Here is a 144179-nt window from a genome sequence, read left to right as displayed (position 1 = left end):
GAAGTGAGGTGTCCAGATTATGTAAAAAGAGGAACCGCTTGAGAGAAGCGCTCTCCTTTCTGATGGAACCTGCACGCATGTTTGTATGTTTGTATGTTTGTATGTTAAATGTTTGATTTGGAGATTGGCCACTCGCTTTTCAGCCGAAAATCTTGTGACCACCTCACATGCACGTTAGTTTGTCCGCCGATATTTCTGAGAACTTGACTCAGCTGTAATGTCTGGAGCCCAGCTCAACGCTTCACCCTTCACCCCTATAGGAGCATCTTGGCTCCCCTTTTTTTTAGGTGCCCCTCTATTTTGGGAATGGAGGCTGCAATTCCACAATGACTACATTCTTGCCCATTCGTTTCAGGTTGCTCAGGCAGTGGAGAAACGGCATTGTCTGAGGACCCCCTTTGGTCAGCTAAGCTCGGGTACAGCACAGCACGCCCTACCCGGGGATCCCATTCAACTCTTACCCGTCGCGGCCCATACACAACTCATTCGACCTTTCATTTCTAAAGCTTGGTTTCATTTTTGATTAAGGTAGCCCTTCGGCCACCACTCCATATGCTATTTACATCCAGGAACATTTTGGGATGGTAAATTGCAACACTGCGAGACGGCTCGCACTGGTTTAAGATAAGTATATGTCTGGTCCTAAATCCGTTTTTGAAAAAAAAAATGAGGGAGTCACATGGAGGTGACCATCATAAAGGGAAAATTGGAACAAGAGGACAGATATACTTAAAGTCAAGATATTAAGCTGAACACTGACAGATAATATGCTTGATCCTTAGCTTTCGGACGTTCAAGAGAGGAGCCGAAGCAACAGCACAGCAAGATCCCAGGAAGGAAAGAGAAGAGAAGAGACAGAGAAGATGAAGAGCACTCCAATTACTATGTTTTTAGCTATTGTGGCATCTGTGTGGTTGCGCGTGAACGCGGACCCCCTTTCCCACGGTACAACGTTTGCTAACTTCTCCCAAACCCAGACCACCCCCAGCCCAGTCAATGGTAACAGTACCCCGACCTGGTGTACCAGATTTCTGACATGGTACTCTTTGTCATACATTATAGAATCACTTTTAGCGATAGCAGTAATCTGCATTATAGTCCAGACCCTCAGGATGAGGAAATGGAGAAGGAGAGCCCACCGCTCTCGTGCCTCAACAGTGGATAGAATGAGATCCCCTATTTTCGGATTCCACCAATCCCCCCAACCCCTTGATGTGTAATAAAGGATTTAATTTTGATATGATCTGTAAATAAAGACTTTTGCAGATGTATTATAATGCTCTGAGATCGACTGCCGAGTCAGAAAATGAAATGTAAAGATGCTGTTGTATGAATCATTAAGGGTTTAGAATGTTGTAGAATGCTTAAATATGAGATGAGAGTAGTTTATTGAGGAAGGTTAGAGGTTCCTGATTCCAATTGGTAATGCATGTCCTCTTTGACATGGCGCCAATCAGAAATTGTTAGTTAAAAATATTTTGCCATAGTTGAGGAAAGGATAGAAGCCATGGAACTCGCTGAGGTCAGGGGACCCAAAGACACCGTACTTGGGTGATCCTTCATGATTTCTCATGAGGATCACAAGGAGGGAGTGTAGCCACCAAAGTTGGCCATTCCCTCAATACAAAATGGAGGAAAGCAAAGCTTGCAGGTTAAAATGGACAATGTTTGCAGCACAAGCAGGCTGCACCAGGCCAATGTGTATTCTGTCTGCTAAGAGAGCAGACAGCACCGAAACGAACATTCCGCATACTAATGAGGCAATCTCCGGGATAGTTAACATAGCAATGGAACGATCCCAGGGACAATGGACACAAATAGAGAAGTGATTGCAACAGTGTATGGGAAACCAGACACCCCAGCACTAGCGGGGTTCGAAAACAAAGCACCGGAAGGCCCGCCCAGTAGCCGAGAGATAGCCTCAGTATTAGGGGGATTCAAACAAATCGATTGGGAAGAGACCCAATCGATTCCCAGCAGGAAAAGGGTCCGCCCAAAAGGGCGCGAAGCCCTAGGACCTATAAAAGACAGGTCCCACACTTAGTTCGTTCTTCTTAACCAGCCCTCCTCTCTGGACCAGCATCTCGACCAGCTTTTGCCAAAGAAGACCTTGAACGAGAGAGAGAGGAGAGGTTTGGGACAGCAGCCGCCAGCAAGTAAGTGTCTCACAACGATCGCTACCAGAGATAGACACTCCTGACCCCTTTTTAACCCGTACCAACCTGAAGTCTGCAGACCAGAGCAGAACAAGAGGCCTTGTCCCCTGATCCGGCAGTTCCCTTTGAGATAAGTATTGGTTTATTTAGTGGTAGGAATAGTTTAATCATCTTAGCGTGTGCATGGGTAGTATTATAATTGTATTATAATAAACTCAGTTGTTTGAACTTACTAATTTGTGTATGGGTTATTGCTTTGAACTTGACCTTGAAACTTGCGGCGGTATCTTAACGATACCTGGCGACTCCAGAGCTAAGTAACGAAACAGAGCCAAATCAAGTGTTAAGCACACTCACCCAGAACAAGCAACAACCCCCCCCCCCAACCGTGTCCCTTGCGCATCGCGGATTCGCCCCCCACTCCCCAAATCACAATTCAGCCCCTCTTCTTCCAAGTACGGGGTGACCTGCCCTGCCCCCTAATCCCCTAGATAGGGAGACCCAACGCGGAGACCCCCTAACTAAAGAGACCCCCTAACTAAAGGGACCCCACCCAGAGGCCCCCTAACTAAAGAGATCCCCACAGAGATCCCCCAACTAAAGGGACCCACCCCAGAGATCTCCTAACTAATGAGAAATGAAATGAAATGAAAATTGTTTGTTGTCACAAGTAGGCTTCAAGTGAAGTTACTGTGAAAAGCCCCTAGTCACCACATTCCAGCGCCTGTTCGGGGAGGCTGGTATGGGAATTGAACCGTGCTGCTGGCCTGCTTGGTCTGCTATCAAAGCCAGTGATTTAGCCCTGTGCTAAACAGCCCCCCCAGAGACCCCCAAACTAAAGGGTTCCCCGAGACCCCCTAACTGAGACCCCCACAGACCCCCTAACTAAAGGGACCCCCCCAGAGATCCCCTAACTAAAGGGACCCCCCCCCACAGAGATCCCCTAACTAAAGGGACCCCCCCCACAGAGATCCCCTAACTAAAGGGACCCCCCACCCAGAGATCCCCTAACTGAAGGGACCCCCCCCCCCCAGAGACCCCTAACTAAAGGGACCCCCCAGAGATCCCCTAACTAAAGGGAGCACCCCCCCCCCCACAGAGATCCCCTAACTAAAGAGACTCCCCCGGAGATCCCCTAACTAAAGGGAGCCCCCCCCCACAGAGATCCCCTAACTAAAGGGACCCCCCCCCACAGAGATCCCCTAACTAAAGGGACCCCCCCAGAGATCCCCTAACTAAAGGGAGCCCCCCCCCCCACAGAGATCCCCTAACTAAAGGGATCCCCCCCCAACAGAGATCCCCTAACTAAAGGGATCCCCCCCAGAGGTCCCCTAATTAAAGGGAGCCCCCCCCCCCTACAGAGATCCCCTAACTAAAGGGACCCCCCCACAGAGGTCCCCTAACTAAAGGGATCCCCCCCACAGAGGTCCCCTAACTAAAGGGAGCCCCCCCCCCCCACAGAGGTCCCCTAACTAAAGGGAGCACCCCCCCCCACAGATATCCCCTAACTAAAGGGAGCACCCCCCCCCACAGAGATCCCCTAACTAAAGGGACCCTCCCCCCACAGAGATCCCCTAACTAAAGGGAGCACCCCCACCCACAGAGATCCCCTAACTAAAGGAACCCCCCCGCCCCACAGAGATCCCCTAACTAAAGGGACCCCCCCGCCCCACAGAGATCCCCTAACTAAAGGGAGCCCCCCGCCCCACAGAGATCCCCTAACTAAAGGGAGCCCCCCCCCCACAGAGATCCCCTAACTAAAGGGAGCCCCCCGCCCCACAGAGATCCCCTAACTAAAGGGAGCCCCCCCCCCACAGAGATCCCCTAACTAAAGGGACCCCCCCCCCCCCGCCCCACAGAGATCCCCTAACTAAAGAGAGCACCCCCCCCCCCCCCCCGGAGATCCCCTAACTAAAGGGACCCCCCCCCACAGGGATCCCCTAACTAAAGGGATCACCCACAGAGATCCTCTAACTAAAGAGACCCCCACAGAGGCCCCTCACTAAATGGATCACCTACAGAGATCCTCTAACTAAAGGGATCACCCACAGAGATCCTCTAACTAAAGGGACCCCCCCCCTGAGATCCCCTAACTAAAGGGAGCCCCCCCCCCCACAGAGATCCCCTAACTAAAGGGACCCCCCCCCCCCCCGCCCCACAGAGATCCCCTAACTAAAGAGAGCACCCCCCCCCCCCCCCCCCGGAGATCCCCTAACTAAAGGGACCCCCCCCCACAGGGATCCCCTAACTAAAGGGATCACCCACAGAGATCCTCTAACTAAAGAGACCCCCACAGAGGCCCCTCACTAAATGGATCACCTACAGAGATCCTCTAACTAAATGGATCACCCACAGAGATCCTCTAACTAAAGGGACCCCCCCCCCTGAGATCCCCTAACTAAAGGGACCCCCCCCCCCCCCCCCCAGAAAAGAGACCCCCGTCTGGAAGCTAGCGAGCAATCCAGACAGGGGCAGTGAGACCTACTGGCTCAGAGAGCCATTCATTCATTTCTCAGTGAGCTCTGATTGACAGCTTCCACAAACGCAGGTGTCAGCCTTGCTTCATTCATTCTGCTTCATGGATGACTAACTATAAGTGCTGTAACCACAATGTTTACAAACATCAACCACTTCAAACAAAGCAGCACTTCAAAATCACTCAAACATGAAAGGGTCTTCCATTCAGGGGTCTGGGGCTGTCTCCCTATCTAGGGGTCTTCATGGAGGGTCTCCCTATCTAAGGGGTCTCTCCCATCTTATGTGTCTCGGGGGGGCCTGTTCGGGGAGGGATGGCAGGTTGTGCACTGTCGCGGGGGGGGGGGGTAAAGAGGTTGGCCCTTGGGTGGTCGTTGGGGACAATTCCCTTAAGGGGTTACCCCCTTGAACCAAGAGGAGGTCCACCAGGCGAGGGCCACGCTGGCAAATACCAGTAGTGAGACATGCCCACATGTGTCCCGGCCCAGAAGAGCAGAGAATCGGGAGAGCATGGAGACTCTGGTGCCAGGCCCACTAATAGCCTTATCCCACTGGCGCAGGGGCACGAACCCCGATCCGGCCACCAGTGGGGGAGCCGGAGCACAGCGGTCAGTTCAGCACCCAGTGTGAACCCCGATTTCAGCTGGACGCCCAATTCTCCACCTGATCACAATCCGTGCTGCCGGCGTCACAGGGAGGAGTATCCAGCCCAATGTAACATTAATTTGTGGTGAATTGCAAGCATGTGATCAGTAACAAGAGACCCTGTGATGGAATGCTCATGTGTAGATGCCAAGTTAGGACAATATTAAACTGGGGTGGCACAGTGGCCCAGTGGTTAGCAATGCTGCCTCACGGCGCCAAGGACCCGGGTTCAATCCCACCCCCGGCCACTGTCTGTGTGGAGTTTGCGCATTCTCCCCACGTCTGCGTGGGTCTCACCCCCACAAACTAAAGATGTGCAGGGTAGATGGATTGGCCACGCTAAATTGCCCCTTAATTGGAAAAACAAATAATTGGGTACTCTTTAAAAAAGGACAGAATTAAATTCCATTATAACACCAACCGACTTCAAATATTCTGCCCAGATTTGATGTCAAGCCTTACATTTCAAGTAAGAAGTCTTACAACACCAGGTTAAAGTCCAACAGGTTTGTTTCTTTAACCTTTGTTGGACTTTAACCTGGTGTTGTAAGACTTCTTATTGTGCTCACTCCAGTCCAACGCCGGCATCTCCACATCATTACATTTAAAGAATAGGCACTTACCATAATACGAAAGGACTGCTAACGCTTTAAGGGCAGCACGGTAGCATAGTAGTTAGCACAATTGCTTCACAGCTCCAGAGTCCCAGGTTCAATTCCCGGCTGGATCACTGTCTGTGTGGAGTCTGCACGTTCTCCCCGTGTGTGCGTGTGTTTCCTCCGGGTGCTCCGGTTTCCTCCCACGGTCCAAAGATGTGCGGGTTAGGTGGATTGGCCATGCTAAATTGCCCTTAGTGTCCAAAATTGCCCTAAGTGTTGGGTGGGGTTACTGGGTTATGGGGATAGGGTGGAAGTGTGGGCTTGGGTAGGATGCTCTTTCCAAGAGCCGGTGCAGACTCGATGGGCCGAATGGCCTCCTCTGCACTGCAAATTCTATGAAAGAGTAGGAGAGAATGAAAAATAGAGTACCGGCCAATTAGGTCAAATTTGCGTGTAGGAGCCTGTGGATTGCATAAATATGGTGTAACAAAAATGTGAAATGTTCTACAATTGTGAGGGTCAGGGAAAGAAAGTGAAAACCAGAAGCTGCTGTAATGAGTTAAACATAGTTGGTTTAATAAGAAACTTGCAGCTTAAGAGTCTTTTATAGTTTGTTTTCATTTCTCAACATATTATTCATAGAATCACTTCGCTGAGGACTCCCGGTGATGGGGATGTGCCGAAAAGTTGCACATCAGGCGCTTCCCCCCAAAATAATCTGTTAAAAATTGGCAAAAAGAAGTATCTCCTCGCCCTAGTTAATAAGAGGATGCCGAGCAATAGTAACTCCAGAGGCCCCAAGGAGACAAGAAACAAGCGGCCGCAGTGGAAGGCCCACAAAGCGACGAGGCACCGGCCACACCAGAGCGAGAAGAGCTTGCAGGCCGCACACGGGGCTTACCCTCACCAGAAGGCAGATGGAGGATGTTCCTCTCCAGGGAGCTAAGAGAACATAGGGAAGAGACAAAGACCGATATCCAAGCTGCGGTCAGGGTGATGGTCGCGGAGACCACGGCGACCATGCAGGTGACTCTACACATGGCAGAGAGGTGACTGGAGGCCCAGGGGAACACCATAAAAGAATTAGAAAAAGCCTCAACAGACCAGAGTGACCGGATCGCCGGCCGGCAGATGGAAATAACGAGGTTGGTCGCAATGCGGTGGGGGGGGGGGGGGGGGGGGGGGGGGGGGGAGGAGGGGGGTGGTGGGGGAGGAGGGAGGGTGGGAGGAGGGGAGGGGGAGGGGAAGTGAGGGGGAGGGGGGAGGGGGTGGGGTGGGGGGGTGTCTGAAGGGGAAAATAGAGGGGGGGGGTCTGAAGGAGAAAATAGAGGATCAGGCAAACCAGTCGTGATGCCAAAACATAAGAATAGTGGGCCTGCCGGAACGGTTCGAAGGCAGAGATCCCATGGACTATGTGGCCCAGATGCTGGGAAACCTGATGGGAAGGGATAACTTCCCCAACCCGCCAGAAATAGACAGAATCCACCGGTCTCTTCGGCCAAAACCCAAGACTGGAGAGCAGCCGAGGATGATAATCGCCAAAATGCACCGGTACCAAGACCGGGAAAGAATCTTGCGCTGGGCCAGGCAGAAAAGGACCTGCAGCTGGGAAGGACACCAGATCACGATTTACCAGGACATTGGGGCAGACCTGGCCAAGCACCAGGCAGAGTTCACCAGGGCGAAGGCGGCCCTGTACAAAAGCCAAGTCAAATTTTGGATGCTGTACACGGCTAAACTCTGGGTCATATTCCAGGTCGGGGAGCATTTCTTCACAGACCCTGCGGATGCGGACAAATTTGTTCTGGAAAACAGGCTGTGAAAACAGCAACGGGGCAGCAGTGAAGAGGGTCCAAAAGGACTTCAACCAACACGAGAGACACTTTGCGCGGGACTCCATTGCTTTGCTTTGAAGGTGGGAACTGAAGCGTAGGAAGAAAGGGGCAAGGGAGCGGGTGAGGAGGATGGCAGGAGAGGAAAAGACAGCGGGCGAAGGGTAGAGACACAGCCGACTCCAGGAGTGGGGACCACCACGGGAAAGCGAGCACCAGGAAGTACGAGTGAGAAGGGGGCCACGAGTGAGAAGGGGGCCGCAGTGTGTCTCTTGCAGCGGAGAGAGTGCCAGGCAACTGGAGGGGTGGGGGGTGGGGAACAGTCAGGGGAGCAAATGGGGGCAGAGGAGGGGGCAGTAATAGGAGAGGGGGAAGAGGGCAAAGGGAGGAGGAAGAACCATAGGGGAAACATAGTGAAATGGGTAGTAAGGGCTACAACAGGCTACACATGGCGACTTGGAACAAAAGGCGCCACAAGCAACCACTTTGGAGGGTCCCTGAACAAAGGAAACCCCGGAGTGCAGTGACTCACCCATATGGCGCACACACAGTTGGCGGCCATGTTGGATGGCCCCTGGACAGAGGGAAACCCTGAAGCACAGGGGCCCGGCCTCCTGGTGGGATCGGTGTCTGCAGCTATTTTGGACGGCCCCCTAACAAAGGGAAATGCCAGAGTGCAGGGACTCGTCCACCAGGTAAGTATGTTTGATCCCGCAAGGAGGGGGGGGGTTTAAAAAAAACCATCCGGTAGTCATCTGGAACATCAGGAGACTTTTTTTTAAATAATTTTTATTGAGATTTTCCAAAACATATCAAAAACAGAAAATAACAACAAGAAACCAGTATTAACAACAACAAAAAGAAAAACACACTAACCCCCAAAACCCAAACCCCCCCCCCCCCCCCCCCCCGCAGTAACTACAAAAAGAATAAACACCCGGCATATTCAATAAACACATATGCACATTTCTTTCTTTCCCTCTTTTCCTCTTTCCCTCCCTCCCGAACACCGACCGGCTCCTTTCGCCTCCTGCACTCCCGGCTCCACTGCAACCCCAAAAATTGCGAGTCCCCAGCCTGGCTTGACCCTGGATCCAACCACCCTCGACACCGTCCTTGCTACCCCCTTCCAAAACTCCCCCAGCGCTGGGCATGCCCAAAACATATGGGTGTGGTTCACTGGGCTCCCCGAGCACCTAGCACACCCTGTCTTCGCCCCCAAAAAACCTACTCATCCTCGTCCCGGTCATGTGGGCCCTGTGCAGCACCTTGAACTGTATGAGGCTAAGCCTCGCACAGGAAGAGGAAGAATTCACTCTTTCCAGGGCATCCGTCCACGTCCCCTCCTAATCTCCTCACCCAGCTCCTCCTCCCATTTACCCTTCAGCTCCTCCACCGAGGCCTCATCCACCTCCTGCATGATGTGGTACACGTCCGAAATCCTCCCCCCTCCAACCCACACCCCCGAGAGCACCCTGTCTCGTACCCCACGTGGGGGCAGCAGAGGGAACCCCTCCACCTGCCAAACGCCCTAACCTGCATGTACCTAAACATGATCCCCGGGGGGAGCCCAAACTTCCCCTCTAACTCACCCAGGCTCGCAAACCTCCCCTCCACAAACAGGTCCCTCAACCTCCTAATACCTACCTTGTGCCAGCCAACAAACTCGCTATCGATGCTCCCTGGTACAAACCGGTGGTTCCCCCGTATTGGGGACTCCATCGAGCCCCCCACCTCCCCCCATGCCGTCTTCATTGCCCCCAAATTTTGAGGGTAGCCGCCACCAGCGGGCTCGTGGTATACCTCGTTGGAGGGAGTAGCAACAGCGCCGTTACCAGCGTCTCCAGGCTCATGTCCACACAGGACGCCATCTCCATCCTCTTCCATGCTGCCCCTGCCCCGTCCATTACCCACTTACGCACCATCGCTGCGTTGGCAGCCCAGTAGTGCCCACAGAGGTTGGGCAGCGCCAGTCCCCCCCCCCCCCCCCCCATCCCTGCCCCGCTCCAAAAACACCCTTCTCACCCTCGGAGTCCCATGCGCCCATACAAATCCCGTAATACTCCTGTTGACCCTCCTAAAAATGGCCTTCGGGATAAGGATGGGGTGGCACTGGAACAGAAACAAAAACCTCGGGAGCACCGTCATCTTGACGGACCGTACCTTGCCCGCCAGCGACAGAGGCAACATGTCCCATCTTTTAAACTCCTCCTCCATTTGCTCCACCAGCCTAGTGAGGTTAAGCTTGTGAAGGGCCCCCTAGCCACCTGGACTCCCAGGTACTGAAAGCCCCTCCCTGCCCTTTTCAGCGGGAGCCTATCAATCCTCGCCTCTTGATCCCCCGGGTGTACGACGAACAGCTCAGGTTGAGCTTGTACCCAGAAAAGCCCCCAAATTCCCTAAGGATCTGCATCACCTCCGGCATTCCCCCACTGGGTCCGCCACATAAAGCAACAAGTCATCTGCATATAATGACACTCGGTGCTCCTCCCCACTGTGGTGGTATGATTTGCATAGCTGTCTGCCATTGGTGCAGAACACTGGCTTACCATTGGCCCTGGTCGGTCATGTGCCTCTCGACCGATTGGTTGAGACCAGTCATGTGACGGCTCTCCGATTGGTCGAGAGGCTGAGTTAACCCCGCCTCCAGAGTGAGGTATAAATACCCAGAACGCCCGGCGGTCATCCATTTACTGTAGTCGACCGCAGGGCTAACTTCTACCTTATTAAAGCCTAACTTTTGTACAGCAACTCGTCTCGCGTTCGATTGATGGTTCATCACCCACCCCGCACCAGACCCCTCCAATTCCTCGACTCCCTCAACGCCATGGCTAGGGGCTCAATTGCCAATGCAAAGAGCAAAGGGGACAGGGGACACCCCTGCCTCGTCCCCCGGTACAACCGAAAGTACTCCGATCTCCTCCTATTCATGGCTACGCGCGCCATCGGGGCCTCATATAACAGCCTCACCCAACTGACAAACCCCTCCCTGAACCCAAACCTTTCCAGCACCTCCCACAAATACCCCCACTCAACCCTATCAAAGGCCTTCTCCGCGTCTAATGCTACCACTATCTCCGCCTCCCCATCTACCGCAGGCATCATTATAACATTCAGAAGCCTACATTTATTGGTGTTCAGCTGCCTTCCCTTCACAAACCCCATCTGGTCCTCATGAATGACCCCGGCACACAGTCCTCTATCCTTGTGGCCAGGATCTTCGCCAACAGCTTGGCATCCACATTTAATAACGAGATCGGCCTATATGATCCACACTGCAGGGGGTCCTTGTCCCATTTAAGGATCAAGGAAATCAGCGCCCGTGACATAGTCGGGGGCAAAGCCCCCCCCCCCTCCCTTGCCTCGTTAAAGGTCCTAACCAACAGGGGGCCCAGCAGGTCTGCGTACATTTTGTAAAATTCGACCGGAAACCCATCCGTCCCCGGCGCCTTCCCCGACTGCATGCTGCCTATCCCTTTGACCAGCTCCTCCAGCTCAATCGGCGCCCCCAGCCCCTCCACCTGTCCTTCCTCCACCTTCGGAAATCTCAGCCTATCCAAAAAGCGCCCCATTCCCCCCCCCCCCCCCCCCCCACCCCCTCCACCGGGGGCTCTGACCGATACAATTCCCCATAAAAGTCCCTGAAGACCCCATTAATGTCCACACACACCCCCCCTTTGCACCACATTGCCTCCCCTATCCGTCACTCCACCAATCTCCCTGGCCGCGTCTCGCTTACGGAGCTGATGCGCCAGCATCCTACACGCCTTCTCCTCATATTCGTACACCGCTCCCTGTGCCTTCCTCCACTGAGCTTCCGCCTTTCCGGTGGTCAGCAAGACGAACTTCGCCTGAAGGTTACGTCGCTCCCTCAACAGTCCTTCCTCTGGAGCCTCCACGTATGTCCTGTCCACCCTCACCATCTCCCCCACCAACCTCTCCCTCTCTCTTTGCTCTCCCCTCTCCCTATGGGCTCGGATGGAAATCAACTCCCCTCTAATCACCGCCTTCAATGCCTCCCAAACCATCCCCACCCAGACCTCCCCATTATCATTGGCCTCTAAGTACTTCTTGATACACCCCCGAACCCGCCCGTCCCACCTTCTCATCCGCCAGCAGTCCCACCTCCAGGCGCCAGAGCGGGCGCTAGTCCCTCTCCTCCCCCAGCTCAAGGTCTACCCAGTGCGGGGCATGGTCCGAAATGACTATGGCCGAATACTCGGCATCCTCCACCCTCGAAATCAGCCCCCTGCTCAGGACAAAAAAAATCGATCCGGGAATAGGCCTTATGCACGTGGGAAAAAAATGAATACTCCCTGGCCCTCGGCCTCGCGAACCTCCACGGATCCACCCCTCCCATCTGGTCCATAAACCCCCTCAACACCGCCGTGGGCCTCCTGCCCGTCCTGGACATGGATCGATCCAATGGGGGATCCAGCACTGTAACGTCACCAGACTTAACGGCCCAGTGGAAAGATCCAGAGTCTTCGCCCATCTGGAAATTACGAAAGCCGACATGGTCTTCATCCAAGAGATGGACCTGAGGGAGAAGGACCGACTGTGGATAAGGAAGAGCTGGGTGGGACAGACTACCATTCCTGTTATGGAATGCGGGCCAGGAGGTTAGCCGTATTGATAAGTAAGAGGATGATGTTTACTCCGAAGAGGATGGTTATAGGCCCAGTGGGATGGTACGGTACCGTCAACGGTACCCTGGATGGGGCAGTGGTGGTCCTGGTCAACATGTATGCTCCCAACTGGGTAGGGGGGGAGGGGGGGCTTTAACTGCGTACAGAACCCACTACAGACAGGTCAAAACTCAAAACAGGGATGACCTCCAACATGGCAAAAGAACTTGGCATATTTATGGAGCAGATGGGGGCAGTGGACCTATATGGGGGGAGTGGACCCATGGCAGTTAATCCACCCAGGGGAGAAGGAGTTCTTCTTCCAGATACATAACATGTACACTTGCATCAACTTATCTGAAGTTGAGAAGGTGTCTGACATCTACCAGGTAATGCAGGAGGTGGGGGAGGCGTCGGTAGAGGAGCTGAAGGCTAAGTGGGAGATAAGGCCTTCATCAGGTCCGAGGTCAGAATGGTCGTGGACTACAGCCAGACCATCAATCGGTACACGCAACTCGACGCGTACCCCCTCCCACGCATATCTGATATGGTCAATCAGATTGCGCAGTACCGGGTCTTCTCAGCAATTGGCCTGAAATCCGCCTACCACCAGCCCCCCAACATAAATCGGACTGTCCATACACTGCCTTCGATGGTCAGCTCTATCACTTTCTTAGGGTTCCCTTTGGCGTCACTAACGGGGTCTCGGTCTTCCAAAGGGAGATGGACCGAATGGTCGACCGGTACGATTTGCGGGCCACGTTTCCGTACTTAGATAATGTCACCATCTGCGGCCATGATCAGCAGGACCACGATGCCAACCTCGCTAAATTCCTCCGCACCGCCACTCTTCTCAACCTTACGTATAATAAAGAGAAGTGTGTGTTCAGCACGACCCGCTTAGCCATCCTCGACTATGTAGTCCAAAACGGACATCTGGGGCCCGATCCCGACCGCATGCGCCCCCTCATGGAGCTCCCCCTCCCCCACTGCCCCAAGGCCCTCAAACGCTGCCTGGGGTTCTTTTCGTACTACGCTCAGTGGGTCCCAAACTATGCGGACGAGACACGCCCACTCATACAGTCCATTCAATTTCCCCTCGCGGCCAAGGCACAACACGCCTTCGCCCGTATCAGAGCAGACATAGCCAAGGCCGGGTGCACGCAGTAGACGAGACACTGCCCTTCCAAGTAGAAAGCGACGCTTCAGATGTTGCCCTTACCACCACGCTGAATCAGGAAGGCAGACCCGTGGCATTCTTTCCCCACACCCTTCAGAAATTTGGTACTCATCCGTCGAAAAAGAGGCCCAGGCCATCGTTGAAGCTGTGCGGCATTGGAGGCATTACCTGGCCGGCAGGAGATTCACTCTCCTCACTGACCAACGGTCGGTAGCCTTCATGTTCAACAACACAGCGGGGCAAGATCAAAATCTATAAAATCTTGCGGTGGAGAATCGAGCTCTCCAGCTATAATTACGAGATTTTGTATTGCCCCGGCAAGCTCAATGAGCCCCCAGATGCCCTCTCCCGAGGTACATGTGCCAGCGCACAAGTAGACCAACTCCGGGCCCTGCACGACAGCCTTTGTCACCCGGGGGGTCACACGACTGTACCACCTCGTCAAGGCTCGCAACCGGCCCTACTCCGTCGAGGAAGTACGGACAGTCACCAGAGACTGCCAGATCTGTGCGGAGTGCAAGCCGCACTTCTACCGGCCGGACCGTGCGCACCTGCTGAAGGCCTCCCGCCCCTTTGAACACCTCAGCGTGGATTTTTAAGGGTCCTCCCCTCCACCGACCGCAACACGTATATTCTCAGTGTGGTCGAGTACTCCAGATTCCCCTTCGCCATCCCATGCCCCGACATGATGTCTGCCACCGTCAACAAGGCCCTCAACACAATCTTCCCTCTGTTCGGTTTCCCCGCCTACATCCACAGTGACAGGGGATCCTCATTCATGAGCGATGAGCTGCATCAGTTCCTGCTCAGCAGGAGTATCGCCTCCAGCAGGACGACCAGCTACAACCCCCGGGGAAATGGGCAGGTAGAGAGGGCGAACAGGACGGTATGGAGGGCCGTCCGGCTGGCCCTACGCTCCAGAAACTTCCCAGCCCCCCCCCCCCCCCCCCTCCCCGCTGGCAGGAGGTCCTCCCTGATGCACTACACTCTATCTGGTCACTACTGTGCACCACTATGAATAACACACCCCATGAACGTCTTTTTACCTTCCCCAGGAAGTCCACATCCGGGGTGTCGCTCCCGACTTGGCTCGCAGCTCCAGGACCGGTCCTGCTCCATAGGCACGTCCGACTCCACAAGGCGGACCCGTTGGTGGATAGGGTACACTTGCTCCATGCCAACCCGCAGTTTGCCTACGTGGAGTTCCCCAACGGCCGCCAAGATACTGTCTCCCTCAGGGACCTGGCACCGTCAGGCTCCAACCAAACACACTTCCCCGTCCAGATGCCATCCTCCCCTCCCCCGGCGCTCCCAGCATTAACCCCACTAGGCCCATCCCTCCTTCCCCTGCCCACGCAAGAGGATGAAGAAGATTTCGGCATGCTCCCGAAGTCATCCGACAGCAGGCCAGCACCAGCACCGCCAGCACCGACTTCGCTGCTACCGTTACGTCGCTCCCAGCGAATCGCCAAAGCACCGGATCGACTGAACCTCTAATGGGCATCGGACCGTCAAAATGGATATTTCTCCACCCCACTTCTTTTCTAAGACACTGTACATAATTCTCAACACTGTATATAGTTCCACACCACCCCCGCCTGACTCATTTTTAACAAGGGGTGAATGTGGTGAACCACTGTACACCTGTATTAGGGGATGTAAGGTAGAACCTGTATTACAGGTTCGCCGGTAGCCCCTGCCGGCTGGCTCCGCCCAGTAGGAGCTGTATAAATATGCGTGTCCTCCATTGAACTGCCATTTTGCCAGCTGCAGCAGGAGGCCACACATCTGACTGCAATAAAGCCACAGTTGTACCCAATCTGAGTCTTTGTGCAATTGATCGTGCATCACTGGGACGATCCTTTAAAAAAAGAGATGAGGAGGAATTTCTTCAGCCAGAGGGTGGTGAATCTGTGGAGCTCTTTGCCACAGAAGGCTGTGTAGACCAATTCAGAGTGTCTTTTAAGAAAGAGATAGATAGGTTCTTGATTAATAAGGGGATCAGGGGTTATGGGGAGAAGGCAGGAGAATGTGGATGAGAAAAATATCAGCCATGATTGAATAGAAAGCACGGTGGCACAATGGTTAGCATTGCTGTTCACGGCACTGAGGTCTCAGGTTCAATCCCGGCTCTGGGTCACTGTCTGTGTGGAGATTGCACGCTAAATTGCCCCTTAATTGGAAAAAATGAATTGGGTACACTAAATTTATGGGGGAAAAAACAAACAACAAAAGAAAACACAATTGAATGGCGGAGCAGACACGATGAGCTGAGTGCCCTAATGCTGCTCCTATGTCTTTATGGAATGTTACTAATAAGCAGAACGGGGAGGTTCACCCTCCACCTTCTGGGAGACACTGAAGGCTGTAATCACGGGGAAATTATTCTTCACAAAGCACGAAGAGACAGGGAAGAGAGGGCAGCTAGGTGACAGCTAATCGCCTCCATACTGGAGGTAGACTTGCAATACTCCGAGGCTCCGACCGTAGAGCTCCTGATGGAGAGGAAGAAGCTACAAATGGACTTCAACCTGTTCGTTATAAGGAAGGCAGTGCATCAACTCCGCCAGGCACAGGGAACCCTTTACAAGCACGGAGATAAAGCCAGCCGCCTGCTGGCTCACCAGCCACGAGGGAAATAGCTCAGGTCAGAAACAGCATGAGGCAAACGAGTAGCGGAGATGGAAAAGATCAATCAGGCATTCAAGGCCTTCTATCGAGGGGCCTATACACCTCTGAGCCCTCCCGCAGGGGACTTGAAGATGGAACAGTTCCTCGATGGACTGGATATACCAGTTGTGGGGGAGTATAGGAAGCGGGGGCTGGAAGCACCACTACAACTGGATGAAGTCATGGACAGCATCAACTCCATGCAGGCAGGGAAGGCACCGGGACCAGATGGGTTCCCGGCGGACTTCTACAAAGAATTGGCGGTAGCACTGGCCCCACACCACTGGGAGATGTTCATGGGCTCTCTAGTGAGGGGTACTTTGCCGCCTACGCCAGCAAAAGCCTCAATCTCACTAATACCCAAAAAGGGCAAAGACCCAACAGAATGTGGGCCCTCACTGTCCATGTGGAATTTGGACATTCTCCCCATATTTGCATGGGTTTCGCCCCTACAACCCAAAAATGTGTAGGTTAGGTGGATTGGCCACGCTAAATTGCCCCTTAATTGGAAAAAATGAATTGGGTATTCTAAATTTAAAAAAAAAAAGAATGTGGGTCCTACAGACCAATTCGCTATTAAACGTAGACACAAAAATACTGGCCAAAATTCCAGCCAAGCGACTGGAGAACTGCGTACCAGTGGTGGTGGCAGAAGACCAGACAGGCTTTGTCAAAGGTAGACAGCTAACATCGAACATCAGGAGCCTGCTGAACGCGATAATGTTCCCACCCAGGGAGAGAACACCAGAGATGGTCATCTCCGTGGATGCAGAAAAGGCCTTCGGCAGAGTCGAATGGAAGTACCTCATAGAGGTACTGAAGCGGTTCGGGCTTGGAAAGGGGGTTACTGGACAGCACTCAGGATGGTGGGACGTCAACAGTTAGGGACTTCTATACAGACTGACAACAGTAGAGGAATTAACAGAGAGCTTCTAACTAACTGAGGGAAACAAATTAAGGCATATGTAAATCAAAAACTTCTTAGATTGGGAAACAAAGACATACCCACGGCCACGGCAACAATCGCTTTTAGAGGACCTACTGGACATGAACATTCTAGGGAAGGGAAACTGCGGGGACCTGAATGGGCGACTACTGGGAAGGGCATGCTCACCAGTGGACGTGACAAGGGAAAAATGGGAGGATCTATTATTTGAAATAGGGTGGGGACTCTGGAGTGAATCACTGTCAGAGTCAATTCCACCTCCACTTGTGGACGGCTAAGCCTAATGCAGCTGAAAGTGGTGCACAGAGCCCACTTAACCAAAAACCAAATCAGCACGTTCTTCCTGGAGGTGGAGGACAAATGTGAACAGTGCCAAGGAGGCCCGACCAATCACACCAACATGTTCGGGTCATATCCCAGACTTCTCAGGTTCGGGACAGCCTTCTTTGAGGTTGTGGGGTTGAGGGTGGAGCCTTGTCCAAGTGTGGCAATCTTCGGGGTATCAAAGCAGCCAGATCTCTTCATGGGGAGGAGGGCTGACGCCCTTGCCTTTGCCTCCCTAATCGCCCGCCAGGGAATCCTGCTTGGCTGGCGATCAGCAGCACCACCCAAAGCTGCAGACTGGCAGCCCGACCTATCAGAATTTCTCCAAATGGGAGAAAATCAAATTCAGCAAACGGGGGTCAGAAGGGGGCTTCCACAAAACATGGGAGCCATTCACCAATCTGTTTCAAGACCTGTTTGTAGCCAACAGCCAATACGTCAGAGGAAGGAGGGACCCACAGAAGAGTCACAGACACAATCGGGGAGGGGGGAAAGATGGGGGGGGGGGGGAGAGGAAGGAGGGAACAAAGGAGCACAGAACCCAACTATACCCAACATGATACAGTACACGTAGCACCATGCCACCCCAACAGGTTCGAAGACCAGCCGAGCAAAGAAGGCGCGCCAGATCATGGGAAGGGGTGGAGGATAGAGGGAAGTCAGGAGCAGGTGCCTGGTCAAAACTAGGCACATGCTGAGAAATACAAATTGTAACAGATATATATATAGTGAATGGTAACCGATGTATATAGTTTCTGTGTATGTTCACTTTCATCTTTCCTTTGTATAAAAACAAAAACCCTAATAAAAAACATTTTAAAAATGCTTTTTTTGTGGAGAATGTGGTGTCCCCAATTTTTAAGTTTGACATGACATTCCTCTCAGTGGCGCGTTTGGCGTACTGCACAGGTAATGCGAGTGTTGCTCTTGGTGTTGTAGTTGTGCTTAATATTGCTTGTGGTGTATCACTTACTGGTGACGTTATTGATGTTGCACCAATTGTTAGTTAACGATGCTGTTGATGTTTTCTCACATCAACAGGGGTTATCTTATGAACGAAGGTTAAACAATTTTGGCTTATACCCATTGGAGTCCAGAAAGATGATCTTATTGAAACACAAGATCCTGAGGAGACTTGAGTGGATACATGGAGATTGTTCCCTCTTCGAGGACATTAGAACTAAGGGAGGACAGTTTAAAAATAAGAGGTCTACCTTTTAAGACAGAGATGATATTTCCTTTTCTCTCAGGGGTCACTACTCTGTGGGATTCTCTGCCCCAGGAGATTTGAGGCTGGGTCTTTGAATTTATTCAAGGCGCAGTTGGAGGATTTTGGATAGACAAGGGAGTCAAGGGTTATGGTGGCAGAAAAGTATTGTGTTTTTTAAATTAAATTTAGAGTACCCAATTAATTTTTTTCCAATTAAGGGACAATTTACCGTGGCCAATCCTTCTACCCTGCACATCTTTGGGTTGTGGGGGCAAACCCATGCAAACACGTGGAGAACATGCAAACTCCACACGGATAGTGACCCAGGGCTGGGATTGAACACAGGTCCTCGGCACCGTGAGGGAGCAGTGCTAACCACTGCACCGCCCCAGAAAAGTAGTTTGAGACCGCAATCAGGACAGCATTGATTGTGGGCAGCATGGTGGGGCAGTGGTTAGCACTGCTGTTTCATGGCGCAAAGTTCCCAGGTTCGAACCCGGCTCTGGGTCACTGTTTGTGTGGAGTTTGCACATTCTCCCCGTGTTTGCGTGGGTTTCAGCCCCACAATCCAAAGATGTGCAGGGTAGGTGGATTGGCCACACTAAATTGCCTCTTTATTGGAAAAAATGAATTGGGTACTCTTAAATTTATTTTAAAATAAAGGTCAGCCTTGATCTTATCGAATGGCAGGGCAGGCTTGAAGGGTCTGCTCCCAAGTCCTATATTCTTTGTAGATGCCGATGCAATACATACTTTATCCAGCTCTGAACTTCTCTATTCCCATCTGACCTCGTATCTTTGGGAGTTCTCTCTGCATCATTTTGAGTATGATTATTCTGGATCCACCTAGCAGAACACCATCTTCCAGTGAAACACCATCTCTGGTAGACCTGTATCGCCATATTGACAGCTGTTTTCTATATCTTGTCAGGCCACCCCTGGATCACTTGCTGAAAGAGCATCTATAGCACTTTGTTGGTGTAACATCAGTAGGTAAAGGATGTTACACCTGGTCCTTATCTCATGGTTTACTAAGATAGGTTGCAACTGAATAGCAGGATCATGTTTCACTGACAAAGAACAGTTCACGTTTTCTTTAGTGTGTCTCTGATTTGGGTTGCTCCTAGTTGTCAAATCTTAGTTCCTGCATATGCCAGTGGCATGATGTTGCTCAGTTCCAAAGTACCTTTCCTTGGCTACCCATTTTCCTTCAAATTTTCAGGCAGCATTTTCTGGTGTAGACCAAGCAGGATGATGTTACAACATGTTCCAGTATTAAGCCTGTTTCAGGTATATCATTGTCGGCTTGCTTTTCATCGTCTTCCTGATCCAATTGACAGTGAATTGTTTTCTTCTGGGAATTGTTGGATGCAGCCATTTCATGCAGTTGTATGGTTCCATGCCTATTGTGCATCAGCTTCCAGGATGTTGACATTTTGATTTAGTTTCCTTCTCATTCACCCTGTTGCTCTGTCCCTGATAAATTGTTTTTTATTGCCTTTGCTCTGCACATCTTTCCCAGTGATTTGCCTTTCCACAAGCTCTGCGGTTTGATCCATGTGTGGGACATTTTCTTATGTGAACACGTGATTGTTTACACCCCTTGTACATCTTACTGCCTGGTGTTTCATTGCATCAACGCTGCCGCCTTTCCCATAAATTAAACTGAAAGCTAATTATTTGGGTAGGCAGCATCTCCATCGACATGTGGCTTCATGTGCTCTGACAGTGCCTACAGACTGCACCATTGGGGCTTTCTCGTTCCAATCCATTCTTTTTCTATTTCAGGGTGTGCAGAACCCCAAATGAGCTGGCTGCATTTTTCCATCTTAAGTAACTGTCAACGGGCTCACCCGATTCCTACTTCTGCCCTTGAAATTCATAAACGTAGATTCATGAATTTGACTGGAAATTTTTCCCCAAAAAATTGGTCTGGGTTTCTGCTGTTCACTTCACTTAGCTCACAGCTAGGATACAGTTTTAACCCTTTCTCTCCTGCCCACTAAAGAGTATTGTTAACCTTTTCCTTTGTGCTTTTTACAAAGCTATCGAATTCAGGTTGAATCCCACTCTAATTCACCATTAAATCTTTTTTTTAACCCGCTTCCACATGTTACATCTTCTAGTTTCCATCAGTTCCAAATAATCATACTTGCTGACTCAATACAAGAGCTTAAAGTCTTTCTTTTTCTTTTGTATTTTTTTAATAAATGTTTCCAATTAAAGGGCAGTTTAGCATGGCCAATCCCACCTCCCCTGCACATTGTTGGTTTGTGGGGGTGAGGCCCATGCAGACACGGGGAGAATGTGCAAACTCCACATGGACAATGACCTGGATCGAAGCTGGGTCCTCGGTGGCACGAGGCTATAGTGCCAACCACTGTGCCGTCCCTAAGAAAGGCTTTCCACATTAAAATATATATATTAATAGGATATAGGCCTCGCTGGCTGGGGCTAGGGCACTGAAGAGTGAACCACATTACTGTAGCCCAGAACAGGTAGGGTTGGCAGGTTTCCTTCAGATGGGTTTTTACAACAATAGTCATCATTAGACTTTTAATTCCAAATGTTATTAAATTCAAATTTCACCATCTGCCATGATGAGATTTGAACCCGGGTTCCAGAGGATTACCCCGGGTTTCTGGATTCCGAGTCCCGTGACAATACCACTACATCACCACTTCCCCCGATACACACAGTAGAAGATCTTACAATCTGTTTTTATATTTAATCTGTTTTTATATTTCTTGCTAGTTTACTCTCATGTTATTTTCTCTCCCTCAAACAAATGTTTTGATAATCATTTGCTGACTGCCTTTTAAAGTGGTGCTGATGAAAACGTGGTCCCAGGGCAGTGAGAATTCGGAGCAAAATGACAACTAGGCTGGGTCCTCAAGCTTTAAAGAAATTGCATCGCACACACAGTGGAAACACTCACTTTAGAGGGTGTGGTTCCCTTTGAGTTATGATTTTTTTTTTTAAACTAATAAGTTATTGCAATTAATTAAAACTTGAGGTTTATGTGGGAGCCCACAGCAATGTAGGTAAGATTGAAAAGGCCCACATCATTTACCTAATATATCTGGAATGTGTGAATAAAAGCGAAAGTAGGTGTGTCATCCTGCGGTTAATGAGCGGGGTGCATCACAGGATCCAGCTGCAGAGGGAGTGGCTCCAACTCACCTCCCCGTGGGGAATTGAGGCAACTTTCCACATCTTACTTTAATTACCTGCATTGTTTTTACATGCAAACTTTCTCCACTCACCTTACTAGTCTCCTTAACCTCCAATACGTCTGGTCCAGGCAACTGCTGTCCCTCGTGTGTCAAGAAGCACGGTTCAAGACAAACACTCTACTCACCAATTCCACCATCCTACACAGAATCGCATGGACTCTACAGCCATTGTGCACTCATGAAGGAAAATCCTAGGTTCCTTCCTCCGTTAAAATGCAAATCCAGAATTGTGGTGCATTTATACAACACTTTCACGATTTAGTGAAGAATATGTGGCTCAGAAGATGGTGTGAGGGGGAGGGTGTTAGATTCCTGGGGCATTGGGACCGGTTCTGGGAGAGGTGGGACCAGTACAAACTGGATGGGTTACACCTGGGCAGGACCGGGACTGATGTGCTTGGGGGAGAGAGTTGGTACTAGCTAGAGTGGTTGAGGGAGGAGGGTGGGTTTAAACCAATATTGCCAAGAGATGGTAACCTATGTAAGGATTCAGAGCAGGGGAATCAAGAACAAGAGAAAAAGACAGCGAGGAGAATAAGCGATAGGCAGACGGGCCAGAATCAGATAAGACAGTAAAAAATAGCAGTGACGGGACAAGGAACGTTGAAAAGGACTGGCCTTAAGGTGTTATACCTGAACTCTCGGAGCATTCGAAATAAAATGGATGAATTTATTGTGCAGATAAATGTAAAGGGGTTTGATATAGTTGGGATTGCGGAGATATGGCTGCAAGGTGACCAAGGATGGGAACTAAACATTGAGGGCAATTCAGATTTTAGGAAGGACAGACAGAAAGGAAAAGGTGGTGGAGTGGCATTGTTGATTAAAGATGATAATGATATACTTTTGAGGAAAGATATTAGCACAGACGATGTGGAATCTGTATGGGTCGAGTTAGAAACATCAAGGGGCAAAAAGCATTCGTAGGGATGATATGCAGACCACCAAACCGCAGTGATAATATTGGGAATAGCATTAGACAACATCAGAGATGCATGTCGTAAAGGAACATCTGTGATTATAGGTGATTTAATCTGCATATGGATTGAGTCAAATTAGCCACAGTACAATAGAGGAGGAATTTCTGGAGTGTATATGGGATGGTTTTCTGGACCAATACGTTGAGGAAACAACACGGAAATAAGCCATCTTGTAATGGACGTTGAGCAATGAGAAAGGATTAGTTGGCAATCTAGTTGTGAGAGAACCCTTGGGGATTATATGATAAAGAATTCTATTAAGGTGGATAATGGAGTCATTGATTCTAAGACCTGGGCCCTGAGTCTCCATAAAGGTAACTGCAAAGATATGAGGCATGAGTTGGCTATGATGGACTGGGAAACATTACTGAAAGGGTGGACAGTGGCCAGGCGATGGTAGGCATTCAAGGAATCAATAGGTGAACTCCAAAAGTTGTTTATTCCTATTTGGCACAAGAGTAGGAAGGGAACTGTGGCCAAGCCATGGCTTGCAAGGGAAATTAGAGATAGTATTAGATTCAAAGAGACATACACATTAGCAAGAGAAAGCAATAGACCCGAGGATTGGGAACAGTTTAAAATTCAGCAAGGGCTCACCAAGGGATTCATTAAGAACGGGAAAATTCAATATGAAAGCAAGCTAGCAGGGAACATAAAAACTGACTGTAAATTTATATAGGTATGTAAAGAGACAAAAGATTGACAAAACCAAATGTAGGCCCCTTACATTCAGAAATGGGGGAATTCATAATGGGGAACAAAGAAATGGCTGAGGAACCAAATTCATACTTTGCTTCTCTCTTCACAAAAAATATATGAATAATGTATTGGAAGTTCTGAGAAACACGGTTTTAGTGAGGAGCTGAAGGAAATCAGTATTAATGGAGAAAGTTTGACGGAAATTAATGGGATTGAAGGCAGATAAATCTCCAGGGCCTGATAATCTTCATCCCAGTGTACTTCAGGTATGTTTCTATGTATGTCCAAAAGCACTTTACAGCTGATAACTAAGTCTGGGAAATGAGCAACCAACATTCAGTTCTTCAACAGTAGCAGTCTCACAAACAAAATGCGATGACGACCAAATCGGTTCCGTTTTTCAAGGCAGTAATGTTGGCGAGGTTCCACTCGACCTACTCCGTTCCAGGCATCATTACCGCATTGGTCCGAACATGGACAAAAGAGCAGAATTCGAAAGAGAGATGAAAGTGACTGCCCTTGACAAGACAGCATTTGACTGAGTGCAGTATTAAGGAGTCTGAGGAAAATCAAAAGCAATGGGAATCAGGTGGGAAGCTCTCCAATGGCTACCAAGCACGAAAGAGTCCAATCATCTCAGCGCAAGATATTGCTTCAGGAGTTCCCTGGGGTCATGCCCGAGTCTCAACCCACTTCAGATGCTTCATCACTGACCTTTCATCTATCGTCAAATCATAAATGAGGATGTCCACTTGTGGTGGTTGTGCTCAACTCCATTCATTGCACATTTGATAAGGGAGCGGGCTCGTGCTCAAATTAAGCCGACCTACATTGCATTCAGGCGTGAGGGGCAAGTAATATTTGCGCTACAGAACGGCAGCTACATTGACCATCTCAAACAAGAGTGTGTCTAACTTCCCCTTAACATTCAACAGCATTACCATTGCTGATTCCCCCACCACCAATATCCAGGGGTCACCATTGACCAGAAACCTAACTGGGCGAGCTACATAAATACTGTGGCCACAAGGCCAGCTACATAAATACTGTGGCCACAAGGCCAGCTACATAAATACTGTGGCCACAAGGCCAGCTACATAAATACTGTGGCCACAAGGCCAGCTACATAAATACTGTGGCCACAAGGCCAGCTACATAAATACTGTGGCCACAAGAGCAGGTCCAAGGCTAGGAATTCGGTGACTGGTAATTCGCCTTCTGAATTTTCCACACAATACAAAGCAAAATTCAGAGTATGGTGGAAAACTTTCCACTTTCTTGGTTTGAGTGCAGCTTCAACAACACTCAAGAAGCTGGGCATAATCCAGGATAAAGCTGCTTGGTTGGCACCCCACCCACACTTTCAACATTCAGTCCCTCCACAACCTACATTGCCTTGTTGTGTGCCACCTACAAGATGTGCTGCAGCAACTTGTCACGGCTTGCTATGACAGCACTTTCAAAACCTACACCCTCTACCACCTAGAAGGGCAGCAGACAAAAGGGGATACCACCACCTGCAGTTCCCCCCCCCCCCCCCCCCCCAGCCACACACAATCCTGCCTTGGGACCATATCACTGTCCCTCCCCCCAGCCACACACAATCCTGCCTTGGGACCATATCACTGTCCCTCCCCCCAGCCACACACAATCCTGCCTTGGGACCATATCACTGTCCCTCCCCCCAGCCACACACAATCCTGCCTTGGGACCATATCACTGTCCCTCCCCCCAGCCACACACAATCCTGCCTTGGGACCATATCACTGTCCCTCCAATATTGCTGGGAACTCCTGACTCTACAGCACTGTAGATATACTGACACCAGATGGACTGCAACATTTCAAAAGGCAGCTCACCCACACCCATACCTGGAAGGCAATTAGCGATGGGCAATAAATTGTAGCTTTGGCAGCAATGCCCACATCCCCGGAACAAATAGGACCACGGGCTCTTTGACATTCACCCGATCGGACAGACCACGATTCAGTTTTAACACCTCACTCAAAAGACTGCATCTCTGACGGTGCTGCACCCCTTCAGCACTGCATGGTGAGCATCAATCTAGATTTTCTGCTCAAGTTTCTGAAGTGGGACTTGGAACCCGCAATGCTGTGACTCACCGAAGCGAGGCCAACGCCTATCCAAGATCAGAAGCAAATTGCTGAAGATGCTGGAATCTGATCGCCCAGACGTCAAACGTTAGCTCTCTTCTCTCTGCACAGATGCTCCCAGACCGGCTGCGATTTTCTGTTTCTTGTTACTTCGCTGAGATCATTAATTCTGATCCAGTTCTCCATGGCTGCTCAGGAAATTCTACCATTCCCCACTCTGCATTTTAAAAATCACAATCTCTACCAGCTTTTATGATCTTAAGTCTAGTTCCTAACCAGATGTTTAGCTTTTTTTTTTTGGCACTCCTCTTTAATTTACTGGCTTGGAATCTGCTCTGGCAATTAACCTGTGCTGCCAGAGGAAATCGTATGATCTTACTGGAGCTCTTTCAATTACAGATTCCTGTCCTCACAGGCTACATTTAAGGTTTAGGTTAAATACAGTTCTTACATGGTCCATTCGTTGCTGCACAGAGCCTGGGAGCATTTAGCAGGGGCTGTACAAATATCCAGTACGGTTTGAGAAGGACCAGATAGAGAGGTGAACCTTATCCGAGATTAGAAACGCTTCCAAGTGCTTCACACAGAACTGCCTAATTTGAAGGTACGAAGGAGGTAAAGTGCCAGCTATTTTATTGCAGCGATCACAAAGTGAATGATCACTCAGCTGCTATCCTGTAGCCGTGCTTGGGGGAAGGAATGTCAGCTGGGATACTGGGACAACGCTCTACTCTTAAAATATGGCATTGTGGATCATCTGGGGTATCAATTAGGTAATAGGATGGCTCCCGTCAGGCAGGGATGAATGATGTGGGTTGAATCAGTAATCTGAAGCTTGCTTGTGCTGGGGGAATATCTGTAGAATAGTCCCCCATGAAAAACAGGATGGGGTAGAATCCAGGTTAGAGCAGTGTGTACAGGTGAAAGGGACAGAGTACTGAAGGGGGAACATTGAATACACTGTGTGCCATGAATAGGATGGAGCACACTTTGTACACAGTATGTGTAGTTAATGGATTAGATAGGATGCCTCTCCATCTGTGCATTGTTCTTATAAAGAGTTCTGTCTGCTGGTTAGACACTGTCACCGGGTCACATTTGCACAACCCAAATGTGTGCCTGTGACTAAGAGGTTTAAGATTAGGCCTATTCCATTTTAAGTTGTTTATTTATAAGGAAGTCTAGTGAGGGAACGGAAAGAATCCGAGCAACATCGTTACACAGACATTTTGAGCAACTCAGGGAAGCAAGAAAAATAAATAAAAGCATTTTCTGCCATAAGCCAGAGAGTCATCGGGAGCGTCAAGCTTTACAATAACAAGGACTTGTTCACATTGCAGACTGGGACATGGTTTCAGAATTTACCTATTACGGTGAATGCTTTTGGGTGTAACCAGGAGGGATGTGGCAAGGAGAGAAAATGCCCAAGTCAGCAGGAAAGGAGGAGCAAACGATATGGAGGAGAGAAAATGAGCATATGGAAGGAGAGAGTGGGATGTCAATAGACAGGATGGGAGATTGGGACAGTGGTCAAGTGGGGGGGGGGGGGACACGACACTGGGTGCAGAGCCACTTCCATAGAGAGGGAGGGGCAGAGTCTGTTGAGCTTAGTGGAGGAGATAGGAGAACGTGACTCTGCTGTGCCTTATTTTATTCGCGATAGTCACCCCTGCTTGCTGTTGTGACAATCTCTGGAAGAAAGCAGTAACAAACTGACCCAGATGTAGAAATGTACTAATAATCTGTATTGTAACAAGGATGAGACTGTACATTTAAACTGCACTCACACTGCAACTTAGGGCTGCCATGACGCCAGTGCCAGAGTCATACAAAACTCAGCTGGTGCAAAGTCAATCTGGAGTTGGGAGCCGATCCAACTCCAGGGAGTCCCAACATACTTCATTCTGTGTCGGGCTGGTGCCGGACAGATTCACTCCAAGAGTGGCACAAGGTGCAAGCGAGCATTTCAGTCCAAGCGTAGTGCAAATGCTGCCGGAGACACAGCCTGGCACTGACAATAGGAATGACATTTTGCTGGGAAAGACACCCCCTCTTTACAAATCCACCCTCACGGGACAGGCTTTACTCTCAAAGACACGCCTATCACCAGCAGTCCGGATGCAAGAAATGTTCACCTTTAGTTGAATGGAAGTTAACTGCAGTTCCATGGACTCCCTCACAGTGAAATTAACTTATTTACCTCCTCCTCCCCATTCCCACCTCACGTCTCTCCTCTCACTGTTGCTGTTCGGGAAGTTGAATCGTAGCACCAGCATCCGCAAATTGGGCCTTCCAGTAGTGAGGAGGAACATGGATTTAAATTTCAGAGCTTTGACAAAGATTCGTCCAGTCTGGAAACGTTTGCTCCATTCTCTCTCCGCAGAAGCAGTCGGACCTGCTGGGATTGTCCAGTGTTTTCTGTTTGTGTTTTAAATTTCAGGGTGGGTTCAAGGATTCCTTAATCTGCATCCACCCCATCTCCCGGGAACAATGACATAACCTAGGGAGCTGGAAATGACAGATCGGTGCTGGAAGGAGGCTGTGGCTATGCATTTAAAAACTATTCCCACCCCACATTAATGTGTTAACTTCAAAATAAACAAAAAAAACGAGGGCAGCTACTTTCTTACAATGTTGAAGGGTTGGCATTTGGTTAGAGAGCTAGGACACCGAGTCTCAACTCCCAGCAACCTTAGACTGGACAGGTGGATGGGGCAGGGGTTCTGGGAGGCAAGGGCAGACAGCAGAAATACCAGCAACAAACACAAAACACAAGCGCGCCACCTCCATTGCATCCCCCCCTCCCCCCCCCACAAGGTTGGGCAGCAGCCTCCAGTAAAAACCCCTCAAACAGCGACAGCTCCCCTTGCACAGAGCTGAACCATCTCTGTGAATAGTGAGGAAGCATAACACTGCAGACCAGCTCCTGATCCTTCGCAGAATTCTACTAACGAGGGGCTCCTGATGCCGGGGCAACGAAACGTGTCTTGTGCAGGACCGGCAATTCAAGCCATGGCCCAGGCTGGTCAGTGTGGCTCAGATCAGTGCCACAGTCAGTCCAAGGTGGGGCACGTCAGTCCCATGATCAGTCCAAGACGGAGTCCAGGTCGGGTCCACGATGAGTCTGAAATGAGGGTAAAGTTGGTCCCGCAGTCAATCCAAGGAGAGGTCCAGCCCCCCCCCCCCTAATCCTGAAACCATTTGCTTTTCTTCATGGGGCAGGAGGCAGGGTTTGCACCCAAGAGCTTCTTCTTGTACTGTTCGACCAGGGAGTTAAACCTCGTCTCCTCCTTGTTCCGTTCACGTTTGCCAGTCTTTGAGCCCTTAGGGTTTGAAAGGAGATTTTTTTTTTTTTATTTAAAAGGGTTGAAAGTATCTGAAGGTCCTTCGAAATATTTTACAAACAAGCAGGTTAATCTCCTAAACTCGCCTCCAACTCAAGCCTACGATAGGCCTCAGCAACCCTGGGGCAGGGTGAGGAATCCAGCCAGACATCACTCCTCGTACTTATCCGAAAAACTAAATGTTTTGTGCTTCCCCTCCACCCTCCCACTGCCTCTCCCTCACATCTACCGAAAGCCTGCACTCTGGCCAAGATACTATTTCCCAACACGTGGAGGCCCTGCAACTCCGAGATCTCACCAAAATCTCTACCTCATTCCCTGTTGAGGGCAGAGAGCGAGTGCTGGAGGTTGGAATAGACAAGCCAGATCGTGGCTGCACCCAACATCCTTATAGAAACTTCCAGAATGTTTCCACAGCAGAGTAGGGAATTCCAGCTAATTTAAACCTCCCTCCAATGCCGAGAGACACCGAGAGACAAATGAGGTGCCACCTCAGAGATCACCTAATGCAACATGAATCAACCCTGGGCTCGAGGAACCGGGTTCAATCCTGGACCAGGGTCACTGTCCGTGTGGAGTTTGCACATTCTCCCTGTGTCTGCGTGGGTCTCACCCCCACAACCCAAAGACGTGCAGGCTAGGTGGATTGGTCACATTAAATTGCCCCTTCATTAGGGAAAAAAGTAGCATTTGGGCACTCAAAATGTTTTTTAAATGGATCAACCCCGGGTTCTTCTTGGTCTCTCTCTTCCCTTCCCACAGAGCCCCCACGCCCAACAGACCCCCCCCCCCCCCCCCCCACACACACCTCCTTCCGATCCCTCACCTGTTTCTTGGGAAGTGCCTGCTTCACCACGACTGCATTCTTTACCCGCTCTGCTCGGCTTGGCTGGATTTTAACCTTCTGGGGCTGTGTTTGCAGCTGCTTCCCTTTATCCCGATTTCTGGGACAAGAAATGATTCAAACATTTCAGGTTAAAACCAACAAGCGGTGTGTGTGCGTGCGCGTGTGTGTGTTAATGATGCTGTTTATCCTCTGCCCTCCCTACCCCCCTTGTGCTCAGACCCCCAGCCGTGTGTCATAATCTTCGCACACTGCCAAAACAATTGGGGGAGGGGAAAGAGAGAGAGGAGAGAGAGAGAGAGAGGAGAGAGAGAGGGAGAGAGAGAGGGGAGAGAGAGAGGGGAGAGAGAGAGGGGAGAGAGAGAGGAGGAGAGGGAGAGAGAGAGGGGAGAGAGAGAGGGGAGAGAGGGGAGAGAAAGGGGGGAGAGAGAGAGGGGAGAGAGAGAGAGGGAGAGGGGGGAGAGAGAGACGGGGAGAGAGAGAGAGGGAGAGAGAGAGGGGGAGAGGAGAAGGGGGAGAGAGAGAAGGGGGAGAGAGAGAGGGAGGGAGAGGAGAGAGAGAGAGAGGGGAGAGAGAGAGAGGGAGAGGGGGGAGAGAGAGAGAGGGGAGAGAGAGAGACAGAGAGAGGGGAGAGAGAGAGGGGGAGAGAGAGAGGGGAGAGAGAGAGGGAGAAGAGAGGAGAGAGGGAGAGGAGAGAGAGAGGGGGAGAGAGGGAGAGGGGGAGGGGGGGAGAGAGAGAGGAGGGAGGAGAGAGAGAGGGAGGGGGGAGCGAGAGGGAGAGGGGGGAGCGAGAGAGGGGGGACAGAGAGAGGGGAGAGAGAGGGAGGGGGAGCGAGAGGGAGGAAGAGAGAGAGGAGGGGGGAGAGAGAGAGGGATGGGGGAGCGAGAGGGAGAGGGGGGGAAGAGTGAGAGTGAGAGAGAGAGAGAGAGAGAGAGAGAAAGAGAGATAGAAAGAGAGAGAGAGAGGGGGGGGGGGACCACGACCGGAGGTTGAGGTCCGCCCCAGCTGAGGCCAGCTATCTCGGCACTGACCAGTGACCATCAGCGGGATCCGGCCTCACCAGTTTCACCAACTGACCCTGTCTGAACATCGGCTGAAAAAGTCTCCACCAAGTTTCCAGACAGACTCCTTTCGCTGGTTTCACCCCACACCTTCCAACAGAAAAGGAACAAACGTGCAGTTCAAGGTATTTACATCAATTTTGATCACGGTTGAGACTCCTTTGTGCTATTCCCTACCAAGGACAGCGGGGTGGCGCAGTGGTTAGCACTGCTGTCTCACGGCGCTGAGGACCCAGGTACAATCCTGGCCCCGGGTCACTGTCTGTGTGGAGTTTGCACATTCTCCCCATGTCTGCGTGGGTCTCACCCCACAACCCAAAAAGATGTGCAGGGTAGGTGGATTGGCCATGCTAAATTGTCCCTTAATTGGGGAAAAAAAAAGAATTGGGTACTCTATATTTATTTATTTCCTCCCATTCTCTACACCCAGATTGTCCCACAGTCACACACCAGTCCAGCTCTGAGAAATGTGGGGCATTCACTCCATCAAAGGAGGGATGTGCAAAATTTATAACCTTGGTAAACAGCAGCAAGATCCTGTTCAAGCTGAGGGAAGAATTATACCTGGAGCACATTCCCTCAGCAGCAGTGGCTGCAGTGCTACCAAGTGCCACCAGAGGGAACCAACATCACCAGTAATACAGCCAAGCACAGGCCAGATATTCCAGATGTTATTGGTCTTTACACAAAATAGCACCTTTAACACGGCGAACGGTCTAAAGGAACTTCACAGGAGCACAATCAAATATAATTTAACACCGAGCCACGTATCACGACCAAACGTTTGATCAGGGTTAGGTTCTAAGGAGCATCTCAAAAGGAGCAAAAGTGCAGATGCAGAGAATCCCACACTCGGGAAGGCATTCCCAAACTTGGGGTCTGTCCAGCATAGCTGCCACTGCTGCAGCAAATAAAATGGGTGTTGCCCAGGAGGCCGGAATCCGAGGAGCTCAGATACCCAAGGGTTTTCAGACTAAAGGGGGCTATATAGATAATGGCGATTGCAGGGGGGTGAGCGTGTGAGGAAGGGGGGGGGGGGGGGGGGGGGGGGGTTGGGGTAACAAGGCCCTGGAGGGATTTGAAAACAAAGACAGGAATTTCACGACTGAGGCATTGTTTAACGGAGAGCTAATGTGGGTGAGTAAACACACAGTGATGGGCAAATAGATCCGGGGGTAAATTACAACGTAGGCAGCAGTGTTTGGGAGGAGTGTGCGTTTATCTCGGTACAGGGAGACTGCAAGGCTGGGTGTTGGTCAGGCGTGCGTTGGAATTGCCAAGTCATGGATGTGTGTTTCAGTAGGTGAGATATTCAAAATGTCTGATTCACATTGGGATACTGTGTGGATACTGCGTGGAGAGGATATTCCTCAAGGCTGTTGCACAGTGACGGTGCGTGGAAGTGAGACATTGGCTCATCCTTCTTTCCCCAGAAGCCTGGGCGCCCCCTTGGCTTCACTAATACCGTTCTGCTTCACTGATCCTCCCGGAGAACCTGCTGCACAAAGTGGGTGCAAATGTTCCCCCAACACACCTTCAGATAACTTATCTGGTCTCCTTTAAACTTGCGATACCAACCTTTCTGGTCATCTGGGTGTTACATGGGCCATTACAGTCCCGATGGCTCCGTGTAGAGTTGCAACTTGTGCTCAACAATTAGATGAACAACCAGTTTCATTGGTATTGCTTGAAGGATAAATGCTTACCGAGGAGAAATGTCCTTTTCTTGTTTACACTACCAATACAGAATCTTTCTAATAGCTAACTTGAATGAAGACCTCACGCCTGACAGTGCCCAGGGAGTGTCAGGGTTGTGGGACTGGGGCCTGAACCCACAGTCTCCCGATTTCGAAGCATGCTGCCTCCAAAATCATCCCGGCTAAATTTGTCAGCTTCCTTCACTGGGCAGGAAAACATTCAATTCAACCTCAAACGCTCGTTTCACAGACCCCGCCACCACATTCCAGCAAAGAAAACCGATTCCAACTCCCCTTCACCTTTCCTCGGAGCTGAAATTCCCAATTCCCGATATTGTCTTAGTTATTCCCTTTCTGGATGGCAACAACGGCCTTTACCTGCGGCACAGTGACCAAAGTTGCACACGCACAATTCAGACACCATCCCCTACAATTTTGTTCCTCTATATCCAGGAGCCTCAAGACCCATCATAACGCAATGAGTGCATTTAACTGAGTGACATGTGGCAAACAAGTGATTAAATTGTAGCCAAGTGTCCGACTCTGCCTCACGGCACCAACTGGGGTGTTGGACCTCGGCTCCATAGGGACTTTCCACAGGAAACTGGATGTGTATTTGAAGATTCGTGTAAAGGGCTGGGGAACTAAATTTGGAGAGTTCTTTCAAAGACTCAGTCTTCTGAGCTATAGGATTCCATGGCAACTTCCCGGGATAAATTCATACCGGATTTTGGGACCTCTGTGAGATGGCAGAGGCAGCACCTTCTTCCGCTTCTTGCCGTTGGCCAGCTCCACCTCCTCAACCTCAGGCTTGGTGCAAAATCCGGACCACGGCTTGTGGCCCTGTGAGGGGGTTTGGGGGCTAGTCTGCCGTTGGCCGCTTGGGCGTGCGGCAAGTTTCCCAGCCCGTCCCTGTGTGTTCGCTCCGGCTTTAGGCTGCTGCGTCTGCTGTCAGAGGAAGAAGCACAAAAGGATTTACAGACTTCCAGTCAACGACCGAGCTACTTGTTTTAAACGTTCAAATTTCAGTCAATCAAATCTGTTATTCCCAGAATGAAACTGTGGTTCGCAGTTGCTGTTCACCGAGCTACAGCTGTGTGACAGCTCCCTCCAGTGGCTCAAACTAGATGCAGCAGAATTTACATTATAAATTGAGCTCCAATTCAAACTGGACAATATGGTGCCAGAATCCCAGCGGGTTGAAGCTTTTATAGCAAAGTAATTGTGAAGGGAACGCAAGGAGGCTAACAAAGGGACATAGATATGTTAGGTGAGTGGGCAAAAATCTGGAATGGAGTATAATGTGAGCAACAGTCAACCTGTCCATTTTGGCAGCAGAATAAAAAAAGCTTATCACATTGGTGAGAGATTACAAAGCTCTGAGATACAGAAGGATCTGGGTGTGCTAGTGCATGAATCACAGAAGTCTTGTGTATACAGGTACAGCAAGTAATGGATGTTTCCACTAGTAGGAAAAACTAGAACCAGAGGGCACAGTTTCAAGACTAAAGGGACAATCCTTTAAAACAGAGATGAGGAGGAATTTCTTCAGCCAGGGATGGTGAATCTGTGGAACTCTTTGCCGCAGATGGCTGTGGAGGCCAAATCACGGAGTGTCTTTAAGGTGATTTTTCCTTGCCCACCGCATACAAATGAGGATCAGGAGTCAAGATGGATAGGTACTTGATTAATAAGGGGATCAGGGGTTATGGGGAAAAGGCAGGAGAATGGGGATGAGAAAAATATCAGCCATGATTGAATGGCAGAGCAGACACGATGGGCCGAGTGGCCTAATTCTGCTCCTATGTCTTATGGTCTTAATGCCAATGCTTATTGTGAGGTGAATGGATTACAAAAGTAGGGAGGTTATGCTTCAGATGTACAGGCCACATCTGGAGTATTGTGTATCATATTGGTCTTTTTTAAGGAAAGATGTAAATGTGTTTGAAGCAGTTCAGAGAAGCTTTGTTAGATTAATGCCTGGCATGGGTGGGTTATCTTTTGAGGAAAGGATGGACAGTCTAGGCCTGCATCCTATAGTGTTTAGAAAGGTAAGAGGTGCCTTGATTGAAATACAAGATCCTGAGTGGTCTTGACAGGGTGGAATCCAGAACTAAGGGTCAATGCCTAAAAATAAGGGGTCGCTCATTTAAGACAGAGATTGGGAGAAATGATTTATCGCCCAGAGGGAAGCAAGTCTCCAGAACGTTCTTCCTGAAAAGGCAGTGGAGGCAGAGTCTTTGGATATTTTTAAGGCAGAGGTGAATAGAGTTTTTGGGGGGGGGGGGGGGATTTGCAGGGAACTTAGGCAAGATTGCATTCACATAACACCTCATCACGTTCTCAGTATATGCCAAAGCGCTTCAATAGTGAAAACAGTTTTGTCCCACAGAATCAACGACAGGGTGCTTTGAAACATTAAGAAGCAGATTCAGTAAGTCCCAAGAGAATATTCTTTTGTTCGACAGAGAGAGAGAGAGAGAGAGAAAAAAGAGAGAGAAAGAGAAGAATGAGAAAGGGATAAAGAGCTAGCACAGGCATACTGTGTTCGAAGTTTCAATTATTAACCAAATAGCATTGACGAAATCTACTAAGCTCCACCCTACACACAATAAATTGACCACTAGTCTTCAAACGGAATAGGCAAGGTACAACCCCGTGCCTTTCTAAAACCCCCCCCCCCTCCAACACCCCAATACTAATCTGCCTTTTCAGTGTTGGAACTTCCCAGGACTGATGGTTACATTTGTGTACCTATCGTATGTCCTTATGTTATCCATGTATGGAACGATCTGCCTGGACTGTACGCAGAACAATACTTTTCACTGGGCCTCGGTACACGTGACAATAAATCCAAAATCATGCCCCAGTAGAGATTCCCTTACCAGATTACGCTGCAATCGCATTTCTTTGATTTTCAGCTTCCTCCGATCTTCCAGCGAGAACTCCACGATTGGCCTCTGTGTGAAATGTACAGAAGAATCAGATTAGGTACCCTGTGCAGATGCAACTTGGAATGCCACACACCTTGAATCAGTCCGTGCTGTGGGCCACCGAGGTGACTCCAGCATCAATAAAGTGAGATCTGCTGCCATCACCATTGGCCCCTTGTCTCACTGTGCTTAGACTGCTCTGTGCTGCTGGTGATGGGCAGGCAGGGAACTGGTGGAAGAAAAACTGGGAAGGTAAAATTTCATTTAGATTGTGCGCTTTGCTTTTCCCTCTTACATTCCTTAACCTGTCTCTCCTGAAAGAGCCGACTTCAGTTAATGTGGGGCAGTGCAGTGCCTCTCTCACTAGTGGCACTCTCTTACATGCACTGATATAGAATCAGTACGAAGACATTCACACCCCAACCTGTCTCCCACAACCTGCAGAAATTACCCCTCTTCAATTTACATCAAATACTCATTTGAAATCCCTATGGAATCTGCTTCCACCGCACTCAGGTACCGCATCCCAGATCTTAACTGGTTGTGCAGAATGACCCTTCGAGTTCTTTTCCCAATTAAATCTATAAGCTCTGGTTACTGATTCACTCACCAGAGGAAACAGTTTCTTCCCATGTACATCCCAAAAAATCTGTGCTCACAGGATATTTTGGGGTATTGCAGACAGGAGCCAGTGTATATGATCCGGAGTAAGAATCCCATTCCTAACCAGGAATACCCAGAATAATAGAACCTCATGCAGCAAAGGCGGAACATAGAACCCTGGATCATTCTGGTCAGCACTTGGCTTAGTGTGCAGAACACTGCCGCCAGGCGATGGAGGTTTACACAGCTCTCCTGCTCTTCCAAGGCATTTTCTGACTGCCCCACACCATCATGCACCGTCCAATATTAGGATGTACCTGAACTCAGCAACTTCCCCCAACAGCACAACAGGAGGGTCAACTCAGCCAATTCTGGGATTTTCTTTTCCCTCCCTCTGCTTCTGCTGCTGAATCAGGCAAAGCAAACTCTACTACGGCCAACACGCTACCTGACATGCAACATTTCTCCTTTTGGAACAACACCATTCTGACGGAGACCACCAATTTACTGGCCCAGCATCAATATAGAGCAGTATGTGTGTCGGAGGGAATGGGTGAATTGTTGGAGGATGCTTTGGAACCGTCTCCTAGTAGCAAGTATTCATACCTAGGAGTTGATCAAAGTTGTAAGCCTGATGGGAACAGACATTGAGACCACGACTGCCCAAGTCCATTTCATACAGCCAGCATACAGAGATTTTAACCCAGTCTATCTGGGCTGCAGTTGGACATTGATCTAAGAGGTGAGGGGCTAGTAGTTAATCTGCTACAATACCCAAAAACCTTTGTGGACGTAACTTGAGATACTTCACTGGTTGAGAGAAAAGTTATAACGTTACTTGGTGCTGCCCCAGACTAAAAGGCATTGGTCAAAACCCAGTGCTCCCACTACTGCCACCTAATCTGATTTGTTGCACTGACACACCAGACATTCACCTTCTCTGGTCCAAAGACTTCCGGGTTATTGTTCAGGAAGCGCAGAGCTGTCAAGGAGTGGCTGTGTTCTGTGAACTCCACGAACCCATAGCCCAGAGAGCGCCCGTCCACCTTTGTCTTCGCTGTCCGCAAGTCCCGCATGATCCGACTCTAAAGGGAAAACAGGAAACGTCATTAGCTGGCTGCAGAACACAGCTCGTCCAGTGAACAGGTATATCTGCCCTGCGTCCTCATTCAGACCATGACCCATTCACCAATCACACCCTGTGCTGACTGAACTAGATTGGCATCGGATCTGGTAACACCACAATTTTAAAATTCTCATCTGGTTTTCAAATCATCTAAGCCTCAAACAATGTTCTGCACCTTTATAACCGACTCCAACCCACCAACCTTCTGTATTCCTCCAATTCTGGTCCTTGCAAGTCCTCAGTTTCCATCGCTCCACCATTGGTGACCATGCTGTCAGCTGCCAAAGCTCTAACCTTTGGAATTCCCTCTGTAAAACTCTCTGCTTCTTTCTCCTCATTTAAGAAGCTTCTTTAAACCCAATTCTTTGACCAAATATTTGACTATCTGCCCTAATATATTATGTGGGTTCGAGTTAAATTGTTCCATAAAGCTTCATATTGGGACAATTTAGTTTAAAAGGTGCTATATAAATGCAAAATCGGCTTGGACCACACCCCCCCCCCCCCCCCCCCCCCCATTTGTTCAAGTAGTACAGTCAATCTATTGACTGAAAATAGAACCAACTTTCTTTTAGAATTGCAAGTTGATGCAGCTGTATGTAGACAGGTCAACTTTCAAAACAAATGTACTTCAAAAAATACTTTATTAATGCAGGGGCAAACATCTCTGGAATCTGTGTCTCTAGATTCTGACTTGCAACAACCTATCAATCTTCAAAGTTCCCCCTAACCACAAAAAACAAAAAAAAATAAACTCTGGATGACCTATTGTAGATTATAAATTATATTAAGAGCCCCCCCCGGCTCTTAAAACAGGCACAACTATCATCCCAGCAGCAGCAGAGTGTATTGTACGGCAATGATGGTCTCAGCCCTTTAAACCAGGTATCATTTCTGACTGAGAGCGGTATCGTTCGCAGATCTGCCAGCATTAACAAAATGACAGACAGCAGCCCACAAGCGGCAAGAACCCCCCACCCCACTCGTTCTTACCTCCTTTATCCGCACACCCTTCGTGCCCGCGGCCTGTAAACAGAGCTTGCGGAGCTGCTGGTCAGTCACCGACTTCGGAATGTTGTGGATGCACAGCCTCGTTGGTGAGACAAAGATATTTACGTCTTTCAGCTTGTGACGCTTCAGCTCCTCGAACTAAACACAGAACAAGAGCAATCAAGGGATCAGATAACAACGCACAAGTCAGGCTCCCGTCATTCAGCAAATATTCATGCAGCTCCCTCTTGAACTTGCTGACCCCCATCACCAGCCTTAGGAAATCTACTCCAAACACTCACTGTGTGAAGTGAGTAAATCTGGACCTGCTTGTTTATCATTCCCTCTTCCCAGCTTGGGTACGCTGCCCCCTTTTATTTCATAATCTTTATTGTCACAAGTAGGCTTACATTAACACTGCAATAAAGTTACTGTGAAAATCTCCTAGTCGCCACATTCCAGTCGGCCTGTTCGGGTACACAGAGGGAGAATTCAGAATGTCCAAATTACCTAACAAGCACGTCTTTCGGGACTTGTGGGAGGAAACCGGAGGAAACCCATGCACACACGGGGAGAACGTGCAGACTCCGCACAGACAGTGACCCAAGCCGGGAATCAAACCCGGGTCCCTGGAGCTGTGAAGCAACAGTGCTAACCACTGTGCTACCATGCTGCCCGCCCCCCCCCCCCCCCTCCCCCCTCCCCCCTCCCCATGGTGAAATAGGACACTTAGCACTTGTTACAATTGCTGGTATGGCCTGTCCTAAACCGTACATATTGCTAAAAGCCCCGGTTGAAACAATTATCTCCACGTCTCCAGTAAGAATCAGTAGCCGGGAGCAAAAAGGATGAAGAAAAAAAGAAAATGGGCAACCGTATTGAAAGAAACGGAGATCAATGTTGTCATTCCATTTCTATTTATATTCTGAAGGATGGCCAGATAACTCACCCGTGTTCTCTTGGTAATGTCTGTGGCACTCATGCCCTCTGCCGATTTCATCCCAGCTCGAATCACTGCAATGAATGGGAAAGGGGTAATCTGTAATCCAATCCCATCGCTGGAGAGCCAGACATAGTAAGCATAGGCCACAGATACAACGCCCCACACTGGCGATTTATACTCTAACTTCACTTCTCTAAAGGCTTCAATATTTTTCCTAATGTGTGTGTCTTACGCCCAACAACCCCTTGTGGTCAAGCATTCCAGTAATTCCATTGCATGAAAATTCCACTTAACCCCTGCCATCCCAATCACCGATCATCAATTTCCATTTTGGTTTGAGGGTTGTGTAAAGTGCAACCAGAGCTAGGAAGCATCTGCTCCTTACAAGTGAGAAAGAATGGATTATATTGATGCCTTTCACAACCTCAGGATATCTCAACATGCTCACAGCCAATTAAATGCTATTTGTAAGGGCAGCAGGGTGGCAGAGTGGTTAGCACTGCTGCCTCACAGCTCCAGGGACCCAGGTTCGATTCTGGCCTCGGGTCACTGTCTGTGCGGGGTCTGCACGTTCTTCCCTTGTCTGCGTGGGTTTCCTCCGGGTGCTCCGGTTTCCTCCCACAGTCCAAAGATGTGCAGGTTAGGTGGATTGGCCATGCTAAATTGCCCTTTAGTGTCCAAAATGTTAGATGGGGTTATCGGGATAGTGTGGAGGCGTGGGCTTTATTAGGGTGCTCTTTCCCAGGGCCAGTGCAGACCCAATGGGCCGAATGGCCTCCTTCAGCACTGTAAATTCTATGCTTCTAAGTGGAAATATGTCAGCCAATTTGTACAGAGCACGGTCCCACAAACTCTATAAGATAATGGCCAGATGGTCCGTTTCACTCAGGTTGATTGAGGGAAACCAATCCTTACGGCACTGGGATTAACTCCCCTGCTTTTGTTCCAGGGGATATTTTACATCACCTGAAAGGGCAGAAGGGTCTGTAGTTTAGTGTCTGAATCAAAAGACAGCACCTCTGATAGTGCAGTATTCTCTCAGCATTGCACCGCCTGCATTATGCGCTCAAGCCTCTGGAGTGGGACTTGATCCATGACCCTCAGACTCAGGAAGTGAAGTGCTCCCCACTGAAGCACAGATCAACATCTGATTAACCGAGGTGCATTGTACAAGGAAATGAATCCTCCTGACCAAACCCCTGCCCAAAATACTTACAACCCTCTCGAGCCAGGTACAGGTTCCGTGTTCCAGACGGCTTGCCCGACTTCTTCTGGGCAAGTTTCTTGGCCTCTTCGCGACTGACCGCCAAGGTCACAATCAGCTTCCGCCCATCCAGCAACAGGCCTCCCCTCTAAAAGTCAATGCACGTGGTTTATGCCATGACATCCATGGACAAAGCCGTAGAAAGGCAAGAGTAAATACAATCATGGCCGACACTGATATGCACCACCTCGAGCACAGCAATATGCCTCAAATATTCAGACAGCAGATTGTGGGAAAGTGGTGGCCTAATGGTAATGTCACTGGACTAGTGATCAAGAATACCAGGTAATATTCTGGAGCATGAGTTCAAATCACACCACAGCAAGCGATGGAATTGGAATTCAATCAGAAATGTAGTCTCGGTAATGGTGACCATGAAATCATACCAATCTGTTGTGTAAAGCCAATCTGACTCACTAAGATCCTTTTGGAAAGGAAATCTGCCTCAAACCTGGTCTGAATTACATGACCCCAGGCTCACTACCCTCCATTAAAGTCTCCCTTGCTGACGTCTGGGGGCTCGAGTGAAAATTGTGTGAGCTGACCATCAGACTTGTCAAGCAACAACCTTTCATAGTCATACTCACAGAATCATCTCCTACAGTTAATCACCCAGATACCACCCCTGGGTGTGTCCTGCCCCATTGGCACGACCGAGGTGGCAGCAGAACAGTAATTACAGTCAGGAAAGGGGGATGTCCTAGGAGTCCACAACATTGACTCTGGAACCCATGATATCAGGTCAAACATGACATGGGAGAACGTGCAAACACCACACGGACAGTGACCCAGGACCGACCCCGGGTCCTCAGTGCCGTGAGGCAGCAGTGCTAACCATTGCGCCACCGTGCTGTCCCTGTACCCCTCTTAGTATATTCCCATTTATTGTGAACTCCCTATAACTGTTTGACCTCCCTAAATGCATGACCTCACACGTCTCTGTGTTAAATTCCATCTGCCACTTTATTGCCCACTCCACCAACCCATCTGTATAATTTTGGTAATTTTGGAGATTATAGCTATCCTCTGCACTGTCCACCACTCGGCAAATCTTTGTGTAGTCTGCAAATTCCCCAATCATGTCCCCCACGTTCACGTCCAAATCGTTAATTTATAACAGACAGTCAGGGCCTCAACACAGAGCCCTGTGGAACACCACTTGAAACAATTTCTATGTGCAAGGGCAGCCATCGACAATTTGTTTCCTGTTACTAAGCCATCGTTTTATCCAGTTTGCCACCATTACCCTCTATCCCATGGGCTTTTCCTTTTTTGACCAATCTGCCATGTGCGACTTTGTCAAAACCCTTGCTAAAATCCATGTACACACCATCCACTGCACTACCTTCATTAACCCTTCTTGTCACTTCCTCAAAGATTCAACCAAATTTGTGAGGCAAGACAAATCCATGCTGACTAGCCCATGCCTTTCTATGTGACAGTTATCCTATCTCTCAGGATTGATTTTACTAATTTGCCCACCACCGATGTAAGATTAACTGGCCTATAATTGTTCTAAAGAGGAGATTCTCACCTCGCTCTGGCTCTCTGCTGCCTCCACACACTGTTGTGCCGACTCCTTCGTCATAAACTGGGCAAAGGCACAACCTGCAACAGGTGGGAATCAAGAGGGGATGAGACATAAAAGGTCAAACAGCACACATCAGCTTCTCTCCCCCAAGTACAGAACCATAAACACTATTAATGGGCACTTAGTGTAAGCTGTGCCCTGCACAGTGTCATAAACCTATCTTCCAGTTGCACAGTTACTGACCATCAATGGAGGAATAAAGAGATTCTGGAAGAAAAAAATGATACTTCCAGTGTCCAACATTATGGGACATTGCTCTGTATGCTACCAGTCTTGTTGAAGTGGGTAGCAACCATGCCACTGTGTCAGGTCATGGGTTTAAGACCCAGGCCATGGCTTGAGCAGATAACCTAGGCCAATATTCCAGCACAGAAATGCCACTGCCGCATTCAGAGATGAGATGTTAGTTATACAGGCATCAAAAACTTCAAAATCGTTCATGTGGAACTTGAACAGGTCTTTTGATTATGAGGTGAGCCACACAGGTCCTTTTTTCATATACCAGCAGGATTGAGGAGATGGTGATCAGGACCATGACCCCTGGCTAATTATTCCTTCTTTAACCCAGGTTCAATGAGGCCAATAATAGCAACCCCCCCCCCCCCAACTGCAATCAACACATTACAGAGCAGCAGTTGAAGTTGGTTTGTGTGGCCTCCACGCAAACTCCCAAGAGCCTTCTGGTATCTACTTCTCTACACAACACTGGATGGACTGACTGCAATTACAAACAAGAATTTGTTGCAATGTAGAGCTCCGTGCCTCACCCTTGGAGTGTTCTGTATCATGGTGCAGGACAAGACGAACAGACTTCAGGTCTCCAAACTGCTCCAACATCTCCCCCAGTGCATCTTCCTCAGTGTCAAAGGACAGATTCCTGCAGGTGAAATTGAGGAAAGTAGGAAATCAGATAAATCAGTAGAGCACATGGAAAAGCCAGCTGGTAACAAATAAACAGGTAAAAACCTAGATAAATTAAATAGTACAGACGGAATTTAATCCTGAGGGTGGTGCAGATACATAAATGCAGCTTAACACACACAGAGATTCATCAACAAATGACCAGAGACTCTAGATGGATCCACTAGTTGAGAGATAAGAGGACCAGTAACTCTTCGCCTCTCTCCACTTGAAGTGTGGAACTGACAGGCAGGCACATTCCTCAGGAACATGAAGAATGAGGTGCGGGCACAACCCTTGAAATAATCAGACACGTGAGACAAGGGCACTCCATAACACAGTGCCAGAAACTGAGGCTTGGTCCCTAAGGGATTAAACATACACATTGGGCAATCAGAATGACACGCGTATACCACAAGTGATCAGAGAGGGTGGGGTATTGGCCCTTGGGAGGGTCAAAAGGACCAAGAAACAGCTCTGGCCCAAGTGAAATCCTCTGCCTCAGAGTCCATTTCCCTGCTCCCCCCCCCCCCCCCCCCCCCCCCCCGACTAGGTACACAAGCACCACTCCCACATCAAAAAGATATGATCAGCTGCATCAATGTTCCTGGATGGTCAGCAAGTTTCTTTGTTCTTTGGACTTTCTGCAGTTGATCAGAAACTTGCAACAAGGCAGCAGTGGTACTTGAACATTTGCTTTACTGTATCTCATTAGCAGGGAGGTTAGAGATCAATGGGATAAAACTGCTTTTAGATTGCCCACAGGCTCCCTGTACACCACCACCTCCTTAGAAACCATTTCTGGCCTGACCTGATGAAGACTGTCCGCCCTTCGTGAACATCCACTGGATGATTGGACTTTCCCAACTTGTTTTTCTTCACGGGCTTTTCATCTGAAGGAAAAAGATGGAACTGTTTGAAGATCATATGCCCCTTAGGGTGCAAACTCTAGACAACCTACTTGCCCTCCACTATCTGAAAAGGCTCCAAATTTCACCAATTATTAGAAAATGTTTGCGTGGGGCTTAAACTCCTCGCTCACCCTCATCATCTTCCGACTCCAGATTACTATCCTCTGAACCTTCTTCACTTGACGCATCTTCATCATCGCCAATTTCATCATCGGAATCCTCTGTCACGTCCTCCTCCTCCCTAATTATTGATCTGAAATGCAAAGTACACTGATCAGAATTAATTCGGAGCATTCCACAATGATGAGCATTCCACAACTGAATGGCTTGTGCGGGGTGGAAACAACGATACCCGTTAGCTGGGCTCAGTGGTCTGCTTGCATTTTGTAGACAACAGATAAAGCGTGGTTCTGTGGCTGAAACTGACCCAAGAACGAGCAACAATAGTCATTATAGCATAATATCCATACGGGGGCTCAGACGGTTCTGGGTTCAAGTCCTACTCCAGAGACCCGAGCACATAAATGTTTGATTGCCACTTAGCCTTATATAGACCAGGGAATACAAGCAAAGTCCATGCAGCCCATCTCAATTTAACCTTTTTTTTAAGCTGTGGAATCTTTCTGGTCAATCTGCACATGTAATTCCGGAATCATAGGATTTAAAGCACAGAAATAGGCCATTCAACCCAACGATTATAAGTCAGTGTTGATGATCCACACAGGTCTCCTCCCACTCTACTTCATCTAATCCTATCGGCATATCCTCCGATTACTTTCTCTCATGTTCGTATCTAGCTTTCCTTTGAATGCAACAGTATTATTTCCCCCCCCATTATTCCTGGGGGCGTGTTCCACATTCTGGGTAAAAGCAACCCTGCTGAATTGGAGTGGGCCAGAGGAAACTTTTAGTTTTAAACATAGCAAGTTGTTGTGGTCTGGGAAGTTGTTGCGATCTGGAAATCTCGGTCTCAAGGGTGGTGGAAACAGATTCAATAGTAACCAGCAAAAAGAGAACTGGATAAATATTTGGAAGGGGGAAAAATATCGAGGAATGATGAAACAGCAGGTGAATGGGATCAGTTAGATAGCGCTATTAAAGGCAAGATGGATCAAATGTTCTATGTCTGTGCTGTATGTCACTGTTTCCCCAGGACACTCATGCCCTTAAACTACTGCATTTGCATGGTTCTGGATTCTTCATTCGTGCACAACAGAAATGTCCTGACGTATATCGGGGTGCAGAATCAAGGATAAATATAGTGGTTAATCATTCCCGCAGCCCCTTAATCTGACAGTGCCCAATACCATTTGACCAATCAATCTGCCACTTAACAGGACCTAACCCAGTGACTCAGTTGGTAACATTAATCTATGCGGCATTGAGCCAAACAGGCCCTCAAGTTTGATTCTCAAGTTTGTGGACTCGCGATTCAGCTGGGCAGCAACATGCCTGAAGCAACCAGATCCCAGTGCCTCTGGGCTCAGGCCTGGGGTGGGGAAATGAGCGAATCAAAGATTCAGGATGCCTCCTGTTGTAAACTGCTACCTGGATAAGGTATTTGGAAATCCAGTAGGGTGCATGCGACTGTACTGGCCCCTACCAGTTCACCGCTACTCAATATCTTTTATAATCACATACCGCAAGTTAGCACCTTCAGAAAGGAGAGCTATTGGCCAGCCCCCTCCTGCACCCAGCAGGAATAGCTGCCAAACAGCTCAGGGCATTAGTTCTTGGCATGAGGACTAACGTATGCTCCATTACCCCTTCTTGGTCGCCACTTTCTGCTGTGGAGTTGGTTTCGGTTCCTCAGTCGATCGTTTTTCTTCCTGGTCCCCAGAGTCCTCGTCATCCTCTTCCTCGCTCTCTTCATCATTATCTGCAACTTGATCGGTTTCTTTATCCTCAGCTCCTGCCATTAATGGTCACAAATCAGCATTGAGACACACATTGGCCAAAATCCATACCCTGACTCCCACCAAGTCCCATTCACGCATCACCGCCTTTGCTCACTGATGGACGCTGGCTCTGGCAATGTCTCCATTTTAAAAATCTTATCCTAGCTTTCAAATCCATCCATGGCTTTGGCCTTCCCCACCTCAGTAACCAAGATGTCTCTACCCTCTAGTTCTAGTTTCTTGTGCTTCCCCCACTTACTTCACTCCACTATTTGCAGCCATTCCTTCAGCTGCCTAGCCCTAAGCTCTGGAATTCGCTCCCTAAATTTCTTTGTCTCTCTCTCCCCTCCTCCTAGATGCTCCTCAAAGCCTATCCCAGTGACTAGGTTTCTGTCCGAATTGCTTATGTGTCCCGGTGTCAAATTATATTGACCATGCTTCACTGGAAAGTCCTGGGATTCTATTTAGTTAAAGTTGCTATAGATACAAGTTGATGTTGTAGGCAACCAACTCCAAGGCAAGCTGCCAAGAATGGAACATTCTAGAGAAATACCTCCCTACCCCAAAAAGTAACCAAATGGGAAAATCCCAGGACATCAGTAACCTACAGTCAGCTGTTCCAGTTACCTGTACTCTTAATCTTCGCTGTTGCTGTATACTTGTCCTTTGCCACTGCCCAGTCCACTGCCACAGGACGACCTAAATGAATAACAAGGACATCAGGAATAATCAGTTACTCCCCCCACCCATTAGTGCAAAAGCTCACAGCTGTGGGACCCCTCCCCAATGTCACCACACATCACACCCTCCCATTCCCACCTTCACCCACAGGTTGTTGAATTGCCTCATTACCCTTGATCTCCTTCAGGTTCATTCCCTTCAATGCTTTGCCAGCCTCCAGAAGGTTCTTAAGTTGAACAAATGCAAATCCTCGCATCTTCCCATCTGAGAGAAAAAAAGGAAATATGCAAAACATTCAGAAACGCGAAGCCTGAGTTGCAAAAGATCGCATCAAACATAATGCCTCGTTAATGGAGAGAAAGCACCTGGTGCCTCCCCTCTGTGCTTACAGAATACCTTTGGAACATAGAGGAATTCACTTAGCCACCTCATACAGGAGTCAGAACGGCTGTGACCACTGGCACGGGAGGGAGAGACAGCCACTGGCACGGGAGGGAGAGACAGCCACTGGCATGGGAGGGAGAGACAGCCACTAGCACGGGAGGGAGAGACAGCCACTGGCATGGGAGGGAGAGACAGCCACTGGCACGGGAGGGAGAGACAGCCACTGGCACGGGAGGGAGAGACAGCCACTGGCACGGGAGGGAGAGACAGCCACTGGCACGGGAGGGAGAGACAGCCACTGGCACGGGAGGGAGAGACAGCCACTAGCACAGGAGGGAGAGACAGCCACTGGCATGGGAGGGAGAGACAGCCACTGGCACGGGAGGGACAGCCAGCCACTGGCACGGGAGGGAGAGACAGCCACTGGCACGGGAGGGAGAGACAGCCACTGGCATGGGAGGGAGAGACAGCCACTGGCACGGGAGGGAGAGACAGCCACTGGCATGGGAGGGAGAGACAGCCACTAGCACAGGAGGGAGAGACAGCCACTGGCACGGGAGGGAGAGACAGCCACTAGCACAGGAGGGAGAGACAGCCACTGACATGGGAGGGAGAGACAGCCACTGGCACGGGAGGGACAGCCAGCCACTGGCACGGGAGGGAGAGACAGCCACTGGCACGGGAGGGAGAGACAGCCACTGGCATGGGAGGGAGAGACAGCCACTGGCACGGGAGGGAGAGACAGCCACTGGCATGGGAGGGAGAGACAGCCACTAGCACAGGAGGGAGAGACAGCCACTGGCATGGGAGGGAGAGACAGCCACTGGCACGGGAGGGAGAGACAGCCACTGGCACGGGAGGGAGAGACAGCCACTGGTACAGGAGGGAGAGTCAGCCACTGGCACGGGAAGGAAGAGTGAGCCATTTTTTTGGCTCACCGTCCCACCGAGAGCTGGCGTGATGGCAGAACCAAAGGGTGGTTGCTGTCAGCACAGAAACTTCACACCTTTGGCGCCCGTTCCAATCTTTGGCGGCCATTCCAATTTTCTTGCACCGTGAAAATTGGTAATCAGAGGTATCGAAAAAGGCGGCTAATAGTGGTCCGGTGGGAAAATTTTGCACCCCTTTCCCCCAACCCAACACCAGAGTGTAATTTTCACGTCACCAACCATGGCCAGTGAAAGGCAGGAGTGACCATTGTCAACTTTACTTAAAAAGAGATCCCCAGTTGCAGTCAGGTAAAGCAGGCTGGCGATTCTGGAGACATTTTGACAGTCAATTGTGAATTTTCCATCGAAACGACTTTGAAAGAATTTGAAGTTACTGCTGCAGGTTTCGTCCCCCTAACGCTCCACAATAGGGCTCGTTTCCCCTGAAACATAGATCACACTTTTAAACTGCTACTGCAAGCCTTTAAGAAGCTGCCACACCATCCGATTACCCAACTCCAAATTGGTGAGTTGCTGGTTTGCCTACCCAGTCCGCCAGCTGCCAGTTTATCATATTGGCCCCTCCCATCAGTTTATCCCACATGGGAGGGAATCCCCAGAACGCGGGTAATCTCAAGAATTATTCTTCGAAAGAAAAGGCAGGGATTTCAAGCTGGGGTCTGAGCTGCACAGAGAATGCAATTAAACTCTGGCCATCTTTACCCACTGTTGACGTAACTGGAAATAGACTTTATGGAATTAAAAGGCACAGATCTCCCACAGCAGCAGAATACTACATTGAATACCATTAACGATGAGCACAGAATGAGGTTAATTGGTTCTTTAGGCCTGTGTTGTTTTCACTGGGTTACCAATTGGTCCCGCTTCCTTCCTCGCTTACAGAAATTTCCATCCTTCAAAAAAAAAAATCACTCTTTGTTCCCCATAATATTATTTTGGGCAAGTTCTCCACCTTTTTATTGTAACTTCTCTCATGTTTCCCCTTCTTTACTTGTCCGTACATTTTAGAACTGATTAGACAGCTGCACCATCCTGATGAATATCCCAGACCAATCTGCATTGGATGCTTGGCCCCTGAACCAAGAGATCAACGTCAAACCTCCTGAAGCAAAGGCTCCCCCTCGACACTAACCTTCTTTTGTAGGGATGTGAACCTCCAGCACAGTCCCATATCGCGAAAAAATAGTCTTCAAGTCACCTTCTGAACACTGAAAAGAAAACCACACGACAGTCAGAATGGTCAGACTCGAAAGGTGGGAAGCATTTGGACAGGAGCACTTGGAAACACTGAGATGATCAATCCAGGAACACCTTCAATGCTCCTTCTGAAATAATGTGGAATCACCTCATTCCTCCAAAATCTCATGCTCAAAGCCTCTGTTCCTGCAAATGACTGTACAGCCTGCACTGGCCTCTATTTCTGTTACGTTACCACCCCATCTCCAAACTTTTTTTCCTCCTCAAAATCCATGAACCGGTTCTCATCTTGTCCAACTTGTCCAACTTGCACACAGCGCCTTGTTTGAATCACTCCATCAGGTTTAGCACTGAAACAAGCTTCACCAAATGCCACAAATAGTATTTTCTGTGACTGTGATCATGTTACATTATCCCTGCTCATCCTCAATGTAAGTCTTTGGCAAAGTTGACCACACGCCATTCTCCTTCACCAGCTCTCGTGGCACCTCCACCACATCTGTGCTGCCATGCATCCAGTCCTGGATGAAAGACAATTGCTTTCATTTAAACATAAAATATCCTGATGGGGCTTTATGGAGTGGATACCAGGATGATGTTTCGTCTTGTGGGAGAGACTAAAACCAGGGAACACAGTTTTAAAATAGGACGTCACATTTTAAAACTGCAAGAGGAGGAATTTCTTCTCTCAGAGTCTTTAGACTGTGTCCCCAGAAAGCAGAGCAAACGAGGTGACTGAATTTATTCACGGCAGAGTTAGACAGATTTTCGATTGAAAAGGGAATCGAGTTATGGGGGGAAAGCAGGAAAGTGGAGTTGGGACCACATCATGATCTTATCAAATGGCAGGGCAGGCTTGGAGGACCAAATGGCATACTTCTGCTTCTGTGTTCTGTCCTTCCCGATTCCCATTGACTTCACTGCTTACATTCACCACACACATCAATCAGCAGCAGACTTCTGACCCACAAAGTGAATCACTTGTGGAACAATCTCAAACTCATCTATCAATTAGGGCAGCACGGTAGCATAGTGGTTAGCATAATTGCTTCACAGCTCCAGGGTCCCAGGTTCGATTCCCGGCTTGGGTCACTGTCTGTGCGGAGTCTGCACGTTCTCCCCGTGTGTGCGTGGGTTTCCTCCGGGTGCTCCGGTTTCCTCCCAGAGTCCAAAGATGTGCAGGTTAGGTGGATTGGCCATGCTAAATTGTCCTTAGTGTTCAAAAATGCCCAGAGTGTTGGGTGGGGTAATTGGGTTATGGGGATAGGGTGGAGGTGTGGGCTTGGTAGGGTGCTCTTTCCAAGAGCCAGTGCAGACTCGATGGGCCAAATGGCCTCCTTCTGCACTGTAAATTCTATGATTCTATAATTCAACATCACCATTACTTGGAATTACAGGTAGCTTCATGTTGTAAATTCAGACTGGCTCGAGGATGACCCCAGAGACACTTATAGTTGCACTCCGGAAAAAAAAACTTTCATGCACAACACTACAGACGGCAGTGCCCAGTCTATGTTTGATTCACGCACAGATTTAAGGGGAGGCAGTGGTGTATTGGTATTGTCACAGGACTAGTAACCCAGAGGCCTCGGGTATTGATCTGGGGACCTGGGTTCAAATCCCACCATGAAAGATGGTGACATTTAAATTCAATTTTAAAACCTGGAATTAAAAGTCGAATAATGACCGTGAAGCCATTGCTGATGGTCCTTAAAACCCCCCAAAACCCCATCTGGTTCACTAATGGTCTTTAGGGAAGGAAATCGGTCGTTCTGAACACAGCAATCTGGTTGACTCTTAAATGCCGTCAGGGGTGGGCAATAAGTGCTGGCCCATGAACATGGCCACATCCCATGAACAAATTTTAAAAAAAGATTGTAACAGAGTACAGTCCCACAGGGAATGAGAAGAAATGTTAACATCCGGCTGTCGCATATGTGGACCCAGAATCTTGTTGAGGAACACTGAGGCAGATTATCCAATAATACAATTGATATTGAGACCATGAGTTGTTCTGTGAATGACTAGTTACCCAATACCTTAAAGCTCAGGTTTCGGACAATCAGTCTTGCTTTCCTCTGCGACTTCTTCAGTGTTTGCTGTTTAGCATTCACTTTAGGAGCTTCCTTGGGGGCTGCAAAATAAATGCAAAATTATTAACTGCTTCTGAATTAATGAAACAGGATTCATGAAAGAATGTGTTTTCCACCAGACTATGAAAGATGGGCATGTATCTACTCTTATTACCACTAGCAACATAACACCCCCAGGGCAGGTACAACAGATAGATTATAATAAAGCTCCCTCCATAGTACAGCTACAACACTGGCATCTACCCGGCAATGTGGAAAATTGCCCAGGTGTGTTCTGTACACAAGAAACAGGACAAATGCAACCCAGCCAATTACTGCCCTATCAGCCAACTCTCCATCATCAGCAAAGTGATGGAAGGAGTCATCAACAGTGCTATCAAGCGGCACTTACTCAGCAATAACCTGCTAACGGACGCTCAGTTTGGGTTCCGCCAGGGTCACTCAGCTCCTGACTTCATTACAGCCTTCGTTCAAACATGAACAAAAGAGCCAACTGCCAGAGGTGAAGTGAGAGTGACTGCCCGTGACATCAAGGCAACATTTGACCGAGTATGGCATCAACGAGCCCCAAGCTAAACTGGAGTCAATGGGAAACAGGAGGAAAACTCTCTGCTGGTTGGAGTCATACTTGTCACAAAGGAAGATGATTGTGGTGGTTGGAGGTCAATCATCTGAGCTCCAGGACATCACTGCAGGGTAGTGTCCTAGGCCCCAACCATCTTCAGCTGCTTCATCAACGGCCTCCCAGCCATCATTAGGTCGGAAGTTTAGCACAGGGCTGGTTTAGCACAGGGCTAAATCGCTGGCTTTTAAAGCAGACCCAGGCAGGCCAGCAGCACGGTTCGATTCCTGTACCAGCCTCCCCGGACAGGCGCCGGAATGTGGCGACTACGGGCTTTTCACAGTAACTTCATTTGAAGCCTACTCGTGACAATAAGCGATTTTCATTTCATTTAATTTCATTTTTCAGAAGTGGGGATGCTTGCGGATGACTGCACAATGATTAGCACCATTTGCAACTCCTCAGGTAACAAAGCAGTCCATGTCCAAATGCAGCAAGACCTGGACAATATCCAGGCTTGGGCTGACAAGTGGCAAGTTACATTCGCGCCACACAAGTGCCAGGCAATGACCATCTCCTACAAGAGACAATCTAATCACCACCCCTTGACATTCAATGGCATTACCATCGCTGAATTCCCCACAATCAACATCCTGTGGGTTGCCATTGATCAGAAACTGAACTGGACTAGTCATATTAATACTGTGGCCACCAGGGCAGGTCAAAGGCTAGGAATCTTACGGCGAGTAACTCACCTCCTGACCCCCCACCCCCCTCAAAGCCCGTCCACCATCTACGAGGCACAAATCAGGAGTGTAGTGGAAAACTCTCCACTTGCCTGGGTGAGTGCAGCTTCAAACACTCAAAAAGCTCGACACCATCCAGGGAAAATGTAGCCCACTTGATTGCTCCCCCTTCCACAAACATTCAAACCCTCCACCACCGACAAACAGTGGCAGCCATGTGTGCCATCTACACACTGCAGTAACTCACCAAGGTTCCTTAGACAGCATCTTTGAAACCCACAACCACTACCATTTAGAAGGACAAGAGCAGCAGATAATTGGAACCCCATCACCTGGCACTTCCCCTCCAAGTCACTCACCATCCTGACTTGGAAATATATCGCTGTCCCTTCACTGTCGCTGGGGAAAAATCCTGGAATGCCTTCCACATCAGCACAGTGGGGGTACCTATACCTCAAGAACTTCAGCGGTTCAAGAAGCCAACTCACCACCACCTTCTGAAAGGCAACTAGGGATGGGCAATAAATGCTGGCCTAACCAGCGACGCCCATATCCCGTAAATGAATAATAAAATAAGACAATGCACCTTAACCCCACCAGAAGGATTTCTCTCCGTGCCCGTCTTAATTTCTAAGTGGAAACCTGACATCTGTATCAAATTTAGGGGTAGTTTTGTGTAAACAACTCATTTTCTATAAGATCTGCTTGGAGACTCCTTTCTCTGGATTGCCACCTTACCGTGATGGAAAGGCTTGAACTTTCCGTTGATCCTGAGTGCAATGCTGTCGGGAGTCCCAAGCTCCTGGCAGGGTCACCAAAAACGGTAAGAGTGGAGGGGAGGAACCTGATAAAGCGGAATCCAAAACAACTCCTCAATGGCGATCAAGTGGCAGATACTTGTATGGTGTCAACAGCTGCGATGGCGGATAAAGGCTGCAGCAATAGGGAGATCCCCAGTCATCACGATTCCTTCGCCACTGGAACTGGACCTATCTATCCTCTGTCAAGGACCATGCATCTGCTGATGTGCAACAGCACACCCATTTTAAAGGAGATCCTGCACTAGGCATCTATCTAGAGGAAACCAGCACATCCACCACAGACAAGCCCTGCGGCGATCGGCGAAAGGTGACGGGGACAGAACCATAATCTGGAAGTCCCTAGATCGGACCAGCACGCAAGTGGAGTTTGATTCAGTCGTCTCGTTCTTGGAACAGGAACAGGAGAGCATTTCGGCAGCTTTCCTCACGACTGTGCAGCCCTCTTCAGGACTCACTCTGCTTAACCTGCATGGGGATAGAAAAGATGCCCCAAAAATAGTATGTTCAATTCTTAACCTGGCTGGAAAACCGCATCCAGCAGTCATCTACCTACAGTCAGAAAATCTAAATTAAACTGGATATTGGAACCTGGAATGTACAAACCCTCATGGATAAAACAATCGACTGGAATGGAGAACTGCCCTTGGTACCAGTGAATTTAGGCACTTCGGCATTGAGACCCAAAGAGCAGCTGAGGGAAGATGGTGGTGGTTATACCTTCTCCTGGAGAGGAAAACCCGAAGATTAGCCCAGGACGTATGGAATTGGTTTCGCCATCAAGAACAAACTCGTCAACTGACTTGGATTTCCCTATCGGCATCAACAAGCGTCTCATGATCCTCCGTCTACAATTTGCCAACAGCCAGCAGGCAATTGTCAGGAGTGCCTATGCCCCAACCCTTGGAAGCCAATAATGAGTTCAAAAAAGCTTCTACTCCACCCTGGACACCATACTCTACAAGTAAGGAAGATAAGATCATCCTCCTTGGGGGCCAGGATTGAAAAGGACTCCCAAATCTGGAAAGGAACCATCGGAAAGGAAGTAGTTGGGAATTGTAACGACAACGAGTGATGTTCCGGCTTGCCAAATGCAGAGACCATCAGATTGTCATCACTGACACACTGTTCCGCCAAAAAGTCAAGTTCAAGACTTCCTGGAGACATTCACGTTCAAAGCACTGGCACAAGGTCAATTTTGTCATCGTCCGGTCCAGAGATTAAAAGGATACCCTCGTCACTACAGCGATGACCAGTGCATGTGGCTGCTGGACAGACCAGCGGCTCATCCACTCCTCTATTTCCATTGAACTCCACCAGGAGCTGCGGAAGATGAAGTAACAGCTCAGATAAAAGATCAACGATGAGCGTTTTCAAGAGCCAAGCTTGCGAGCAAACCTCCGTAAGGGCCTTTCCAGTTGATTCACTCATTTTCCATTTCTTTTATTTTGCCGTTATCATTTTTGATCCATGGATGTTTAATGAACATGTACCTTTAAAGTTGAGCAGCGGAAGTGAGGAACTTAAGTTATAAAATATACACTGGGCTAAGCTTTTTAACAAGTTCTGCCCAGTGTGAGGCGGTGAGTGGTTCCTGCCTGAGTGGGGTGGTTTTCAGAGAACCAAGGAAAGGGCAGTCGGGTCCTAGACGTTCAAAAAAGAAGTTGGCAGTTTCGAGCTCTCTCCCGAAGAGCTGCATAGATGTTGTATTTCTGAACCTCCAAAGAACTTGAATGAATCTACAGTGAAAACCAATACAGCCTAAAAGCAAAAACATCGAACTGAAAGGACTTTTCAGTCCAAAGAAATTGACTGGAGGATGGTGTGTTAGAAGACAGCCATCTGAAACAAAGACTCTTATCCTTTTACTTTCATCATTATTTTACACCCCTCTTTTCATATACATATGGGTGGGGGCGAGTTAAAGAGGGGTTAACAATTAAATAATAATTAACCAGTTGCATTTGCTGCATATTTATAGTATTTGCTGCATATCTAATTATAGTTATTGTTATTAATAAAATTAATTGTGTTTAAACTAACAAACCTGGTGACTGTAATTATTGGGCAGCCAAGGGCCAAAGACTTTGGGTGTTTTTCTTTTTTTTTTTTTTAAATTTAGATTACCCAATTATTTTTTCCAATTAAGGGGCAATTTAGTGTGGCCAATCCACCTACTCTGCACATTTTTGGGTTGTGGGGGCGAAACCCACGCAGACACAGGGAGAATGTGCAAACTCCACACGGACAGTGACCCAGAGCCGGGATCGAACCTGGGACCTCAGCGCCGTGAGGCGGTTGTGCTAACCACTAGGCCACCGTGCTGCCCTTTGGGTGTTTTTCTAAGAATTATTTGATCATTCCAATTGTGTGATACAACCACAGATGAGGACATGTTTTGAGGAAATTCCCCAACACAGATGATCTTGGACTCCCACCAAGCGTGGACAAAGTCGAAGCCACCATTAAACACGAGTGGGAAAGTGCAGGAGTGGGTGGCGTTCCAGCAGAGATTTTCAAACTTGGAGGAGGAAGACATCCCTGTCATCTCCATCGGCTTTGCTGAAAATCTGGGACAGGGAAGAAATTCCTGCCGACCTCACTGGCACATTGACACAATCTTCAAGAAAAAGGAGACAAAACGGACGGAGGGAACCACCGAGGAATTTCCCTATTCTCCATTGCCGGAAAGGTCCTCCGAATCCTCACTTATCCCAGTCTCCTTCTGGAAAGCCAGTGTGGCTTCCGACCAAACTATGGAACAACGGACATGATTTTCACTGCTCGGCAAGTTCAAGGGAAGCGCCAGGAGCAACACCAACCACTCTACAAGGCCTTCGTCAATCTGACCAAGGCTTTGACTCGGTCAGTCAGGAAGTGCTATGGAAGATGCTGTCCAGACAAATTCAATAACATCCTCCAGCTCCTCCACGGCAAGATATTGGCGACAGTTCTAACCGGCAGAAATGAGTCAGAAACCTTTGAGGTCAAGAATGCAGTCAAGCAGGGATGTGTCAAGCAGAAGCAAGGATGTCTCCATCTTCATCGCCACCATCCTCCACCTTATCAAGTACAAGCTTCCCAGTGGAGTGGACGTTATGTACAGGATGGACGGGAAATATTTCAACCTCAAAAAGAAAACAACACTGACATCACTTGTGGAACATCAATATCTGGATGACATTATTTGATTTGATTCATTCTCACATGTACTGAAGTACAGTGAAAAGTATTTTTCTGCGGCCGAGGGAACGTACAGTACGTACATAGTAGACAAAAGAATAATCAACAGAGAATATTGACAAATGGTACATCGACAAACAGTGATTGGTTACAGTGTGGAACAAGGGGCCAAACAAAGAACATTGTTAGTAATTATATAAGAGGAAAATAGTTTTAGTAGGTCAGAACGCAGCCAAAAGAAAAGGCTCAGGGGGAAGAGAGCTCGCAGAGTCGCTGTGCTCCGGAGCCATCTTGAATCGCCAAATCTCCACTCTCTCAGGAGGGAATTTTCAAGCCGTGTTTGACACATTTGCGGAAGTATACCGAAGAATTGGTCTCAGCCTCAATCTCAGGAAGACTCAAATCCTTTACCAACCTGCCCCAGGGCAAGATCCAGTCTCGCCCTCCATCTATATCAGTGGTGAAGCCCTACCAAATGAGGAACATTTCCCATATCTGGGGAGCCACCTCTCCTCTAAGGCTAAGATCGATGTGGAGGTCCAACATCCTATCCATTCCACGAGCGCATGCTTTGGACGCCCAAGGACGAGAGTCTTTGACAACCGCGTCATCTGTGCTGACACCAAGAAGCTACTACAAGGCGGTCGTCCTCCCAACTCTTCTACAAGGCTCAGACGCTTGACTACAGTAGCCACCTCAAGGTCCTGGTGAGGTACCATCAGCATTGCCTGAGACGGATTCTCTACATCAGCTGGGAGGACAGGCACATTAAATGCACTTGAAGGAGCCAAGAACACCAACATTGAGGCCATGATCATCCAAAATCATCTCCGATGGGCCTTCATTTGCTTAGAATGTCAGAGCCCTGACTGCCACAGCAAATATTCTTTGCCCAACTCAAGGAAGGCTTCCAAACAACAGGAGGATAAAGGAAGCACTCCAAAGACACCCTGAGGTGCTTACCTCAAGGAATGCAACATAGATGTCAACGCCTGGGAGACCCTTGCTCAGAAGAGACCTACTTGGAAGAACCTCGTGATTGAAGGGACTCAATTCTTTGAGGATATCCAACAGGAAGAGGTGGCCCAGAAAAGGAGCCTGAGAAAGGAATACCAATGATCTTGAGTCCAAGGACCGATCCCATCTCCCGGAAACACCTGCGAAGTGTGCAGTCGAAGATTTGGTTCATCAGTCATGCCAGAATCTATGCAAGAACCATGATCAATAACACAGAATTTCTTAGGTGGACAATCGTACTCGTAGCGAGTGATCACCAGAGGTGGTTGGAGACTGACCTCAAACTCATATAGGACAATGAAACAAGAGATTCCCACACCCATGAATATAGCCCATGAAGGTCAAATAATATTGTTAAAACAAACTCCAAAAGTTGAAATTCCATTTGCTGAGAAGTTGAAATGAAAGTAGTTTCACATTAAGACAAGCAAAGTAGTTCCATGCCAGAAATTTTCTAAATTCTTTTTACCGTCATGTTGAATGAAATTTTCCCAAATGACGACATCCGAGGCCATTGCCCGAAAGTGTGTTCCAAGCTGCAAATTCTGTGGACTTGCCGTTAGCTGGCAACTGCATTCAGAAGAGCCTCATCTGAAGTAGTCGGGGCTCTGACTGGATGACCAGAGTTGTAAATTTGGACTTCACTGTCCCAAACTCCAACCTGCCAGAATAACTGGCTGAACTGAAGACCACCTGACTCCACCGGGTCACCATCTACTCTTGTCATTGTGTTTCAGCAGTGATGGAACAGCCCAGAGAGATGACCAGGCAAGACCATGAACTCAGAACAGCTGGGAGTGCAAGGCACTGTGAGGGACTAGCTTAAAGGGGTGCACATGGTATACCCTGTCCCTCTGCATTCAACTGAAGGTGTGGATTGTTGCTGGAATATAATTCCCACAGAGTCAGCTGATACCATGTCAGCAAGTGTCAACAAACTATTCAACCAAGAGGATATAACACTCGAGCGCGATCTGTTACTTGCTAGCGATCGCCCGTGCACCCTGGCACCAAGCACACGCCCTCTGCAGCAAGATAGTAAAGAGAATCAATAAATAACCATCAGGAGTAGGAACAACCGATTGCTTCCCTTCACTTCCAGAATGGCACAGGTTGAATGCAAAGTAAAACTTCCTCTACCCGAGTCCAACAAAATGCCACAGCACCATCCGCAAATGCAGAAAGTCTGGCCTAGACCTGACCGACTAATACACCCATCTCTGCACTGTTGCATTCTCCCTGACTTTAATCTCACAAAGAGCACTCACACTGACCTAGAATTTTCCAATTTCCCACGGAGACCTGAATCAAATGGATCGTTCAGTGTCACATTATAGACTGATTTGTGCTGTGGTTCCATGCTATCTAGAAAATGGATTGAGATTGACAAATATGTTTAATGTAGGTTCCTTATCATCACCAGACTCAATTGTCAAGACAGATTTGAACCCAAGTCCTACAGGTGAAAAGTCAATGCCTGACCCACTGCCTCACAGGTTACCCGCAATTTAAGATTAAAAGTCTAGACAGATCTTCCCTAACTGAGCAACAGCCCAAATGAAGGGACAGACATCCCCCTCTGCTCAGGCTACTGGAACACTCACCCTCTTTCTTTCGCAAAAGTTTCTTCTTGGCAAGAGAAGCAGAAAGTTTCTGGCCATCGTAGAATTTCACCTCTTTCAGAGCTTTCTGCGCGTCTTCTGGAAGGGAAAATGTCACGTACCCGAAACCACGACAAGTCTGACTCCCTGGGGGAAAAGAAAGGATACTTTCAGTCACTGCGCTTAGTCAGGAACTCTGCTCAAATAAATAACAGCATTGTTACGTGCAGACATCCATCTGCAGTACAATACAGTAGGAGTTGGCTGCTCCACAACCCTACTCATAACACTGCACTGCAAAGTGTAGGTGGTCAGCTTGGCTTTGTCAGTAGGACTCGCTTCTGTCAGGTTATGGGTTCAATCCCCATTCAGGACGCAAACACATCATGCTGACTGCCAATCTACTGTTAAGGAATGGGTTAAGTGACATTCCAATTAAATGTCTCATGTTAAGTATCCAATAATTGACACTGATATGTAAAACAACAGCAGCTAAACAGCTAACATCTACTGCAGGAGAGGGTGTGCTGCATTGTTACACATGTTGCCTTTTGTTTGAGACACAAATTAGAAAATTGCTGGGGGATTAATGGAGAGTTCATGGCACCCACCATTCGCAGCAAGTTTAAACCCACCCTCCAAACATACCACTTAAAAGAGCAAGGGAAGAAGAGCATGGGAACATCACTATCCACAAGTTCCTTTCCAAGTCACACACCATCCTGACTCTGCTCTATATTGCCCATCTTTTGTTTGTACTGGATCAAAACTGGCCTGGCCAACAATACTAGGGTGGCACGGTAGTTAGCACTGCTGCCTCACAGCGTCAGGGACCCGAGTTCAATTGTGTGTGGAGTTTGTACATTCCCCACATGTCTGCATGAGTTTCTTTTGGGTGCTCTGGTTTCCTCCCACAGTCTGTGCAGGTTAGGTGGATTGGCCATGCTAAATTGCCCTTTAGTGTCCAAATATTTAGGTGGGGTTACAGTGGGTGAGTCGGCCTAGGCAGGATGCTCTTTCAGAGGGTCAGTGCAGACTCAATGGGCTGAATGGCCTCCTTCTGCACTGTAAAGATTCTATGATAATACAATGATGTGGAGATGCCGATGTTGGACTGGGGTGAGCACAATAAGAAGTCTTACAACACCAGGTTAAAGTCCAACAGGTTTGTTTCAAACACTAGCTTTCGGAGCACTGCTCCTTCCTCAGGTGAATCTACAATGATAATACAAAGTGCACAAAACCACGACATGTGGAAGTCGGAAAACTGGGCAAATATTTTTATTATTGCATCTTTCACCATAAGGCAACTGCTACTTTTTGGAAGAAACACTTTGTTTTTAAATCAACCGTGTTCTTATTAATGGAGTACAGAGCTTGAGTATTGCTGGGGAGAAACAGGCCGAATATCAAAAGCTCAGAGAAAAGGAAGTGGAAGACAAAGAGAGAATAAAAGAAACTGGCAACTAACATTAAAAAAAGTTGCATGTAGGCATGCAAATAATAATAATAATAATCTTTTTAGTGTCACAAGTAGGCTTCCATTAACACTGCAATGAAGTTACTGTGAAAAGCCCCTAGTCGCCACACTATGGCATCTGTTCAGGTACGCTGAGGGAAAATTCAGAGTGTCCAATTCACCAAACAAGCATATCATTCAGGACTTGAGGGAAGAAACCGGAGCACCCGCAGGAAACCCACTCAGAAACGGGGAGAATGTACAGACGCACAGACAGTGGCCCAAGCCAGGAATTAAATCTGGGTCCCTGGAGCTGTGAAACAACAGTGCTAACCACTGTATTACTGTACCGCTTATGATCAGGTAATTTTGAAAGGGTAGCAAGAGGACATATGGGGGACAAGGAGGGGGCAAAAAGATAATCGACTTAGAGGAAGAGTATAAAAGCCATTTACTGCAGATGCTGGAATCTGAAACAAAGAGAAATGTTGGAAAATCTCAGCAGGTCTGGCAGCATCTGTAGGGAGAGAAAAGAACCAACGTTGAATCCAGATGACCCTTTGTCAAAGAGGCAGAGGACCTGGCTGAGCTAGCAAATGAGTACTTTGCATCTGGCGCTATCAAGAAAGAAGATGCTGTCTAGGTTTTAGAGAAAGAGGATTTTGAGACATTTAATGGGCTAAGAATTAAGAGACTGTATTAGAAAAGCTGACTGTATTTCAAATTAGTGAATCAGCAGGGCTGGATGGATTGCATCTGTGGATGCTGACGGAAGGGTGGCACCTATTTTTGAGCAAGCGTTTATGGCCAGTTGCTTTAACCTCATTGGCGTAAACCTTTAGAAATGATAATCCAAGACAAAACTAATGGTTACTTGGATAAATGGGGATTAATTAAAGAAAGCTAGCACAGATTTGTTAACTGTTTAACTAACTTGGTTGTAGATGTGATAACAGAGAAGGCTAATGCAGTTGCTGTGGTGTACAAGGAAGGTATTAAATGGTGTTTCTGGGGGTTGGTACTAGGGCCACTACTTGTTTTGATGTATATTAATGATCTAGACTTGGGTGCATAGTGGGTGCAAATTTCAAAATTTGCCAATGACATAAAACTCAAGTATTATGAATTGTTAAAGGAGATAATTAAAGACTTCCAAGAGAAACCATACAGATTGCTAGGTTGGGTGAATACGTGACTGATTTAATTTAATACAAAAAAATGTCACATGATGCATTTCGTAGGAAGAACGAGTAAATGCAAAATAGAGGCAATTCTAATGCGGTGCAAGAATAGGAAGACCTAGAATCCCTGCAGCACGGAAGGAGGCCATTTGACCCATTGAGTCTGCACCAACCCTTCGAAAGAGCATCTTACCTAGACCCCCACCCTATCACCATATCCCAGTACCCAACCTAACCTTTTGGACACTAAGGGGCAATTTAGCACAGCCAATTCACCGAACCTGCTCATCTTTGGACTATGGGAGGAAATCGGAGCACCGGGAGGAACCCCACAGGGAGAAAGTGAAAACTCCAAAGTCACCCAAACGCAGGTCCTTGACGCTGTGAGGCAGCAGTGCCACCCACTGTGCCACCCAAGGAGTACATGTGTACAAATCATTCAAGAAGGTTCATTGAATAAGTGGTTAAAAAGGCATATGGGATCCTTGGCTATATAAATCATAGCATAGAGTACAAAAACAAGTTAGTTAGGATACATTTTAATAAAACACTAGGTTCATCTCAACTGGAGTATTTTGTACAATGTTTGGCCCTGCATTTTAGGAAAAATGTGAAGGCTTTTGAGAGGGTGCAGAAAAGATTTACAAGAATGATGAAGCACATCAATTACGTGGATAGATAGGAGTGGCTGTAGTTGTTCTCCTTCAAGAAAAGACAGTGGAGATTTGACAGAGATGCTCAAAACCATGAGGAATCTAGGCAGAGGAAGGCAGAAAAAAAACTTGTTTTCGTCAGTCGACGGTTAAGAACCAGGGGACACCAATTGAAAGTGACTGGCAGGAGATCCACTGACACGAAGAGCAACGTTTTCCCCTGCTAACAGCGGTCAGGATCTGGGATACATTGGTTGAAGAGTGTGGTGGAGGCAAATCAAATCGTGGCTTGGGCCGGGGAGGGGGAGTTGGAACTGGCCGAGCTGCATGGGCCGAGTGCCGACACAGACAGGTACTGGCGGAACGGCCTCCTTTTCTGTGCTATATTCATTGCAGCCTGCTCGGAGATACCATTGACAATTTCGCCTCCCCCTTGATTTGGGGGGGGGACGATGGAAGTTTCTGCAACAGGCCAGCTCGAAGAGGCAGGGTGGCCTGGTCAGTGGTCTGCGGGAGGGGGCTGGGAGAACGGGACCGGACATGGAGGCGGCACAGGTCGGCCCAGCCTGAAGCATCGGGTCAGTGAGACATCACCCGGCGCAGGTGGGAGAGTCGGAAACAGCTGCTCCTCCACCACGTGTGGGGCCCCCCGCCCGCACCACACCTTTCTCCTTCACCACGAAGCAGTGTTTGACCGGCCCCAGTTGGCTGTAAATCTCCTCCAGCTGCCCGGCGGCCGCGCTTGGGGGCAGATTCCTGACGAACACCGTGTTCAAACGGCCCCGCGCCACAGGCGGCGGCAGCTCCCCTCCCGTGGGCGCGGCCATCTTTTGTGTGCTGCCGCCCAACCGCTCCGGCCGGAACAGCAGCCGCGGCCAGGGGTTCCGGCTGGAGAGAAACGTTCCCATCCCCACCTCACATGCACCTCCTCCCGCTTATCATTTTGCGAAAGATTTCTCATCATCACTTCAGATCCTCACATTTCTATTTATATTTGGCAAATCAATTTTTCCGGCACCTCACTGTGAACATTTCAATAGCAATCTACGTTTTTTTTAATTCATGGATAGGACGTGGGCTTCGCTCCTGCAGGGTCATCATTTATTGACCCCCCTCCCTCTCTCCCTCCATTTTGACTGCTGCAGACCATGTGGTGGAGTAAAACAGCCACAGTGCTGCTTTGGTGGTGACAGTTTAAAGGGCAAGATGGTTCCAAGTTAGGATGGTGCGTGCCTTGGAGGGGAACCTGCAGGCGGTGGTGTTCCCATGCATCAGCTGCCTTTGCTCTTCTACCTAGGAGAGGTTGCAGGTTTACAAAGTGCTGTCAAAGGAGCCTTGCTGCTGTGCATCATGGAGACGGTGTAGAATTAGGGTTCCAGACTCTGGCTGGAGCTGTCATCACATGGCTGCCTACCTTCAAGTGCCCCTCTCCCAGGCTCCTGCTTTTGGTCACCAGTCCTGTTGAGCACAGTCTCACAAATAGGAGAAACGTAAGGGAGGAGATGAGATAACTTACCAGCTCGTGTAATGAACCATTTTTCTTAAAATATCTTATTAAAATCTCCCGGAGTTTAGCATAATCATAGACCCCTCCCACCCCATTTACTCACTCTTCCAACTTCTTCCATCGGGCAAGAGATACAAAAGTCTGAGAACAGTGTATGGACGGATTCAAAAACAGCTTCTTTCCCACTGTTGCCAGACTCCTAAACGACCCTCTTATGGACTGACCTGATTAATAATACACTCCTGTATGCTTCACCCGATTCCAGTGTATGTATTTACATTGTGTTGCCCTATTATGTATTTTTGTTTTATTTAATTTTCATGTACTAAATGGGCCTCACGGTAGCATGGTGGTTAGCATCAATGCTTCACAGCTCCAGGGTCCCAGGTTCGATTCCCGGCTGGGTCACTGTCTGTGTGGAGTCTGCACGTCCTCCCCGTGTGTGCGTGGGTTTCCTCCGGGTGCTCCGGTTTCCTCCCACAGTCCAAAGATGTGCGGGTTAGGTGGATTGGCCATGCTAAATTGCCCGTAGTGTAAGGTTAATGGGGGGATTGTTGGGTTATGGGTATACGGGTTACATGGGTTTAAGTAGGGTGATCATTGTTCGGCGCAACATCGAGGGCCGAAGGGCCTGTTCTGTGCTGTACTGTTCTATGTTCTATCTGTTTGAGCTGCTCGCAGAAAACTACTTTTCACTGTACCTCGGTACACGTGACAATAAACAAATCCAAGATTGCTTTCAATCGTCACTGGGAGATAGACGCTGTTTCCAGTCCCAGCCAATCCGGGAGGGTTGGCAACCTTGAAACTTATTAGGCGAGATTTGGTACAAAATGAGTTACGGCTCACACCATTTATGCAAGCAAGACTCTTAATATAGTACTGGAAGATCACTGATGGGACTGCTCACAAGAGATGCTAAAGCTTAATGGAAATGATATATGACACTCATAAACACATGCTACAGAGAAACAAATATAGATTTAAAAAAGGAAGAGTAATAGAACAACTCCCTTTAGACTTACCTTTCCCTTATTAGAGTTGGCAGAGAGAGAAATAAACATTAGACACAAAAGAGAAAAGCAAGCTTCTATTATGCACCTTTCTAGTCTCAGTCATGGCTCAATGGGTCGCAGTCTCACCTTTCAGAGGGGTGTGCGTTAAAGTCACAATCCAAAGGCTTGAGCAGATCATCCAGAGTAACACTCCAAATAGAGTATTGAAGGAGTGTTGCACTGTCAGAGGTGTATTTGTGATGTATTAAACTTCAATTCCATTTCTCCTCTCAAGTAAAATATCCCATGGCATTATTCAAAGTGCAGGAGAGTTCTCCCCAGCTTTATAGCCAATATTTACCCTGAACCAACATCATTAAAACAGATTATTTGGCCCTGCTATTGTAGAAACTTGCTGTGCACAAAGTATCTGTCATATTTCCTTACAGTACCACAGTGCACTTTGTATGGCTTAATTGGCTGTGAAATGCTTTGGGATGTCCAGAATGTAAAAGCCATTATATAATTGCAAGTTATTTCCTTTTTTACAACACAAACTTGAGCAGAAAAGTTCTATTTCAGATTGGGGAGTTAATGTGATCCAGAATATCAACAGATTGTTGCAATCCCAGCTGATGTTAATAACAGACAAGTCAGATCCCAAGATGGAACCTGGCTTGCTAGATCCTAACCTTTTTTTTAAAAAAAAGATGCGGATTGCCAATTACGCAAGAATAAAACATTTATTAAACAAGAAAAGATTAAACTATAATACACTACTCCTTCACCCCAGCTATAATCTTTACAGATTCAAAGGATAACACAGATTACAAAAATATATCTTACACTCAACTCTAATGTTTCCAGTGAGCACATAGTCCATGTAAACTAATAGGCAAATGATCAGGCACACCACATTCAAAACCAATACAACGTCTGTAGATTTCTCATGAAATCCTCCCAGATGTTTGTTACACTGTGAACCAACTGCTCTCACTGGAACTCCGGCTTTCACACAAATATTTCCAAACTCCATTCTTAAAGAACATACTTTGGAATCTTGTCCCACACAAGGCGTTCTCTCAAATGCCTTCACCAAGGATTCAACCTCACATATGCCTCTGCCTGGATCACCACATGCATTCAAACTTCCATACAATCTCTCAGGTCCCCAGCCATGCCAACAGAACACAATTGCTTCACAGCCTGTATTAAGGTGCCACAAACCTCAGGACAATCTTGGATGTCTGGCTTCTCGCTAGCCAATGCCTCCCGGTCTGCACCTTAACTGGCAACCTTTCTCAGCCCCTTTCTTTAACTTCAATGAACAGTACCTTTTCAGATTCTGTTTTTTTTAATGTTTTTATTGGGGTTTTTCTTTTATAAACAATGAAACTAGAAATATACAAGTCTGTTCAAGCACATTACAGTTAAGAAAAGTCCCACATTGTAGTTACCCTCCAACACTCCATCTCCTTCCTCTCCCAACCCCCCTCCCCCTTTTATTACATAGTATGTTTTCTTTATTGGTTTGTATGGTACATAGTAGGTGTGGTGAATGTGATTCACACCGGATTATAATCTCTATATATATGTGTCTACATTGTAAATGCAGTTGCACTACCTGACCTCCAGGGGGAGTAGCTCTGGGAATGCTCGAGAGTTGTACGGGGCTTCTCCCTTGGCTCCGCCCAGGACTCCTCCCCCGGGAGCTGCTGTATAAAGATTAGTGCCACAGGGTCAGCCGGCCAGTTCACTGAAAGTTCAACGGCTAACAGGCTGGCTCTGTTGTAAATATATTAAAACCGCTATTCTAATCCTACAAGCACGTGTCCGTAGAATTGTTGGTTCCAACAGTAGGGTTGTATGGTGACACACATTCCATAGGTAATTCCCCCCCAGCGTGGGTGTGGTCAGCCTATGTACCTCTTTATTTTCTCTCCCACTCCCTCCCTCTCCCTTTTCGTTGCTGTTTGTGGTCCGTCTGTCGGCCTTTTGCTCTATTGGCTGATGGCTAGAAACAGCTCCTGGAACAGGTTGGTGAATGGCCTCCACGCCTTGTGGAAGCCCTCTTCCAACCCCTGGATAGCGAATTAGATTTTCTCCAATTGGAGAAATTCCAACAGGTCTGCAGCTTTGGGTGGTACTGCTGATCGCCAGCCGAACAGGATTCTTCGGCAGGCGATTAAAAGGCTAGGATGTCAGTCCCCTCTCCATAAAAAGCTCTGGCTGGTCCAATACCCCAAAGACTGCCACTTTTGGGCCCGGCTCCACCCTCACTCCCACAACCTTGGACATTGCCTCTGCCTTGAAGTAGGAAGTCTTACAACACCAGGTTAAAGTCAAGTTTGTTTGAAATCACTGCTCCTTCCTCAGGTGAATGAAGAGGTAGATTCCAGAAACATATATAGACAAAGTCAAAGATGCAAGACGATGCTTTGAATGCGAGCATTTGCAGGTAATTAAGTCTTTACAGATCCAGAGAGAGGGGTAATCCCAGGTTAAAAAGGTGTGAATTGTCTCAAGACAGGACAGTTGGTAGGATTTCGCAAGCCCAATGGTGGGGGGGTGAATGTAATGCAACATGAATCCAAGGTCCTGGTTGAGGCTATACTCGTGTGCGGAACTTGGTTATAAGTTTCTGCTCAGCGATTCTGCGTTGGCGCGCGTCCTGAAGGCCGTCTTGGAGAACGCTTACCCGGAGATCAGAGGCTGAATGCCCTTGACTGCTGAAGTGTTCCCCGACTGGAAGGGAACATTCCTGCCTGGCGTTTGTCGCTCAATGTCTGTTCATCCGTTGTCGCAGTGTCTGCATGATCTCGCCAATGTGCCAGGCTTCGGGACATCCTTTCCTGCAGCGTTTGAGGTAGACAACGATGGCCGAGTCGCACGAGTATGTACCGCGTACCTAGTGGGTGGTGTTCTCACGTGTAATGGTGGTACCTATGTCGATGATCTGGCACGCCTTGCAGAGATTGCCATGGCAGGGCTGTGTGGTGTCGTGTCATCAAAGTCCATATCGCAATAACAGGTTTATGCTTTGACTTGAGTGCTTTTGCAGCCAGTATGGTTTCCAGCCAGGGTTTCAAGAGGCAGTTTCTGTTCCTGGCCCCTGTGTATCTTTTCAGCCTGTTTTCAGTACCACAGTGGAAAAGTTTCTAAATGTGGTAGCGAGCGGAAATTGCTCAATGCAACAAAGCCACCATCAGTATCAAATGGCAATTGGTCCACTTAACAAAGCCACACAGGCTTCACACCGCAAATGATCGTCCCACAGCTGATTCGCCGGCGCGCACCGCCAGCTCCCCACTAACAAGAGGGAGATGCAGTTTAAACTGATCCCGCAGAGCAAACCCCACACAGCTCTAACCCTAAGCCATGCCACAATTCGGGGATGCCGGTCTGGCCAGAACGTTGTTGAGTCCAGGCAGGATACCCTGTTCCTGGGCTCAGAGGGTTAGCTACAGAGTGGTCAGTGTCACGTGGGAGGAAATGGCAGTGGCCGTCAGCTTGGGGAGCATCACCAGGAGGACTGGCACCCAGTGCCGTAAGAAGATTAACGACTTCCACCGAGCAGCACGGGTGAGTTGGCATTGGGCCCCGGACTGCCTCCTGACACTGTCCGTCAGCGAAGCCTGTACACCTTGGACCACCGCCGGCCTCCCCCTCTGGTCCCTCCCTGGCCTGATGGATGGCCAGGTCCTCGGGCTATGGGGTGGGGCCCTGAACATGGGCAATCGCCTCGAGCCTCTGTCGACGCTGCTGCTGCCTTCTTCAGTGTCCGGCTGCCTGGCCTGCCAGCAGCACAACAAGGGCAGCTTACACGGGGTCCAAGATATCATCCATCCCCTGTAATATCTGTAAGGAATTGGAGAGGGTGGGAGACAAGACAACCAGGGGTGTCTTCCACCCGGGACCCTCACCCTCTGGTCGCAGAAATGTCCCAGATACAGGGGCTCAGCCTCTGGGTGTTTGGATGTTGGCTGCTGCATCCATGGTGTTGCTTTCTTCAGATTTCAGGCACAGTGTCCAGGCCTCACGGTCATGTTTGCCTAACTCTCACATACGACATGCGTCTACTTAGAGGAATCCACTTGGGAGCTGTGAAATGCTCACTTTCCTACTACTGCCAATTCCCTATTAGCAATAGCCTTCAGCCGCACGGCTTGAGGTAGCCGCAGTGAGTGGGAGTTATGGGTGGGACAGACAGGCATGAGCTGAAGATACCCCCGTTATGGGTACACACGATCCAGGGAGTGGCATGGCAGACCCGCGAGCTTTGGGGAAACCCCCCCCAGCCCAGGGGAGTGCCCCCCCCCCCACACCAAAGGTGTCTCCCCCCCTCAATAGCAGCCCACCCTGACTGACCCACCGACCACGCCCGCCCCTCATATGGGCAGCAACCTCAGTGCTGCTCACCTCCTCGGATCCCCACAGCAGCCATTCCGCCGGCTTCTGGTGTACTGATCGGTGCCCGCATGACCACTTGCTGGGGAGCTGGTTAGATCACGAGAGGCGATTAGATGGGGGGTCGTTCCCGTTGATTGGTTTGGAGATTGGTTTAAAGTGGTGATTATTGGTTTCTTGCGGGATTCAGCTCTCACCAACGGAGACGGGCCGGTTAGATCGAAAACTGATCGGCGCCTGGCGCCTGACCCGTGATCTAACGGTCGAGCACTCGCTTACATCGCGCCCATAAATTACTTAACCTATCTCTATTTCCAAACAAGATTAAAACTGGACAAAGGTCGCGCAGAAAGAAATGACATTCATGTGAGGCATAAATATGGCTTCAAAAAATTGGGGGGAAAAAACACGATTTTCCTTGTGCCGTTTAGGATATGGAGAATATACAATGACTCAGACACTCCAATGCCTAAGGGAAGGAGATGGAGTCCATGCGACTTGAAGGAAATTAATGGAAAGGGGAAACAGCGAAAAGGTGGATCAGGCTGCAGGAAACCATTATCCGAAGTAGGCTCCATGTTTCAGGTTTTTCACTCTGCTTCAGGTCTGTGATCTCACTGTAAATGTGATGCACTCCGTGACAACTATTATGACACCTCCATCTGCTGTTGTCTCATTAATTAAGTCAATCTGGGTCGCCCGTACTGGTATGCAGTTGGTCCCAGTTGGATGTAGCCAGATCCAATCAGGAGGTCTTTGATTCCTGGTGCCTGCAATCCTTCCACGTGCGAGCCCCGGCTGCCAATTACAGCTGAAATGGAAGCCTTCCTGCAGAACCGGTCCAACAGGTGCCCGATAGAAGAGTCATAACTCAGAAAGGAAATCAGCCCGAGGATCAAGGAGGAAGGAAAGGAGTGAAGATGAATCAGTCGGCACAGTACGGAGGCAATTTCTTCACAGGCATAACACAAGCCATTGATTCTGGCACTGGATCTGCAAGACCGAGCCCTGCACAGCTTGGGGTGGAAGGTGGATCTCTACACAAGCTCCTGCGGTCCCGGGAATACAACCTCTTTGCTCAGTCCGCCGTCTTCGAAAGTGATTTTATTCAGGTACAAACAATGAGACAAGAATCTACAATATGAAACAGGCTACACGAAGCGCTTGAAGGGTCCTTGGTGAAAGGCCTTCGACCTGAAAGGGTGACTCCCACTGATGCTGTTACCCCGGCACTTTTTGTTTATATTTGACATTCCCAGCATCTTTCCAGTGTTTTCCTCTTGTGCACGGAACAAGTGTGAGGCGCCGCTCAGCGGGTAGCATTTATGTCTCAACATCGTGCGTTCAAATCCAACTGGAGCACAACATTTAAATGAAATGAAAATGAAAATAGCTTATTGTCACGAGTAGGCTTCAATTAAGTTACTGTGAAAAGCCCCTAGTCGCCACATTCCGGCGCCTGTTCGAGGAGGCTGGTACGGGAATCGAACCGTGCTGCTGGCCTGCTTGGTCTGCTTTAAAAGCCAGCGATTTAGCCAAGTGAGCTAAACCAGCCCCTTTAGGCTGATTCTCCAGTGATTCAGAGGTCCCAGTCTTTTGATTGAGATTCAAACTGTGGCCCCTCACCTGTCCTCCGGTAAACATCACACTATTCCAAATGACAACAGGAGAATTCACAATAGTTACCTTTCGTTTCTTTCGTCTCAATAGTTATCCCTCTCCCTACTTCACTAAAAACATTGGTCATTACCACATTGATGTTTCCCAAGTTATACCACAGCTTATACGTATTGATTGGGTGTAAATGTTCTGAGTTTATGCTAGGTGCTATATAAATGCAAGTTCTTCCTTTCTGTATTAATTCTAGATTGGCAATATGGTATAATAAAATTGATTACATTTTTAAACTACAGAATATGAATGGTTGGGAATCTACTGTGTTTGTTGCACAGATTCCTGTCACTTTTGGGAAACAGAGGGGGCCGAAATCACGGAACGCGATTGGAAGGAGAATAGATTGCGACGCCAAAATAAATAAATAATCGCTTATTGTCACAAGGGGCTGGTTTAGCACAGCTGGCTTGTAATGCAGAACAATGCCAGCAACGCGGGTTCAATTCCCGTACCGGCCTCCCCGAACAGGCGCCGGAATGTGGCAACTAGCGGCTTTTCACAGTAACTTCATTGAAGCCTACTTGTGACAATAAGCGATTATTTTCATTATTATTATTATTTAAGTAGATTTCAATGAAGTTACTGTGAAAAGCCCCTAGTTGCCACATTCCGGCACCTGTTCGGGGAGGCCGATACGGGAATTGAACCCCCGCCGCTGGCATTGTTCTGCATTGCAAGCCAGCTGTCTGGCCCATTGTGCTAAACCAGCTCCTAAAGCAACCACCAAAACCACGGCGGGTGCCAATTTGACACCAAATCGCAATTCTCTGTTGGCTCGACAGGGCCAAGTTCCCGCCGGTGCGGTACACTTATGCTCTTAAAAACTGTGAAACTGGCATTGTGGCTGATGAGGGAGAGAGAGGTAGGATATCGAGAGACGCAACCGTGGGCTGCTGGGCCAGACACTGGCCTGAAAGGGGGGGGGGGGGGGCAGGGTGACCCCCCCCCCCCCCCCCCCCCCTCATGGGACAGAACTGGCGCGGTCTGCAAGGAAGCCATCTTGCTGTGCACCACATTGACCACGCACCTTAGCCCCTGGTCTTTGCAGTGGCACGGGCCATATGGGTGTCCTCACCCTGCACCACACCTCACCCTCCACCATACCCCACCCCAACCGGCCGCCACCCACCAGCGGGATATCATCCAGCCCACCCAGGGTAACGGCCACTGTAGCCCCTAGGGCAGTGCCAACCAACGGTATCCCTAGCATCAGGGATGGGCACCAGGGCCAGAGGTTCGGGGATGGGGGGAGGGACATGTGGGGGCAGAGCCCGCAGTGCCAACTGCAGACAATGGCTATTGGAATTCAACCAGCAATGGTGGCCTTCCTTCTTTTCGCCGCAGCCCTGATGGTCTGGAGCTGTACGAGTTGGCGCTGCTGGCTGCAGCAGCAGAGTGTGCCGCACAGGGACAGGAGGCAGTCACCAAGATTGGAGAGCCAGCCGCCCAACAGATCGAGGAGGAGGTGCCAAGTAGGCGCCACATAGGGTCTCGCATCTGCCGACAGCACCTGTCATTCAAGGATCTGCTGGACCGGGCATGCCGAATACTCTGGCTGAGCAGGGGGACAGTGCGGCAAATCTACCAGATCATGGCACACCTGGTACTGCGGGGATATTGGGAAGGGCACCCGCTCTGGTGGCCGTCAAGGTGATGGTCGCCCTGAACTCTTACGCCACGGCGTCCTTCCAGTCGCCAAGTGGGGACCTGTCCGGAATCTCACAGACCTCGATGCACAGGTGCATCTGCGTTGACACAGAAGCCCTACATGCTCAGGCTGCTCAATACATCCATATCAAAGTGGACCGAACCCACCAGGATGCCCAAGCAGCAGGGTTCGCCCCATCACCAACATGTCCTAGGTCTAGGGGATGATCGACGGGATGCATGACCCCCTACGAGCACCTGCAGATGACAGGCCGTTGTACACAAACTGAAAGGAGTTCCACTCGATGAACGTGCAGCTCCTATGTGACCACCAGCTGCGCCTGATGCATGTCTACATCAGATATCCGGGCAGTGCGCACAACACCTTCATCCTGGCACACTCGACGATTCCTGGCATGTTCGAAACGCCCCCGTGGCTGGGGGTTGGCTCCTGAGTGACAGGGGTTATCCACTGCGGCCATGGATGATGACGCCTATCCGGAGGTCATAGATCAACACGGAGACCTGCTACAACGACACACATACAGCGGCCAAGTCCGTGATCGAACGGTGCTTCGGTATCCTGAAGATGCATGTCAGGTGTCTGGACTGATATGGAGGGGTCCTCCAGTACGATGCTGAGAGGGGTGCCCACATCCTAGGTTAATCATAGAATTTTGGACACTAAGGGCAATTTAGCATGGCCAATCCACCCAACCTGCACATCTTTGGACTGTGGGAGGAAACCGGAGCACCCGGAAGAAACCCACGCACACATGGGGAGGATGTGCAGACTCCACACAGACAGTGACCCAAGTCGAAATCGAACTTGGGACCCTGGAGCTGTGAAGCAATTGTGCTATCTACAACGCTACCGTGCTGCCCTTAAGAACAAATTAATCTACACTCCATTATTCTACCCTAATCCATGTACCTATCCAATAGTCGCTTGAAGGTCCCTAACGTTTCCGACTCAACTACTTCCACAGGCAGTGTATTCCATTCCCCCACTACTCTCTGGGTAAAGAACCTACCTCTGATATCCCCCCTATATCTTCCACCATTTATCTTAAATTTATGTCCCCTTGTAATGGTGGGTTCCACCCGGGGAAAAAGTCTCTGACTGTCTACTCTATCTATTCCCCATATCATCTTATAAACCTCTATCAAGTCGCCCCTCATCCTTCTCCGTTCTAATGAGAAAAGGCCTAGCACCCTCAACCTTTCCTCGTAAGACCTACTCTCCATTTCAGGCTACATCCTGGTAAATCTCCTTTGCACCTTTTCCAAAGCTTCCACATCCTTCCTAAAATGAGGCGACCAGAACTGCACGCAGTACTCCAAATGTGGCCTGACCAAGGTTTTGTACAGCTGCATCATCACCTCACGACTCTTAAATTAAATCCCTCTGCTAATGAATGCTAGCACACCATAGGCCTTCTTCACAGCTCTATCCACTTGAGTGGCAACTGTCAAAGATCTATGAACATAGACCCCAAGATCTCTCTGCTCCTCCACATTGCCAAGAACCCTACCGTTAACCCTGTATTCCGCATTCATATTTGTCCTTCCAAAATGGACAACCTCACACTTGTCAGGGTTAAACTCCATCTGCCACTTCTCAGCCCAGCTCTGCATCCTATCTATGTCTCTTTGAAGCCGACAACAGCCCTCCTCACTATCCACAACTCCACCAATCATCGTATCATCTGCAAATTTACTGACCCACCCTTCAACTCCCTCATCCAAGTCGTTAATTAAAATCACAAACAGCAGAGGACCCAGAACTGATCCCTGTGGTACGCCACTGGTAATTGGGCTCCAGGCTGAATATTTGCCATCCACCACCACTCTCTGTCTTCTATCGGTTAGCCAGTTTGTTATCCATTTGGCCAAATTTCCCACTATCCCATGCCTCCTTACTTTCTGCACAAGCCTACAATGGGGAACCTTATCAAATGCCTTACTAAAATCCATGTACACCACATCCACTGCTTTACCTTCATCCACATGCTTGGTCACCTCCTCAAAGAAGTCAATAAGACTTGTAAGGCAAGACCTACCCCTCACAAATCCGAGCTGACTATCCCTAATCAAGCAGTGTCTTTCCAGATGCTCAGAAATCATTTCCCTCAGTACCCTTTCCATTACTTTGCCTACCACCGAAGTAAGACTAACTGGCCTGTAATTCCCAGGGTTATCCCGATTCCCTTTTTTGAACAGGGGCACGACATTCGCCACTCTCCAATCCTCTGGTACCACTCCTGTTGACAGCGAAGATGAAAAGATCATTGCCAACGGCTCTGCAATTTCATTTCTTGCCTCCCATAGAATCCTTGGATATATCCCGTCAGGCCCGGGGGACTTGTCTATCCTCAAGTTTTTCAAAATGCCCAACACATCTTCCTTCCTAACAAGTATCTCCTCGAGCTTACCAGTCTGTTTCACACTGTCCTCTCCAACAATATGGCCCCTCTCGTTTGTAAATACTGACAAAAAATACTTGTTCAAGACCTCTCCTATCTCTTCAGACTCAATACACAAACTCCCGCTACTGTCCTTGATCGGACCTACCCTCGCTCTAGTCATTCTCATATTTCTCACATATGTGTAAAAGGCCTTGGGGTTTTCCTTGATCCTACCCACCAAAGATTCTTCATGCCCTCTCTTAGCTCTCCTAAACCCTTTCTTCAGTTCCCTCCTGGCTATCTTGTATCCCTCCAGCGCCCTGTCTGAACCTTGTTTCCTCAGCCTTACATGAATCTCCTTCTTCCTCTTAACAAGACATTCAACCTCTTTTGTCAACCATGGTTCCCTCACTCGACCATCTCTTCCCTGCCTGACAGGGACATACATATCAAAAACACGCAGTACCTGTTCCTTGAACAAGTTCCACATTTCACTTGTGTCCTTCCCTGACAGCCTATGTTCCCAACTTATGCACTTCAGTTCTTGTCTGACAGCATTGTATTTACCCATCCCCCAATTGTAAACCTTGCACTGTTGCACACACCTATCCCTCTCCATTACTAAAGTGAAAGTCACAGAATTGTGGTCACTACCTCCAAAATGCTCCCCCACTAACAAATCTATCACCTGCCCTGGTTCATTACCAAGTACCAAATCCAATATGGCCTCCCCTCTGGTCGGACAATCTACATACTGTGTTAGAAAAGCTTCCTGCACACACTGCACAAACACTACCCCATCCAAACTATTTGATCTAAAGAGTTTCCACTCAATGTTTGGGAAGTTGAAGTCACCCATGACTACTACCCTGTGACTTCTGCACCTTTCCAAAATCTGTTTCCCAATCTGTTCCTCCATATCTCTGCTGCTATTGGGTGGCCTATAGAAAACTCCCAACAAGGTGACTGCTCCTTTCCTATTTCTGACTTCAACCCATATTACCTCAGTAGGCAGATCCCCCTCGAACTGCCTTTCTGCAGCTGTTATACTATCTCTAACTAACAATGGCACCCCCCCCCCCCCTCCCCACCTCTTTTATCATCCTCCCTAATCTTGTTGAAACATCTATAGCCAGGGACCTCCAACAACCATTTCTGCCCCTCTTCTATCCAAGTTTCCGTGATGGCCACCAAATCGTAGTCCCAAGTACCGATCAATGCCTTAAGTTCACCCACCTTATTCCTGATGCTTATTGCATTGAAGTATACACACTTCAACCCATCTCCTTGCCTGTAAGTACTCTCCTTTGTCAGTGTTACCTTCCCCACTGCATCACTACGTGCTTTGGCGTCCTGAATATCAGCTTCCTTCATTGCTGGACTACAAATCCGGTTCCCATTCCCCTGCTAAATTAGTTTAAACCCTCCCAAAGACTACTAGAAAACCTCCCCCCCCAGGATATTGGTGCCCCTCCGGTTCAGATGCAGCCCGTCCTGCTTGTACAGGTCCCACCTTCCCCAGAATGCGCTCCAATTATCCAAATACCTGAAGCCCTCTCTCCTACACCATTCCTGCAGCCACGTGTTCAACTGCACTCTCTCCCAATTCCTAGCCTCGCTATCACGTGGCACAGGCAACAAACCAGAGATGACAACTCTGTCTGTCCTGGCCTTTAACTTCCAGCCTAACTCCCTAAACTTGTTTATTACCTCCACACCCCTTGTCCTACCTACGTCGTTGGTACCAATGTGCACCACGACTTCTGGCTGCTCACCCTCCCCCTTCAGGATCCTGAAGACACGATCCAAGACATCCCTGGCACCCGGGAGGCAACATACCTTTCGGGAATCTCGCTCGCGACCACAGAATCTCCTATCTATTCCCCTAACCATTGAATCTCCTATTACTATTGCTTTTCTATGCTCCCCCCTTCCCTTCTGAGCCCCAGAGCCAGACTCAGTGCCAGAGACCTGGCCGCTAGGGCCTTCCCCCGGTAGGTCATCCCCCCAACGGCATCCAAAACGGTATACTTGTTTTGAAGGGGAACGACCACGAGGGATCCCTGCACTGTCTGCCTGTTAGTTTTATTTCCCCTGACTGTAACCCAGCTACTCTTGTCCAGTACCTTGGGTGTGGCTACCTCCCTGTAACTCTTCTCGATAACCCCCTCTGCCTCCCGGATGATCCGAAGTTCATCCAGCTCCAGCTCCAGTTCCTTAACATGGTCTCTGAGGAGCTGGAGTTGGGTGCACTTCCCGCAGGTATAGTCAGCGGGGATACCAGTGGTATCCCTCACCACCCACATCCTACAGGAGGAGCATGCAACTGCCCTAGCCTCCATCCCCTCTTACTTTACAGAATTAGCTGCCCCGTAGACCAACTGGACCTCCGCACTCCGATTCTGCTTCCAGTCAGCTGTACTCTAAACTCCTGGCTTCCTTCACGCTCTTTGATAAATATTGGAAATGAAATGTAAGGAGCACCTTACTCCCTCCTCACCTAACTCCCTCAGTCACCAAACTCTCACTGTAGCACTCAAATGCAACAAGCTCAGCACTCCCTCAGTCACCAAACTCTCACTGTAGCACTCAAATGCAACAAGCTCAGCACTCCCTCAGTCACCAAACTCTCACTGTAGCACTCAAATGCAACAAGCTCAGCACTCCCTCAGTCACCAAACTCTCACTGTAGCACTGAAAATGCAACAAGCTCAGCACTCCCTCAGTACCAAACTCTCACTGTAGCACTGAAAATGCAACAAGCTCAGCACTCCCTCAGTCACCAAACTCTCACTGTAGCACTGAAAATGCAACAAGCTCAGCACTCCCTCAGTCACCAAACTCTCACTGTAGCACTCAAAATGCAACAAGCTCAGCACTCCCTCAGTCACCAAACTCTCACTGTAGCACTGAAAATGCAACAAGCTCAGCACTCCCTCAGTCACCAAACTCTCACTGTAGCACTCAAATGCAACAAGCTCAGCACTCCCTCAGTCACCAAACTCTCACTGTAGCACTCAAATGCAACAAGCTCAGCACTCCCTCAGTCACCAAACTCTCACTGTAGCACTCAAATGCAACAAGCGCAGCACTCCAGTGCAAACTAAGTCTGCACTATAATTAGCTCAGATTTATACTGTGACTCTAGCCTCTGAAAACTGTCCTAATCCATTTAACTAATTAACAAGCGCCAGCTGCAAGTACCTACAAATAGAACCTTGTTTAAAGCTGATTCAAAATTCACCTTCTTATAGACCAAACAGCAACTTTTAAGTTAATTAACTAAATAAAAGAAATACTAGACTTTAAATAAAAATGAACCCTTATACTCCCTCAGTCACCAAACTCTCACAGCAGCACTCAAATGCAACAAGCTCAGCACTCCAGTGCAAACCAAACCGGTGCTTGGCTGATGGCACTGGCTGGGGGCGGGAGACGCCAGATGGACCCGCCCCAACTTCAGCAGGTCCTGCAGGACACAAGACAACAGGCATGATTAGACCGCGGGCCTGGGGGGTTGTGGGGATGGGCGTGAGGGTGGTGTTGTGTTGGGGGTGAGGGTGATATTGGGGTGAAGGTAGTGTTGGGTGGGGGGGGGTTGACACACGTGTCACAGGGAACCGCAACTCAGTGAGGTCTCACATCCTCACACACGGCGACCTCCCTTTCCTCCGGGCCACCGACCACATCCAGGGCCCTCTGCCCTACCACGGTCAGAGGTCGCGGGTCCGGCGGTTCCCCTCTGCCCTACCACGGTCAGGGGTCGCGGGTCCGGCGGTTCCCCTCTGCCCTACCACGGTCAGGGGTCGCGGGTCCGGCGGTTCCCCTCCAGTCTTCTCCCGCTCCCAGCGGTTATGGGCAGCCTTCTCCTGTGAGGGAGGCAAACAGAAAACAACAATGTTAGACAGTCTGATGCATGCAGCCCAGCAGAGCGGGTAACTAGTGGCGTCAGTAGTCAGGGTACCCGGCTATGACGGCCGGTATGGGTACCGGCACAGGGTGCAGGGTGAGGGTTCAACCTCCCTCTGGGTTGGGAGTGGGGGTTGGGTTAGAGGTGTGTGTGACGTGGGTTAGTGCCAGGGGCACAGTGTTGCCTACTCACTCTGGCTGCCCTGAGGAGATTGTGCCATTTCTTCCGGCATTACTGGCCGGTCCGGACTGTGTTGCCCACGGGTACACGGAGGGAGAATTCAGAATGTCCAATTCACCTAACAGCGCGTCTTTCGGGACTTGTGGGAGGAAACCGGAGCACCCGGTGGAAACCCACGCAGACACGGGGAGAACGTGCAGACGCCGCACAGTGGCCCAAGTGGGAATCAAACCTGGGACCCTGGCGCTGTGAAACAGCAATGCTAACCACTGTGCTACCGTGCCACCCATAAACTGTACATAAAATTTCAACAGTTCTGACATTATATCCCTGCTTTTGTATTCAACGCCATGTCCAATCAAGAAAAGAATTACATATGCTTTTGTTACCACTTTATCAACCTGTCCTGTCACCTTCAGGGGCCTGTGGACATGCAACCCAAAATCTCTCACTTCCTCTACCCCTTTCAATATCCTCCCATTTACCGTGTATTCCTTCTTTGTTTGCCTTCCCCAAATGCATTACTCCACACATCAAAGGGTACGTGATACTATAGATTGGTGAACTGAGTGGATCAAGCCCATTATAGATCAGCATTCTTACAGTGCACAAGGCCATTTGGCCCATTGGGTCTGTACCAACCTTCTGAAAGAGCACCTTAACCAGGCCCCCCACCCTATCTCTGTAACCCCGTAACCTCACTTAAGCTGCATATCCCTGGACACGAAGGAGCAATTTAGTAGCATGGTCAATCCACCTAACCGGCACCTCTTTGGACTGGGAGGAGACTGGAGCTCCCGGAGGAAACCCACGCAGACACAGGGGGAACGCGCAAACACCACACAGTCACCCAAGGCCGGAATTGAATTCGTGATCCTGGCACTGTGAGGCAACAGTGCTAACCACTGTACCACCCTGTTGCCCAATCTTATAACATAAGATTGGAAATTTTAAGTTTGAAATTTCAAGGGAACCGTCACTGAGGACAGGGGGGTGCCGCATGAGCAGGATTTGGTATTGGATAGAGGAGCTGAAAACCAATGCCCAAAAGGGGGAATAATTTGTATGTGTATACCTGCATATGTATGTAACTTGGGTTTCCCAAGTGGATCAACTTGATCAATGATATTTGCATAAAGTAAAGGCTTTTAATTTGAAATTCAATATAAAGAGCAAATCTGTTAAGTTTGAAGTTGGCATCGTTATAAAACAAGACCTGCTCTTACCTTAAGGCAGCAAGAATCAAATGTGGTTCTACTAAGGGCTCGAATATAGTCAGTAAAATATACAACTCTTCAGTTCAGAACCAGCCTTCCGGTTGCTTCGTTGCCCAGTAACATGACAACTACATTGATATAGGGGAAAGCTCTCCTCCTTAAGCACTGGGGTAGTAAAAAGCTACATATTCGCTAAGCTAGAAGAAGTGAGCAAGTTCAAAGAATTAGGGCAACACGGTGGTGCAGTGGTTAGCACTGCTGCCTCACGGCGCCACGGTCCCAGGTTCGATACCGGCCCCGGGCACTGTCCGTGTGGAGTTTGCACATTCTCCCCGTGTTTGCGTGGGTTTCAGCCCCATGACCCAAAGATGTGCAGGTTAGGTGGATTGGCCACGCTAAACTGCCCCCTGAATTGGAAAAATGAATTGGGTACTCTAAATTTATTTTTTAAAGTTCAAAGAATTAATAAGTGATGTTTTATTTTTCACAATTGAGGGCACAGGAAAATTGATTGATCTTGGTGGCAAAATTTCATTTCGCTGGTGAGAATCTTGTTTCCAGACCTTGTGGGATTTTCTGCACCCACGTTGCCATTTGCGCTCACGGAGAATGTGGGTGCAAACTCCCATCACCCCATAGTCTGTGTTTCAGGCACTTGGGTTGTCTTCTTCTGCTACGTCGTTTCCGGTCCTTAAGACTTCAACTTCTCTTTGTCAGCTCCCCACCTGCTCTGTTCGGGGCCACCAGCTTGTCCGATTCTTTCCAGAGAGAGTGTTCACTCCTTTCATTCATGGCACAAACCCAGTTTTTCTTTTTCCGTGTCATCCCGTACGATCTTTGAGGGAGTTGAAGGATATCTCTCTCTCCCTCTCTCTCTCTCTCGCCATTGCATGTTCCACATCAGTGGGGTCACCGAGCAGTTTGGCTTTTATCATGACAGTGTGTTCTTCCCCATGCCTCGCAGGGCTGTGCTCTGGTGAGTTCATGGTCACTAGCTCCTTGCTCCAGCATTGTCTTGCAGCTTTGCACATTGGCTGGAGGTTATAGTGACTGTGCTGTAGTGTTTACAGGTAGTGTGGCAGCAACCATAGGAGCCTGGGGTTGGATCTCATTCTTCTGTTGCTGGTAATTTTCCTGTGCAGTGGTAATTATCTGAAAGTTTGGCTGGTCTGACCAAAGTGGATTTTCTGCCGCCAATAAAGAGATGGGACAAAGTGGCTCTGCAAACACGGAGAACAATTCAGAGCTTATGTCCTAATCAACGGTCTCTTGTTGATGGGTCCCTGGGAACTTGCAGTTCCATTTAGTTGATGACATTGCCTTGACGCCTTCTGCCATTTTAAGAAGGTTACGGGTAACACTGGCTGGCTTCTCTACTCAAGAGAGAAAAAGGGTGTTTCTCGTTAATGCATAGGACTTTGAATATCTGCTTGTCACCATACCGTAGTGGTTCTAGGGTCATGCCTATGACTGGAAGTCGGATTCTTCCAGGCCCATAGAGAGATGTGTCCGTCATTTATAGCCAGAGGTCTCTCAGCCACATTTCCTTATCCGAGAGGACCGTAACACTGGCTCCTTTGTCTAATTTGAAGTTCCTGAGCGGTCCGCATTCCACAAAGAGAATCTAGGATCCTTGACCTCACCCAAGAAGCACGGTTGGTTCTCTTCCCTAGTGTGGCACCTCAATCTCATGGATTATCTTGCGATCCTCTGCCCATCTGGGTGTCTTAGCTTTGCATAGCTTTCTGAAGCGTCCCAGGTGGTTGCACTGAGATTGCTGGACAATGTTCTCCCCTCTGAGGTCATTTGGATCCACAGTGCTGACATGGTCAGACACCCTCTTGTGGCAAGTTTGGGTATTGCATTCCTTGACTTGGAGTCTCTCTTCCCCTTTGTTGCTTTACGAGCTGGACTGTTAGGATTGCTCTGTACCATGGCCTGCTTTCGCCTAATGAAATGTATTGGTGCTAATCCAGGATGTCTGATTATTTGGATGGATTTTTCTAAAGTCAGACCTTCCTTGGCTGTAGGATGTTTGAAAGGGCATTGCCAGCCACTCCGACAACAATTCTGCCTCTTATGATGTTCTGACTTAAAGTCACCATAGTCATAGCCTTTAATCAATCTGTGTAATTTGTTTGTAAAAGAGTTAACCAATTCTCCAGACTTTTGGAGAGGTTTGTTGAATTTCACTGTCTCTAAAAGTCTGTTGCCTCTTTGATTAAAATATGTATCAAATGATTTTATAACCCCATCAAATTTACCCAAGGATCTGTTCATTCCTTGCCTCTCACTATTATCATCAGCCACCAAACTTACTGAATAAAGTAGTGTATTCGCTTGTTCAGCACTTGTCTTTTAACTATAATAATCTTTATTAGTATCATAAGTAGGCTTACATTAACATTGCAATGACGTTACTGTGAAAATACCCTAGTCGCCACATTCCGGCACCTTTTCGGGCCCACAGAGCGAGAATTCAGAATGTCCAATTCACCTAACAAGCACGTCTTTCGGGACTTGTGGGAGGAAACCGGAGCACCGGGAGGAAACCCACGCAGGCACGGGGAGAACGTGCAGACTCCGCACAGACATTGACCCAAGCGGGAGTCGAACCTGGGTTCCTGGTGCTGTGAAGCAACAGTGCTAACCACTGTGCTACCATGCCGCCCCTAATCCTGAAGCCGTCTTGTATCTTAAGAAAATATCCCATCAATTTTGTGTTTAGTCTGACCCTTGGAACAGACAAAATTGGCCGGGTAATATTGATTTGTTGTCTATGGTTGCTTTAAGGTTCAGGAGATCACAGCCTTAAATACTGTGTAGATTTTAAAGATGGCACCACAGTAACCGTTTGTTCAAAGACTTCCTGTGCTTTTCACATTTTGGCAGACTCCCGTGGCGATGGCAGTCCAGACCTCTTTGTCTTTAGCTTCTTGTAGTGATTTGTTCAATAAACATTCTGGGTCATCTTGCGATATCAGAGGATTCGCGGGCGTTTTATATTCAATTCCTGGCTTTTGCTGAGGTTTCTAAAACTTCCAATTTGTTTTTGTCTTTTTCCTAAAACAAGCTCGGCTACCATGTGGAAAGGCAACGACTCAGAACCTGGCTGGGCTGTGGTGCTCTCGGGAACAGGCTGCTCGGACTCTTTTTTTACAGCACCACAGGTTTTTAAACCAGTCCTGGCTTAGGACTCATTTGTTTATATATCCCTGCGACTTTACGCTCCACCGACATTGATCCACGAGATCTTGAGAAGTCCTCAGCTGCACAGTGGAATTTTTCTTCTGCCTTTGTCCCAATTCTGCAATGGAGCTTCTTTCAGGAACTCTCCCTTTGTACCTTCTTTTTTTAAAAATAAATTTAGAGTACCCAATTCATTTCTTCCAACTAAGGGGCAATTTAACTTGGCCAATCCACCTGGTCTGCACATCTTTGTGTTGTGGGGGCGAAACCCACGCAGACATGGGGAGAATGTGCAATCCCTTTGTACCTTCACTCCAGGTATTTTCAGTCAGGTCTGAATGCAGCTCCTTTCATTCACCAGCTTTTGAATTTCTGCTCCAGCTTCTCAGAGGTTCTGGGTTTTTCCATTGGCCGTCTTCACGTTCAGTACATCTCATGAAGAGGTTCTGATTCATGTATGGTTGAACATTAACTATCTATTGATACCACATAACTATGTATATATACAGGGTATAGCCCAAGCAACAAACTAACTTCGACACAGGTCACAGTCTAGCCGACAACGGACTCCAATCCCAGGTCATGTGCCTCTTTACATCACACTGTACCATTCCCCAGTCCTATATTAACCCTTGCTAGCCCTCCCGAACCTACAATTCTACCACTGGGCGGCAAAAGCCGAGCGAGTAAGGGGATGGATCCAGGAGCCAGAAGCCGAGTGGGTGCGTGCAGAGGAGGCCTCCTGCATGGGGACCTCCCTCCGGGCCCTCGCCACGGCAGCACTCCCATCCCCACCCAAAAAACACTCCAGCAACCCAGTGGTGACAGCCACCCTCCAATCCTGGAACCAACTGCGGCAGCAATTTGGCCTGACCAAAATGTCGGACAAGGCTCCCATCTGCAACAACCATAGGTTCACACCAGCACTGACTGACGCCGCCTTCAAAAGGTGGAGGCAGGACGGAGGGACACTGACAGTCAGGGACCTATACACGGACGGCAGGATCGCAACACTGGACAAACTGACAGAGAAATTTCGGCTAGCCAGGGGGAACGAGCTATGGTACCTGCAGCTCAAAAACTTCTTACGAAAGGAGACAAGGACATACCCACAACCTCCACAACAGACACTACTGGAAGACCTACTGGACGCAAGTATCCTAGAGAAAGGGAACTGTAGCGACATGTATGACCGACTGGTAGAAAGGGACTACACCGTACTGGACGCAACAAGAAAGAAATGGGAGGATGACCTGGGGATTGAGATAGGGTGGGGACTCTGGAGTGAAGCACTGCATAGGGTCAACTCCACCTCCACGTGCGCAAGGCTCAGCCTGACGCAACTAAAAGTGGTACATAGAGCCCACTTAACAAGAAACCGTATGAGTAGGTTCTTCCCGGAGATGGAGGACAGATGTGAACGGTGCCAAAGAGGCCCGGCCAACCACGCCCACATGTTCTGGTCTTGCCCCAGACTTGTGGAGTACTGGACAGCCTTCTTCGAGGCTATGTCCAAAGTGGTGAGGGTGGAGCCATGCCCGATAGTGGCGGTCTTCGGGGTTTCAGACCAGCCAGATCTATTCCTGGGGAGGAGGGCGGACGCCCTTGCCTTTGCCTCCCTGATCGCCCGCCGTAGAATCCTGTTTGGCTGGCGGTCAGCAACACCACCCAGAGCTGCAGACTGGCTGTCCGACCTCTCGGAATCTCCCCAAATGGAGAAAATAAAATTTGCCATCCGAGGGTCAGACGACGGCTTCCACAGAACGTGGGAGCCATTCATGCAATTGTTCCGGGATCTGTTGGTGGCCAACGAACAAGAGGAAGAATAGTCGGGTGGCCAAGAATCAGGGAAAAATGGACGGGAATCGGGGGAAGGTAGCCGGGGGGGGGCTACCGGTTCGTTATGGGGGTTTGTTCTCATGGTTTTACGCTTATTTATTTTTCTTGTTAATTTATTGTTTTTGTATTGGAGGGGAGGGGTTACTGTTTTTCTCTGTTGTGATCAAATTTGTTGCTGAAAACTTGAATAAAAATTATTCCAAGAAAAAAAAAGGACAAAGCCGCAAGCGGCAGTCTGATGGCAAGCTAAGGCCCAAAACCAAATAGTAAATAAATGCCTATAAACATGTGCCTCGGCCATATTGGGGAATGTAAAATATGTATGCCGGTTAAAGGGGGCGGCCACAGTTGTTATTATGAAGATGCTTACCTGTAAATATACATGTTAATTTTTGAGTGTTTTTTTTTCTAATAATTTGTAATATGTTTGGATATAAAATATGAAAACTCAATAAAAAACATTTCCAAAAAAACCAAAAACCCTTGCTATGCCAGATACCCTATACTACACATAATTCCCCAGGGCCAGAGCAGGAGAATGGCTGGAATTCTCCGGCTGTTTGCTGGTGGCGGGATTCTCTGCCCCCCCCCCACCCCGCAGCGCAACCCCACCGACGGGTTTCCCAGCGGTGTGGGATGGCTTCAATGGGAAATCCCATTGACAGCGGCCGGAGCAGAGATTCCTGATGCCAGGGAATGATGCCCCACCAGGAAACACGCAGCTGGGAGGCCAGAGAATCCCGCCCTAATAATGTTTCATCCCATACAAATCAAACTTACATTTCTATCAAATACAATACTTTATATGAACTCAATGCCCTTCAGATGATTATATTAATCCAACATGCACTCTATTATAGCCCCAACAGATCTTAAAGTTTAATTTTACATCTTACCTTGCTTTTTTAAAATAAGTTTAGAGTACCCAATTCTTCTTTTCCGATTAAGGGGCAATTTAGCCTAACATATCCACCAACTCTGCACATCTTTGAGTTGTGGGGTGAGCTCCATGTAGACACGGGGAGAAGGTGCAAACTCCACACAGACAGTGACCCAGGTCAGGGATCGAACCAGGCTCCTCGGCGCTGTGAGGCAGCAGTGCTACATCTTACCTTGCTTAATAAAGCACCAGGGATTACACTTTATCTGCAAGATAGTACAGGTAATTCACAGCCTATTTTTATGATGTCATAGCAAATGCCTCGAGGCCACAGCAGCTTCTCCCCATGACATCACAAAGCTGTCTTCCATGGTCAAAATACAGACATCAGAATCAATTGTTACGATGCTGTACCAGATCCCTCAAACTTTATCTGCTTTGAGACCAGTCACTTTTTGTTTAAAGTTGACACAATTGGAGATCCAAGATATTCGTGAAGAGAATAGAACTACAAGATTCCAGTTTTTGAAAAAACAAAGTAAACTTTACTATACAAATTTGGAAAAGAAAAACAAATGACAATATCTATCTTATACTCGTAACATTGAGAATTAACACAAGGTAAATTTGAAAAAACAAGCATGTTGGTCAAACACCAAACTGCATAATAAATGGCAGATGCGACCAAGTCAGATTCCACAGATTTCCCAGCAGCCCACCCAGATGTCAGTGTTCACTTTGTGTTGCGCAATCTCGTCAGCTCGGTTTCCCTCAGGAGGAATGGCAAATCTTCATTCTTCCCTTTCGAAGACCTAGCCTCAGAATTTCCTCTGACTCGGACAGTCTTAAGAGCTGCTCACCTCCCAGGGTTTTAATCTCGTCTTCCCAGACCCCGTTCTCCCAGATTCCCGAGTCTGCACTCCAGCACCGACTCACGGGACACAAATCCAGCAATTCAAGCAGAACACCACTGCTTCAATGGGTTACCTTTCACCCACCCCCAACCCTTAAAAGCCTGCAGCACCGGGTCACCGACCTTTTCAGCTCTCCAGGGCTTCCCCAAGACCTCACTACCTGGAGCCTGCCAACACCGCTCCTCAAGTGTTAATAGCAGCATTTTGGCTACATGGAGCTTCTTCTTCTGCTCTTGCCTTTCTGACTAAAACTGGCTGACCCTTGAACTTCCCTTACAGTTTCCTCGCCCTCTTGTTCCTGAAAAACTGACTGTCCACATTAATAATAATCTTTATTATTGTCACAAGTAGGCTTACATGGACACAGCAATGAAGTTGCTGTGAAAATTCCCCCAGTCGCCACACTACTGCGCCTGTTGGAGCACAGAGAGGGAGAATTCAGAATGTCCAATTCACCTAACAAGCATATATTTCAGGACTTACACCAGCGTCATGGGACTGCCGGCTTTGGATAGATCAGTTGCATCAGTTTAACCAGTTAGGTAACAGGGAAGCTATGATCACATACAAGTGCCCCAGTCAAGTGATTTGAAAACCCAGTAGAGTGTAGATGTTGATTGCGATTTAGATTGTTTTAAAAATCCATGTCTAGATAATCTCTCATTGTGTTGCTCATGGACAAAAATAAAAGCACAATTTAGGTGTCCTATTCCTGCCTCTTCCTGTCTCTCTCCCCCCCCCCCCCCCCCCCGCATTACTCTGTCATACTTTCTCACAATGTTGTTTCTTTATTCATCTGTTCTCCATAACTCCTTTGTTCATCCTCCCTCTTTCTTGTGCTCAAGTGTAAAGACTTCCACAGTTGAAAAGTCCACAAGCGTATTCTCCTAAACAAGGTCATGTGATCTTGCTGTGAGCCAGTTAGAATCACAGTGACAATGATTGTGTAACGGTCTTACCGTTGGTTGAATTCAGATCATTGACACAGAATAGGAACTCTGTAAGTTATCGCAAGTTCTTTGTTCCTTCACGAGTGAAGCAATTTCTGTTGTGCCGTTTCACTGACATTCGGTTGACGCTGGTTACAAGCAGCATTGTGAAGCGGCACTGGTGTCTCACTCTACTGCTTGATACAGCAAGTAAAGCCTGGGGGGGGATGTCCTGACAGAAAGATGGCATTTTGACAATTTAAAATTTGGTTCAAATTCAGGTGACCAGACGAGGAAACCTTGTGGACATCCATAACATCCCAACTCTGCTGACCCTGGGAATAACAGCCTCCGTTCCATTCCTACCCCTCCCAAATATCTTGATCATTGCCAGCAGAGATAGTGAATCCAAAGGGAAAGAGGGAGAAGAAGGATACATGAAGATAACCAGGTGACAGCGATACAGATGGTATTCCCAAACTAATCTCTGATAAGTCAACTGGTGAATGGAGTACTCAGTGCAAAACTGAGCTGTGTGGATTAGCACGGTTAAAGCCCGGATGCTCCTAGAAATATAGTGTTCCAATTAGGCTCAGTGCTCCTACGCTATGGGGTGGGGAGGAGCAAAGTAACATCAGTCAGGAATCAAAACAGAGGCAGTCCTAGAGGAGTAGGGAAAGTGCAAGAGGTTACTTAAAAAATAAATTAGGAGAGTGGAGAGGGGGCATGAAAAAATACTGGTGGGTAAATAAAGGAAAATCCAAAGGTGTCTTATAGGTATTTTTATAAGTATATTAAAGGCAAGAGAGTGACCAAGGAAAAGGGACCCTTTAGGAACCAACATGGCAATCTGTGTGTGGAGCCATAAGACGTAGGGGATGTTTCAAATGAGTACTTTGCAGCTGTGTTCACCATGGAGAAGGAAGATGTAGGTATAGAAATCAGGGAGGGGACTGTGATGTACTTGAACCAATTAATATTGAGATGGTATTCACAGTTTTAGCAGACTTAAAAGTGAATAAATCCCCACGTCAGACGAGAAGCAGGGTCCCAGGTTCGATTCGCTGCAGGATCACTGCATGTGCGGAGTCTGCACGTTCTCCCCGTGTGTGCGTGGGTTTCCTCCGGGTGCTCCGGTTTCCTCCCACAGTCCAAAGACGTGCAGGTTAGGTGGATTGGCAATGATAAATTGCCCTTTTAAAAAAAAGTCAGATGAGAAGTATACCAGGCTATTGTGGGAGGGAAGGGGCGAGATTGCAGAGGCTCTAACAATTTTCAATTGCTCTCTGGCCACAGGACAGGTTCCAGAGGACTGGAGGACAACTAATGTGGTGTCAGTTTTCAATGAAGGGAGGTAGGGAGAAACCAGGAAATCACAGGCCAGTGAGGCTAACTCCAGTGGTTGGGAAACTATTGGAAAAATCTCTGAGGGACAGAATTAATCACCAATTGGTGAGGTAAGGATCAATGAAATATAGACAGCATGATTTTGTCAAAGGGAGATCATGTTTTACAAATTGGGTTGAATTTTTCCAGGAGGTGACTAGGTATGTAGGTGAGAGTCGTGCAGTTGACATGGTCCACATGGCCATCAGTAAGACTTTTGGCAAAGTTTCACATGGGAGACTGGTCAAGAAGGTCAGGGCCCATGGGCCAGTGGGATTTACACGATTTGCCAAATTGGAACCAAAATTGGCTTAGGTGGCAGGAAGCAGAGGGTGATGGTCAAGGCAAAAACAGAAAATACTGGACAATTGCAGCGAGTCTGACAGCATCTGTGGAGAGAGAAGGAAGCTAATGTTTTGAGTCTGGATGACTCTTTATCAAAGTTGGAGGGAAGGTGATTGCAAGTGTTGTTTTTATGACCGGAAGCCTGTTTCCTGTGGTGTTCTGCAGGAATCAGTGATGGGTCTCTTGCTGTTTAGTATACAAGAATAATCTGGACCGGAATGTAGGAGGTATGATCAGTAAGTTTGAAGGTGACACACAAATTGGTGGTGTGATAAATAGTGAGGAAGAAAGCCTTAAAGTACAACATGATATAGACACACTGGTTAGATTGGGAGAACAGTGGCAAATGGAATTTAACCCTGAAAAGTGTGATGTAATGTATTTTGGGAGGACTAACAATGAATGGTAGAACCCCAGAAAGTACAGAGGTTCAGAGCGACCTTGATGTGCATGTCCATAGATACCTGAAGACAGCAGGACAGGTAGATAAGGTGGTTAAGAAGGCATGTAGGATATTTACCTTTATTAACCAAGGCATAGAATATTTTTTATTAAATAAATTTAGAGTGCCCAATTCTTTTTTTCAAATTGAGGGTCAATTTAGCGTGGCCAATTAATCTACCCTGCACATCTTTTTGGGTTATGGGGATGAGACCCACGCAGTCACGGGGAGAATGTACAAACTCCACACAGACAGTGAATAGGGGCCGGTATTGAACCCGTGTCCTTGACACTGTGAGGCAACACTGCTAACCACTGCGCCACCGTGCTGCCCTAGAGGCATAGTATATAAGAGCAGGGAGGGACGGTTATGATGGAGTTGTGTAAAAGGCTGGTTATGCCACAGTTGGACTACTGTGTGCAGTTATGGTCACCACAGTATTGGAAGGAAGTGATTGCACTCGAGAGGGTGCAGAGGAGATTCAGCAGGATGTTGCCCAGGCTGGAGTGTTCCAGCTATCAAGAGAGACTGAATGGGCTGGAGATGTTTTCCTTAGAAGGCTGAGGTTGGGGACCTGATTAAGGTGTATAAAATCATGAGGGGCATAGATAGGGTGGATAGGAAGGAGCTTTTCCCCTTTGTGGAGGGGTCAAAAACGAGACGGCACAGATTTAAGGTAATAGGCAGGAGTTTATAGATGTGAGGAAAATGCTTTTCACCCAAAGGGTGTTGGGAATCTGGAACGCATGCCTGAAAGTGGCGGAAGCTTTTAATCTTTTAATCAGTATTTAGGTGAGGACTTGAAATGCTATAGCATAGAAGGCTACAGGCCACGTGCTGGAAAATGGGACTAGAGTAAATAGGTGCTTGATGGCCGGCGCGGACACGATGGATCAAAGGGCCTTTCCCTGCTGTAAAACTCTAGGACTCGTCCTTCTAATTGCTAACCTTTGCTGGAAAATTTTGAGTGTGATAGTGTTCATGTGTTTAGCAAAGGTTGGAATCTAGAAATTACTGTTGCCAACATGAGTGCTGAATGCTGAGTGCTCTTGTTTGTCTATACTAAATGAGCATTAGCTTGCTGATGCAAAGAAACATAGGAAAAGGAGTAGGCATTCAGTCTCTGGAGCCTGTTGCACCATTCAATTAGATTGTGACATGGTAGCACAGTGGTTAGCACTGTTGCTTCACAGTTCGATTCCTGGCTTGGGTCACTGTGCAGAGTCTGCACGTTCTTCCTGTGTCTGTGTGGGCTGGGCAGCACGGTAGCACAATGGTTAGCACAGTTGCTTCACAGCTCCAGAGTCCCAGGTTCAATTCCTGCCTTGGGTCACTGTCTGTGGGGAGTCTGCATGTTCTCCCCATGTCTGCGTGGGTTTCCTCCGGCTGCTCCGGTTTCCTCCCACGGTCCAAAGATGTGCAGGTTAGGTGGATTAGTTATGCTAAATTGCCCTTAGTATCCAAAAAAAAAGGTTAGGTGTGGTTACTGGGATAGGGTGGAGGTGTGGGCTTACTGTAGGGTGCTCTTTCCAAGGGCCGGTTCAGACTCGATGGGCCGAATGGCCTCCATCTGCACTGTAAATGCTATGACTGCGCTGCACCTCAATCCCATTTACACACCTTGGTTCTGCAACCCTCAATATCCCTTCCCATCAAAATGCTATCAATTTCAGTTTTCTAAATTTTAAATTGATCTCCCCACCCGTGACAGTCTTTTGAGGGGCGGTGGGGAAACAGTGCCAGATTTCCACCTTACTTTTCATGGGGTCAACTCTTCCATTAAAACAGTGGAAATGAGGGACACCGAACCCATGTGCATTCTTGGCATGTATCTCTTGATCTAAGAAATATGGGGAATTCAAATCTCCAGGCACCATTACAGTGATGAACTTTAGCTTGCCGCTTGAACCAACTGTTGATGCTATCCCACAATCTGAGGACGGAGCAATTTAAGCAACAGAGACAGCAGCCACGTCTGTACGACACAACAGGAGCCCCTGTCTTGCATAGTCACTGAAATTTTGACATGGCACCAAGCCAGAGACCTGGATAGGCAGAAGAAAAAGTCCCTTGATTTCTTTTTTATTTGTTTCTATAAAATGAAACCTTGCTAATTCACATGGTTCATATCTGCACAGAGTACTGTATTCACCAAATTGAGTAAGGAACATACAGGACACCGTGTAATTGTAATCCCACACAGTTAAATTGTTCTGTACTGGGACTTTTACTGTTCTCGGCGGGCTGATTAAGGGACTGTTGAGCAGGATTTCTTGGATAGCCCAAAAATTAACTCAAGACTTGGTAGCACGGTAACAAATAAAATTAACTGGCAGCACGGTAGCATTGTGGATAGCACAATCGCTTCACAGCTCCAGGGTCCCAGGTTCGATTCCGGCTTGGGTCACTGTCGTGCGGAGTCTGCACATCCTCCCCGTGTGTGCGTGGGTTTCCTCCGGGTGCTCCGGTTTCCTCCCACAGTCCAAAGATGTGCGGGTTAGGTGGATTGGCCATGATAAATTGCCCTTAGTGTCCAAAATTGCCCTTAGTGTTGTGTGGGGTTACTGGGTTATTGGGATAGGGTGGAGTTGTTGACCTTGGGTAGCATGCTCTTTCCAAGAGCCGGTGCAGATTCGATGGGCTGAATGGCCTCCTTCTGCACTGTAAATTCTATGAATTCTATGATACTATGATACATCCTCAAGGTGCTTCCAAATGCACCAGAGTTCATTATCTCTCCTGCCATTTCCAATGTGCAGCAATATGGGATTTGGCCTGTCTGTTAGTGTTGGCAAAACAAAATATCAGAAGGAGGATTTCAGAAAGAGTACCTTGTTATTTGTTTTCTTTGAAAGGATGCTTCCTATGAAGCTCGTCAGGTTGAGTGTCCATGAAAAGGTCAATCGATGTTTGAAGCTTGTCCTGGCAAATCGAAGCACCTTCTACCTCCAGCTCCAAGACAAGCACCCCAACCATGTCTTCAAGCTCTGGGAAGAACTTATTCACATCATTTATGCTGGACTGTCCATAACATTTAAAGATACCACTGTCAACCTCCCCCAGGCCTGCGTGTGTGACTCAAGGAGCTCCTCCACCTCAGTCATCAGCTCTGAGAAATTTATCTACGAGGCTCAGAAATCCTGCCGAAACATTCCCATCAATAGCAATGTCACGGGAAGTTCTAAAATAGGATTTTGGAAAAAGAACCAGCTCTTGGTTGGGAAAGAGATTCGTGATGGCACTGATGATGTTCACAGTACTGAATCTTCAGGAATCTCTCTCAGATCGCAGCCAACTTATGGAAAGAGCCGTGTCAAAGTTGTCAGGAAAGACTGGTAAGAACACCTTAGAATAAAAAGTTCCAGTTAAGAAAAAATTAGGCTTTTTGCTGGTATTTTTCTTCATGAGCCACTTAGAATCCGACAGTAAATTTCTGGCTGAGTTCAGATTCAAATTTAAGGTGAATGGTGGAAGATATAGGAGGGGATGTCAGAGTTAGATTCATTACCCAGAGAGTAGCGGGGGCATGGAATGCACTGCCTGTGGAAGTTGTTGAGTCGGAAACATTAGGGACCTTCATGCGGCTATTGGATAGGTACATGGATTATGGTAGAATAATGGAGTGTAGATTAATTTGTTCTTAAGGGCAGCACGGTAGCATTGTGGATAGCACAATTGCTTCACAGCTCCAGGGTCCAAGGTTCGATTCCGGCTTGGGTCACTGTCTATGTGGAGTCTGCACATCCTCCCCGTGTGTGCGTGGGTTTCCTCCGGGTCCTCCGGTTTCCTCCCACGGTCCAAAGATGTGCAGGTTGGGTGGATTGGCCATGATAAATTGCCCTTAGATTATCATAGAATTTTGGACACTATGATTAAACTAGGACAAAAGTTCGGCACAACATTGCGGCCCGAAAGGCCTGTTCTGTGCTGCATTTCTCATGGAATGCACTGCCTGTGGAAGTTGTTGAGTCGGAAACATTAGGGACCTTCATGCGGCTATTGGATAGGTACATGGATTATGGTAGAATAATGGAGTGTAGATTAATTTGTTCTTAAGGGCAGCACGGTAGCATTGTGGATAGCACAATTGCTTCACAGCTCCAGGGTCCAAGGTTCGATTCCGGCTTGGGTCACTGTCTATGTGGAGTCTGCACATCCTCCCCGTGTGTGCGTGGGTTTCCTCCGGGTCCTCCGGTTTCCTCCCACGGTCCAAAGATGTGCAGGTTGGGTGGATTGGCCATGATAAATTGCCCTTAGATTATCATAGAATTTTGGACACTATGATTAAACTAGGACAAAAGTTCGGCACAACATTGTGGCCCGAAAGGCCTGTTCTGTGCTGCATTTCTCTATGTTCTATGTTCAAATCCCCTGAAATGTAAAGTGGGCTATGACACCAATCGGGTGGTGAATAACATTGAGGTGTGGACCGAAGGAAGACTGATGAACGCCAGAGAAGAATATACGTGATGCCAATGGCCCTACGAAGGCTGTGGCGATAACGAGCGAACAAATGTTGGCACCACCCAGTGTTGTCCCGAGTCTCAGTTACAGATTCGGGTCTGGTGTGGATACCTTTCTGGATTCCGGTGGAGTCAGTCACTCCCCTAAGTGGTCAGAGTATTTTGTTGTTACAGCACTGCTTTTCGTGAACTTGCATGATAGCACCAGCCTGAAAATTATAACAACAGTATCAGATATGGGCTAGATACTTTTTTAAAAAAAATTTAGAGTACCCATTTATTTTTTCCAATTAAGGGGCAATTTAGCGTGGCCAATCCACCTACCCTGCACATCTTTGGGTTGTGGGGGTGTAACCCACGCAGACACAGGGAGAATGTGCAAACTCCGGACAGTGATCCAGGGTCGGGATTCGAACCCGGGTCCTCAGCGCCGTAGGCAGCAATGCTAACCACTGTGCCACCGTGCTGCCCTATGGGCTAGATACTTGATATGTTTTTCACTGTAATCCTTTAAATTGTTAGCGGTCTTACTTTCTTGCAATATGAAACGTACAGAGCAATCGGTAAAATAAGCCATTTAGTTTAACTGGTAGAACTTAGAGTAGCATAACAATACAAAACAAAGAGCATGCAATGCTACCCCAATTTAATGATTAATCTTAATTTATACAGAATAACCCCTTTGTGTTCTTCCCTACAGAGCTGGGGCAGAACCTCCTTTCTTCAGTGCTGTTTGTTGCAATCCTTTTATTCTTTTATGAGATCCAAGTGTGGCTGGCAAAACCAGCGTTTGTTGTCCATCTGTAATTGCCCTTGAAGTGGTGATGGTGAGCACTTCCTTGAACCGCTGCAATCTGGTGTAGGGATATCTACAGTGCTGTTAGGAAAGGAACTCCAGGTTTTAGGCCCAATTACATCGAAGCAAAGGCAAGATAGTTCCTGGTCAGGATGGTGGATGTCTTGGAAGGGAACTTGCAGGTGGTGGTTTTCCCATGCGCCAGCTGTCCTTGTTCTAGGTGGTAGTGGTTGCAGATTTGGAAGGCCCTGTCAAAGGAGACATGGTGGGCTGTTGCACTTCATCTTAGAGATGGTATAGATTGCTGCTACTGTGTGGCGGTGGAGGAGGGAGTAAATGTTGACAGTGGTGGTTAGAGTGCCGAACAAATGGGCTGCTTTGTCCTAGATGGTGTCAAGCTTCTGGAGTGCTGCTGGATTTCCAAAAGGCCTTTGATAAGGTGCCACGTCAAAGTTTATTTCAGAAAATGAAAGGTGATGGGGTGGGGGGTAACATAATAGCATGGAGAAAAGATTGGCTGGCTGGCAGAAGTCGGAGTAAGTATAAATGGTTCTTTTTCTTTTTGACAGTAATGTGCAGAGTCCCGCATGGGTCTGTCCTGGGGCCTCAACATTTTACAACTTATATCAACTTTGGTGAAGGGACCCAAGGCACATTAGCTAAATTGGCAGATAATTAAAAGATAGGTAGGGAAGTATGTTGTGAAGGAGACATAAGGAAGTGGATATGGATAGTTTGAGTGAGTGAACAAAAATGTGGCAGATGGAGTATAATATGGAAAAATGTGAAGTTCTTCACTTTGGCAGGAAGAATAAAAAAGCAGAGTATTATTTAAACAGAGATCAGTTGCAGAATTCAGAGGTGCAGAGAGATCCTGGTGTTCTCATGCATGAGTCACAAATAGTTTTCAAGTACAGCAAGTAATTAAGAAGGCTAATGGAATATTATTCATTATTACAAAATAAGGATTTTATGCTTCAGTTATACGGGACATTGGTGAAACTACATCCCCAAATACTGTGTGCAGTTTTGGTCTCCTTATTTAAGGATGTAAATTCATTGGAGGCAGTTCAGTGAAGGTTTAATCATAGAATCGTTACAGTGCAGAAGGAGGCCATTTGGCCCACCCAGTCTGCACTGGCCCTTGAAGAGAGCAACCTACTTAAGCCCACAACTCCACCCTATCCCCACAACCCAGTAACCCCACCCAACCTTTTGGACACTAAGGGGCAATTTAGCATGGCCAATCCACCTAATCTGTACATTTTGAACTGTGGGAGGAAACCGGAGCATCCGAGAGAAACCCACGCAGACACGGGAAGAAAGTACAACCCCCACACAGACAGTCACCCGATGCCAGAATTGAACCTGGGTCCCTGGAGCTGTGAGGCAGCAGTGCTAAAATCAGATTATGCTGAAATCTGAAACAAAAACAGAAAATACTGGACAGTCTCAGCAGGTCTGACAGATTCTGTGGCGAGAGAAGGGAGCCAACGTTTCAAGTCTGGATGACTCTTTGTTAAAGCTGATAAATAGTAGATTAATAGATTGATACCTGGAACGAGCGGACTGCCTTATGAGGATAGGTTGGACAGATTGGGCTTGTTTCCACTGAAGTTTAGAAGAGTGAGAAGTGACTTGATTGAAGTATGAAATGAAATGAAATGAAATGAAAATTGAAAATTGCTTATTGTCACAAGTAGGCTTCAAATGAAGTTACTGTGAAAAGCCCCTAGTCGCCACATTCCGGCGCCTGTTCGGGGAGGCTGGTACGGGAATTGAACCATGCTGCTGGCTTGCCTTGGTCTGCTTTCAAAGCCAACAATTTAGTCCAGTGCTAAACCAGTATATAAGATCCTGAACGGTCTTGACAAGGTCGCTGTGGAAAGGTATTTTCTCTTGTGGGTGACTCCAGAGTTGGGGCTTTAGAATTTGAGATTGCCTTTTTAGCCAGAGATGAGGAGAATTTTTTTCTCAAAGGGTTGTCCAACTTTGGAATACTCTGTCTCAGAAGCTGGTGGAGGCGGGATCATTGAATATTTTAAAGTCAGATGTAGATAGATTCTTGTTAGGCAAGGGAATCCACGGTTATCAAGGGTAGATGGGAATGCAGAATTAGAAGTACAGCTATGATCTTAATGAATGGTGAAGCAGGTCGGAGAGGTCAAATGGCTTACTTCTGCTCCTATTTCATGTGTTTGTATTTTGGGCTCCCCCATCATTGAGGAAATAGATGTTTATGGAGCTCTCTCTTCTGGTCAGTTGTTTAATTGTCCACCACCATTGACAACTGGATGTGCAGACCTTGATCTGGTCTGATGGTTGTAGGATTCCTTGTCTCTGCATATAACATGTTGCTTCTGCTGTTTGGCCTGTATGTAGTCCTGTGTTGTAGCTTCACCAGGTTGGCATCTCATTTTTAGGTATGCCTGGTGTTGCTCCTGACATGCTGTCCTGAACCAGCATTCTGACTTGATGTCATGATTGCGTGAGGCTGGGGTTACAGATTGTGGTTACAAAAAGTTTTCTTTAGCTGCTGTTGATGGCTCAGTGTCTCATGGACACCAGTTTTGAGCTGCTGATCTATTCTGAATCTATCCCATTTAGTTTGATGATCCTCGATGTGATGACGAGAGCCTCTATAAGGACTATGTAGTGGTCACTCTTTTTTTTTTTTTTTTTAAATTTAGTGTACCCAATCATTTTTCCAATTAAGGGGCAATTTAGAGTGGCCAATCCACCTAGCTTGCACCTTTTTGGGTTGTGGGGGCGAAACCCACGCAAACACGGGGAGAATGTGCAAACTCCACACGGACAGTGACCCAGAGCCGGGATCGAACCTGGGACCTCGGCGCCGTGAGGCAGCAGTGCTACTCACTGCGCCACCGTGCTGCCCCTGTAGTGGTCACTCTTAACCACTACCGTCATGAACAGATGCACCTGCAACAGGTATGTTGGTGAGGGTGAGATCAAGCAGGTCCTTCCTTCTTGTTGGTTCTCTCACCACCATCAGGAGGCCTAGCCTGGCAGATATGTCCCCTTCAGGACTCGGCAGGCTCAGTTGGTAGTGCTGTTGCCAGACTAGTGATAGGTACTCACGTTCTGCAATCAGAGTATATTCTGTGCCCTTGCTGCCCCAAGTGCTTCATCAAAATGATGCTCAACATGGAGAAGTACTGACTCATCATTTAAGGCCCGGCAATCAGCAGAAGGTTTTCTTGCACATGTTTGACATAATGCCACATGTCTTCATTGGATCTGGAGTCAATGTTGAGGACGCAAAGGGCAACTCCCTTCTGACTGTGTACCACTGCGCTGCCATCACTGATGGGATTTCAATGCTCATGAAAAAATGACAATGGAGTCTGCAACATTGGCTGTGTGATATTATTCAGTGAGAAGGTTGTAGCTTGACTAGTCGGCGGGAGAAGTCTCCCAGTTTTTGCCCAAATTACCAATTCATAAGGAGGACTTGGGAAGGGTTTGCCTTTGTCATTTCCGATACTGGGTGGTCAGTCCATTTTTTAAAAAAAACTTTTCAGCAGCGATTCGATTCGACAAAGTAGCTTGCTGGGCCTTTCAGAGGGACAGTCTAGAGTCAACCCCATTGCTGTGGGTCTGCGGTCATAGATATGCTAGACCGGTGACTTCCGGTTGCGGCTATGCGGAGCTAAGCCGCATGTTCGGCAGCTCCCGCTATTTAGGGACTTTTGGGCCGTTTCGAGGGGCCCAAACGGCGCTGTTTTTATGCATCCCGGTGGGGAAGGTGCCTGGAAGAACTTGCCCCACACTATATGGTGCTCACCCGGAGTGGGGCAAAGGAAAAGGCTGCAGCAACTCCCCCAAAAAAACGGGGGAAGGAAAATAAAATGGCGGCCGGCGCAACACCCGAGGACTGGTGGAAGTGGGCGCAGGAGCAACAGGCCTCGCTCCTACGTTGTTTTGCTGAGCTGAAGGCTGAGCTGCTGGACTCCATAAATGCAACTACGAACAAGCTGCTTGGGACCCAGGCGGCCCAGGAGGAGTCTATTCGGGAGTTGCAGCAGCAGGCCGCTGAGCGGGAGGAGGAGGCCGTGGTCCTCGTGGGGAAAGTGGAGTTGCACGAGGCACTTCACAAAAAGTGGCAAGACCGCTTGGAGGAGCTGGACGTTCGCACGAGGCGAAAGAATCTGAGGATCCTGGGCCTGGCGGAGGGGCTGGAGGGGTCGGATCTCCCGGCGTATGTGACCATGATGTTGAGCTCGTTGATGGGAGTGGGGTCCTTCCATTTGCCCCTGGAGCTTGAGGGAGCGCACAGAGTGATGGCCAGGAGGCCCAAGGCAGGTGAGCCCCCGAGGGCGGTGCTGGTGCGGTTCCACCGATTCAATGACCGGGAGTGTGTGCTGCGCTGGGCCAAGAAAGAGAGGAGCAGTAAATGGGAGAATTCGGTAGTGAGGATCTACCAGGACTGGAGTGCGGAGGTGGCTAAGCGGCGGGCCGGGTTCAACCGGACGAAGGCGGTGCTTCATGCCAAGCAGGTTAGGTTTGGAATGCTGCAGCCTGCGCGCCTGTGGGTGACATACAAGGACCGGCACCACTACTTCGAGTCCCCGGAGGAGGCGTGGGCCTTTGTACAGGCGGAGAAGCTGGACTTGAACTAGGGCCTGGGGACATACTTTGGCCGTCGTTGTTTCCGCTGTGGCTGTTTTGTTCCAACTGTTTCAACTTTTTTTAACTATGACATGTGTGTTATGTATGCTGGTTTTCAGTTTGCTCTGTGTACGGGTGGGTTTGTTTGTTGGGCATGGTTGTGGGTTAGGTGGGGAGTGTTGGGGGTTTGTGTTTTATATGTTCTCTTCTGTACGGGGCTGGGGATTGAGGTGAAACTGGATTTTGGGGATCTGCATCATTTTGGGGATCTGGTTTCCCGCGCTGTGGGGCAGGGGGGGGTGGAGCTTGCAGTGGGGGCGGAGCTTGCAGTGGGGGCGGGGCCTCTACGGGTCTTCTTTCCCGCGCTGCAGCAATGCCAAGGAGGTGTGGCAAGAGGGGGATGACCCCCATGCCGGGAGGGGATAGGTTTTGGCGGGAGCTGCCGGGGTCAGCAGAAGTCAGCTGACTCACGGAAGTATCATGGAGGGTGCATCGCGGCTAGGAGGGGTCCTAGCCTGGGGGGGGTGGGGGGATACCGGGTTGCTGCTGGAATGACTAGGAAGGAGCCGATGGGGGCCAGGGGGGAAGAGGAGAGGCGTTATCGCCATGGGGAACGGGTCGAGCGGGGTGTGCTGGCCTGGGGCGAACATCTGCTAAGCTACGGCTAGTCGGCGGGGGAGGGGGGCGGGTTGCCCTCTGATCCGGCTGATTACCTGGAACTTGAGGGGGCTGAACGGGCCGGTTAAGAGAACCAGGGTGTTTTCTCATCTAAAGGGGTTGAAGGCGGACGTGGCTATGCTCCAGGAGACCCACCTGAAGGTGGCAGACCAGGTTCGTCTGAGGAAGGGGTGGGTGGGGCAGGTTTATCATTCAGGATTGGACGCGAAGAACCGGGGGGTGGCGATTCTGGTGGGGAAGAGGGTGGCGTTTGAGGCGGCTGAGGTGGTGTCGGACAAGGTGGGCAGATATATCATGGCGAAGGGTAGGCTGCAGGGAGAGAAGGTGGTGCTGGTGAACGTATATGCCCCGAATTGGGATGATGCTGGCTTCATGAGGCGATTGTTGGGCCGCATCCCGGACCTGGAGGCAGGGGGCCTGATCATGGGGGGAGATTTTAACACAGTGCTGGATCCCCCACTGGACCGGTCCAGTTCAAGGACGGGTAGGAGACCGGCGGCGGCCAAAGTGCTGAGGGGATACATGGACCAGATGGGAGGGGTGGATCCCTGGAGGTTTGGGAGGCCGAGAGCGCGGGAGTATTCCTTTTTCTCTCACGTCCATAGGGTTTATTCCCGGATAGACTTTTTTGTCCTGAGCAGGGGATTGATTCCGAGGGTGCAGGATGCCGAGTACTCGGCCATAGCGATTTCGGACCATGCCCCGCACTGGGTTGATCTGGAGATGGGAGAGGCGCGGGACCAGCGCCCGCTCTGGCGCCTGGATGTGGGGATGCTGGCAGAGGAGGAGGTGTGTAGGAGGGTCCGGGGAAGTATTGAGGGGTATCTTGATACCAACGACACGGGGGAGGTCCAGGTGGGGATGGTCTGGGAGGCTCTGAAAGCAGTGATCCGGGGGGAGCTGATCTCCATCCGGGCCCACAGGGAAAGGAGGGAGAGGAAGGAGAGGGTGAGACTGGTGGGAGAGCTCCTGGAGGTGGACAGGAGATATGCGGAGGCACCGGAGGAGGGTTGCTGGGAGAACGGCGCAGTTTGCAGGCCAATTTTGACTTGTTGACCACCAGAAAGGCGGAGACACAGTGGAGGAGGGCGCAGGGCGCGGTATATGAGTATGGAGAGAAGGCGAGCAGGATGTTGGCGCATCAGCTCCGTAGGCGAGATGCGGCTAGGGAAATTGGTGGAGTGAAGGATGGGGGTGGAAATGCAGTGCAGAAGGGGACAGAAGTATACGGGGTCTTTAGGGACTTTTACGAGGGATTGAACCGGTCGGAACCTCTGAGGGGGAGAGAGGGGATGGAGAGCTTCATGAACAGGCTATGTTTCCCAAGGGTTCAAGAGAGGCTGGTAGAGGGGCTGGGGGCGCCGATAGAGTTGGAGGAGCTAGTCAGGGGGATCGGACAAATGCAGTCAGGTAAGGCCCCGGGGCCGGACGGGTTCCCGGCAGAATTTTACAAAAAATATGCGGGCCTGGTGGTGCGAACCTTCAATGAGGCATGGGAGGGGGGGGCTTTTCCCCCGACGATGTCGCGGGCACTGATCTCTTTGATCCTAAAACGGGATAAGGACCCCTTGCAGTGCGGATCATATAGGCCTATCTCGCTCCTTAACGTAGACGCTAAATTGCTGGCAAAGATCCTGGCTACCAGGATAGAGGATTGTGTGCCAGAGGTAATTCACGAAGATCAGACAGGATTTGTCAAGGGGCGGCAGCTCAACACGAATGTGCGGAGACTGCTCAATGTTATCATGATGCCGGCAGTGGAGGGGGAGGCGGAGATAGTGGTGGCGCTGGACGCAGAGAAAGCGTTTGATAGTGGGGGTACCTGTGGGAGGTGCTGGAGAGGTTTGGATTTGGGGAGGGATTCATCAAATGGGTGAGGCTGCTTTACGCGGCTCCGATGGCGAGTGTAGTCAGAAATGGAAGGAGATCGGCGTACTTTAGGCTCTTTGCACTGGCGATTGAGCCGCTGGCCATGGCGTTGAGGGAGTCAGGGAGATGGAGGGGTCTGGTGCGGGGTGGGGAGGAGCACCGGGTATCGCTGTATGCGGACGACCTGCTGTTATATGTGGCGGATCCAGAGGGGGGAATGCCGGGGGTGATGGAGCTGTTAGCGGAATTTGGGGGCTTCTCGGGCTATAAGCTAAATTTAGGAAAGAGCGAGGTATTTGTAGTGCACCCGGGAGATCAAGAGGAGGGAATTGGGAGGCTCCCTTTCAGGAGGGCAGTGAAGAGTTTCAGGTACCTGGGGGTGCAGGTGGCCAGGAGTTGGGGGGCTCTCCATAAGCTTAACTTCACCAGACTAGTGGAACAGATGGAGGAGGAATTTAAAAGGTGGGACATGGTGCCGCTATCGCTGGCGGGCAGAGTGCAGTCCGTCAAAATGACGGTTCTCCCGAGGTTCTTGTTCCTCTTCCAGTGCTTGCCCATCTTTATCCCTAGGGCCTTTTTTAAAAGGGTGACCAGCAGCATCATGGGATTTGTTTGGGCGCATGGCACCCCGAGGGCGAAGAGGGTCTTCTTGGAGCGGGGTAGAGATGGGGGGGGCTGGCGTTGCCCAACCTCTCGGGGTACTACTGGGCGGCCAACGTGTCGATGGTGCGTAAGTGGGTGATGGAGGGGAAGGGGGCAGCATGGAAACGGATGGAGAGAGCGTCCTGTGGGGATACGAGCCTGGGGGCCCTGGTAACGGCACCGTGGCCGCTCCCTCTCACGAGGTATACCACGAGTCCGGTGGTGGCGGCTACCCTCAAGATTTGGGGGCAGTGGAGGCGAAATAGGGGAGAAGTGAGGGGCTCGATGGAGGCTCCGTTAAGGGGAAACTATAGGTTCGTCCCGGGGAACATGGATGGGGGATTTCAGGGATGGTACAGAGCGGGCATTAGACAGCTGAGGGACTTGTTTATCGACGGAAGGTTTGCGAGCCTGGGGGAGTTGGAGGAGAAATTTGGGCTCCCTCCGGGAAACATGTTTAGATATCTGCAGGTAAAGGCATTTGCTAGACGGCAGGTGGAGGGATTCCCTGCGCTCCCCGCGAGGGGGGTGAGTGACAGGGTGCTTTCGGGGGTCTGGGTCGGGGAGGGGAAGATATCCGATATCTACAAGCTCATGCAGGAGGTGGAAGAGGCATCAGTAGAGGAGCTGAAAACGAAGTGGGAGGGGGAACTGGGGGAACAGATCGAAGACGGGACATGGGCTGATGCCCTGGAGAGGATAAATTCTTCCTCCTCGTGTGCGCGGCTTAGCCTCATTCAATTCAAGGTGCTGCATAGGGCCCACATGACTGGGACGAGGATGAGTAGGTTCTTTGGGGGTAAGATAGGTGTGTTAGGTGCTCGGGGAGTCCAGCGAACCATGCCCATATGTTCTGGGCATGCCCGGCACTGGAGGAGTTCTGGAAGGGGGTGGCGGGGACGGTGTCAAGGGTGGTGGGATCCAGGGTCAAGCCAGGCTGGGGACTCGCGATCTTTGGGGTTGGGGTAGAGCCGGGAGTGCAGGAGGCGAAAGAGGCCGGTGTGCTGGCCTTTGCGTCCCTAGTAGCCCGGCGATGGATTTTGCTACAATGGAAGGACGAGAGGCCCCCAAGCGTGGAGACCTGGATCAATGACATGGCGGGTTTTATTAAGCTAGAGAAGGTCAAATTCGCCCTGAGAGGATCGGTGCAAGGGTTCTTTAAGCGGTGGCAACCTTTCCTCGACTTTCTGGCTCAACGATAGGGTACTGGGACAGTGGGGGAGGGGGGGAGAATTGTATTTAAATTTGATTTATTTAATTTACTTTTTATTGCCTTCCCTAAGGACATTAGTGAACCAGATGAGTTTTTACTCCAATCAAGTAGTTTCATGGTCGCCATTACTGAGATCAGGGGCGGGATTCTCCCCTATCCGGCGGGGCGGGCTGTACCGGCGCCAAGGAGTGGCGTGAACACTCCGGCGTCGGGCTGCCCAGAAGGTGCGCCCGTGGATCGGTGGGCCCAGATCGCGGGCCAGGCCACCGTGGGCGCACCCCCCCCCCCCCCCCCCCCCCCACTTCCCGGAGTCAGATCCCCCAATTAGTCCAAATTACAAATCCACTAACATTACCACAACGGCCACCACCTGACTGTAATATTCTGTTTCCAAAAGCCAAACTGCTCGTTGATGTTTCTATTCCGATCTTCAAAGTCATTGTACTATGTCAAAAAGCATTGCCCCTCTCACTCATTGGGCAGCACGATAGCACAAGTGGTTAGCACTGTGGCTTCACAGCGACAGGGTCTCAGGTTTGATTGTCCACTGGACCACTGTCTGTGCGGAGTCTGCATGTTCTCCCCGTGTGTGCGTGGGTTTCCTCCGGGTGCTCCGGTTTCCTTCCACAGTCCAAAGATGTACATATGAGGTGGATTGGCCATTCTAAATTGCTCTTAATGTACAGAAAGGTTAGGAGGGGTTACTGGGTTACGAGGATAGCGTGGAAGTGAGGGCTTAAGTGTGTTGGTGCAGACTTGATGGGCTGAATGGCCTCCTTCTGCACTGTATGTTCTACAGAGATGAAAGGATTTTACAAAACAATGGTGAGAGGTGTTCAGAATTCCCAGGCAAATCATTGGCATTGGAAAGCTCTTTCTTTGGTTTGGCATACATGTGTGAAAGACTCCAGGACATTTTGGCCACATCAATAGGGCTCTACAGATGCAAGTTAACTAGGTAATAAATGTTTACACAGTGTTCTGCTAAAATGAGTTGGTTTGCAGAAACAGTTTCAGGTTCAGTGCCTCCCTCCTCATTATCAGTAATCTGTATACAAAGCAGGTGATTAAACATTTAGAGAAGTACTTCTTGTGTTAAATTGGGGGAGTCAGCAGCAAGCAGCACAAATGACTTCCGGTTTGATACTACAAAAGATGCTGCAGATAGCTGCCAGCCTCGGACTGATAGGCATTGCAAATGGTGCCAATCTGATAGCTGTTATAAGTGATGCCAATCTGATAGACGTAGGAAATGTTATCAAGCTGATGGATATCACAATTGGTGCCAATCTGGCACCGATTGATAGGCACTGTAAATGAGAACCCTTTAGTGTTGACGGGCTTTTAATTTCAGAAAGCCTCGCTCCAGACAAAGGTTAACAAAGTCTTCTCCAAATAACTTGTGTCAAATGATGATAGATTGTATTTCCATCAGGATGCCTGATACTCAGGAGACTCAAAGAATGTGGACAAGGACTGAACAATTGCTCGATGTGAAAGAAGAGAAAAGCCCAGGTACCAAACAAAACAATGTTTATGTCTAAACTCTGCTTTATATTTGGGGTGGGGGCTCTCTGTAAATGTGTTGTGCCATTCCTTTGCTTAGTCATATTGCACCCAGCCATGCCAATACAGTCAGGGTCCAAGTAATCTTATTCTGAAATGTGGGTGGGATCTATGTTTCAAGCTAGATTAAAAAATTATGGCATTACTGGCCAATGCAAAAATGAAATGGGATAACTGTTTTTTGTCTAAGCTGCGTTGGTTTAGTGGGTATTGTATGTGTCTCGATTACTGATTTAAAGTCATCAGTTGATCTTCCAGTGGTTCAGTCAGTAAATGCCCAGTTAGATACTGGGCTATACAGACTCAGTCCAGTCCATGAACTTAGCCAGGTTGGAGTAGGGACATTCGATTAGCCTCAGCAGACCTGGGTTAAGGAAGTGTAAAATTAACCAGACTTGCTGTGCTTGACCACTACCCATGAGCTCAGCTAGAAAGTGGGTGTGTTGTATGAGTGTACATAGTATTAAGCTCTGCCCTGATACTAATACTATCTACAGTTTAACTGCCTGTTGATATTCAGGATCGAATATCCACTTTATTGTTAAGGAATTCAGAAAAATATTCTTTTTAACTCGTACAGTGGTGAGAATGTGGAACTTGCAACCACATGTAGTTAGATTATTTAAATAGATCCTTTACAAACAAAACAAGATATGTACATGAATGAAAGAGGAATAGAAGGATATACTGATAGGGTTAGGTGAGGTAGTGGGAGGAGATTGGTACAGGGCAGCACAGTGGTTAGCACTGCTGCCTCAGCGCCAGGATTCTGCTTCAATGCCGGATTTGGGTCACTGTCTGCGTGGGTTTCCTCCGGGTGCTCCGGCTTCCTCCCACAGTCCAAAGATGTGCAGGTTAGGTGGAGTTATGGGGTTACAGGGATTGGGTGGGGGAGTGGGCCTGGGTGGGGTGCTCTTTCAGAGGGTCGGTGCAGATCCGATGGGCTGAATGGCCTCCTTCAGTACTGTAGGAATTCTATGGCATAAACTCTAGCATAAATGACTTCTACCAGAGGGGAGCAAATACCTTTGAGGACAGAGTAAGCAACAACCCAGTATCTAGAATGGAGTAGAGAATGCTAGTGGTAAAAAGTATTTTGGGGAATATATATTAAAATACATAAAATATAATATAGACTATATGGTAGTTATGAATCCTCCTGCTAGCCAGCACAAACTCTCTTCCTGTTTTACTGCTTCTTTCTGTCGCATGATGAGATTTACTGATAATTGTTTATTATAACTGGATGTTTGATCACTTATCTTGTCACATAGGGTGGCACAGTGGTTAACACATCTGCCTCACAGCCCCAGGATCCGGGTTCAATTCCAACCTCGGGTGACTGTGTGGAATTTGCACTATTCACCCCGTGTCTGCGTGGGTTTCCTCCCACAGTCCAAAGATGTGCAGGTTAGGTGGATTGGCCGTGCTAAATTGACCGTTAGTTTCCAAAAACGGGGTTAGGGTGGAGGCGTGGGCTTAAGAAGGGTGCTTTTTCCAAGGGCCGGTTCAAACCCAATGGATCGAATGGCCCCCTTCTGCACTGTAGATTCTATGATTCATGATTACAACCATTTCCTCTGAAGACTGTCTTGGTGACAAGCAAATCAGAGTTTATTTAGTGTGACCCTGTATTAGTTCAAAGTCAATATGGTCAGGGTATGTTCGTAAAACAGGCTGAATTGTAGTTAGTCATAAGATGTTTCACAGTCCCATGGCTCAGGCCACATTCACAAGCAAATCATTGCTTGTACCTGTGGATTAGGATGCTCATGTTTAAGGCCTCCTTCTGTGCCGTAATGACATGATGTATAATTTATTATGGATGTGTACAAATATTTCATGTTAACATTGAGCGTTTCAAGACCAGACCCAGACAGCTTGGGTGCAATGTGAAACGTCTACATATTCACACATGGTGAGAATTCCTGATCCTGTGATAGGAATTCTTGATCCAACAAAGAAACTTGGGCGCGATTCTCCGATCGGGCGCAGGCACTGGCGATTCTGGCTCCCATAGGGTGCCAACACGGTGCTGGAGCGGTTCACGCCGCTCCAGCCTCACTTCCTGGCGTGCACTGGGGGCGGCGCCAACCCGCGCATGCGTGGTGGCTTTACGGAACGCGCCACTCCCGACGCAACGGCGTGGGGGTTCTGGGGCCGTTTGGTCGCCCCCGATCGCGGGCCAGACCCCATCAGAGCCCCCCTCTGGGGACGGAGCACCCCTCCCCCCCCCAATCCCCTCACAGGCTGCCCTCCGACCCTTCACGCAGAGTTCCCACCGGCAGCGACCAGGTGTGGACGGCGCCGGCGGGACGCTGCCTTTTCCGCGCGGCCGCTCAGCCCATCCGGGCCGGAGAATCGACGGCCCAGCCTCGTACAGCGGCCCGCGACTGGCGCCGCATCAAACGTGCCGGCGCAAATGGCGCCGATTGTCCGCACCTCGGAGAATCGCGCGCGGCGTCGGGGCAGCGTGACGCGGTTGTGTCGATTCTCAGGCCCGGCACGGGGCTGGGAGAATCTCGCGGGGATGGGAGAATCGCGCCCCTTATGTTCAGTTTGCTTCTAGAATGAAACAAAGTGTTGATTGGGGCAGGGTGAGCTGGAAGGAAGGAAGTCTGTACCTGTCCATTTATTCTTTTTAGGGATGGGTCTAAGCTTGAGTCAATGTTAACTGTCTAGTAAACCTCCCCAACCATGGCACAAACCCAAACCCTCACATTCTGTGGCAAACACAAAATTAGTCTCCTTGGCCAGAAAGCCATCCACAACTGAAAATTGTCTTAACCAACCAGTAAAACAAACTAGAAATTATTTTGCGTAGCAGACAGCAACATTGTGATTGTATTAAGATGATGAGCAGACATCCAAATTTCACCGTGTCTTACGACCTCAGTGCAGGTTTTAATCTCATTCAGAATATCCCAACATCTAACCTTTTTTGACTTTGTGACTGCATAAATGTGCAACTCCATGGCTATATGTAAAATTTCAATTCACATTCTCAATTTGTATATGACTTTATACCAATTAGACAAGGGCACTAAGAACCCCTTTCCAAATTTCCAGGCTGACCGTGTTCAAAGAGGGCAGTCTAATGAATGAGAAAGATACATGCAGCAAGGGTTCAGGTGCCCAAGTGTGCAAGGCCAGGAACCCAAGGCCCAGTTGGCCCATGGATCCCAGTCTGGGTTCCCCTCCCTTAAACAATTTTCCATTTTGTGCTTTAATGTGAAAGCCCATTTAATTGTTCCTGCTACTTTTTCTCCCAATTTGTTCCCCCTTGTTCTATTCTGGAAGTAGTGAAGAAGGCGAGGGCATTGTTCCACAGGCAGCTCTTCTAATGCCTTGTTAAAGGGGCCACACATCCTGCTGTAAAACCAAATACTGGCCACCAGCCAACAATTGTATCTTGGTCACCATTAAAGCTAAGTCCTATATTGCCTGCACACAGATGCAATAAGTTTGCACTTTCCAGTAGGAGTCACCAGATAGGGTTCAGAAACTGGAGGAACTGTGGCTGACTTTTCCCAAGGCCAATTGTAGATCCCCACTAGGCGATCCCTACTGATTTGGGTTAATTTGCATTTTGTAAATAAAGGGAGTGGAATATCAAACTGAACACACTCCTCCCTCGACTTGCCTTTCCCTGTAGTCACACTGAGTTCCAGACGTAGTCTAATATGCAGGTAGGGGTGGGGGATTACAGTGGCATTTGAAACCAAGCTTGGTGTCAACTATTTCTTAAGTTGTTGCATGGTCCTTTTTCAAGCTTGCACCATGGTCTTGGCCATTCATCTGGGATTCTCAATAATACAAAATCTCACCAATTTATTTCCAAAGCTTTAAAAAAAAAAAAAATTTAGAGTACCCAATTATTTATTTTCCAATTAAGGGACAATTTAGCGTGGCCAATCCACCTATCTACACATCTTTGGGTTGTGGGGATGAAACCCAGGCAGACACTGGAAGAATGTGCAAACTCCACACGGACAGTGACCCAGGGCCAGGATTCGAATCCGGGTCCTCAGCACTGTGAGCAGCAGTGCTAACCACTGTGCCGCCCCATTTATTTCCAAAGCTAGGCATGTCTGTGATCAAAATATTTGGTAAAGGAATTGGTAAGTCTCGGAAGAGCATTTTTTTTAATGCAAAGTATGCATCCTGTAGAAATAAAGCCATATATGTGCAAAAATACAAAATGTATTACAATAAAGCTTCAGGTTTTCAAATTCCTGAGAAACAGTTCCTTTTGGGTCTTTTAGTCCATTAGGATGGTCCATGATGGCACTCAGGATTGGGGAGGGGGTTGGTCACACCGTACATACTGGGCCACCTTCACTGAAAGCAACAGGGATACAAATACGGACAGACCAGCAAGCCAATTCTATGTGGGGTGGGAAACCATGTGACTGGGGTTGATTTGCATTTTATCCAAATAAATGGAGTGGAATATCAAATTGAACACACACCCCTCCCTAGACTTGCCTTCCCCTGTAGTCACACTGAGTTCCAGACTTGGGGTGTTAATGAGAATGAACAATAAGATGTGAGGCTCTATTATCTGACACCCATGTGTTTCATGATGACATCAGTTCGTTTTATGTGTAGGAGACGAGTGGGAACAGATCATTGAAAGGTGCTCGTGTGACCACTGCAAAACGTATAACCAAGATCTTGCGCTACACAACCTGCCCTGTAAACAAATGAAAGCTGGGACTGGAGAAGAGGAGGGAGGAGGAGGAGATGGAGAGCCCAATGCCTTTGAGGCAGAAGATGAAGACCGCACAAACTTTGGACTCTGGGAACGTGACAGACCAACACTGATGCCACTTTCCAGGCTGAGCAGCCTCATTGCTGTTGGCCTCAGATAGTTTTGAAATTATGTTTTTGGAAAGACAGATTCTGTTTGGTTTATATTAAAATTGTATCTGACATTTTTTACATAAATTGTATAGTGACACTTTTTTGCTACCATCGCAGTCAGTAATTTCAGTGCTGGACATTTTCTCTAGTTTACCAAGCAAATCCACATGATTCCAAGGTGAGTTGGATATACAAGAAAGCTGCCATCACCCTGTTCCATCCAGCACTCATAGGGCGGAATTATAAGCAAGATGCAGAGTAAATCTCCGCACAGGTCTGATACAGTATGGATTCAATATAGACTATGAATTTCCTCAGGGGTTCTCTTAATCTGCCACTGTAACTTCAGTATAAATCAGTTTTTACATGGTATATATCCAGGTTTACACCAAAGTTCCAGATGCCTTTCAGGAGAACATTCAAAGCTACAGAGTAATGTTCCCATCAAGCAATTCCAGGTATAGCACCGGTTGGATATAGACGAACGCTTCCTCCACATTGTTCCATAAAATACATCCAAACCAGGTACAGCAAAGGCTAGATACAGTGCAAAGCTCCCTTTACACTGTCCCATCAAACACTTCCAGGCCAGGCACAGTACAGATTCGGTCCACAGTAAAGCTCCCGCCACATTATCTTATCAAACACTCTTGAGGTCACATTGGGAACAGAGTATATAATGAAAGGTCATGTTGGGAACAGCGTATTTGTAAAGTACAGCTTTATGTACACTGTCCGACATTGTGCCAAGTTCAAAACTGAGGGCAGAACGGTGGCACAGTGGTTAGCATTGCTGCCTCCGGAGCTGAGGATCTGGGTTCGAATCCCGGCCCTGGGTCACTGACCGTGTGGAGTTTGCACGTTCTCCCCATGCAAAGATGTGCAGGATAGGCGGATTGGCCATGCTAAATTGCCCCGTAATTGGAAAAGATAATTGGGTACTCTTTAAAAAAAAAAACAATTTTTTAAAGTTCAAAACTGGACAATAAGTGAGGTTAACAGGGCATTTAAGGGATGGGTTAAAGTTTGAGTTCTGATTAAAAATGTAATCACTGGGCAGCACGGTGGCGCAGTGCGTAGCACTGCTGCCTCACGGCGCTGAGGTCCCAGGTTCGATCCCGGCTCTGGGTCACTGTCTGTGGAGTTTGCACATTCTCCCCGTGCTTGCGTGGGTTTCGCCCCCACAACCCAAAGATGTGCAGGCTAAGTGGATTGGCCACACTAAATTGCCCCTTAATTGGGCAAAATGAATTGGGCATTCTAAATTTATTTTTAAAAAAGAAAAAAAAATCTAATCACTTATCTGAATCACAAAGTCATATTTGTGAGAAAGTTACATTTCATTTTAAAATTAGTTTCTTTGATGTCTGTTTTACAATTCAAAACTCAGCAGACACAAAGAATTTGTACTGAGCAAATTTTATGGACATCCTTTGATGTGGAAATTAGGTTAGAGTAGTGGAGATTTGTTAATGGAACATATCCGTTACAAAGAAGGAATAAACCAGATAACTATAGACCAATCAGCCTATCATTAGCTTATTGAACTCCTCGAGGCCATAATGCAAGGTAGAGCATAATGCAGCTCCTTGAGAAAATAATGGAGTTTGTTGATAAAGAAAGCATAGTGGATGTTGTGTGTATGACATTTCAAAAGATAAAGTGTCCCGTTGGAACCTTTCTGATCAAATTAAGTGGTCCATTTTCAGATATAATATGTAGTTGTTTTTCTTTCTGAAAACCTTAGGAATATTGATTGATAGGATGGAGGAATGGTCTAAAACGTGACAGACTGATTTCAATGTCAGGAAGTGCACTTTGATTTTTTTTAAAAATAATTTGAATAGTACTTTGAATAGAACTGGACTCGGTGCTCTGAGAAAACGGAGGGATTTGAGGCTGTAGATTCACAGAACAGACTGATAAACTCATCAACAAAGCTAAAGGAAACCTAGATTTTAGCATGAGAGGTGTAGAATATATAAGTCAAGAGGCAACAATGAGCCGGGACTTCAGTCAGGGTAGTGGGCAGTATTGGTCCCATATTCTGCAAAGGATTTGGAGGCTTTAATAAGTGTAATGCAGGTCATAGGATCTCGCCTGGTAAACATAAGGGCGGCACGTGGCACAGTGGTTAGCACTGGGACTGGGGCGCTGAGGACCCGGGTTTGAAATCGACCCTGGGTCACTGTCCATGTGGAGTTTGCATATTCTCCCTGTCTCTGCGTGGGTTTCACCCCCGCAACCCAAAGATGTACAGGTTAGGATGAATTGGCCACGCTAAATTCCCCCTTAATTGGGAAAAAAAAATTGGGTACTGTAAATTTAAAAAAAAACAAAAACATAAAGATCCATGGCACATATGGCGCCTGCCTAAAAAAAACATCAAACTAAGCAGCCCCTTCTCTATTTCCTGGCAAAGGGGTAGAGAGAGATCAGTCTCTGCAGCAACCTGGTTGGGGGGGGGGGGGTGTTTGGGGATGGTCGGGAGGTTCGATTTTGCAGCGGCGGGTTATCATAGAATTTACAGTGCAGAAGGAGGCCATTCAGCCCATCGAGTCTGCACCGGCTCTTGGAAAGAGCACCCTACCCAAGGTCAACAACTCCACCCTATCCCCATAACCCAGTAACCCCACCCAACACTAAGGGCAATTTTGGACTCTAAGGGCAATTTATCATGGCCAATCCACCTAACCTGCACATCTTTGGACTGTGGGAGGAAACCCACGCACACACTGGGAGGATGTGCAGACTCCGCACAGACAGTGACCCAAGCCGGAATCGAACCTGGGGTCCTGGAGCTGTGAAGCGATTGTGCTATCCACAATGCTACTGTGCTGTTCAGTTTGTTCTGTTCTTTTCTTTTTCTGTTCTTTTTTGTATAACCATTTGCTATTTGTTACTATTTATTTTGGGGGTGGGGGTGAGTTCTGCTCTAGGTTCGGTGTGGAAGCACGATATGTATGTTATAATTTGCGGGGAAAATTTGTTATTGTTATTAGAAAACTTGAATAAAAATTATTTTTTTTAAAACATCAAACTAAAACAGTTTGAGTTTAAAACACCTCCTTCCAGCATTTGATCTCTGGCCCTGTAGGTTTATATCACCTCCAAAGTTCTCAGGCAATGAGTTCCAGACACTTACCACCTTCTGATTGTAAAAAATATTCTTCAATTCCACACCTTATCCTTTCACTTTAAGTTTATCTTGTTGAGGTCAATGCGCATGTCCGTTTGCGAGCAGCAGGCCCGGGGGAAAAGGAGCTGGTTTGGGGCTAAATCGTTGGCTTTGAAAGCAGATCAAGGCAGGCCAGCAGCACGGTTCAATTCCCGTACCAGCCTCCCCGAACAGGCACTGGAATGTGGCGACTAGGGGCTTTTCACAGTAACTTCATTGAAGCCTACTTGTGACAATAAGCGATTTTCATTTCATTTTTTCATTTCATTTATGTCCCGTTTTGTTTTTAAACCTCGTTTATCCACAGTTATCTAGGTCGCTTATATAAAAATATGAAGGCAGACATGAAGGGTGGGCCCTTTTTTATTAGAATAGCTTAGATGGGGCAGCACGGTGGCACAGTAGTTAGCACTGCGGCCTCACGGCGCCAAGGTCCCAGGTTCGATCCCGGCTCTGGGTCACTATCCGTGTGGAGTTTGCATGTTCTCCCCGTGTCTGCTTGGGTTTCGCCATCAAATGGCCTCCCGTGATCTAACCGCCTCCCCATGGAGCAGTTGCCGTTTAGTACAGTGTTTTTCAAACTTTCTTTCCGGGGACCCATTTTTACCAACCGGCCGACCTTCGCGACCCACGCCGGCTGACATTCGCGACCCACTATTTTCTCTTACCTTTAATGTGAGAAGTGAGCTTGCTTGGTCCTCGTGATCTCACTCCAATCAGGTTCGCAGGAGGAGAGGGGAATGCACATATCGGGTGCAGGATTCAGGCCGGTTCCTTTCTGCCATCTTAATGTTTGTGAGGATGGGAAAATCCAACCTCGCACATGTACGTTGTTGTGAAGGACAAAAGCAACAAAATGCTTGTTTTATTCAGCTCCGGATACTTCTCTGGGATGCTACTACTGAATGCTGACAGTTTCATTGACTTGTGCTGTGTTTTTAATGTGCTATCAAAGGTGAGGCACAGAAGTTCAGTCAGCTTCATTTGGATTCAGGCTTGCCAGTCCATTTACAGTTTCCTTACTAATGCTGTTTTCTTCGATGTGTTGTAGCAGTGTGGGGAACATGTAGTAATTTTGGCTTTGCACTCGCAATTGCCAAACTTTCAATGACTTTTGGAAAACTGCAATTTCTTCACAGTGCTGAAAGCAATCATCACCCTTCCCTTGCAATTTGAGGTTCAGCTCATTTAGAATTGAAACGGTGTCTGCAAGATAAGACATAGTTAGTGTCCAAGTTTCATCAGCAAACGAATCAGCCAGAGAGGTAAGCGTGCATTTCGTACATCAGTTCGTAAACTCTCTCCCAGTTGACTAAGCATTACAGTAATTCTTCAAGCGGATGAAGTCCACCGTCATTTGGATTGACTGGTCACTGTTTCGATTCCATGCTTTAATGTAGTCTAAAAGGTCAGCAAAAAATTTATAGCCACCCTTCGGTACACAGGGGACGACAATGTGATGTTTTTCCATGGCTTTCATTATATCCCTTGCCAAACATTCAGTTCTGTCCATGATTAAACCATGAGGAATACATACTCTCTCCAAATCATTTGAGTAATGTTTAGGGATGCAAAACCGATCAAGGTCACAGCCTTGTTCATCAACTGTGATCACCACACAGTCAGCCGCCGCCATGCCGTGATCGCACTTTGAACCCAGGTTCAGGTCCTAACATTCCCAGGTCGTATGCGCAGTGCACCTGCATTTTGTTAGCCAATTTTAAAGCCGCTCGCAGCCGGCATTGTTAAAAGCCAGCTGCTGCTGCTGTTGCACGTCAACTCCCGCGATCGGGAACGCCGCGATGGCTGGCTCCACGACCCTCTCAACACTCGCCCAGGAGTCGCGACACCCACTTTGAAAATGCCTGGTTTAGTACAAGTGCCAGCAGGCCGGGCATGCTACCTCCCGGATAGTGTATAACCGTAATGGGAGCAGCTCCAACCCATCATGTTATTCCACACTGTGGGCCCACCTGCGTCACCCCCTCCCCCATCCTTTTGCCCTCCGCCATCCCCCCGCTCCAAGACATACCATATGCAGGTGATGCACACTCAGCAGGCAAACAGCAGTCCGATTATGGCATAGATGGAGGAGCACAAGAGCTCGGCTCACAGCAGGTTATCATCACTCTCTTGCCTTGTATATTGACATGTGATCAGTGGGAAGGAAGGATCCTCGTGCTCGCATTAAGAACTCACATGTCACAGGTCATTTGGGGGCCGGTGGATCCTCACTTCTGTGGTGCAGGCCAATCTCGACATTGGTGACGGATCTGTCCTCAGCCACCTGAGAACCTGAGATCTGGCACCCCACCACCTGTCTGCACCCTCTCCCATCTGTTGTGGGCCAACTTCTTCTGCAGAGACACAAAGGGCGCATTGTGAGCCACAGGCTTCATGGGTTCAGGCGTGGGCACCAACGCTAGTCATGAGTGGAGTATGCTGGGGTATGATGCAGTTTTGTGCTGGGAGGGCTGCCGCAGGATCGTTGGGGAGGCCCTCTTCCTCCTCCCTATCCCTTCCCCCCCCCTATCCCTCCCCCACCCCCAGGCTGTCAGGCAGGACCAGTGCCAACCCAGCTGTGCAACCCAGTTGCAGCACTGGGTACTGGTCCTCCTCGTTACGCACCCAGAACTGATGGCCCTAGCCACTGCCTTCCAAGCAGCACTGGCTGACCTGTGGCTGAACCGCCGTCCCCCTCGGGCTAACAGGGTGTCCCATCTTGACTCCACTGTGTCCATTAGTCAGGCCAGGTCGGCATCTCCGAATCGCCAAGCTGGTCTCCTTGGTGGCATGGCTGCATGCTGTCCGGGGTTTGCTCTGCAGGATAGGTTTAAGTGCTGCTCCCCCTCGTTAGCAGGGAGCTGCCAAGTGCGGGACCAGCGAATCAGTCGGCGGGACAGTCATTTGCAGCGTGAAACCCATGGGGCTCCATTAAGTGGCCTAATTAACATTAAGAAGTCTTACAACACCAGGTTAAAGTCCAACAGGTTTGTTTCAAACACGAGCTTTTGGAGCACAGCTCCTTCCTCAGGTGAATGGAGAGGTATGTTCCAGAAACATTTATATAGACAAAGTCAGAGATGCTGGACAATGCTTGGAATGCGAGCATTTGCAGGTAATCAAATCATTACAGATCCAGGGAGAGGGATAATCACAGGTTAAAGAGGTGTGAATTGTCTCAAGCCAGAACAGTTGGTGGAATTTTGCAAGTCCAGGCCAGATGGTGGGGGGTGGATGTAATGCGGCATGAATCCAAGATCCCTGTTGAGGCCGCACTCATGCATGCGGAACTTAGCTATAAGTTTTTGCTCGGCAATTCTGCGTTGTCGCGTGTCCTGAAGACCGCCTTGGAGAACGCTTACCCGGAGATCAGAGGCTGAATGCCCTTGACTGCTGAAGTGTTCCCCGACTGGAAGGGAACATTCCTGCCTGGTGATTGTCGCACGATGCCCGTTCATTCGTTGTCGCAGTGTCTGCATGGTCTCGCCAATGTACCACGCTTCAGGACATCCTTTCCTGCAGCGTAAGAGGTAGACTACATTGGTCGAGTCGCACGAGTATGTGCCGCGTACCTGGTGGGTGGTGTTACCACGTGTAATGGTGGTATCCAAGTCGATGATCTGGTATGTCTTGCAGAGATTGCCCTGGCAGGGTTGTGTGGTGTTGTGGTCGCTGTTCTGAAGGCTGGGTAATTTGCTGCAAACAATGGTTTGTTTGAGGTTGCGCGGTTGTTTGAAGGCCAGTAGTGGGGGTGTGGGGATGACCTTGGCAAGATGTTCATCTTCATTGATGATGTGTTGAAGGCTGCGAAGAAGATGTCGTAGTTTCTCCGCCCCAGGAAAGTACTGGACGACGAAGGGTACTCTGTCAGTGGTGTCCCGCGTTTGTCTTCTGAGGAGGTCAGTGCGGTTTTCAAGCATTGTCCAGCATCTCTGACTTTGTCTATATAAATGTTTCTGGAACATACCTCACCATTCACCTGAGGAAGGAGCTGCGCTCCGAAAGCTCGTGTTTGAAACAAACCTGTTGGACTTTAACCTGGTGTTGTAAGACTTCTTACTGTGCTCACCCCAGTCCAACGACGGCATCTCCACATCATAACTAACATTAGATATTGGTGACTCTTGCGGGTCAGCTGTCGGGAAACACCCAGCATTGACCACTCCCTACCACAGATTGTGCCCATTAGCTCCCTTCTCTCTCCACAGATGCTGTCAAACCTGCTGAGGTTGCCCAGCATTTTCTCTTTTTGCCTCTGTAATTGCAATTTTCCAACAGTACACCAATGACTCGGCTATGCCACACGCTGCTAAATAAAACAATTTGTTTATAATAGGTTTTAAAATAAATAAAGTTGCCTCACAATCTTCATTGGTCACTTTTCAGGCCCCGGATGTCGCCTCCATCTAAGGCGTGGGAAGAGGGATGGGAGAGAGGAGGGGGAGGGGACTGGGAGAGGGGAGAGGGGAGAGGGGAGAGGGGAGGCCCCGCCCAGCCCCGCCCATCCCCGCCGTCTCCCAGGGCCACCCGACCATTGTCCCAATGACTGACGTAACGTCGCCGGCGCGCACGTTGGGACTCACGCGCCTTACCCACGTTGCCAGACAACGAGGCGCGCGACGTGGCGGTTTGCGGCCAATGGCAGCCCGCGCGGTAACCCACCAATGGGGGCTGACCGATGTGGCGCCCGGAGAGAGGCGGGAACACAGGGGGCGAGCGCCGATTGGCTAATAGGAACGGGCTCATTTCCGTTTCGGTGCAGGGGTGGGCAATTTCCGGGAGACCCCTTCAGAGAGAGTGATCAGGAGAAGGGGGCGAGAGAGCTGGTAACGTTGTTCAATGTGATTGATGCTTTACTCAAGGATTAATGTACTAGTTACCTTTTTAATTTGATTGTAATTGATGGTTTAATGCTCAGGATTAATATACTCATTAGATGTCCAATTAACTGGAAGATATTTGGCAATCTAGCTATATTATAGGGTGTTTCTTTTTCAAAAGGAGCAAGATTTCAATTTAATGATTACAGAAATTATGTAGCTGTTGAATTTTCGTCGTTTAAGTTTCATTGCTTGTTTTAATTTTCCATTGGAGATAAATTTTATGTAAACCGTTAATTGTTCAACATTGCAACACAGTTACCCAATTCACTTAGACCAGAGGGATCATTGGGCAAGTTCTGCCTTCTGAGAATGTGTAGTAGGGTTGACCTTTTGTACTTGGCCATTGGATTCCTCCACTTTTGATGTTGGGTCAGAAGCAGGGGAAATAAAATCTCAGCCAGAATGGTTGGGTGTTTTTTTTTTGTTGCATTCTATGTTTCTACTTTCCAAGTTGGGCAATATAATATTTTTTGCTACTGGGGGGAAAAAAAGCTCATGTTTTTCACAACCATGGGTTGTTCCAAAGAAATACATTCCTGATGTGTCGTTATTGTCGTGAGGGAATGACTGATTTGTCAAAAGCAAGACACTATATTAACAGCAATGAACTAATTGATCAATTAATTTGTTGAGGGATTTGAGGTTTGGATATTGGCCAGAACATGAGGAATCTCTCCGTTTTTCAGTAGCGTTATGCCCACTTAAGTGAGCAAATGGGACCTATGTTTAATATCTTGTCCAGAAGATTTTGATTTACTCCCTCTGAATTGTTTTTGGAGCTGAGACCAGACTAATTATAGATTGTGTGGTGGGGTGGGTAAAATGTATTTATTAAAAGCAATGATGTGGCCAATCAAGGAATTCCATGACTTTTTAAAAATAAATTTATAGTACCCAATTCTTTTTTTTCACAATCAAGGGGCAATTTAACATAGCCAATTCACCTACCCTGCGCATCTTTTTGGGTTGCGCAGGTGAGACCCACGCAGACATGGGGAGAATGTGCAAACTCCACACGGACAGTGGGCTGGGTCCTTGGCGTTGTGAGCACACAGTGCACCCGTGCTGCCATGAGGCATTCCTTGAGTTAATTAAACTTTAAATGCCACATTTATCCCCTCTTTTTTTTTTCCTCTTGGCCAAGGGGCCATTTGAATTCTACCCCCAATTTGTGTTTGAGCACTCCAGTGTGGAATTAAGTCTGCCTACTAGCTAGGTCCGTCCCAGATTTGATCCTGTACTCAGCTGCCTGTTCTCTACCAGGGTGTAACAATTGGTCCGCAGTCTTGAATTAGGGAGAGGAATACTAGCCAGGTTCCTCCTTCTGAGAGGTGTGAAATGGGATGGTACAGTATTGTATTTCCCTGCGATGTTTGATGTTGACTATGAGCATAGACGCATAACCAGAAGTGGACTCGTACTATGAAGAATTACCATTTTTGAGTTGTCAGATTTGGTGCCTTCAAGGCTGTGAATAGTTAAGGAAAGAGTGAGGTGATTTCAGTTAGCATGTCTGGAAAGGAGTTCTCACCTTGTCATGTGGATCTGATTTCCTATTGATCAGTGTTTTTGTGTGTGTTGGTATCTGTAATCTCTCCCTGCTGCCCCATTTGACATGGGGATAAATGCAATGTTTGTACTTGCACATAATTGCAAGCTTATACAACTCCATAATGCGATAGAGAAATTTATCTTTCTCAGGGATATCTGATAAGACTTGTGAAAGTTTCAATACTTTTGTGGTTTGTCACCAAAAGTGGTACAGTATTGAGTTGCAAGTAATTGTGCTCTAAGTCTGAAATGAATCCACTTTTGATCTTATAATTGGATGTAATAAAAAAGGACTTGCGATTATATTGTGCCTTTCATGATCTCAGGCCATCCTAAAGCCAATGAGGTACCCTTGAAGAGTAGCCACTTGTGTAGCAAAGGTGACTAATGTCCCATCTCCAAGTAGAAGATGTGCTTTCTGACGTCGGCCCCACCCCAATCTTCTAATGAAACACAATGGTGAATGTTTTGAGATTGATCTCCGCTTCAAAGGTACATAGGAATGTCAAAGCTTGGATTTGTTGAGCATTGTGAACTGTATGACAGGCAGTGGTTTATGCATTGGAAAAAACTTGGAGACATAATGTAGGAGAGTGTAGGAACAACTTAACAACATAATGTAGGAGAGTGCATGGAGAGCTGTGTTGTGTGAAGCTGCACTGCAGTTTATTGGTGAGGTGTGAACTTCCATACACACTACTAGCTTGATGCTTAATCAAGATATCCCAAGATGCTGGAACATTGTGTTAGTTACATGTTTATATACCCAGCATATGTGTAAAGAGTGGATGGAGTAGGCCAGCCAGCGCAATAAAGAACCATCCGTGTTGTGAGATCAGGGAGGCATGTGCATGGACCTGAAAATGAGGCAATCTGTATAAGAGTTGCAAAGAAATGGCAACAGTTCAAAAAATGCATATGATGCAAACTGAGGAAATAGTTTTTTTTATGGCAGGACCGGAATATGCAGATGCTGTTGGGAAGGTTATTTAAAACCTAGCTAGTAGACCTTTTATGGCTATGTTTGGCATAGTGTTGTACCCTGGTGAATTCTGAACAGTAATTGGTATGGGGTTATGCATCTTTTCCACCTTTTTTATACTAGCTGAGAATTCATAACCCAGCATCCCTGGTTTTCTGTTAGTCATTTTGCAAATCCAGTTAGATTTAGGCTTTTGTCCATTTTTTAAAAAATGGTGATTTTCCTGCATCTGAAGTTCTGTATGTGAAGTGAAGAATTGGAAAGTTGTGGCAATGATATTTGATTTTTTCTTTAAATAAATTTAGAGTACCCAATTTTTTTCCAATTAAGGGGAAATTTAGCGTGGCCAATCCACCTAACCTGCACATCTTTTGGGTCGTGAGGGTGAGACCCACGCAGACACTGGGAGAATGTGCAAACTCATAATGGACAGAGCCCCGGGGCTGGGATCGAATCCGGGTCCATGGCGCTATAAGCAGCAGTGCTAATCACTGCGCCACCATGCCGCCCCATTTGATTTTTTTCTTAATCTGGACTGTGTTATTGTGGTAATGTCTAACAAAATATATAATTTAGTGTGACTAAAATGACGTTTACAACAAGGACACTGATCCATAGGAAGCCTACTGAGCTGAAGGAGGCCATTTGGCCCATTGAGTATGTGCCGCCCCTCCGAAAGAGAACTCTACCTGGGCCCGATCAAGACCAATCCACCTAACCTGCACATTTTTGGACTGTTTGGGAGGGAACCTCAGCAGACACTGAGAGAATGTGAAAACTCCACAGTCGCCCAAGGCTGGGATCAAACCTGGTCCCTGGTGCTGTGAGGCAGCAGTGCAAACTGCAAAAAGATAATTAAGAGGGCAGCATGCTGGCACAGTGGTTAGCACTGCTGTTTCATATCGCTGAGGTCCCAGGTTCAATTCTGGGTCACTGTCCGTGTGGAGTTTGGGCATTCTCCCTTGGTTTGTGGGTTTCACCCCACAATCCAAAGATGTGCAGAGTAGGTGGATTGGCCACGCTAAATTGTCCCTTAATTGGTAAAAATGAATTGGGTACTCTAAATTTATTTAAAATAAGATAATTAAGGAAATTAAGTTTTAAAATCTACAACTTTGGATAATTTTGTTTACGACAGAAATGACTTGCATTGTATTAAATGTCCACTTGTCCACTGGACATTTAAAGCTTTCCACAGTTTATGTTTTGATCTTTGAAGTGCAGTCACTGATAGGGAAATGGTAGCGAAAAGTTGCAGCCAATGTTCATGGAGCATGAGATAAATGACCAGTTAATTTATTTTTTGGTGTTGATGGAGGGATAAATGTTGGCAAGAACACATGGAGAGCATCCCAGTTCCTCTTCAGTTAGAACCATCAAATCTTTTTGAATCCACTTCAGCAGATGTTCAATGTTGCAGCACTGAAACATCAGCCTAAGCTGACGAGTTTTGATGCCCAGCGTTTTTCCACCCTGCAATTTTCTCCTAGTCTCATGTGGCATGTAGTGCCCGTAGATGCCAGTGCCCTGTAGCACATCGCCAACATAGGAGACATTACAGCCTAAATTGGATTCTGGCCATGACTATCACCCACGTGCAAGTTTTGTAGCAAGTGTTTGTTACGAGATTTCAATCAGGAACAGAAGGAACCCGTTGTTAGTTGCCAGAACATTCATTCAAAGATCAGTGAAAGAAGTAAATCAACTACAAGATCACTGGTGGCACAGGCATGGCTTGTTTGGCTACCTCCAGAGGAAGAGCTGGCAAAATAATAAGGCAATTCAATTGCCTTAATCGATGCTCTTACAAAACATAGAATCATAGAATTTACAGTGCAGAAGGAGGCCATTCGGCCCATCGAGTCTGCACCGGCTCTTGTAAAGAGCACCCTACCTAAGGTCAACACCTCCACCCTATCCCCATCACCCAGTAACCCCACCCAACACTAAGGACAATTTTGGACACTAAGGGCAATTTATCATGGCCAATCCACCTAACCTGCACATCTTTGTGACTGTGGGAGGAAACCGGAGCACCCGGAGGAAACCCATGCACACACTGGGAGGATGTGTAGACTCCGCACAGACAGTGACCCAAGCCGGAATCGAACCTGGGACCCTGGAGCTGTGAAGCGATTGTGCTATCCACAATGCCTCCGTGCTGCCTTTAAATGCCAACCTTTACATCTGACCTTTAAATGCCAACATTTTTCTCAAGTGCCTCGGTAAACTTGAATTCCAGCACGTTTCCTTTTTTTTCCTAAATTCTAAAGCAATGAAAATGCTTCACTTTATTTCTCTTTTTTGTTTGTGTCCAGCACCACATGTGCATTCACACAACAGCTTTTGGGGGCTTTAATACTCTTATTTTCTTTCAGAAAGACGACCGACATGATGGGTTTAACAAAGTTGGTTCTGTACCTGACCGTGTGTGGTGTTTATGCTCTAAGCAAGCCCACTGAAAAGAAGGATCGTGCCTTCCATGAGAAGGAGCTGAGTGACAAGGTGCACGATGACTCTGAGAACTTTGAATACGACCATGATGCCTTCCTTGGAGCTGAGGAGGCAAAGACATTTGACCAGCTCACTCCTGAGGAGAGCAAAGACAGGCTTGGGTGCGTAATAACATGTCAGAAAATATAATGGTTTGCATTACAAAAGTTGTACAGTTGCCCAGACTTTCCTCTCACTCACACATGATTAGCTTTAATTTGGAACTACAAATGCTGTATTCTGAGTTTGGATCTTGACCACTAGATATGTGGGAGCTCTATAATGGTATAGAGTGTGCTCTATACCATTATAAATGAACAGGGTCCTCCTGAATGCGTCAAAGTGGTGGCCTATTTCTGAGTAATGGGTGCTCCATCCTCCCAGTTAAAATAGATGATACTCGTTGATTGTTGACAGAAGTAGGATTAGAAATTTCAAATCGGGGTTGATTATTTTTTTAAAACTTGAGACCAGGATTACAACAATTCAGTTGCTGCCTTCCTCTACAGAAACATGAACAACTAGGTCATTTGGCTACTCTTCATTCTGTTGTATTGACTGTTCTCTGAAACATGTAGTTTATAAAAGCTGTTACTGGGATTCATTACTACTCCCTCTGCCACAATTGTGGGTTTGATTGTGCTTTGCCCTTCCTGGCTGCTTTGACCTTCCCTCCAGAATGGGGCTTTAGGGCCTTGAATTTATATTAATGATAATTTGATCAACAAACTGCAGAATTAATGAGTGATATGGAAAATGTGTTGAATTTCAGCCTGCCCTTCAGCACCATTTCAATGTCCAATGTTTCAGGAGGGGTGCAGGCAAGGGGAGCTGGGTAACGCAGTGCTACATTTTCAGCTATGTTTTGCCTCCAATGTACCTCATTTCCCTGGGTCACATTGTCAGATGGTAAATCTACTCACAGTTGCCCATCTGCAGGGAGTTGCTCTCTGTCAGGAAACTATAACCTGAGAGTTGAAGAAGAAAGGCAGTTCATTTGGAATATTTTTTTTATCAAAGTAGAATGGAGATTATTTTCTGAGTTGGTTTGTGATCTTGATAGGGTTTTTGTCAAATGATGGGTGGGCAGCTATGTCCAGTTCAGATACACAAGAACACCCTGCAGTCCATTATAACATTCTATCCTTCCAAACTGGCTGTTTAATGACCCATCTGAGAATGAAATATATCGGATCCTCAGGTGAGTGTGCTAACCTTAAGGTTGCTCGGGGTGAAGTCTCCTTTTCTTCTGCAAGTGAATGTGATGAAAATACATGCAAACTGAGTAACTCTTTTTGAGCTCATTGTATAACAGTGAATCAGTGGGACACATTTAAAAACTGGTTTTGTTCGCTGGCATTCTGAAGTTGAAACTGAATGTCCTGCTTTCATTTGCTTCCTTGCAGCGCATGGCCTTGTTCTGAAGTTTGTGACTTGAACCTTTTTTATTTAAATCAGTACTTGATCATTTCGTTTCTGTCTGCAAAAAGCAGCCTTTGATTTTCTGACGTTGCAAGTTCCGTGTCCCTCGAGGCATGACTTAAAATTCTCATATTTACATTTTTGTTTTTCTACACAGAGCCCTACATCACAATTTTTCTGATCTAAAGTTGACCCACCCCAACCAGCCATCAGTGGCAGAGCAGTTCCTTCCGCCACCCATTGTTGCTTAAAAACCTCATTAGAAATCTAGTTCAATTAACCCCCGCCTCCTAATTCCCTTCCTACCTCTACTTTTTGTGAGTCTGTTAGTGAAGTGCCATGGAATGTTCTGCTGAGAATGAGTTGTTCATCTCCTCGTCAATAGAAGTTCAGTTAAGCTAGGGCAGCACGGTGGTGCAGTGGTTAGCATTGCTGCCTCACGGCACCGAGGTCCCAGGTTCGATCCCGGCTCTGGGTCACTGTCCGTGTGGAGTTTGGACAGTCTCCCCGTATTTGCGTGGGTTTCGCCCTCACAACCCAAAAACGTGCAGGGTAGGTAAATTGGCCACATTCAATTGCCCCTTAATTGGGAAAAAAAATGAATTGGGTATTCTAAATTTATATTTTAAAAAAAAAAAAGAAAGAAATTCAGTTAAGCTGGAGGCCCAAGATGGGCTTGGAACATAAGAGATATTAACCTCTGTTTATTGATGTCCCACAATGGATCTTGGCCATTTATTTTCTGCTGTCACCTGCCAATGCAAAATGGCTGTCTGCACATGCGCACTGGTCCATGCAGATACCACTTTGCACCCACCCTGCCAGAATGCTTTTTTTTTTAATGAAAGGCCCAGCACAAAGTGAAAGCAGCTCCAAGAAAAGAAGCGATCCAGCCCAAGAATCCAAAGGCTCGTTTCAGATTTACCCATGTCTCTTAGAAAAAGCCGAGATTTCAGGTAGAGTAAGTTTGAAATTCATGGTAAACCGGTACTGCGTGGTTGCCTTACTCAAACCACCTCGCATACAGACTGGATGTATTGTGATTTAAATGGAGATTAAATTGATAGCAGCAGTAATCAAATTCATTTTGTGGGAGGTGACTATATCCACTTTCCACTGTCAGGTAGTGATGGCTGTAAAACTAGAGAACGCTCAAGACTGCGACTGTGTGGCATTGGCAACAAGCGCAGCCTTCATTTTCTTGTAATACCCTATCGTTCTTAAGAAATGTATCCATTTGTCAGTACCGTCCAAAAGTAATGCTGCAATGTGCAGTATCACAACAAATATTTACTATGAACTGAAGCATGGCATCAAGTTATCCCAAACCAGGTCCCTGTTTGTGTAACGGTTTTAAAAATAACTCTCCAATTAAGCAAACCTGCGCTATTCGAATATTTTCCCCACTCCAGCAATCAGACTTTTTGAATAATAGGTTGTAAATATTTACTGGATAGATTGGTTTCATTCTTCTAATGGAGTTGAAATTTGACTAATTGTGCAAATCTCGTTTTCCTGGTAGTTACTGAAAGACGAGGAGTTTTCTTTTCAGGCACTCCCTTGTTTATACAGTTGGCTGATGGGGAGCACTGGGGGCATTACAACTGGTCTGTTTACCTGTGTTGGAGAATTGAAGAAAATTGGCCACGATTGATAAGCAAACAGTCTAGAATGGAAAGTGTATTGTTTTTTGGTGAAGGTAGGATTTGCATGTGGTGACCCTGGTTGTTTGTCTTCACCCCGCCCTTTAAAAAAAAAAAAAAAAAAAACTCCCTTTAGTCAAGCAAATGGGCACCCGTGAAGAATAGCCACTTGGATGAGGTGTTGGAGGAATCCTTCCTGCAATGCCTGCACCGTAGACTTTTACGGTTTTTAAGAAAGGCAATTTTTTAAATATTAAAGGGTGCTAAAAAGAAGAGATGCAGATCGTACTCTTAAATATAATTTAACAAGGATCCTTTTGATGTCGACGCCATTCTGTCTGGCCTTCCCTTAAATCCGTAACTCGAATTCTATTGTCTCTTATCCATAAATTGCCATACCCTCATCTTGAAATGTAAGGTGACGAGAATAGCAAAGTAAATAGACGTGTGCACTGCACAGAAATATCAGTTTCTGTAAAATGCTCCAGAATCGCCTACGTTGAGCATGAAAATGCTGATTGTTAGCTTTTCCAAGCTCCTTTCCTAATCTTTCCCGGGTTTTCTGACTCTCCAACAGAAAAATTGTAGATAAAATCGATGAAGACAAGGATGGGTTTGTCACAGAGGAGGAGCTTAAGCAATGGATTAAATTTGCACAAAAGCGTTGGACATACGAGGATGTCGACCGTCAGTGGAAAGGTCATGATCTAGACAGCGATGGCCTTGTGTCCTGGGAAGAGTACAAAAATGCGACCTATGGGTCCCTGTTAGGTAGGTTGTTTTGACATCCCTTTAAGGTTCTGAGTCTGACCCTGCCATCTGCACATTTTTGTCTCTTTGTAGAATGATAGTAGATAAAATAGATGAGGATAAGGACGGATTTGTGACGGAGGCAGAGCTGAAGGCCTGGATAAAGCGGGCTCAGAAGAGGTACATCTTCGAAAATGTTGGGCGCCAGTGGCCAGATTTCGACAGTAACCAGGATGGGCTTGTCTCCTGGGAGGAATACAGAAACGTAACATACGGCTACTACCTGGGTAAGGAGCAGCAGCGGGGGAGACGTGAGCTGCATGCAAATAATAAAGGGGAAGGGGTCAATGGCAGTCAACGGAAGGAGGAATTTCGGTGCTAAATACCCTGCTGTGGGTTATAGGAGTGACTCAATATCTAGGACTGCTGATGTTCCTGGCATTACTGGAGACTTCAACTTCTAATCTACCCTTGTGGAGGTCAGTAAATTTAGCAGTCAAGGTCCATGCCATCAGAAAAATTGCATTCATGATCTCCATCACAGCTGATTTTTTTTTTTGGGGGGGTGGGGGTCTCTTTATTTTCTCTTTTTATTCTTTCTCCTTTTTTCCCCCTTTCAGTCCAGACTTTTCCACACTTCTACCCACTACCACAAGAGGTCTTGTGATGCGGTGGGGAGCGTCCCGGTCTCTGAGCCAGATGTCCTGGGTTCAAGTCCCACTTCAGGACTTGAACTGTCAACAGGGTTGAGTTGGCTTCTTGAAGTTGGACTAAGTTGAAGGAGTTTCAGCTTATTCAGCCTAAAAGCAAAAGCCAGCTGTTTTGAGCTTGCTGCAACGTAAAGAAATATCCTGCTGATCTTTTACTTCAGCTATACCTTCCCCCATTAACGTCATATCCCTTATTCCCTTGTATCTAGAATTGTGTAAATCCTTCTACCCCCAGCAGAAAGTTGTGAAACTGTGACTTCTATCGGAACAACAGCATTGATTATGCAAAGAGAGCATTTATCTGTTAAAGCATTGTCTTCTCTGATCAGCAGATGTAGTGTTGATTGGCTACATTAACATGCATAGCCAGTTTATAAGTGCATATAATGGAGGAGGGTGGGGGAATCTTCTGAATAAATGTAGTCTTTTCAAAAAACTGTAACTTGTGTAGTTATTTATTTGAGAAAATGTTGACTTGCTATTACTGCACATGTGCTGTGAGTGGCAGATGTAAGGGCTGTGCAGCTAAATATTCTAACTTGGGCTTCTGCTCATTGACGGTAGGTGAATTGTATTGGTGAATCTCATGAAAAAGTGCCTTGTGTTGTAGTTTTGGATTGAATTATAGGCATTGTATTCCTGCAGTCTACTATTTAGAACGTTAAATTTATCAATCTTTGTTCTGCATTATGTTCCCTAAAATTGAACACTTTTCTTGTACTAAAAGAAATTGCATTTGGGGATTAGCATGCAGGAATGTGCGGGAATCCGCACACGGATGCACAAGCAATCACTTATTTACTGTTCCATCATGAAGGGCGTGAACATTCAAGTGTATGACTAGGGTAAATTGTTGTCTTATGTTAAGTGACCACTGTCACAACAAAAACTCAACTTGTCAGTTCAAATCTTGGTAGATTCCCCCCCGCCCAAAAAAAGCATTGGTCTCGGTGGGTAGAAGTGTAAACTTTTTTCCCATCATCTTCCTTTTCCCCATTGTCATTGAGGCCAATTACTGTTCTGATGTTGGCTAACTAACATGGACCAAAGACAAAACCAACTCTTCTTGAGCCCAGTTGAGTCCATTTTTTATATAAATGGAACAAAAGTTAACTACTGGGCTAGTACCATGGAATTGTGGAAAACCACCAACTGCAGTAGTCCCTATTAAAAGAATTATATGGTTTTCCTTTTATTGCGTACGGAAATAACTTGACAGTGCAAAGTCCTGTTCTGTGCAGCGATTTCTGCTTGTAGGATAGCAACAAAGGCAAGACTGCTTAGCAGTCGGTCACTGCCAGTAACTGAACTTTTATCTGGAGCCCGACATTCTCTCCAATCACTTGCTCTGTTTCCAACCTGTTAATAATTGTCCCCTCATGCCCTCCTTCCCCACCTGTTTGTTCTTTGCAGATGATGTGGATGCTGACGATGGCTACAACTACAAACAGATGATGGCAAGAGATCAGCGTCGGTTCAAAAGGGCTGACCAGAATAGTGACATGTTTGCCACAAAAGAGGAGTTCACTGCCTTTCTACACCCAGAGGAATATGACCACATGAAGGACATTGTTGTGCTGGTCAGTGCATCAATGGTGCAATGTTTTCTCCCAGCTCTAACTTAACAATAGTTGCATAGTATTTATTGCACACAGTGCAACTAGTCTATGCTGGTTCATGCTGTACCCAAGATCCCTTCTACTCTGCTTCATCTAACCCTATAAGCATATCTTTCACTTTTTTTTCTCTGTATTTCTTTCTCTCATGTACTATTGTGACTTCAATTATGTAATGCACCAATACACAACTACGGAAGAAGTGAATGAATCTGATGAGGGATGGGTTTAGGGGTTCGAAGTGTAGACTCAACTGTGGCTTCTTGAAACTATGCAGCTGGTCAAGCCAGTGTATTGGGAATTGTGATATATTTTCATTGGTCATGAGGCGCCTTTGCAACCAGGAAACATCACTTTTTGGCTGATCCCAAAAGACAAGCCATACAAAAGTGCTCTCTCTTCAACAACACTGGGTCGTCATGACACCGAGGACCTAGATGTGATCCCGCCGCAAGTCACTGTCCATTGGTGGTTGCACATTCTCCCCATGTCTGTGTGGGTCTCACTCCCACAACCCAAAGATGTGCAGGGTAGGTGGATTGGCCACATTAAATTGCCCCTTAATTTGGAAAAAAACTAATTGAGTACTTTAAAAAAAATTTAAATCTAGCTTTTTCTTGGTTGGATTTTCAAAATTATCCTTCATTAGCCTCTGGACTGAGTTGTGTCAGATTTCAGGTCAGCTGGTTCAATTGGAGGTCAGCCTTCGAATGCAGGAATAGACCAATGCACAAGCACCACACTGCCAATGGAGCACTTAGCCAAAATGTTCAAGTATTTTAAATTTTACTCATAATTGATGCATGGCACATTATTAAAAACACTTTTTGGACAGCTGGATCTGGCTCACTATACTGTGAACTTGTCCAGACCAGCCTTTGACCAGCAAGCAGAACTATGTATTCTGAGATATATTACCTTCTATGGTTTCAACTTTAAGTGGAAATTAACAATTGTTTCTCTGGCAGGAAACCATGGAAGACATTGATAAGAATGGAGATGGCTTCATTGATCTGGAGGAGTATATTGGTAAGTAGATCAGGGGTTGGAAAAATATTTAGAAATTGAGTATAATATTGCATCTGATAGGAGATGATGGTGCAGTGGTTAGCACTGCTGCCTCATGGCATCGAATACCCGGGTTCAATCCTAGCCCCTATCCATGTGGGGTTTGCACATTCTCCCTGTGTCTGCGGGTGTCTCGCCCCACAACCCAAATGTGTGCAGGGTAGGTGAATTGGCTACGCTAAAGATTCATACAAGCTACTGTGGCAGCATCTCAAGAGAACTTGCACAGTAAATCAGACTACTGAGGGATGAACTGGGGTGGCTCATGAAGAGGTGGATTGGTCAATATTACCAGAAGCCCCAAAAGCTAAGGGCTGCAGTGTCTATCACATTATCTATCACTATCTTGGTGCTGTAAACAAAATGTGAGCTGCACAGAAAATTCAAACTTGTGGGTGAGATTGGTTCAGAGGACTATGGAGAGGAAGGAGAGGTGAGATATGGGGTGAGGTAGAGTGAATCAAGGGTGAGTAATTGTTTGGGTGCAGAGGAGATTTACCAGGATGTTGCCTGATCTGGAGGGTGTTAGCTATGCAGAGCGGCTGAATAGATTTGGACTGTTTTCATTAGAACGACAGATTGAGGGGCGACCTGAGCGAGGTCTACAACATTGAGGGGCATGGATACAGTGGATGGGCAGGTACTCTTTCCAGGGTGGAGGGTTCAGTCACCAGGGGGCATAGGTTTAAGGTCCGTGGGGCAAAGTTCAGAGGAGATGTGCAAAGCAGGTTTTTTACACAAAGGGAGGTGAGTGCCTGGAACGCGTTGCAAGGGGAGGTTGTGGAAGCGGATACATTAACGGCGTTCAAAAGGAATCTTGACAAATACTTGGACAGGATGGGTATAGGGGGATATGGCACAAGTGCTGGGAGTTTGGCCAAGGTTAGTATCATGACTGGTACATACTTGGAGGGCTGATGGGCCTGTTCCTGTGCTGTATTGTTTGAATGGTGCAATTACCCTAGGAGGTGGAAGAAGTTACATTTACATAGCATCTTTCACAACCACGAGATTTCAAATGGTTTACAGCCAATTAAGTACTTTAATTATGTCATTGTTCCATTATTGGGAACACAGCAGCCAATTTGTGAACAGCATGCTCAGATCAATGTGATATTGACAAGATCTCTTTTTGTGATGTTGATCAAAGAGTAAGGAGAGATTGATTTGCAATGAACTGATTGAGCATTTAACAATTTAATTGTGGTGTAGAAGGTCTGTTACTGAGTCACCAATTGTGGATTGGGCTTGGAAATTTCATCTACGTTCAGTATCTAGCTGAGATTGAATGATGTGGATAGCATTATTGAGTTGTCCCTTTATCACGTGTGGGGAGGGCGGGGCAGTGTCAACCGACAATATGGAGGAGGAGCTGTATGTTGGCTGTTTAACAGAATCTGAACCAAGTTTTCAGTTTGATACACTTCATGCTGTATCAACATGATTAGACAAAAATGGTTCTGCTAACTAGGGTTAGGCATCAAGAAGATCCATGGGCAAAGTTGTGTACATGTCTGACCACCCCTCACTTTTCAGGTGACATGTACACTGCGGACAGTGATGGCCATGAGCCAGAATGGGTCAAAACCGAACGTGAGCAGTTCACCGAGTTCAGAGACCGCAACAAAGATGGCAAAATGGACGCGGATGAAACCAAAGATTGGATCTTGCCAGCTGATTATGACCATGCTGAAGCAGAGTCCCGCCATCTTGTCTATGAATCTGATGAAAACAAGGTGAGCTGTGCACGTTGTTTATTGGACTATAAATATTTATTTAAATATTTAGTCTTCATACAATTTCCATCAATCCTCCATTGCTGGCTGAGCTTGTAGCAGCTTAAGGCCTAGGCTCTAGAATTGTTCATCTACCTCTCCCACTTCTTCTAAAATCCCCTTATGTGGCTCACACTGGCTAATAATTTGCATTTAAACGGCACCAATTTGGAGGAGGACCAAAATGTTTCACATGAATGGATAAAATCGAACACCAAACCATAATAATCAAGCTTATGGTAACATGTCCTAATATCTGAGTTAGGCTTTAAGGGGTAGTTTAATTGGATGAGAAGGAGTGGCAAGCGTTAAGAAATGAGAACTGCAAGTTTTGTCCCAGAATGGGCTGATCACACTACTTGGATGGAGCAGCAATGGGGGAGAGCCAGAAAAATCAGGCCGGGTTCTTAGTCTCACCTGAAGTGCCTCTGGTTAGGCAGCAGCTGAAGGCATGATTGGGCATTGGCACCTTCCATGACCGTCACTGTTTTAGTTTAAATATGACCACTGGGGATATTCCAGGAGCTTGGAAACCCTAGCCAACTAGGTTTTTCCAAGAAATACTGCGTGGAATAGGAGATCTGCTGAGTTGACCAGTTGAGTGCAAACTAGATGGGAGGATTGGGGTGTAATGCCTGGATCTAGTACGTCTCTCTTGTGGGGACCATGAATTGGATTCAATTTGAATTGGTTTTTGGAGCTGGATTAGGGGTTTGCCCCTGTCCACACTCTGAGCTCTGGCTTTGTAACTCTGATAAAGTAATAAAAATTTTATTTTATTCTTTTTACAAAGGAGTGGGGTGAACTGTGATTTTCTTCTGCAAAATTAAGGTGGGGGGAGGAATTGACACAATAGGCTAATTATATTGACAGCTCAAATACCATTTTTAAAGAGCAGTTTTAAACATTCGGAACGTATTCAAGAGTCGGTGTTGAGCAAGCACCTTTTCACCTTGAAGGGAAACTGTAGAATAAGTTAAGGGAAAGGCATTGAAGGGGAGAATTCGATGAGTTCAAGAGATAATTGAAGGGGAGAATTCGATGAGTTCAAGAGATAATTGAATGCATTTCCAGGGAAAAGGGACTGGATGAGATTGATGTATCAAAGAGATAAGATTGATATTCTAATGTCCGTTCCTTGTTCTGAAAAGCTGTTCTACTGTGAATACGTGGCTCCTATGTAACTGTTTGCCTCCCTTTTTGTTCTAGGATGGAAAACTCTCAAAAGAAGAAATAGTCAAAAAGTATGACCTGTTTGTGGGGAGCCAGGCCACAGACTTCGGAGAAGCCTTAGTACGGCATGATGAGTTCTAAGTATGTAGAGAACTACTGCAGAGAACAAACCAGAATCCATTCCAATGAAGAAGGGATAATTTATTTTTTACAAGTTGCTGTTTAACGCGGTGTTCTGTTCTCAGGTTGTTAACCGAGCTGTATTTGGAAGCAGAGGAGAGTTGGTGGCTGAAATGAACAGCTATCTTGTGCCTGCAAAGTGATGTGTAATTACTGATATATATTTACTTCCCATGTATGTGTAGAACCTAACTACATTTATTTTTGTATTTTTTTTCCTCCTTTGGATGACTTCAGAACTTCTAATCCCATGCAAAGTCTACTTAACTTGCGGAAGTCCAAGGCCTGGTTTGTAGCAGTCCAAAGCAAATACTTATGCATAAAATTGAGAAATGCTTCGATTTATGGAAGTGTTTTTAGATCTGATCGCCTTGTTTCATATCTTAGCAGGCGTATTTGTACAATTGCCATTTTGGGGCTCAAGTATGTGATAATACACAAACGCTGGGAAGCAGATACACCCTCAGTAAATTACCTTGGCCACTGTTAAATTTATGTTGTACAGCATTCTGCAATCCTGTAATGTACTGCCACAAACAACGTGACAGGGAGTAGAATCAACCTATTAACATGTATGAAACTGAAGGCCGGAAAAGACTAGCTGGTCCATGAGCCTGCTCCATACCTCCACGATGGCTGGAGCACCACGACTTCTCACCCTGTTTCCCACCAACTGCCTGAGCCAGAGCCATTGTGTCATTTCCCTGCCGAGGCAATCACATAGACCATGTATTAGCTATCAAGATGCTTGTATTCCAATGATACAGTCTCTGCCCCGGTCACAAACCACCATAGGGCTCCCTCCTTGAAGGCACAATGAATTCAATATAACAGTGATCACATTGTTAAACAGTATAAATCTTTTTTGGTACCAACTCTCGAGCCTTTCACTGGCCTCGTGCTGCCTTCTGTAGATTAAAGTGTAACTGAGTTCAGACATAAACAGTGAACTATGTTCTTGGTCCAAGTGCCAGTTATTTTAAAGCAAATTAACCTCAGTGGAATGGGGCAGGTGCTCCATTCTGCTGATCATTAAACCAAGCAGGCAGCCCTCTTGAGAATTGTAACTTGTGTCCACGGTTAACATGAAATATTGCCCTGTAACTTTACAGGTCATTTTGTGGTCCTATATTTACCATCCTATCTTTTGAGGAGAAAATGTATATTTGGAGAGATTTAATATAAACAATCACAGAAGTTACATACTATTAAAAAGCACCTGCATCCAGTCACTAAGTAAATTCAGTGTTATATTTGTACACAAATAGAGGCGTGTAGTTGATTTTTGTTTTAGTTTAATGCATTTATGTGCACATGGTGAACGTACTGTGCAGTTCACTTAGTTTGACGAGAAACAAAACGCTGGAAACACTCAACAGACCGCAGACCAGACAGCTTCTATGTAGAAAGAAACAATCAATGTTTTGTGTGGACGCCCTTTCATTTGAGCTGGAAACAAAAGTTGGCTTATATCAATGGTGCTTCTGACTAGATTTTTGATGGGGTTATGATTTGCATTCGGCTAACTTGGTGTTCAAAGCACATGGTGTCGCTGTGTAAGATTTGGGAAACGAGCCATAAGTCTTGTGAATTCTTCCACTTGTGTTTACAACTAACAGTCATTTGTGGGGGAATGAGGAAAGGAAACATCAAAGCTCCTGCACCGCTTTTAGTGTGGCTTCCTTTAATGTGTGCGTTAGAAATTAAACTCACACCAACAATGCAGGTGTGGTTAGCCTGCAGGCTGCAGAGGCATGTGCTTAAAATTCTTGGTATCTTTGGTGTGTCAAGCTGCACACCATATTAGGAATAGCCATAGTCTGACTTTTTTCCGAATACAGCTCTGACGCGTTAGGATTTTTTGCTTGCCTCTGCAACCCATACATCAGCCAGCAATTGAAAGCAACAGCTTTCCCCAGTGAGATCTGTTGGTCAGTAACCCTTGCATCCAAAATATTGACTGATCTCTCTCTCGTTGATTTGAGTTAAAGATCCATCACTTCCTTGCTTTCCTTATTTGTTGTACCACTAATGAGCAATGCTTTTTTAAATGTATGCTGCAGTGCTTTGCCTGTCTTCCATGTGTTCTCTTCCTAGTTTCTGACTTTGATTACATCGAAATGACAGCACCAAAACAGGCCAATTGGTCTGTGACACTGAGGACTCACTGATGCCCACCAGTCAGTGCCCAATTCGGAGCATTGGATACAGTCGCCATGTTAATTCTTGAAGGAAAATGAAGTTCATGATCTCCAACTATGCAGTTATTGTATTCTTCCCTGGCCCTATTCAGTAATGTCAAAACTGAAATGCTGGAAAGACGCAACAGATCTGGGAGTATCTGTACGGAGATAAAGAGTTACGTTTTTGAGTTTGTATGACTCTTCAGTGCTAGAGGGAGAAATGTGATGGACTATATACTGTAAGTTAGAAGGTCAGTGATTGGTGGGAGCTTGCTAGGAGAGATTGCAACATGTGTAGGTCACAAGACAAAGCATTAATGGCAGGAGAACGTGCTAGAAGTTGCACAAGATGTCAAATGTTGAATTCAAATCTGAATCGGTGTTTGACAGTTGAACGTCGTTTGTCTGCTTTTCAGTTTTGGCTCCTGGTGACATGTAATTGTCCCCATTTCACTTCACATTGAGCTGATTGCATAACTACCAGAGCATAATTATTCTCCAATACCTAATGACAATCTTAATGGACATTTTGGGTGAAGTTGAGCCTCTGCTGTAAGGCCGGTTCCTTCCCTTCTGTTCTGCCCGTCCCTGCCCAGGTCTAACGAGACATCGGAGTCTTTCCTTCAGCAAACATTGGATTTCTTCTCACAAATTGCATTGTATGACAGTTCAAAAATTCTGAAGGCAGTAACATCCAGTTACAGACTGGAATCTAATCGAGGGGTTTGTGTAGGTGAAAAGGATACCTGTGAGTGAATTATAGGCTGGACTAACAGATACCTAGAAGAAACTTGGATGACATCTAACTGGGGGTTTCAAAAGAATGCCTAGAACTGTAGTACTTAATTTGGGTTAGTAATTTTATAGTTTATCATTCTAATTGTATAACAACAGCACCATGATTTTGGTACACTGAAACATCATGCCCTACCCTCAGAACCCTGTGCAACTTTGCCAACCTCCCTGCCATGGTGGTGAAAATGAATACATCTAGATTTTGTAAGTGTCCTTTTTTAAAATAATTTAATCTAGGTTAGTGGTTACAAACCTTTTTTTATAATCTAGATCAGTGAATTATAGAGATTTCTGTTTGTAACCACCCGATGCATAAAGCAATTTATACTGTCAGAATTAGTTTGGACTGAGATGTCATATCTCCAGAGTTGAATAGCTGCCAACGCTGAATCCCTGTAGCTAACTCAGGTTACATGGGAAAGATGCTGGGCAACTATTGCCTGTAAACTTTAACAAAAAAGTCCCAGGAAAAACCACCACTTAAGCAGCAAAAACTAAAATAGAGAGAACCACTCGATCTAACTGGTGTGCATCACGTGCTGGGTGAGAAGGGCAGATGCACATCTGTAAATTGGACTGCTGCTTTTATCATGTGACAGGGAAGGTGTAATCTTAGAGATTAATCAGTTGCAGTGCATCACTGGGATATTCAGCACATGTTTGCTTTATATTTTTCACAACTCCATTTAAACATAGTTTTGCTGCCTGTGGCCATAAGGCAGGTCTGAACTGTCACTCGCACTGTACTTCAAGTGTCAGTAAATAGCATGTTTTTGATATGTCTACATTAGTATATTTTATTTGTGTAAAAATGTTTGCCTGTCTGCTTTGAATTGAATTCTAATTCTCAATAAAGTCTTTTTTTAAATAAAGAATATGTCCGTTTATTCGACTAAGTTCTGATTTGTGCTCTATTTGATTTGCAATTGTTTATTTTTGGTCTAGTTCTCTAGTATTGTGGATCACCAACTCTTATCCAATTGTACTTCTTGCGTCAAACCTTCTCTTTTTTTATCCCCGTCCCCCAAGCAATCTTGCAGGCTTTGTTTTTCTGTACTGTGCCCTCGTGCCTGTTGCTTTCTATATTTAGCATGTCTAATGCTGTGTTTGCAAACTGAATATGAAGTGCAACAACCAGCAAATTATTTGATCACTTTTCCGTGATATATTCTAGTCACACAAAGTAGTGACCGACATTAGTCATCAGGGGAAGAGGGTGGGAATGTTGGTGCGGATATGCAGGCGGAGCTTCGTCCACGTTTTAGTCATACAATTCCTCATTCTATTTTGATCACTTGTCTTCATTTAAACTTGTCCTCATAATTGCGCATTCTTAGGGTGGCGCAGTGGGTTAGCCCTGCTGCCTCATGGCGCCGAGGTGTGCCGACTAGGTGGATTGGCCACGCTAAATTTCCCCTTGGAAAAAATGAATTGGGTACTCTAAAATCTATTTTTAAAAAATAATTGCGCATTCTTGCAGTGATGGTATGGGATTGGGTGTGTGTGGTAGGCTAACATTTTCAATTTCAAGTAATATAGTGCACCAATTTATAAGGGAAGAAGGATCATGAATGTAGGTGAAAGATATCGGAAGTACAAGGGGAATTAACCCTTTGAATTGTCATTTGATTTAATGCAAATGTTAGGTGAATAAAACATACCCATGGAAATTTCGGGCATCTACAGGTGACAGTGGTTAGCACTGCTGCCTCACAGCACCAGGGACGCGGGTTCAATTCAGCCTTGGGGGTGACTGCGTGGAGTTTGCTCCAGTTTCCTCCCACAGTCCAAAGATGTGTGGGTTAGGTGGGATTACAGGGATGGGGTGGGGAAGTGGGCCTTGGTAGGGTGCTCTTTCAGAGGGTCAGTGCAGACTCAAACGGTCTGCACTGTAGGAATTCTATCATTTGTAGATTGAGAAGGATGGTTTCTAAATTGCACTTGCTGTTTCGTAGCTGTCGACTAAAGATATCTGACTGACTTCAGATAGTCCCACAAACAGCAGGTTTAATTTGTCATTTTTTAACTCCTTCCCAGAATGTTCCAAGAGGAAGTTGGATTCCGGGACTGATCCAACATCTGATGCCATTATAATCTCAGTTTTAAAAAGTGAGGATTACATTACAGGATACTTGTCAGTCAATAGTTTTAAATGGTCTTCGAACAATTTTTTTTTTTTTTTCTTTTTTTTAATAAATTTAGATTAGCCAATTATTTTTTCCAATTAAGGGGCAATTTAGCGTGGCCAATCCACCTACTCTGCACACATTTTTTGGTTGTGGGGGCGAAACCCACGCAGACACGGGGAGAATGTGCAAACTCCACACGGACAGTGACCCAGAGCCGGGATCGAACCTGGGACCTCAGCGCCGTGAGGCGGTTGTGCTAACCACTAGGCCACCGTGCTGCCCGTCTTCGAACAATTTTAGATTGCTTTCTAAATATTAGGTTTCTCCACAATGATGCTGAGGTCCCAGGTTCGATCCTAGCTCTGGGTCACTGTCCGTGCGGAGTTTGCACATTCTCCCAGTGTTTGGGTGGGTTTCGCCACCACAACCCAAAGATGTGCAGCGTAGGTGGATTGGCCATGCTAAATTGCCCCTTAATTGGAAAAAATGAATCGGGCATTTAAAATTTTTTTTCAAAAGTTTCTCCACGGATCCTGCTAATGTTCGAGGCTGGAGAATAAATACCACGGTTTAGATTGTGTTCTTCAACATATCACAGGCACGCTGCAGTGCCAATGTCCTGACGTGAGCTTAAAGCAGAAAGGCAGTTCTTCAATTGGACTATCACCTCAAGGATTGTATGAAAGCAATATTTAGCTGTAATTCTTGTCATAACTCGGCTAAACTTGCCATCCCTCTGCACTGTATTACTTCAGTTCTGTGCTAAGATGTAATTTGTCAAACTGCAGTTGTGACATACTTTGTGGTGTTTACCTTCTGTTCGATTAAACACTTAATCTTGGTTTACCAACTTCTAGCTATAATATGTTTGCGGCTTTTAAACCAGGATTACCAGATTTTAAAATTATTTTGACAAAGCAAGAGTTCCTGAAATAGGGTTTAATTAACTTCAGTACATCCCGATCACTCTTCATCCCCTGTACTAGCTGGCATATACCTGATCACTCAATCACTCTCTTTCCCCTTCCTCCCCCCCCCCCCCCCCGCAAAATCGTTCAACCCTCTGATCTCTGTGCTCTAAATTTTGGTCGCTTGTTAATCCTCTATTGCTGACTCTGACATCTGCTCCATCCTTGTGGCTTTCCATCCCCTACCCCTCTGCCATTTACAACCTACCACCGACAAACTTTTGGTCATTCGCTTAATCATGTCTGGGCACTGCCTTGTGATGTTTTACTATGATGATGATTCTGTATAAAAAGCTGTTGTTGATTTTCAGTTCAAATGTAATCTATTGATTTAAGTTGATTCACCTGAGGAAGGAGCAGTGCTCCGAAAGCTAGTGTTTGAAACAAACATGTTGGACTTTAACCTGGTGTTGTAAGACTTCTTACTGTGCTCACCCCAGTCTCCACATATTGATTTAAAGGGAGGGAGGGAAAGTTAAAATTTATGCGGCAACTTGAACTCTTGACTGTCCCAAGCACTATACTTACAGTGGTATCATTGAAGTGTAATTACTGCTGCAATATCGAAAATATCACTGCCTGTTATGGACCGGGAGGTCTCAAACTACATTTTTTTAAATGACCAAAACAGTCAGCCAAGTTAAATATTGGCCAGGCCAATGGAAAGCACAATACTTTTTGAAGTAATTGCCGTGGGATCTGAAAGATGTTACCTCTGATGGAACACTTCCCTCTTGAGTGTTACTTTTGTTGTGGGTTCTGGATTCTGCACTCTGAGCCCTCCTTACATTTTGTCTTTCCCTTAATAGTGGAGCCTTCTGACTAACCTTAACTGAGATTATAAAATAAACTATGTGAAGGTATGTTTTTTTTGCACACCAGAATAGCTGGTGAGGTCCAAAATATTTTCACAAACTAGTAATTGTTCTTTGAAACATAATGCTGAAAATGTGAAGTTAAAACAAAAAAATACTGGAAAAGCTCAGCAGATTGAGAGAAACAATGAACATTAAGGTCATAAAAACAGAAAATGCTGGATGTGGCAGCATCTGTGGGGAGAGCAGAATGGGTCTGAGAGTGGGTAGTGCAGTGGTTAGCACTGCTGCCTCGGCGCCGTGGATTCTGGTTTGATACCAGCCCCGGGACACTGTCCCTGTGAAGTTTGCACATTTCCCCCAGTGTCTGTATGGGTCTCTCCCCCACAACCCAAAGAATTGCAGGTTAAGTGGATTGGCCATGCTAAATTGCACCTTAATTGGAAAAAAATGAATTGGGAAGAGAGAAAAAAATGGTCAGATAGGTTAGAGCTAACAAAAGATTGTCAAAAAGTGTCAAGGACACAAGACGGACAAGGGTTAGAGGTGGCATTATGGACTGAAGTGCTAATAGTGATCTAAAGGCAAGAGCAGAATGTTAAAAGGAGGGCAAAGATCAGTGTTTGTGAAAGCAAAACTGAAAAACAAGGGGCAACTCACCTGGGATGGGCGGGGGTTATTAGTATAAACCAAGGGGGGGGAAAAGGTCAAGATTGAGGGGAAAGTTGAGAGTCCAAAGTTGCTGAACTCAATGCAAGTCCAGAAGGCTGCAACATGCCTAATATGCAGATGAGGTGGTGTTCCAGTTTGTGTTGGGCTTCACTGGAGCATTGCAGCAGGCAAAGGCAAACGTGTGGGCATGTGAGTGAGATGCAGAGTTGAAATGGAAGCGGCAGGAAGGTCAAGCGTCCTTTCAGACGCAGCGAAGATGTTCCACCATGTCAGTCGATTTAGTAGAAGAGACGACATTGGGAGCAGCGAATACAGTTTGTCAAATTGAAGGCATGCAAGTGAAATGCTGCTTAACCTGAAATGAGTGATTGGACTCTTGGATACTGAGGAGGTAAAAAGAGTCTGGTATTGCACCTGTGCATGTGAAGGGTTATGGACAATGGAGGAGTGGCCCCTGCCGACGAGGGGGGGGGGAACGGGGAAGCAGTGGGGAACAATGTGTTTGGTGGTGGCATCACACTGGAATTAGCGGAAGTGGCAGAGGATGATCCTTTGAATGGGGAAGCCGGTGGGGTGAAAAGTAAGGACAAGAGGGGCCCTGTCATTCTGGGAAGAAGGGTAAATGGTAAGAGCAGACGTTTGGGAGATAGGTTGGTTATCGTTGAGAGTCCTGTCAACCACAGTGGTGGGGGTGGCAGACAAATCAGAAGCTCTGGTTTTGAAGATGGCATCGTAGGAAGAGAGGTGACGAAGGGGGAGAAACTGAGAGAATGGGATGGAGTCTTTGCAGGAGGCAGGATTTAAACCCGATGGATTTGGGGCAGCACGATGGTAGAGTGGTTAGCACTGCTGACTCCACGGCACCGAGGAGGTCCCAGGTTCGATACCGGCCCCGGATCACTGACTGTGTGGAGTTTGAACGTTCTCCCCGTGTTTGCGTAGGTTCCACCTGCACAACCCAAAGATGTGCAGGGTAGGTAGGTGGATTGGCCATGCTAAATTGCCCCATAATTGGAAAAAATGAATTGGGTTCTTTAAATGCATTTTTAAAAAAGCACTGCTGCCTCACAGCTCCAGGGACCTGGGTTCAATTCTGGCCTTGGGTAACTGTGGAGTTTGCACATTCTCCCCGTGTCTGTGGGTTTCCTCCGGGTGCTTCGGTTTCCTCCCACAATCTAAAGATGTGCAGGTTAGGTGGCAGTGTGTGCTTAAGTAGGGTGCTCTTTCCAAGGGCTGGTACAGACTTACTGGACCGAATGGCCCCCTTCTGCACTCTAAGTTCTGTGATCTATGATTTGAAAAGACCATTGAGGTAGCTGTGGGAGTCAGTGGGGTTTGTAATGAATATCGGTGGTCACCCTATTGCCAGAAATGAAGACCGGGAGGTCAAGGAAGGGAAGGGAAATGTTGCAGATGAATCATGTGAAGGTGAGAAGGGGTGGAAATTGAAAGCAAAACCACAAATGTTTCCACGTCCAGACGAGAGCATGAAGTGGCACCGATACAGTCTTCGATGTAATGGAGAAAGATCTTTGGAGGCTGATGGGGTCAGTGATAGTCATGGAAACAACATTGAAGACTGATGGGTTTCATCGCTCATGGTGGAAGTTGGAAATTTAGCAGGTTACACCGAAGCAGGGAAAAGGGAAGGGAGGGAGGAAAAGCAAAAGGGACGGGCTGTGATAGGATGGAAGGCAGGAATGAATAAATGACAAAATGAATGGTGGCGCAGGATAAAAGGGGTAAAAAATAGAATCATTATCAGTGCCTACTGTCTGCAAAATGGGAGCCGTGGTTATGATTTGAAGTTTTATTTTGGGCGGCACGGTGGCACAGTGGTTAGCATTGCTGCCTACGGCGCTGAGGACCCGGGTTCAAATCCCGGCCCTGGGTCACTGTCTGTGAGGAGTTTGCATATTCTCCCCGTGTCTGAGTGGGTTTCACCCCCACAACCCAAAGATGTGCAGGTTAGGTGGATTGGCCACGTTAAATTGCCGCTTAATTGGAAAAATGAATTGGATATTCTAAATTTTAACAAAAAAAAAAAAAAAAATTAAAAAATGATTTGAAGTTTTTGGCATCAATGTTGAGACCACAAGGCTGTAAAATAGCTCATTTAAATAGGAGCGCTGTTTCTCAAGCTTGCAGTGTAGGACGCCGAGCTGCAATCATTCTCATGCGGTCGCAAACCGATGTCTCCACTTCCTCATTCAATAATTCCGATGGTGATGAAAAGCTTGTGGTCCTGATGAGCATTCTTCCTTAACTGACACC

At 47.5% G+C, this 144179-nt stretch overlaps 3 protein-coding genes across 8 annotated transcripts; 2 read left to right on the top strand and 1 right to left on the bottom strand.

Annotated features, from left to right (window-relative positions):
* Window positions 1-27418: 27418 nt before the first annotated feature.
* Window positions 27419-63184, bottom strand: rbm28 (RNA binding motif protein 28). 2 transcript variants are annotated; one of them, XM_038811721.1, is made up of 19 exons: window positions 62990-63184; window positions 59036-59179; window positions 51052-51146; window positions 48948-49023; window positions 46653-46745; window positions 46428-46499; window positions 45667-45814; window positions 44034-44155; window positions 43803-43884; window positions 42859-42968; window positions 42035-42108; window positions 40453-40588; window positions 39243-39307; window positions 38297-38452; window positions 37113-37262; window positions 35527-35601; window positions 33366-33586; window positions 29865-29982; window positions 27419-29017 (listed from the first exon to the last, which is right to left on the bottom strand). In XM_038811721.1, the coding sequence occupies exons 1-19, from the start codon at window positions 63150-63152 to the stop codon at window positions 28880-28882; spliced, it is 2238 nt and encodes a 745-aa protein (XP_038667649.1). In that variant the 5' UTR covers window positions 63153-63184; the 3' UTR covers window positions 27419-28879. The 2 variants fall into 2 exon arrangements, with proteins under 2 accessions (XP_038667649.1, XP_038667648.1); XM_038811720.1 differs by having other exon boundaries at window positions 33366-33589; window positions 62990-63183.
* Window positions 63185-70154: 6970 nt separating this feature from the next.
* Window positions 70155-111000, top strand: LOC119973804 (protein FAM71F2-like). The gene is made up of 5 exons (XM_038812227.1): window positions 70155-70346; window positions 88303-88472; window positions 93050-93529; window positions 105920-105999; window positions 110662-111000. Exons 1-5 carry the CDS (start codon window positions 70155-70157, stop codon window positions 110922-110924), a joined length of 1185 nt encoding a protein of 394 aa, XP_038668155.1. The 3' UTR covers window positions 110925-111000.
* Window positions 111001-118772: 7772 nt separating this feature from the next.
* On the top strand, window positions 118773-138204 carry LOC119973489 (calumenin-like). Of its 5 annotated transcripts, none has more exons than XM_038811715.1 (7): window positions 118773-118923; window positions 123896-124128; window positions 127915-128108; window positions 129945-130111; window positions 131116-131176; window positions 132752-132951; window positions 134200-138204. In XM_038811715.1, exons 2-7 carry the CDS (start codon window positions 123905-123907, stop codon window positions 134302-134304), a joined length of 951 nt encoding a protein of 316 aa, XP_038667643.1. In that variant the 5' UTR covers window positions 118773-118923; window positions 123896-123904; the 3' UTR covers window positions 134305-138204. The 5 variants fall into 5 exon arrangements, with proteins under 5 accessions (XP_038667643.1, XP_038667645.1, XP_038667646.1 ...); XM_038811717.1 differs by having other exon boundaries at window positions 118819-118923; window positions 123892-124128; XM_038811718.1 differs by having other exon boundaries at window positions 118883-118938; window positions 123892-124128.
* The last annotated feature ends 5975 nt before the right edge of the window (window positions 138205-144179 follow it).

This window comes from Scyliorhinus canicula, chromosome 11 (assembly GCF_902713615.1).
Source record: "Scyliorhinus canicula chromosome 11, sScyCan1.1, whole genome shotgun sequence".
Classification (NCBI taxonomy): Eukaryota; Metazoa; Chordata; class Chondrichthyes; order Carcharhiniformes; family Scyliorhinidae; genus Scyliorhinus; species Scyliorhinus canicula.
The sequence above is the reverse complement of the archived record's forward strand: the minus strand, read 5'-3'. Positions and strand labels throughout refer to the sequence as shown.

What these genes read in the sequence shown, in the direction of transcription:
- LOC119973804 (XM_038812227.1), top strand. Translation starts at nt 70,155, where the DNA reads ATGAATCAGTCGGCACAGTACGGAGGCAATTTCTTCACAGGCATAACA. An exon ending in TCGAAAGTGATTTTATTCAG is followed by an intron (nt 70,347 to 88,302) that starts GTACAAACAATG and finishes GTTCAAATTCAG; the next exon opens with GTGACCAGACGAGGAAACCT. An exon ending in GAAAGAAGAGAAAAGCCCAG is followed by an intron (nt 106,000 to 110,661) that starts GTACCAAACAAA and finishes TTTTATGTGTAG; the next exon opens with GAGACGAGTGGGAACAGATC.
- rbm28 (XM_038811720.1), bottom strand. Translation starts at nt 63,152, where the DNA reads ATGGCCGCGCCCACGGGAGGGGAGCTGCCGCCGCCTGTGGCGCGGGGC. An exon ending in TCCGAAACCTGAGCTTTAAG is followed by an intron (nt 49,024 to 51,051) that starts GTATTGGGTAAC and finishes TTTTCTTTTCAG; the next exon opens with TGTTCAGAAGGTGACTTGAA. An exon ending in AGGGTGTGCGGATAAAGGAG is followed by an intron (nt 37,263 to 38,296) that starts GTAAGAACGAGT and finishes TTTTCCCTTTAG; the next exon opens with AGTCGGATCATGCGGGACTT.
- LOC119973489 (XM_038811715.1), top strand. Translation starts at nt 123,905, where the DNA reads ATGATGGGTTTAACAAAGTTGGTTCTGTACCTGACCGTGTGTGGTGTT. An exon ending in AACATACGGCTACTACCTGG is followed by an intron (nt 128,109 to 129,944) that starts GTAAGGAGCAGC and finishes TGTTCTTTGCAG; the next exon opens with ATGATGTGGATGCTGACGAT. An exon ending in TGATCTGGAGGAGTATATTG is followed by an intron (nt 131,177 to 132,751) that starts GTAAGTAGATCA and finishes CTCACTTTTCAG; the next exon opens with GTGACATGTACACTGCGGAC.